Source organism: Dromiciops gliroides, chromosome 4 (genome assembly GCF_019393635.1).
Source record: "Dromiciops gliroides isolate mDroGli1 chromosome 4, mDroGli1.pri, whole genome shotgun sequence".
In the NCBI taxonomy this organism is placed as follows: domain Eukaryota; kingdom Metazoa; phylum Chordata; class Mammalia; order Microbiotheria; family Microbiotheriidae; genus Dromiciops; species Dromiciops gliroides.
The window spans coordinates 31,834,292-31,959,842 of NC_057864.1; the positions used below are offsets into that span (position 1 = coordinate 31,834,292).

The 125,551-nt window shown below is 48.2% G+C and overlaps 1 protein-coding gene across 2 annotated transcripts; it reads left to right on the forward strand.

The window, feature by feature from the left end:
- Positions 1–50,055: 50,055 nt before the first annotated feature.
- LOC122754324 (phosphatidylinositol 3-kinase regulatory subunit gamma) lies at positions 50,056–120,567 on the forward strand. Of its 2 annotated transcripts, none has more exons than XM_044002639.1 (10): positions 50,056–50,374; positions 101,103–101,214; positions 102,619–102,717; positions 108,148–108,328; positions 108,842–108,967; positions 112,054–112,196; positions 113,936–114,112; positions 114,472–114,546; positions 114,716–114,886; positions 116,147–120,567. In XM_044002639.1, exons 1-10 carry the CDS (start codon positions 50,227–50,229, stop codon positions 116,343–116,345), a joined length of 1,431 nt encoding a protein of 476 aa, XP_043858574.1. In that variant the 5' UTR covers positions 50,056–50,226; the 3' UTR covers positions 116,346–120,567. The 2 variants fall into 2 exon arrangements, with proteins under 2 accessions (XP_043858574.1, XP_043858575.1); XM_044002640.1 differs by lacking the exon at positions 50,056–50,374 and adding an exon at positions 50,905–50,953.
- Positions 120,568–125,551: the final 4,984 nt, after the last annotated feature.

Sequence of the window (125,551 nt, forward strand, 5' to 3'; positions counted from 1 at the left end):
GCCCAAAGCCACAACTACTGGACTAAGCAGTTGAGTTAGGATTCAAACTCAGAACCTCTGGCTTGAAACCCATGGCTCTTTATACTGAACCCACTAAAATCAATGAGTTCAACAAAGGCTTCACCAATTTTTTCATATTAGACCACCCATCACCATGAGCTCCCCTTCATTATCATGAAGAAACTTCTTACTTTTCCAAAGGGGTAATGTGCTGTAGCCTTTGTATTGTTTAAGAAACAGGGAAAAGAACCAGGTGGGAAGGAGGAGAGAGAGAGAGAGAGAGAGAGAGAGAGAGGAACCTCTCCTTGTCCATTCTTCCCTCAAATATGTCAAAATGATCTCCCTAAAGCACAAGTCTGACCACATCACTCTCCTACCCAATGAACTGTAGTGTCTTCATCTTACCCCCAGGGTCAAATAAAAATTCCTTTGTTTGGCTATTTACCACCTGGCCCTTTCCTGCCTTTCCAGTCTTCTTACTTTTTCCTCCCCTCCACCTGTACCTCCCCTTTTACCAGCTGTCTCCCAGGCTTTGAATGATTTCCCTTCTTGTCTCACTTCCTGCCTTTCTTTAAAATACAGCCCAGAACTGGCCTCATGCTCCTCCCCCATCCCATGCCCAGTGCCTTCCTTCTTATTTACCCTAGATCTTGTATATTTTGCATATTATCTCCCTCATTAGACTGGGACCTCCTGGAGAGTTTTTTCTTTCTATTTCTAGCACTTAGTGCAAAGCTTGGCACATAGTAGGTGTTTAATAAATATTAGATGATGGTCGTAGTGGTGACGGTGGTGGTGATAGTGATATAGAGATGATGATAATGATCATGATGGGAGGGATTGGGTTAAAGGTTTGCTGTAGAAGGTGGGAGTTGAGCTGAGTCTTAAAAGACACCAGGAAATGGCAAGCCTCTCCAGTATCTTTGTGAAGAAAACCTCAAATGGGGTCATGAAGAGTCAATCCTGACTGAAAAATGATTGAACAAAAATGCATCATAAACGTAAGGTGTCTCAAACTGAACCCCCAGACTCCTAAAATAAGAGGCAGAGGTGAGGAGAAAGAGCATTTTAGGCATGGGGGACAGCCAGAGCAAAGGCATGGAAAGGGGAAATGAAGTGCCATTTTCAAGGAACAGTAAGGGGGTTAATGTCACTAGATAGTGTGCATGGAAGAGAGTCAAGTATAAGGAATCTAGAAGGGTAGAAAAAGTCCAAGTTATGACTAATTTTAGAAGCCAGAGAAGTGAGAGGTTATGACAGCCTGAAATAGGACAGTGACTGAGTGGAAAAAAGGGGACATAGATGGGAAATATCATGGAGCCAGAAATGACAAGAGTTGGCTACAAATTACATATTCAGTGAGAAAGAGTGAGGAGTGAAGGATGACATCAAGGTGGAGAGCCTGTGTGACCATGACCAGGAGAATGGTGGTGTCTCTCCATGAGGAATGAGAGGAGTTTGGGGAGAAAGAGAAAAAGTTCCATTTTGGACACCTTGAAGTTTATGATGCATTTTGTTCCATCATTTTTCAGTGATGTCCAACTCCTCATGATCCCATTTAGGGTTTTCTTGGCAAAGATACTCAAGTGGTTTGCTATTTCCTTCTCCAGCTCATTTTACAGCTAAGGAAACTGAGGCAGGGCTAAGTGACTTGCTCATGGTCACTCAGCTAGTAAATGTCAGAGGCTGGATTTGACCTCAGGTACTCCTGACTCCAGGCCCAGTGGTCTATCCACAGCACCACTTGGCTGCCCCTTATGCTACACAGAAATGATCATTGAACCCTTGGGAGCTGATAAGATCATCAAGTGATATAGCATCGGGGGGAAAAAAAGGGAAGATGGTCCAGGGCAGAGCCTTGGAGATACCCACATGTAGTGAACTTCACCTGGATGAAGATCTATCTAAGGAGAAGAAGGAAGAGTCAGCCAGGAGGAAAACCAGGAGAGAACAGTGTCACAAACACCTAGATGGGAGAGAGCATCTAGAAGACTGCAGACAGGCTAAGATGGCTGAGAAGAGAGACAAGGCCATTCAATTTGGCCATGAAGAGACCTTTGGTTACTCTAGAGAGAGCAGTTCCAGTGGCATGATGAGGTCAGAAGCCTGATTACTGACGGCCAAGGAGACAAGGAGAGTGAAGGAGGAGATAGTGGGAGAAGAAATATGAATAATGTAAAACTAGGAGAATGGGGAAAGAGGGAATGGGAAAAAATGAGGCAAAGTCCTCTGCAAGGGGTGGGAACAGGGGGTGTTTGGGGAGGTTTGAGGAGAAACTGGAAAGTTTGGAATAGGCTCCTTGGAGAGTTGAATAGTGAACCCATGAGGGAGGAGCAAAAAGATTACTTTGCTGGGGGTGAGGGCCCATTCGAGATTAGATAACATGTTGTTGAATGTTATCACATTATTGAAGTGGACTCAGTCTGTAAGGTTTTGTGATTTCCTACAGCTCCATTCAGCAGCATTGTGAGAGGCAGAGGCAGGAGGAGGAGGAGGAGGAGAAGGAGAGGAGAAAGAGGAAGAGGAGGAGGAGGAAGAGCTCCTGAGAAAAGAACAGTGTGGGATCAATATAGGGAACAAAGAGAGGAGAGTGTAGCCAGTAAAAGAATGATGGCCTGGGAAAGAACTGAGGGGTGGAAGGAATGGAAGTCATAGTGAAGATGAAGAACAGGGTTAGGGATTGTAAGACAGAGAAAGATGGAATGAAAAAAGGTTGTGGTCATATAAAGTATTTTCTGAGGTCACGAACATGGAAGTGGAACAATGGTGAGTGATGGCAAGTCACCAGGCTATGACCATCTCTGCATGTGTTTGAGGTAGGATGGAGCAGTAGGTCATGGGGATCAAGTAGATTGAAGAACTGGGAGGTTCAGGTACTTGGTGAAGTCTGCTACTATAAGAGCAAGAGTTGGAGTGGAGGGGAAGACTGGGAGTCTTGTACTGAATTCATTGAGAAAGTTTTGGGGAGCCATGGGGTGTGATGAACAGAGCTCCAGATTTGAAACTGGAAGACCCAGTTCAAATTCCAGCTCTGCCTTTCTATGTGTCACTGGGCGTTTAATCTTCCTGCTCTGTTTCTTCATCTGTAAAATGAAGAGATTGGATTGTATTCCAAGTACTTGAAGGACTGTCACATGATTTGTCCGGCTTGACTTAAGGGAGTAGAACTAGGAGCAATGGGTAAAAGTTGCAAAGTGGAAAACATAGATTTGCTACCAAGAAAAAAATTCCTAACAATGAGAACTGTCCCCAAGTGGAATGGTCTGTCTTGGGAAGTAATGAGTTATCCCTCACCTGATGCCTTCAAAGACTGGATGACTACATATAGGTTTTGTTATGGTAGAGTTTCCTTTTGGGATGTAGGCTGGTTCTAGCCAGCCCTAAAATTCTATTATTTTGAGATTAAAAGTAATACAGAGGCAGCTAGGTGGCGCAGTGGATAGAGCACCGGCCCTGGAGTCTGGAGTACCTGAGTTCAAATCCGGCCTCAGACACTTAACACTTACTAGCTGTGTGACCCTGGGCAAGTCACTTAACCCCAATTGCCTCACCAAAAAAAAATCAAATAACTTAAAATAATTTTGTCAGAAAACAATCAACCTATTTGCCAAGTATAGATTTATGGCAGCCAAAACTACCACAAGTTTAGAATATTTGTTATAGTAACTCATTTTTCAGTCATGTTCTACTTTTTGTGACCCCATTTGGGGTTTTCTTGGAAAAGATAATGGAGTGGTTTTCCATTTCCTTCTCCAACTCATTTTATAGATAAGAAACCGAGGCAAACAAGATTAAGTGACTTGCCCAGGGGCACACAGCTAGTTAGTCTTTGAGGCCAGATTTTAAACTCAGGAAGAAGCCCAGCACTCTATCCACTGCACCACCTAGCTGCCCAGTTTAGAATACAAACTTGGGGTAAAATCTAATAGAGGATAGTAGAAGAGCATAAACATTATTACTTCATAGGATTTTCGGGGAAATGGGGAAGAACAAATTTAAAGAAAGCTTGGGGAAACACCCATCTAAGCAAAGTTACCCTGAAGGTATTTAAGGATGAGACTGAAAGAGGACAACAAACAGATGAAAGGTAAGAAAAGATCTGCAAAGATATTTATAAGAAATTCTCTTCACTATCAAGGGTGGTGGAGCCAGCATATTTGTCTTCTACTTCAAGATTTTGGGGTAAGCTTCTAGAAGAAGGGGAAATGTCACTGAAGAAAACAAAGATGTAGAAGTGAATTTAGATTCTGAATTTAGATGTAAAATTTAGGTAATTCTGAATTAGATTCTAAATTCTCTAGAATTTAGAAGCTTGTCTAGATCCAGAATACATAGAGGAGACACATGGTTATGAGGCTCACAATCTCACCTTCTACAGGAAGCCTTTTCCAGTCTCCCTGCATACCTTCATGTCTTCCCTCTGAGGTTATTTCCACTTTTTCTTACATGTATCTTGTATGCACATAGCAGTTTATATATTATCTCCCCATTAGATTGTGAGCTTCTTAAGAGCAGGGACTTTTGCTTTTCTTTATATCCCTAGCAGTTAGCACAGTGCCTGGCACAAAGTAAGGATCTTAATAAATAGTTAACTTGGCTAATCTATAGGGACTATTTTCTCTCTTTGGTTCATTACTCCCTGAAGTATTCCAGAAAAAGCTTTAAGATGAAGTTCACAATTTACTCATATACATCCAAGGTTTCCAAAGGTGGACACGGAGGTCCCCAACTCCCATATGGGCAAGTGATATATGATATTTATATTGGATATGGGATAGACTTTATTTCACCACCCTCCTCTTCCCTGCCCTATTCCCCAAGAAAATACACAAGTTGCAAATTATTCACAGGATTTCATGAACAGATATAAAAATCCATAAAACCTTCAAGCCCATTAGACTCCCCTCTAGAAGACAAACACACTTTCGGGCTGCCAAAAAAGCATTCCCTTCCACAGCTGACCTGCACTGTGCAAACAACTCATGGCAACAGTGGGAAGGTTAAATAAGGTCCGGATCACTCCCATGTCTCTTCACTCCAGCCCTCACTTCCAACCTGACATGCCAGTTCCAGACCTAGGGCCCTGGAAAATCTCCATATCTAGCCCAGATCCAAACCCACCACACTATTCTCCAACCACCTTTATCTCATGCCGCTATGTAGATATCCTTCTCACACCCAGACATGCCAGTCTTCCCCAGATTTCCACCTCTGGCCTTGGAAACAGTAAACAAATCAATAGCACTATTCCTGAGAAGGATGGATCTGTCAACCAACTAATTAAACATCAAGCATTTATTAAGTGCTTACTATGGGACAGACATTGTGCTATGTACTATTGCCCTTTGACTCCATTCACCATCCCTGTGACTTCCCAGGCCAAAACACCCTTCCCTTACAGATGGTCTCCCCTCCCATTAGAATATAAGCTCCTTCTTTTAAGAAATTCTTTTTTAAAAAAATTTCCACATTAGCCCTGTTGTAGGAGAAAAAAGAAAAAGTAAAAAAATATGCTTCAATCTTGTGGATCATTGTATTGATCAGACTATAAGCTCCTTTTCATGACAAAAATTGGAAACTTAGGGATGTTTCCTTATTGAGCATTGGCTGAACAAACTATGATCCCTGAATGTAATGGAATATTATTGTGCCATAAGAAATGACGCAATGGACAGTTTCGGAGGAAACTAAGAAGACATCTGTGAACTTCTGCAGAGCTAAGGGCCCAGAACTAGGAGAATGATTTATACAGTGAGAACAACAGCAGAGAGAAAAACAACTTGGAAAAACTTTAGAATTTTGATTCATGTAATGATCATAGCTAATAATACCTAACATTTATATAGCACCTACTATGTGCCAGGCAGACCGCTAAGTGCTTTATAATTATTATCTCATTCGATCCTCACCACTAGCCTAGAAGGTAGGTCCTATTATTATCCCCCATTTTGTGGATGAGGGCTTTGGGGCAAACAGAGGATAAACGACTTGCTCAGAGTCACACAGCTGTTAAGTATCTGAATTCAAATTTGAACTCAGGTCTTCCTGACTCCAGGCTGGGTATTCTATCTAGTGTGCCACCAAGGACTAAAGATGAAACATACCATTCATCTCCTGCCAGACAGATGAATTTATTTTTTATTTTTAGCGAGGCAATTGGGGTTAAGTGACTTGCCCAGGGTCACACAGCTAGTAAGTGTTAAGTGTCTGAGGTCGGATTTGAATTCAGGTACTCCTGACTCCAGGGCCAGTGCTCTATCCACTGCGCCACCTAGCTGCCCCCAGAGAGATGAATTTAAAATGCAGAAAGAGACATATTTTCTGGCATAGATAATGTGGGGATTTGTTTAAACAAACTAGGTGCATTTATGACAAGGGTTTGATTTTTCATTTTTGTTGTTGGTGTTTAGAGGGCAGTGGGAGGAGGAGATTATCAATGCATGGAAAAGTTTAAAAAAAAAACAACATTTTTAGGAGGTAGTTCGGTGGCACAGTGGATAAAGCACCAGCCCTGGATTCAGGAGGACATGAGTTCAAATCCAGACTCAGACACTTGACACTAGCTGTGTGACCCCGCAAAAATAAATAAATAAATAAGAATATGAGCTTCCTGAGAGCAAGGACTGCCTTGCTTTTTTATATCTGTGACCCCACTGATGAAAGTGATAACCAACACATAGTAAGGACTTATAAGAAAAATACTCTTTTCATTCTTCCAGAATCATAAAATTTGGGAGTTGGCAGGCACTTCAATGACCATGTAGCCCAACCTGAAAGGTATCCCCGCTATGACACATCTTCTGCCTAAAGACTTTGAGGCTGACTGTCAAAGTTTTCCCAAACCAAGTCTCAGTGGTCAATTGCTTTCACCTCTGCCCTCTGGGGTCTTTACCCTACACCCTTCAAACACTTGAAGACAGCTCTCATGTCACCCACCCCGAGTCGTCTCTCCTCCAGACTAAGCATGTCCTGCTCCTTCGAACAATCTTCACAGGACACAGATCCAAGGGACTTCACCATCCTGTCTGCCCTTCTGTGGACTCTGTCCCACTGATAGACGTCCTACTTAAACCCTGGTGCTCAGAATCCAACACAATATTCCACATGAAGTCTGATGCGGGCAGAGAACAATGGGCCCATCACCTCCTTTCAATACAGCTGAATATGATTGATATTAGCTTTGCTGACTCACATGCAGTCCACTGAAACCCCCTAACCCTAACCTGTGTCTGTTCCTATTTCTCTCATCTTATACTTGTCAAATTGATTTTTTGTAACCAAGTGCAAGACTTCACTCTCATCCTCGTGAATTTCTTCTTATTAGATTCAGCCCAAGGCTCTTTACAATCCCTGCCCTCTGGGAGCTTATATCCTTTTCTTTTTTTTTACCTTATATTCTAACAGAAGTAAACACCATATAGAGGGGAATGCAGGCCTCAGTGGGATAGTTTGGTTGGGGGTGTTGCAGGTATGGTGATTGGAGCCCATAAGGGAGTAGAATGATTCACTCTTCACTGTAGGAGTGACAGAATTGATTTGATTAGTTCCAGAATTGGAAGGAAGGGAGAGACGAGCAGCACAGGGGGTATATACAGTGGTAAAGTTGCTGTCAAGGAGATGGCTGGGCAGTAAAGTGAAGCATTATTAGAACCAGTCTAGTCTGATACAGCAGACCACAGGAAATACCCGCTCATGAGGACAATGGCTCTCCAGGGTGGGAGTTCTGGAGATGAAAGTGTTAAATCCTCCAGAGCCATAGTGTCAAATTCAAATAGAAATGGGGACCACTAAATGTGCACAAGGATCCCTGTGAGTCCCATATTGACTTAGAAAACTATATATTAATATTACCTATGTTCTGTTGTATTTTTTATTCATTTTGGTAAATATTTTCCAATTACACTTTCATCTGGTTGGAGTATTCTGGAATATTTCTGGAGAGCATTTGACACTTCTCTTCCAGAATTTAGTCTTTGCTCTGGCTGGCAAGGTGGCAGAATAGCTGGTGAGGACATGACCAGAGGGTATTTATTAAGTGCTTACTGTGTACCTGGCACTCTGCTAGGCCTTGGAGATACAGACAGAAAGAATGAAAGTCCTTACTCTCAGCACAGTGCCTAGTACCTAGCAAAGAAAGTGCTTATTAAATTCCTTATTAATCTTTATATCTCTATCTATGCAGCTATTTTCTGATATTATGATGGGTTATTATATTGACAAAGTTTAAAGTCTCTTAAAGTTGGTTTTCCTTCTCATTATTTTAGTCAAAATTTTATTTATTTTATTCAATAAATTATTCTCTTGGTTCTGCTCATTTCACTCTATATCAGTTCACACAAATCTTCCCAGATTCTTCTGAATTTTATTTTCCAAAATATATGTTAAAAACAAATTTTGACATCAATTTTAAAAAATTTTGTGTTCCAACTTCTCTTCCTCTCTCCCTTACCATCCCCTACCCCCAAGAACTCAAGCAATTCAATATAAGTTATACATGAGTAGTCATGGAAAACATCCCCACATTATCTAGGTTGTAAGAGAAAACAGATAAAAACCAAAACTTCAGATTAAGGAATTTTCCCAAAAAAATGTGTTTCAATCTTTTTTTCAGATACCATCAGTTCTTTCTCTGTAGATGGATCGCAATTTTCTTAAGTCCTTCAGAGTTATACTAGATCATTGTCTTGCTGAAAATAACCATGTGCTTCACAGCAGATTATCCTACACTATTGCTGTTATTTTATATACAGTACATCTCACTCTGCTTCAGTTCATGTAGGTCTTTCCAGGATTTTCTGATAGCATCCTGTTCATCATAACTGTTATATAGTACCTAAAACTTGACAAAGAATTTTCTTCACAATAGCCCAGCAAAGTAGGTACCATACATTTTGCCATTATAGTCAAGCATCATAACTATTTCCCTCCATACTATTCCCTTCCCATGATATTTACTCTATCTTCTATCTTCTTTTACCCTCTTCCTCCTCAAAAGTATTTTACTTCTGACTGCCCCCTCCCCCACTCTGCCCTCCCTTCTTTCACCCTTCCCTCCTTATCCTCTTCCCCTCCTGCTTTCCAGTATGGTTAAATAGATTACTCCTCCCACTTGGGTGTGAATGTTATTCCCGCCTAGAGCCCACTCTGATGAGATTAAGGTCTTTGAGCTAATTCTGTGTTCTAAATTTTTCTTCCTCCCTCCCTCCTCAACCCTCTCTATGAAATCAAGCAATTCAATATGTCATACTTGTGCAGTTATGCAGAACATCTTCACCTTCCTCAAAAGTGTTTTGCTTTTTACTGCTCTCTCCCCCAATCTGCCCTTCCCTCCTTCCCTTCTTCTCCCCCCACCCCTTATCTCCTTCCCCAGGGATGGATCTTCTAACAGAAATCTGCACCCCTAACTCCCAGGTCTTTAGTGGCCAGTCACCTTGTAGTTAGCCTCAGTCGCTTGGGATCAATCAGAGGGGCTCCCTGAGTTCTTTCAGTAAGGTGTCAGGGTTCCTCCATGGGACTTGCTCCTCATATGCCTTCAACAATAATCCATGCCCTAGAAATTTAATCAAGACCTCATCCCCTTGATGAACCCCACCTTATAATGAAGCTGGATGGACGCCTATAGAACTAGTCCATCAGTATGGCGATCTTGGACAAACATTGAAAATGGACAGTGATTTGGGGCTGGAATTGAACAGGATGGGGGAGAGCAGGTTTGATTGAGTCTGGGAAACCACAGAGGTGGTGGTGTTTTTTTATTTGCTCAAGTGGATCTTATTAGTTATTTATTTTATTTTTATCCTTTAATATCAAATCATATAAATGTGAAATGTGATATTAGTAAAATATAATATAGTACAGTACAGTATAGTATATTATAATATAGTATAGTATAAAATTTTTTTAATATTACCTTCATTCCCAAATACATCCATTCCTTCCTGACCCAGTGATTCAACCCTTGAAACATACTTTTTTTTGGTATCACCAGCACCTAGGATAGTGCCTGGCACATAGCAGGCCCACAATAAATGCTTCTTGATTAAACAATGATGTTGTTGTTTGTTGTTTTTTGGTTTTTGGTTGGGTTTTTTGCAGGGCAATGAGGGTTAAATGACTTACCCAGGGTCACACAACTAGTAAGTGTCAAGTATCTGAGGCTGAATTTGAACTCAGGTCCTCCTGAACCCAGGGCTGGTGCTTTATCCATTGCGCTACCTAGTTGCCCCAATGTTGTTGTTTTTTGTTTGTTTGTTTGTTTGTTTTGCGGGGCAATGGGGGTTAAGTGACTTGCCCAGGGTCACACAGCTAGTTAAGTGTCAAGTGTCTGAAGCCGGATTTGAACTCAGGTACTCCTGAATCCAGGGCCAGTGCTTTATCCACTGCGCCACCTAGCCGCCCCCCCCCCCAGTGTTGTTTTTAAGAAAAAAATCAGTTCAGTCAAACCAACCAACAGATTGACATATTTGATAGTATACCCAATATACCCATAGTCCCTCACCTCTGCTGAGAAAACAAAAGAGGTACTTTTTCTCAATTCTTCTCCAGGGCCTAGTTTAATCATGATTGTTCCTTGACATTTAATTACTTTTTAAAAAAAATATTCATTTCACTTGTTGCCATATTTGTCTATATTGTTTTCTTTGTTCTGCTCATTTCATTGTGCATCAGTTCACACAAATATTCTAATGCTTCTCTGAATTCTTCATGCTCCTCATTTCTAATGCCATCCTAATATTCTATTATATTCATCAATAGATCAATATTTATTAAGTGCCCACCATGTTCCTTGGCCAGAGATGTTTCTGTGTGTGTGGCCTCCATACGTGTGTCCTGGAGGGTGATTCTTCACATGTATTATGGGTCACATATATTCTGTTTTTTGTTTTTTGTTTTTTTTTTTAAGTGAGGCAATTGGGGTTAAGTGACTTGCCCAGGGTCACACAGCTAGTAAGTATTAGGTGTCTAAGGCCGGATTTGAACTCAGGTACTCCTGACTCCAGGGCTGGTGCTCTATCCACTGCGCCACCTAGCTGCCCCGGGTCACATATATTCTGTATCTGTGTGTCCTACCATGGCTTCTGGTCATAAGTGTTTCTTACATATAAGGCTTCTAGGTGTGTTTCCTCATGAACATGTATATTTCTTTAAGTGTGTGCCCTCCAGGGAACACCAGCCCTAGATTCAGGAAGAGCTGAGTTCAGATCTGACCTCAGACGCTTGACACTTACTAGCTGTGTGACCCTGGGCAAGTCACTTAACCTTCATTGTCCCACCAAAAATAAAAATAAAAAGTGCGTGCCTTTCCCCAACGTCTCATAGTAACCTGGAGAAGGGTATGCCTCTGGGACACGGGAATTTGGAAGAGTAGAAGGAGAAAAGGGTAAAGTATCTTGTCATTTAGTTTGCTGTTTGATTAAATGTCTTGATCTGAACTATCAATTGATGAACATTTATTAAATGTTTGGTGCGTGCCAGGCATTGTGCTGAATGCTGGCGATACAAAAAGGGGCAAAACACATTCCCCACCCTCATGGAACTTGTGCTTTAAGGGGGAAAATAACCTGCAAACAAATATATACAAAGCAAGTTACAGACAAGATAAATGAAAAATAATTAACCCAGGGAAGACACTGGAATTAAGAGGGTTTGGGAAAGGCTTCTTGTGAAAGATGGGATCTTTTGTGGGATTTTTTTGTTTGTTTTTTTTTGGTGAGGCAATTGGATTTGTGACTTGCCCAGGATCACACAAGCTAGTAAGTGTTAAGTGTCTGAGGCCGGATTTGAACTCAGGTCCTCCTGAATCCAGGGCCAGTGTTCTATCCACTGCACCACCTAGCTGCCCCAAGATGGGATCTTAGATGGCACTTAAAGAAAGCCAGGAAAGTCAGTAGGTGGATCCTCTGGACGGTTGGTAAAAATGAGCAGTGTTAGGGGCTCATGTCCCAGAGAGTGCCTTGAACCCCAGCCTGCCTTTTCTGGGAACCCACATGTGAGAGGAGGTGCCCCAGGGCTACTTTCAAATGTGGGTCAGGGTGGATGGCTTCTGAGGTCTGCACCAGTTCCAAGGATTTGGGATTCTGGGATTCCTAGTCTATGATTCGTCACTGTCTAAAACCACTTATGAGGTACTTATGCATGGCTGCCAATTATAGCCTACCTTATAATTATCTCTTTTCTTTTAAAGTCCCACCTGTAATACTGACTCAATAAGTCTGCCTTCTCTCCAGCTACCTGCGGTCTGGGGGCCCCTGCAGTGAGTGCGTCTGTGGCCGGGCCCCAGGGTAATAAAGAACCGTTGGCACCAGGCGCCATTATGTCACGGAGTGATGTGTGTGGACCACTTTCCACTTTCTGTTTCAAATCCTAGCCATTGTGGCCCTTGATGAGAAGCAGCTCACGCTCTCCATTGTTGGTGTCTGAGCTTCGAGGGTGTAGACATCCCATAGACTCACAAAACAACAGCCGTGAAAAGGAATCTCAGGGACTCTAACTTCAGATTCTAGGGATGGTGATTGGCAATGTAGGGCATGGATGGCATGCTGGACCTGGATTGAAGAAGACCAGAATCCTAATCCTGCCTCAGATACTTACTAGCTGTGTGACCCTGCCCAAGTCACTCACCCTCTGAGTCTCCATCTAAGATTTTCTTCTGAATTTCCTTCCAAAGGAGGGTCACACAGGTAATAAGTAGCAGAAGCAAGATTCCACCCGGGTATGCTGAGTACAAATTCGGTGTCCTTTCCAACATCCCACAAGGATATCCAGCATAATATTTGCATTGAAGTAGTCTCTTCTACAATATTCACCTCAACAAGTGGTGTCCAGCCTCTACTTGAAAACCTTCCTGCGATGGGAAGCTTACTACCCCACTTTGGCAGCTCATGCCACCTTGGGTCATTATCAGGAAGGCTGGGTTTTTTCTTATCTCAAGCCTAAATGCACCTCTTTCATGGAACAATACCTGAAGATAACCCTCAGGTCCTTCCCATCTCTCCCCCATCCTCTGTCTTCTTTTCTTTTTTTGTTTGGTTTTTTGGGGTTTTTGGCGGGGCAATGAGGGTTAAGTGACTTGCCCAGGGTCACACAGCTAGTAAGTGTCAAGAGTCTGAGGTTGGATTTGAACTCAGGTCCTCCTGAATCCAGGGCCAGTGCTTTATCCACTGTGCTACCTAGCTGCCCCTCCCTTCAGCTGATTCTCAAGGGTGGAGGGTGCTGTTCATCTTGATGAAGTAGTGACAGGGAAGTGAGCCCTTGTTGGGGACTGATGACATCTCCCCAAGCAAGTTGTTGTGGGTGGCTTGGGGATGGCTCGGTTTGTGGCGGTGCTTGAAGGTCAGAGATGCCCCTTGCACTAGCCTGCTAAGAAAGGAGGATCAGTAAGAGAGCTGGTCCTTTTGGTCCCTTCTCCTTTTCAGACAGATTTGGAGAGGACTGATTATGGGGAAGACACCAAGGTACCAAGGAAGGACTTTCAGGCAGCTAAGTGTCTCAGGAAATATAGCATTAGGCCTGGAGTCAGGTAGACCTGAGTTCAAATCTAACCTTGGGCCTCACTAGCTGAGTGACCTTGGGCAAGTCACTTAACTTCTGTCTTAACTGTAAAATGGGATAATATTAGAACCTACCTCCCAGGGTTGTTCTGAAGAACAAATAAGATAATATTTGCAAAGCTCTAATGATGACGATGGTGGTGGTGGAGGTGATGATGCCACAGGGTCCCGGAGTGTTAGCTATCCCACAACAGTTTCCTAGAGAAAAATGACCAATCCCCAACAGAAGTCCCATAACCTCATCTAGATAATCAGGGGACTCCCTTCTCTCCTTTTCCCTTGTGTTCTCCAAACATGAGGGTCCATTGAAGGAGAGGGCTCAGGAGGAACAGGAACACTCTCTTCCAGCATTCCAGGGTCCTTGCTCTGCTTGGCCCCAGAAGGTAGGGTCATGCACAGTGGTGGGAAGTTACTAAAAAGAAGATTTAGGCCTGTTAGCAGGAAGAGCACATTAAGTTAACTAAGACAAAACAAAAAATGGCTGTGGTCCAGTAAGGGCTATCCCGAAGGGGAATGGCTGCTCTGAGTGGCCCTGAGCAGGATGACTGCTAGCTACAATGCTTCAGAAGAGACAGTGGCACTAGCAGTTTCTGAGGTCCCTCTGGCTCTGACATGCAGCATTGTGAGAATATCCCTCTGGTTCCATCAGCAGCCCAGCCTGGCCTGGCCTCAGGCAAGCCTTCTGAAGTTAGATCCACCGGGGCTTCCATGTGCATGCACATGTGTGTATCCACATGCAAGTGCCTGCGTGTGTCTCTGTGTGCTCACGTGCCACAGAAGGACCTTGGGACAGACAGCTGATGGACAGACATCATTAAAAACAGGATGAACTGAAACAGAAAATCCTGAGCTCACGTGAAGATCCTTTTGAGAGGATCTGCCACAGCCTGGACTTGGGATGGAGTAGAAAAAGGTCGGGATTGGAGGCAAGTGCCTTGAGTTCCCTTGCTGGTCTTCTTGCCAGTTATATGCTTTTGGGTCTGTCACTTAACTTGGTCTCTGTTACCTCCTCTGTAAAAGGAGGCTAAGGGCAGCCAGGGAGAGCAGCGGATAGAGCACCAGGACTAGAGTCCAGAAGATCTGAGTGCGAATCTGACCTAAAAAACTAGCTGTGTGACCTTGGACAAGTCACTTGACCATACTTGCCTCAGTTTCCTCATCTGTAAAATGGGCTGGAGAAGGACATGGCAAACTACTCCAGGATCTTTGCCAAGGACACCCAAATGGGGTCATGACTAAAACAACTGAACAACAGCAACAAAATGGGGCTAATAGCTTCCTAGAATCATCATCTCTAGAGGAAGCAAGGGATCATCTAGTTCAGGCTCCCGATTTTCTTGAGTAATAATGATAATAATAATGAGGAGGAAGAGGAGGATGAAAAAGAACAACAATAGCTAACTTTTTTTTTTTTTTGCAGGGCAATGAGGGTTAAGTGACTTGCCCAGGGTCACACAGCTAGTCAGTGTCAAGTGTCTGAAGCCGAATTTGAACTCAGGTCCTCCTGAATCCAGGTCCAGGACTTTATCCACTATACCACCTATCTGCCCCCAATAGCTAGCATTTATATAATGCTTTAAGGTGCTCAAAGGTCTTCCAACAGGTTATCTTTTTTGATCTTCACATAAACCCTGTGAGGTAGGCGCTATGATTACCCTCATTTTACAGATGAGGAAACTGGGGGGGGCAGGGGGGAGGCTGATGATTTGCCCTGGGTCATACAGGTAGTAAGCGTCTGAGGCCTGATCTGAACTCATGCCTTCCTGATTTGGAGCCTGGCATTTTGTCCACTGTGTCACTTAGCTGTGTTTTACGGAATACAGCGACTTATCCAAGATGTCCCAAATGGTAAGCATTAGAGGCAAGAAGCAGACCCAGCTCTCCTGAATCCCCAGTGGCAGAGTACTTTCCATTACACTCCCCAGCTGCCTCTGGCCTGCGGTGAGAGAAGTCCCAGAAACCTCAAGGTGGACTGGAGACGGGCAGTCGGGCTATTCATTCCCTAGACTCACATTCCTTTGCCCAAAGAACCGACCTGCCCTGGTGACACCACAGTTCGTGAGCAGACAAGGGGGGTTGGGAAAAAGAAGAGACCCAGAGACCTCAGCAAACAATTATCATAATAATGCAGTACTGTTGGTTTTCATCTTCTGCCATCCTTATAAACATTAGCTAATGATTTAAGTGCTGGTTCTGGGGGCAGAGAGGGCTGGAGAAGGCTGGAGGCTTGTAACCAATTAGGCATCAGACACCCTTTGGGGTCCTGAGGGTTTGTTAGCAAGGGTGGGCAGGGGTTTGCACAGACCCAGAGGGACAGCCAATCTCACAGATGCTGCCCAGCTGGCAGGCCCACAGGTCAGCTGATGTGTGAGTGACTGTCTGACAAACACCCTATTCAACACAGGGAGAGAGTAGCCTCCATGAGCGGGTGTTACAGAGCTTCCCAGCACTGTGGGGATGACAAACACGTGGACATCATGCTATGCCACGGGCAGGTTTCATGCCCCAGGCAGCATCTCAATCCAAACCCTGGGGCTGGGATGAAACTGACTGTGGTCAGAAATGGGACAGAGGAATTGTGTTTAAGGGCATCTTTATATAGACGTTCCCTTGGCTGTGAGTACCCATGAGTACCCTTGGTCTAAGGGACCAGCCACAGTTTCTCCCTGCCAGGCAAACCTAAGAGGGTGTCCAGCTGGGGAAAGGTGACCCATCACTACTCTTCAGTTTATACCTGTGGAAACTCACCTCAAAGAGCAAATTAAGCTTGAAAGTTATCTCAACCCCATACAAAGAACTATGTGCTCCCAGGATCTCAGAACTGAGAGGGACTTCAAGGCTACTCGCACCTGAGCAGGGGGCCTGTGCTCTCACTGACTTTATAGTCTGTTAATGATAAATTCTAGTTCTATTTTCTATGGCCAAAGAGGACAAGACAATAGGGGAGTGATGTCATAGCCCCAGCTCGCTATTAGCTCAGGCTCAGAAGAAGTGCTTGATAAATACTTATTGATTGACTGACTGATGGTGTCAGAAAGCACACTTGGCTGTGAGTCTAAGCTCTTCAACTTGACCTCACTGAGCCTCAGTTTCCTCATCTGTAAAAAGAGAAGCTTAGCAAAAAAACTATAGAACTAATCAATAAAACTAAGAGCTGGTTTTATGAAAAAACCAATAAAATAGATAAAATACTGGTTAATTTGATTAAAAAAAAGAAAGAAGAAAACCAAATTACCAGTATCAAAAATGAAAAGGGTGATGTTACCACCAATGAAGTGGAAATTAAAGCAATAATTAGGAAATATTTTGCCCAACTGTATGCCAATAAATTTGACAATCTAAATGAAATGGATGAATATTTACAAAAATACAAACTGCCCAGGTTAACTGAAGAGGAAATAAAATCCTTAAATAAACCCATATTAGAAAAAGAAATTGAACAAGCTATTAATGAACTCCCTAAGAAAAAATCCCCAGGGCCAGATGGGTTTACGGGTGAATTTTACCAAACATTTAAAGAACAATTAATTCCAATATTATACAAATTATTTGGAAAAATAGGTGAAGAAGGAGTTCTACCAAATTCGTTTTATGACACAAATATGGTGGTGATACCAAAACCAGGCAAAGCAAAAACAGAGAAAGAAAATTATAGACCAATCTCCCTAATGAATATTGATGCTAAAATCTTAAATAAGATATTAGCAAGGAGATTACAGCAAGTGATCACCAGGATAATACACTATGACCAGGTGGGATTTATACCAGGAATGCAGGGCTGGTTCAACATTAGGAAAACTATTAACATAATCAACCACATCAATAAGAAAACCAACCAAAATCATATGATTATCTCAATAGATGCAGAGAAAGCTTTTGACAAAGTACAGCACCCATTCCTAATAAAAACACTAGAGAGTTTAGGAATAGGGGGAGCTTTCCTTAGAATAATAAACAGTATCTACCTAAAGCCATCAGCAAGTATTATATGCAATGGAGATAAATTAGAGGCCTTCCCAATAAGATCAGGGGTGAAACAGGGATGTCCATTATCACCCCTATTATTTAATATTGTCCTAGAAATGTTAGCTTTAGCAATCAGAGAAGAGAAAAGAATTAAAGGAATTAGAATAGGCAAGGAGGAAACAAAACTATCACTCTTTGCAGATGATATGATGGTATACTTAAGGAATCCTCGAGAATCAAGTCAAAAATTACTTGAAACAATTAACAACTTTAGCAAAGTAGCAGGATATAAAATAAATCCACATAAATCATCAGCATTTCTATACATGACCAACAAAGTCCAGCAGCAAGAGATAGAAAGAGAAATTCCATTTAAAGTAACGGTAGGTAATATAAAATACTTGGGAGTCTACTTGCCAAGACAAACCCAGGAACTCTATGAACACAACTACCAAACACTCTTCACACAAATCAAATCAGATCTAAATAATTGGAAAGATATCAATTGCTCATGGATAGGCAGAGCTAATATAGTAAAAATGACAATACTGCCTAAATTAATTTACTTATTCAGTGCCATACCAATCAGGCTACCTAAAAATTATTTTATACAGCTAGAAAAAATAATAACAAAATTCATCTGGAAAAACAAAAAATCAAGAATATCCAGGGAAATAATGAAAAAAAATTCACAGGAAGGTGGGTTAGCGGTACCAAACCTGGAGCTTTACTATAAAGCGGCAGTCATCAAAACTATCTGGTACTGGCTAAAAAATAGAGTGGTAGATCAATGGAATAGGCTAGGCTCAGGAAATGCAGTAGTAAATGACACTAGTAATGTAGTGTTTGATAAACCCAAAGACTCCAGCTTCTGGGATAGGAACTCAGTATTTGACAAAAACTGCTGGGAAAACTGGAAGATAGTATGGCAGAAATTAGGCTTAGACCAACATCTTACACCTTATACTAAAATAAGGTCAAAATGGATACATGATTTAGACATAAGAGGTGATACCATAGGTAAATTAGGAGAGAAAGGAATAGTGTACCTATCAGATCTTTGGAAAGGAGAACAGTTTTTGACCAAACATGAGATAGAGTATATTATAAAATGCAAAGTGGATGATTTTGATTATATTAAATTTAAAAATTTTTGTACAAACAGAAGCAATGCATCCAAAATTAGAAGGGAGGCAGAAAGCTGGGAAACAATTTTTGAGGCCAGTGCTTCTGATAAAGGCCTCATCTCTAAAATATATAGGGAATTAAATCAAATTTATAAGAATCCAAGTCATTCCCCAATTGAGAAATGGTCAAAGGATATGAACAGGCAGTTTTCTGATGAAGAAACCAAAGCTATCTATTCCCATATGAAAAAATGCTCTAAATCTCTAATGATTAGAGAGATGCAAATTAAAACAACTCTGAGGTACCACCTGACACCTATCAGATTGGCTAAAATGACAAAAAAGGAAGATAATAAATGTTGGAGAGGCTGTGGGAAAATTGGAACACTAATGCATTGTTGGTGGAGCTGTGAGCTGATCCAACCATTCTGGAGAGCAATTTGGAATTATGCCCAAAGGGCGATAAAGCTGTGCATACCCTTTGACCCAGCAATCCCACTTTTAGGTCTTTTGCCCAAAGAAATCATGGAAGGGGGAAAGGGACCCACATGTACAAAAATATTTATAGCTGCTCTTTACGTGGTAGCAAGGAATTGGAAGTTGAGGGGGTGCCCATCAATTGGGGAATGGCTAGACAAGTTGTGGTATATGAATACAATGGAATACTATTGTGCTGTAAGAAATGATGAGCAGGAAGAGTTCAGAGAAACCTGGAGGGTCTTACGTGAGCTGATGATGAGTGAGATGAGCAGAACCAGAAGAACATTGTACACAGTATCATCAACATTGAGTGTTGACCTACTGTGATGGACTATATTCTTCTCACCAATGCAATGGTACAGAAGAGTTCCAGGGAACTCATGATAGAAGAGGATCTCCAAATCCAAGAAAAAAAAGAAAGAAAGAACTGTGGAGTATAGATGCTGATTGAACCATATTATTTCTTTTGTTTTGGGTGCTGTTGTTTTTTTTTTCTATTTTGAGGTTTTGCATCACTGCTCTGATTCTTTCTCTTGTAACAGGATTAATGCAGAAATAGGATTAATGTTATTATGTGTATATATATGTGTGTGTATATATATATCTATATGTATATGTATAGATATATATAGATATAACCTATATCAGATTACCTGCTGTCTAGGGGAGGGGGGAGGGAGGGGAGGGAGGGAGGGAGAAAAATCTGAAATTGTAAAGCATGTATAAACAAAAGTTGAGAACTATCTTTACATGTAACGGAAAAAATAAAATATCTCAAAAAAAAAAAAAAAAAAAAAAAGAGAAGCTTAGACTAAATTATCTCAAAGATCTCTCCCAGCTCTAAAGCCATCATCCTGTAAGTCTAATTCTTTTTTGTGTGGCAGTGAGGGTTAAGGGACTTACCCAGGGTCACACAGCTAGTAAGCGCCAAGTATCGGAGGCCGGATTTGAACTCAGGTCCTTCTGAATCCAGAGCTGGTGCTTTATCCATTGTGCCACCTAGCTGTCCCAAGTCTAATTCTTTATCTATATGATAGCTCTTCAAATATTTGTGAATTTTGCCTAAAACTATTACCCCAAGAAACAACATGAATTTGGGATCAAAACTACCTACAATAAAGCCACAGATGGAGACAGCTTGACACTTACTAGCTGTATGACTCTGGGCAAGTCACTTAACCCTCATTGCCCCGCCCCCCCCCCCCAAAAATCTCTTTGGGATATAGACCTAGTAGTGCTACTGCTGGGTCAAAGGTCACAGTTCTATACCCCTTTGGACGTAAATCCAAAATTGATCTCCAGAATAGTTGGATCAATTCACAACTCCACCAATAATGCATTGGTGTCTCAATTTTCCCATATTCCTTCCAACATTTATCATTTTCCTTTTCTGTCATATTAGCTAATCTGATAGATGTGAAGTGATACCTCAGAGTTGTTTTAATTTGCATTAGAGTGGTTTTTCACATACCTATAGATAGCTTTGATTTCTTCATCTGAAAACTGCCTGTTCATATCCTTTGGCTATTTGTCAATTGGGGAATGACTTGTATTCTTACAAATTTGATTCAGTTCTCTCTATATTTGACAAATGAGGCCTTTATCACCTTTCCTCTGCCATCGAAGAAAACTGTTGTAAAAAATTTCTCCCAGCTTTGTCCTTTCCTCCTACTCTTGGTTGCATTGGTTTTGTTTCTGCAAAACCTTTTTAGTTTAATATAATAAAAATGATCAATTTTACATCTTATAATGCTTTCTGTCTCTTGCATGGTCATAAATTCTTTCCTTATCCATAATCTAACAGATAAACTTTTCCATGCTCCCCTCATGGCCATCACTTTCACACCAATGTCCAAAATGCCTATTCCACCCTACCCCAGGCTGCAGGCTGACTCCCCAGACTACTTCAAAGCAGTGGGCAGTAGTTTTGCTGCCATTGTTTTAGCCCTTCTTTCCCAATGCTGGAAGAGAAGAGTCCATTCATTCCTGGAAAGGAGTAGAGGATATTGCTACAATTCTTGGGGGTACAGATGGTTCTCCAAGTACGTGTCATAGAGATTTCTCCATCAGCTATTTTCTTGTGTTTTCTCTAGACACCAAGAATTTTTTTAGTAGGACTCTGTCCCCTGCCTGAATTTCTTGACACTAAACTTAAGCATCATACCCATTTCTACTTTCTTTTTTTTTTTTTTTTTTTTTTTTTTTTTTTTTTTTTTTTTAGTGAGGCAATTGGGGTTAAGTGACTTGCCTAGGGTCACACAGCTAGTAAGTGTTAAGTGTCTGAGGCCGGATTTGAACTCAGGTACTCCTGACTCCAGGGCCGGTGCTCTATCCACTGTGCCATCTAGCTGCCCCCCATTTCTACTTTCTAGCCAAGTTGTATTGAATTAAAGTCATGTCCGTGAGGTAGGATCACATGTCTCCCCATCTTCTAAGACTCCAAAGCACAAATCAGGAGGAAGATACAGCTTTTGCTCAAACATCAGCAAATATGAGGTAAAACCAATGGTATCATTCCTGGTGACATTGTATGCATGTTCTAGAAATAGAACATGTTGACTCTGTTGAGCCTTTTAGTCCAGCCTCAGGGTGCCCCGTGTGTCCTGAAGTGTGCAACAAAAATACTCAAGCTGCAAAAATAAGCTTCCTAAAGCACAGACAGGTCTGTCCATGTCCTTCCCTTGTTCAAATACTGTCAGTGGTGACTGCCCTTATTTCTGTGACCCTGCTGTAGGATGGATGAAAAGTGGGTCTCCCCAGCATCTAAGTGGCACAGTGGATAGAGCAACTGCCCTGGAGTCAGGAGGGCCTGAGTTCAAATCCAACCTCAAACACTTACTAGCTACGTGACCCTGGGTAAGTCACAACCCCTCTTTGCCTCAGTTTCCTCAACTGCAAAATGGGAATCATAATAACAAAAAAGCACCTACTTTGCAGGATTTCTGTCAGTATCAAATGACATATTTGTAAAAACCTTTAGCACAGGGGGCAGCTAGGTGGCGCAGTGGATAAAGCACAGGCTCTAGATTCAGGAGGAACTGAGTTCAAATCCGACCTTAGGCACTTGACACTTACTAACTGTGTGACCTTGGGCAAGTCACTTAACCCTCACTGCCCCTCAAAAAAAAAAGAAAAGAAAAAGAAAAAAACCATTTAGCACAGTGCCCTGGCATGCGGTAGATGCTACATAAATGCGGATTCTCTCTCCCTTCTCTTTCCATGCATGTGCTTGATCCTTTAACCTTGCTAAGTTGTGTAGTTTCAAATGGCTATCAAGGAATGAACCCTCTGTGACTGTATTCTGTATTCAAGCCTAGGGATTCGATATTACTTAAGATGATTAAAATAGGAATCTTTTTTGCCTTAGAGACTCTATTCCATAGCTAAGAAATTTCCTAATTCATTATTGACTCCATAGTTTTATTATATAGGCAATCAATTTTCTGTGGTCACGTAGTTGTCTTCTTTTTTTTTAACAGTGGGAAAGGGTCGTTGTTGTTTGTCCTTCATTCAGAAGAGGACCATAACATTGGGTGATGTCATGACTTGCACTGAATTGGATTAAGTAAGAGAGGTCTGTGCAAGGTCACAAACCTCCTCACTCTCTCCTCCAGAATCATCTGGGTCCAGTGGAAACATATATATCAGGATGACTGGAGATGGCCCTGGACGTATAAAGACAATTGGGATTAAGTGACTCGCCTAGGGTCACACAGCTAATAAGTGTCTGCGGTGGGATTTGAACTCAGGTCCTCTCAACTTCAGGGCCAGTATTCTATCCACTGCACAAAATGGGAAAAGGTACAACTAAAAGAACAAAGGGAAAGTTGAAGATGGTGAAAGAGCAAGAAGAAGTATAGCTGAACTCCACCCAACACAACTCCATAAAGACCTAGAAAATGCACTAAACTAAGTACTGATCAGGAAAACCAAGAAAAAAAAATTACAGTGAGTCACTTTTCCAGCTCAGATCATCATGAGACAGACAGAGAGGTCCATGACCACTGGGGCTGGGGGCTGGTCTAGAGGTACACTGCATAAAATGTTCCAATGCTCAGTCACTGAAATAGGAGCTAGGCTACACTCCAGGCAAGAAAAGGTACTAGATTCAGACTGGGGAACTCCAACCTTGTGCAAGGTACTGGAACGGGTGCCAAATGGCAGAATGAGAAGGGTATGGCATTCCAGGGTGAGAAGTAGTTGCAGACTCTACACTGTGTACTAAGCAAGAAAGTTCAGGAGCAAACAGAAGCTGTGTGGCTCACACCCCAGAAACAGAGCAGGACCTCAGTTCCAGGATCCAGCTTAGTCTAAAGCCTGTCATGGAATAACCAGAGCAAGAATACCAGACCAAAGAGGAGTCAGCAGTTCTGTCACTATGAATCTGCAGAGCTTTCTAGCCAGCTAATAGTTACTGTCCAGCAGCTGTCTACTGGAACTTCAAATCAGGAACAAGTCAAGAGGAGTATTGTGTAGACACAAATCCAGGTCCAGAATTTTCAGAACTTAGACCAGGAGGTCAGTGATCAAACTTTGTCCTGGATCAGACCTACTTGGGGTCTAAAAACTTGCAGGTCCCCAGCTTAGACTGTTCCTATGATCCTGAAATAACAACATTCAATTCCCCAAGGAAACAACAGAAAGACACAAAACCAAAAGTTTATCTCAGAATCTGACCCCACCCAATGCACAGAGCTTAACCCTAAAATAAAGTAAAAAGTCAGTAAGTAGGTTGTAAGAATGCAAAAACAACAAAAAGTACCTCATCATAAAGAGTTATTATGATGACAGAGATTCTCGAGACAAAAATTCAGAAGAGAATGTCTCCAAAACATATACAAGCAAAACCACAAAGAAAAACACAGTTTGGGCACAAGTTCAACTAGAATTCTTGGAAGAGATGAAATAAGACTCTTTTTTTTAAAAGCTAGAAATGATTGTTTTAAAATTAATGAGAATGCTAGAGGGGGAAAATGAGGAAGAAAATAAGATCTATAGAAGAAAGATTTGGAAAGAAAATTAACAGTATGGAACAAGAAAAACTCATTGAAAATTAGAAGTAACCAATTAGAAACCAATGATTCCAAAAAACAATAGAAATATTTAAAATAAAGTCAACAGACTGAAAAAAGTAAAAGAAAATGTAAGGTATTTCATATCAAAATCACCTGACCTTACTTGGAAAACAGATTTAGGAGAGATCATTTAGGAATTACCAAACTAAAAAATCCATGAGTAAAAAAGAAAAAGGGGGGAAAGCCTAGACATCTTATTTCAAGAAATTATAAGAGAAAATTACCCAGATCTCTTAGAACTAGAGAACAAAGTAGAAATAGAAAGAACCCACTAATTACTTCCTGAAAGAAACCTCAAGATGAAAACTACCAGGAATATTATAGCCAAAATCCAGAGCTTCTAGGTCAAAGAAAAGTACAGCAAGCACCTAAAAAAGAAAGAATTTAAGTACTGTGGGAGCCACAGTTTTGATCACAAAAGACTCAGAAGAAACCACCTTAAAGAAGCAAAGAGCCTGGAATAAGATAGAAAGCAAAGATATAAGCTCACAACCAAGAATAATTATTTAGATAGAAAAATGGAATATAATTCTGTGGGCTTTTAATGAAATAGAAGTCTAACAAGCCTTCATGATTTGAAAAGACTAGAGATGAGTAGAAATTTGAAATACAAACATAGGAGTCAAAAGAAACAGAGAAAAATAAACACAAACAAGTGATCCATAAGGGGCTAAATAGAAATTAACTGTTTACATTCTAGTATGGAGAGATGATACGTGTCTCCTCTGAACCTTATCATCATCAAGGGTCATAGAGGAAGTTTAATTAGACAAGGCTTATGTAAAATACGGCTATGTCTTGATTATATTAAAGGAAGACTATACAGAGAGGGGAAGAGGAATATGCTGGGGAGGTAGGGAATAGGAACTGAAGGATGGGGAAATTTATCTCACACAACTGGGGTGCATAAGAAGATATTTATACAAACAAGGAGGAAGAGGTTGGAGGGCAAGTAAGTTTCACTTGGATATCACTTCCTCTGAACTTATCAAAGGAAGAACATACACATATACAATGTACAGAAATATATTTTACTCAAAAGGGAAACAAGAAGGAAAGGAGAAAAAAAGAAGGAAAGGAGAGAAGGGAAAAGAAGAATATAAGGAAGGTTAGATCTAGGGAGGGATTGGTCTTCAGCAAAACAAACGAAGAAGGGTAGATTTTGAAGAGGGGCTTAAAGGAAAATAAAGAAAGGCTAAGAACCTGTTAGGCTCTGGGTGAAATAAAGAGAAAAGGAAATGGAGAACAGAAGCAGATTACACCAAACCTAGAACACTGGCACTTACCTGGCTCCTCTCTCATTACTCTCTTCTCCTTTATAAAGTAGGTGGGGAAACAAAGAGGAAGAAAAGTATAAGAAAATAGAATGGAGGGAAACAACACAACTGAATGTGAAAGGGATGAATATACCCATAAAATAGAAAAGATGAAAGTAAAAGGTACATAAAATAGAAGAGGAGAGTAGATTTGAAAGTAGACTCTAACAATATATCATTTCCAAGAAATACATTTGAAACAGAAAGATCCACACAAACAAAATAAGAGCTGGAAGAAAATCTATTATGCTGGATAAATAGACATGAGAATCATCTACACAGAAATCATAAATGAAGCGATGGAAATCAATGAAATCACCAAGTGAAATAGTATAATGGGAGAAAAGAAGAGGGTCCAGACAGAGCCTGGATGAAGATCCAGCAAAAGAGACTAAGAAGGCACAGTCAGAGGGTTGAGAAACCAGGAAAGAGCAGTACTGAAATAACCTAGAGAGGAGTGTTTATCCTGGAGGAAAGGATAATCAAAAGTGTCAAAACCTGCAGAAGGGTCGAGAAGGATGAGGACTGATAAAACACCATTAGATCTGGCAATTAAGAGATTACTGCTTTCTCAGTTCTTCTCTGGGATCAAGCTTGGTCAATATGATTACCCAGTGTTCAGTCTTGGGTTGTTGTTGTTGTTTTAAAATTCACATTATTGTAGTATTTGTGTATATGATTTTTGTGTGTGTGTGCATATGATTTTGCTGGTTCTGCTTACTTTACTCTACATTAGGCCATATACACCTTTCCATGCTTCTCTGAATCAAATAATAACTAGCCTTTACATAGCACTTTATAAATATTACCTCATTTTATCCTCGCAACAATCCTGGGAGGCTGGTATTATTGTTATCCTCATTTAAGAGATGAGGAACCTGGGGCAGCTAGGTGGCGCAGTGGATAGAGCACCGGCCCTGGAGTCAGGAGGACCTGAGTTCAAATCCGGCCTCAGACACTTAATACTAGCTGTGTGACTCTGGGCAAGTCACTTAACCCCAATTGTCTCTCTCTCTCACACACACACACACACACACACACACACACACACACACACACACACACACACACACAAACAAAGAGATGAGGAACCTAAGATAGGGAAAGGTTAAGTCTGTCAACTTCTAACCCTGGGCAAGTCACTTAATTTCTGCCTGCCTCAGTTTCCTTAACTGTAAAATAGGGATATGTTTGGAGTTTCATGTCAGTTCCATGGAACAACATACCCCCTGGTCTCTACCACCCCCATTGCTTAGTACAGTGCCTGGCACATAGTAGGCACTTAATAAATGTTTATTGGGTTGGATTGGAAAATAATAGCACCTATCTCACAAGGTTGTTGTAAGAATAAAATGAGATAATATATATAAAGCTCAGTGCCTGGCACATAATAGACCCTATGTAAATGCTTATTCCATTCTCCATCCCTTAAGTGACTTGCCTAGGATCACAGAGCTAGTAAGAATCTGAGACAGGATTTAAATTAATGTCTTCCTGACTCCAGGTCCAGCACTCTAACCCCTGAGTCATCTAGTCATCCATATTCTTCAGATTTGTCGTTTCTATTGGGATTCATTACTTTAGTGCTCAACAATATGTTTAGTCATTCCCTAAATGAAAGGCATTTAGTTTGTTTGCAATTCTTTGCTACCAGAAAAGTTGCTGCTTCAAATATTTGGGGGACTTTTTTTTCTGTCTTTGAGCTTATTTGGTATGTATGCCTATCAGTGTGATCTTTGGTTCAGAGGGTATGGACATTTTAGTCACTTTCTTTTCATAATTCCAAATTAATTTATAGAATGATGACCAGTTCACAACTCCACCAACAATGTACTGGCGTCATTCAAATACATTTCCAACAGGCCTTGTTAGGTCTACTACTGTCTTGACTTGTTCTTATGCTTTAAAGCATAATACAAACTTGTTCTCAGACACTATCTTATTTAAATAGCTGATTATTTCCCAGATCTGCCTTACCAGTAACATCACCAGGGTGATGTCTTGACTTGAGCATGAATTGGATTTAAGTGTACAAAGTTGTCAGCCTCATTCTCTCCTCCAGAGTCATCTTAGTCCAGTGGCAAGGCAAAGGTCAAGATGACTGGCCTTGAACTTTCTTAATTATAGTCTTTTCCAGGCCTTGAATTGTCCCAAGATCTGTTATTTCATTTGTTTGTTTTGGTTTGGTTTTGGGGGGCAATGAGGGTTAAGTGATTTACCCAGGGTCTCACAGCTAGTAAGTGTCAAGTGTCTGAGGCCAGATTTGAACTCAGGTCCTCCTGAATCCAGGGCGGGTGCTTTATCCACTGTGCCACCTAGCTGTCCCCTAGATCTGTTATTTCAAAGAAAACATCTTCTGCCTACAAGGTCTTCTTGCCCAAAACTTCATAATAATTGGAAATGTTTCTTTCTGGTGGTATCATTTGTGTCTAGGGGAATCCCCAGAAATGGGCTGGCTCCATCTAGTTTGTCAAGCCTGACTTTGGTGGTTCTCTGACACATCCCAAGTGCTGGACTTGACACAGGTTGTCAACATCCGGCTAGCAAAAGGCTGCCTCAGCAGGTGTTCTCACTTCCCTCTCCTTCCTCCATCCCCTCCACAGGTGGTGGCTATGGATGGGCTTCATCATTCCTTAGCAGACACACAGCTGCTTCCTCCTCACGTGGTCTGACTCTCCCTGTGTGTAGAGAAGCTCCCCTTCAGTTTCCTCATCTATATAAGGAGAGGGTGGATGATCTCCAAGTCTCTCTACACACATACACACACACACACACACACACACACACACGCACGCACGCACGCACGCACGCACGCACGCACGCACGCACGCACGCACCCTGCCTGTGATCTGGCAGCTGTAGTCTGATTCACCTTGCTCCCCCACACTCAATTATCCTTGGTGGTGGATAGATGGATGGATGGATGAATCACCCCTTCCAGGGAGATTCCTCTTCCAGCTCTGTTGACTTTCTGGTGTTCCCCACCATGCCTCAGCTGCCTCCTCACCCTAGAAGATCCCTCTGCCCCTGTGGTCTCTTCTCTCATTGGCAAGGCAAGACAATAAGCACTGTGAATTTATTATGTGCTGGCCACTGTGCTAGGCACTGGGAAGATGAATACAAGCAAAAAGAAAGACAATCTCTGCCTTCAGGGAGCCTATAGTCCTAAAGAGAGAGAACAAAATATACAAAGGTGCTGGGGGCGAGGCTGGGGGTGGGGAGGGTGAAGAAGTCTGTGGTGGCAAAGTCCAAGAGAATCAGAATCACAGCCAGGAGGCAAATGGAAGATAACCATCCTGGATCCATCCCCCCAGGGTGGAGATCCCCACAGGAGCCAGTGGGAGAAGAGGGCTGGCATGGCAGAGAGAGATTTTGAAGGGCGATAAGGCCTCAGGTGCTGAGAGAAGTTCAGGAACAAGGAGGAGGCTGAGACATGGCGGCAAAATCCCGCAGAAGGAGCGGCACAATTGGGAGGAGAGTGAAGCATGGACATCTTGAGGATGGCTCCCATTGGAACATAAGCTCTTCGAGGGCAGGGCCTGTCTTCCTTCCTTCCTTCCTTCCTTCCTTCCTTCCTTCCTTCCTTCCTTCCTTCCTTCCTTCCTTCCTTCCTTCCTTCCTTCCTTCCTTCCTTCCTTCCTTCCTTTCTTTCTTTTTCTTTCTCTCTCTCTTTCTTCCTTATCTATTCTCCTCTAGCACCTAGCACAGTGCCTGGCAACAGCAAGGGCTTAACAGAGTAACTGCTTGTTGGCTGGGCCACACCCCCACCCCTTATCCTTCATCTCCCCCCTCTTCCCCAGCGGGATGAGTTCTGGACTGGGAGCCCAGAGTCTGCAGCCAGAGTCCTTGCTGAGCCACCGTACTCCCTATGGGACCCTGGACAAGTCCCGTTCTCTCTCTGTCTCTATAAGGCAAGGGGTGAAATTCAAAAACCTATTAGGTTCCTTCCAGCTCTAAATTCTCACAACCCACGAGCCTGTGACAACTCACCTCTAAAGTAAGGATTTTCCCCCCTGGGTTAATGTATGGAATGTGCTTTGTATGCCTATAGACATTTGGGTTGTTGTACTTATTGTCCTGAAGTCCTTAGGGGTCCTGGGTCCGCTGTTTGCTCCTAGTGTGACCTTGGACAAGTCATTTTCCTCTCTAGGCCTCAGTTTCCTCATCTGTAAGATGAGTAGTTGGGTTCAGTGCTGGCTGAGCTCCCTTCCTGTTCTCTACGTCTGGTGACTTGGAGATCTGCTGGTCAGCCTGATCTTGTGAAGCCACCGTAAGCCCAGAGGCACGAGATGATGCCCCTATGGCAGAAGCAAACACAGAGAAGCCGCTTTGGGATGTCCGCATCCTGGGGCCAGCCTGGGCTGAACACTTATTGTTCATTCCAGGAAGGAGGCCTGGTTCCAGTCATAGATTGTCCCAAAGAATCGAAATCAGGTCTGCAGGAAGCCCAGCATGGGCGGGTGTGACGGTTCAGAAAGGAACTCCTTTCAGAAAGTCCAGCCCAGCCCAGCTCCTGTCCTGGAGGCAGAGTTTCCCTGGGCTTCCCACAGACCTCATGGAATTCTTTAGACAATTAATTTGTCACTGACAAAATTAAAGGCTCTGATCAGAGCCTAGTGACCAGGTAGATGAGGCTACTGTGGCACCAAGAAAGGGGGAAAGGGGTCACTTTGCAGGTAAGAAGGAAGTAAGGAGGGAGGGAAGGAGGCAAGAAGGAAGGAAAGAGGGGGGAGGGAGGGAAGGAAAGAAGGAGCTTTTACTAAGTCTTTATTGTATGCTAGGCACTATGCTTAGCACTGGGGGTGCACATATAAAAGTGAGATTGGCCCTGCTCTTAGGGAGCTTACTTTCTTTCTTTCTTTTCTTTTTCTTTCTTTCTTTCTTTTTTTGGTGGGGCAATGAGAGTTAAGTGACTTGCCCAAGGTCACACAGCTAGTAAGTGTCAAATGTCTAAGGACAGATTTGAACTCAGGTCCTCCTGAATCCAGGGCCCAGTTCTTTATCCACTGTGCCACCTAGCTTCCCCCAGGGAGTTTACTTTCTAAGAGGAAAGGACATCCACACACAGGGAGTGGAGGCCATGGAAGGGAGAGAACTTGGGACATTCTGGGGATGGGAGGTAAGTCATTAGTAGGTCAACTGATATAACCTTCCCAGAACAATGGATCTGATTACTGCACTGACCGGATTAGAGGTGGGGGTGGGATGGATAATGAGGTGAGTTAGAAGACAGCTGGATATGAAATGTGAACTGACCCATGGTGGGAAGGACTGCTGTGTGAAGCCTTGTTCTATCGCAGACCCAGGAGGCCTAGGGGGAGGTTACTGAGAGGCCTATTTGGGCTGGATGTCAGGAAGAACATCCCCACAATGAGGGTTGTCCCAGAATGAAGGGGCTGCTCCCAGAGGTGGTGAGTGCCCCAAGTCTGGAGGCCTTCAAGCAGAGCTTGAGAATATCATGGAGTGGTTCTGGTTCAGGTTCTAGGTCCCTTCCTTCCAACTTGCAAATTCTGTGATTCTTATTTCCAAATCTGGTCTGTACTCGAAACAATCACAAGCGAATATCAATAAAGACTTCAACAAGTAGCAGCAAAAACTTGTAACTACTGTTATCCTCTCTTAGGAGGTTGAAACTTAAAATACTAGAATAAGGAGAAGCTAGGTGGCATAGTAGATAAAGCACTGACCCTAGATTCAAGAGAACCTGAGTTCAAATCCAGGCTCAGACACCTGACACTAGCCATGTGACCTTGGGCAAGTCACTTAACCCTCATTGCCCCACAAAAAACAAACCAAAAAACCCACTAGAATAGGAGACATTTCGTGAGACTGCTGAATTGGCATTTCCACATCACCCTGACCCTGCACTGTTCAAACAAATCCTTCAAGGTCCATGTCTCCTGGCGGCCAGGAAAGTGCCTGTCAGTGGCCATCTTTTCCGCAAAGAAATGCTACAATGGATGTAGGGAGCACTTCCCTTAGTGTACATGGCACCATCTGAGGGACCTAAGAGCTCCCCAACCTGCTGAAGTCTCCAGGTTGCCTCCCAAGACTGAAAACATCCACCTGGTGACTGCTACCTGCGGTCAGGAAGCAGCAGTCAGGGTTTCATGATACAGTCCTAAGCTCACCTAGGCCCACATAGCTGACAGATTCCGTGCACAAAGGTTTAACCACTTCTGTCCGATGGGGAAGGACCCTGCCTACCCCCACCCTTCATGGGGAATTCAATAAGAGCCTCAGATGAGCAACCCAGAAACAGAGAGACAGATAAAGAGACAGACAAGAGACTGAGGAATTGTCTAGAGGACAGGTCCATTTCATTGAAGTTCTACTGAGTGGGCGGCTCTTTCTGGTTCAGCACTGAATCCTCTCGGAGGCTATTGTACCTCAGGCCACGCCTGTAGTCAATGGTAAAGTAGGGACTGGAATCCAGGGCTTTACCTCTTAGATCACTGACTAGCCACCCCCCACCCCCACCCCAACCACCATGTCCCTGCCCCTGGCTTTTGGCATCATGTCTGAAATACCCTGCCCAGGTAGAGAGGTCCTCTGTGCTCTGGCCTCATTCTGTCCAGCCAGCCTTCATTCATTCATGTCCGTGCCTTTGCCCCTACTGGCCCATATCTTGCCCATTCTTCAAGGCCCATCTCAAACCTCACTTCCTCCAGGAAGTCTTTCCCACCCTTTCCCACCTCCAGTGGTTTATCTTTCAGTTCTCCAGTCCTTTTAACACAGCCTGGTATCACAATAGTTTTCTGGGTTTCTTGTTTGTTTGTTTGTTTGTTTGCAGGGCAATGGGGGTTAAGTGACTTGCCCAGGGTCACACAGCTAGTAAGTGTCAAGTGTCTGAGGCTGGATTTGAACTCAGGTACTTCTGAATCCAGGGCCAGTGCTTTATCCACTGGGCCACCTAAGTGCCCCTTAGGTTTCTGTTACTAAACATAGATGGCTAAGATCCTTATATTCATTTCAATCTTACAGCTATGAATGAATGAATGAATGAATGAATGAGCATGTGTAAATATTTATTAATGCCATTTGTTAATGGCATAAGTGTTGGGGATACAAATACAAAAATGAGATAGTCCTTGACCTCAAGGAGCTTACATTCTAGAATAGGGGAAGACAACATACAGGGAGAAGAGGCTGGGGAGTCACAGAGATGGTGAGTGGAGTAATAAGGCAGCCAATTGACACAAAAGCAAGGGTAGTATTGATCTGATGACTGTGCCCAGAGCAGGAAGTGGAGGCAGAGGTAGATGACAAGATGGCCTGGGTAAACAGCTAGATGAATTTTGAAGCATTCATGCACTCATTCATTCATTCATTTATTCATCTGATCACTCCAAGCTTTGTGTCATCTGTGCAAAGCATGCAAAGGTCACCTCCACTCTTCAGTGAAGCATGTTAGTCAGTCAACAAACATTTATTCAGGGCTTACTACATGTCAGGCATTAGAATAGTACTTTAACAGATTATTGTTATTATTTAACACATTATTATTGTTATTGTTATTATTAACCATTCAAATAAGTCACTGAAAATGAACATTTTTTTTTAAACAGACATTGAGTTCTAATGGAATTAGAAATTATATTGGAAATTTAGTGATTACCACAATGGGGAGGCCAAAGGAGCCCAGAAACTATATCAGCCAGGAAGTGTTTGCTCTCCTTGCCACATAGAGAGATGTGGCAGTCAAAGGTAACATGACTCTAGAATATGAAACTCATTTATAAAACATTATGGGAAAAGATGGCAGAAGGATACCAGAAATATTACTTCCCCAAACAGCAAAGACCAGCAGAGAGGGAAATAGACCTGAAGAAAGATCAGCATTAGACTCCCTAAGTCAAATAACCTAAAGAACATTTATTGATGAGTCAGAAAGGGGGACATCAAAGAGAAGGAAAACGGAACAGATCTGCTGGTGTTACTATGGCAACCTATTCTTATAGTTCACATTTGGACTCTTAATTCCTCAATGCCCAGTGATGGAGAGTATGATTGAGAGGAAATGCTACCAAAAAGCAGATAGTAAGAGTAGCTGGATCTGAGCAAGCAGAAAGAAAGTCTTCCTGGAGCTGAAAGGTTTTTTTTGTTGCTTTTGGGGGTTTTGGGGGGTTTTTTGCAGGGCAATGGGGGTTAAGTGACTTGCCCAGGGTCACACAACTAGTAAGTGTCAAGTGTCTGAGGCCGGATTTGAACTCAGGTCCTCCTGACTCCAGGGCCGGTGCTTTATCCACTGCACCACCTAGCTGCCCCCCCCTTTTTTTTTGGTAAGGCAATTGAGGTTAAGTGACTTGCCTAGGGTCACACAGCCAGTAAGTGTTAAATGTCTGAGGCTGGATTCGAACTCAGGTATTCCTGACTCCAGGGCCGGTGCTCTATCCATTGTGCCACCTAGCTTACCCCGAGCTGAAAGTTTTGAGGACACTGACAGATTTTATTCTTTTTTTTAAAATTATTATTATTTTATTATTTTCCAGTTACAATATATATATATATATATATATATATATAAGGATAGTTTTCAACATTTGTTTTCACTGGATTTGTAGTTCCAAATTTTTATTTTCTTCCCCCCTCCCATCCATCCCTCCTCCTCAAGATGGAAAGCAGTCTGATATATGTTGTATATGTACAATCACATTAAACCTATTCCTACATTAGTCATTTTGTGAAAGAAGAATCAGAACACAAAGGAAAAACCTCAAACAAGAAGAAAAAAAAAACAGTCCAAAAGTAGAAACAGTATGATTCAATCTGCATTCATAATTTACAGTTCTTTTTTCTGGATGTTGAGAATATTTTTTATCACAAGTTCTTTGAAACTGTTTTGGATTGTTGCAGTTCTGAGAAGAGCCAAGTGTATCCCCATTGTTCATCACATAATGTTGCTGTTACTGTGTACAATGTTCTCCTGGTTCTGCTCCACTCAGTCAGCATCAGTTCATGTAAGTCCTTCCAGGTTTCTCTGAACTCCTCCTGGAAAATAAATCTAGGAGAGATAATTCAAAAATCATTGCACTACCTGAAAACCATGGCCAAAATAAGAGCTTAGACACCATCCTCCAAGAGATTGTCAGGGAAAATTGCCTTGATATTCTAGAAGAAGAAGGCAAAATAGAAATCTAAAGAATCCACCGATCACCTCCTGAAAGAGATCCCAAAAGGAAAACCTCCAGGAATATTATAGCCAAATTCCAGAGCTCCCAGGTCAAGGAGAAAATACTGCAAGCAGCTAGAAGAAAAGAATTCAAATACTGTGGAGCTCCAATAAGGCTAAAACAAGATCTAGCAGCATCTACATTAAAGGACCAGAGGGCATGGAATATGATATTCCAGAGGGCAAAGGAACTGGGACTACAGCCAAGAATCATGTACCCAGCAAAATTGCGTATAATCTTTCAGAGGAAAGGGACTTCAATGAAAAAGAGGACTTTCAGGCATTTGTGATGAAAAGACCTGAACTGAATAGAAAATTTGACTTTCAAATATAAGACCCTGGAGAAACATAAAAAGGTAAACAAGAAAAAGACTTCATGAGGGATATTAAAAGATCAAACTGTTTACATTCCTACATGGGAAGATAATACTTCAAACTCATAAGAACTTTCTCAGTAAGGAATTCACAGAAGACATAGGTCTGAACTGAATATGAAGGGATGATATCTCTAAAGCATTTACGTTTTGTTCTTTGTGAGGTAAACAGGGTGGGTTGTCTTATGTCTGGGGTCAGATTTGGGCTTAGGGCCTCCTGGGTCCAGGGATGGTGCTTTGTCTACTGTGCCACCTAACTAACCCATGATGACATCTTTAAAATAGGGTTGAGGTGTAGGAGGAATAGACTGGGGAGGAGTAAGGGGACAGATGGTCTGGGGAGAGGTAGTTTACAAGAAGGAAACAAGAAAAAAGTTTATGGAGGGGAGGGGAAGAGGGAGAAGGAATGGATGAGTGAGTGAACCTTAATATCATCAGAATTGGCTCAAAGAGGGACTAACATACATACTCAAGTAGGTATAGTAATATATTTTTGCCCTGAGGGAGGGGAGGGAGATAAGGGCGGGGTGGAGAAGAGGGGAAGGAGGGAAGGGCAGATTGGGGGAGAGAGCAGTAAAAAGCAAAACACTTTCAAGGAAGGTGAAGATGTTCTGCATTACTGCAGAAGTACAACATATTGAATTGCTTGATTTCATAGGGAGGGTTGAGGAGGGAGGGAGGAAGAAAAATTTAGAACACAGAATTAGCTCAAAGACCTTACTTAAAAAATAGTTTAAGGCAAGAGGTCATAAGGGTCTGAACTAGAGATGAGAAAGGGATAGATACTAGAGACAGCAAGGAGGAAGGGCCAACAAGATTTGACCTCTGATTGGTTGTGGAAGCAGGGGGGAGAAAGAGGAAGAAGTATTGAGCTGTGGACCACTTCTAGGTTTTATACCCAGGTTAGTGACAATAAGCACCAAGATTAAGTATGTGCTTGTGCCCAGCTTTGGGCTAAACACTGGGGATACAAAGAAAGGGAGAAGCCAATCCCTGCTCTCAGGGAGTTCAGAGGGGGGACAACATACCAACCCGGGCACAAATAAGCTATAGACAGGATAGATTAGAAATAACCACCAGAGGGAAGACACTATCATTAAGGGGAATCAGGAAAGGCTTCTTGGGTTAGGGATAGAAACAGAAGAATGATGGGTACCCTGGAATGAAGACAAAGGAATGAGGAGAATGGACTCACCAGTGGACACATCACTTTGTTATTGTTCAGACATTTTCAGCTGTGTCCAACTCTTTAGGACCCCATGTGGGGTTTTCTTGGCAAAGACACTGGAGTAATTCGCCATCTCCTCCTCTAGCTCATTTTACAGATTAGGAAACTGAGGCAAACAGGATAAAGTGACTTGTCCAAGGTCACATATGTAGTGAGCATCTGGAGTGGGTTTTGTACCTTGTAGCTGCCCCAAGTGGACATGTATACTCCAGTAAGATATGGGCTCCTGGAGTATACTCCTTGCTTTTGCATTATTGGTCAAGTCAAATGAACAAGCATTTAATCAGTGCTTACTATGTGCTAAGCTTTGGGAATATAATAAACAGAAAGAAAGGTAGTCCCTGCCCTTAAGGAGCTTAGATTCAAATAGGGGTAGATCACATATAAAAAGGAGCTGAAAAAGGAGGAGGGGAAGGCTCGCAGATGGATGAATGGAAGAGAAAGAAGTTTGGAGGGTCAGGAGCAGAGATAAGAGAGGAATGAAGGAGTGAACACAGCTGGCCTGGCAGCACCTGACACAGTGCCTGGTACACAGTAAACACTCAATAAATGCTTTCAATTGATTGAAGAGGAGCAGGAGAAAAAGAATGAATTGTAGGGGGCAGCTACATGGCTCAGTGGATAGAGCACCGACCCTGGATTCAGGAGGACCTTGTCTCATGAGGGCACACCATGCTGGGAGGTCCTGTGCCAGTGTCTCCCATGTCATGCAATCAATTCCAAAGTTCTTGACCTTATATCACTTTTTCTGACCACCATGTGAGTCCTTGCCTTCTGTGAGTTCTCCATAAAAGAATCTTTTAATGGGCACAGCTAGGTGGTATAGTGGATAAAGCACTGGCCCTGGATTCAGGAGGACCTGAGTTCAAATACAGCCTTAGACACTCGACACTTACTAGCTGTGTGACCCAGGGCAAGTCACTTAACCCCAATTGCCTCACCAAAAATAAAATAAAATAAAATAATGAATTGTATTTGGGACATCCTGAATTTGAGTTGCCAATAGGACATGCAGATGGAGATTGCAGCAGACCATTGGAAAAGATGGATTGGGCCACAGCCGAGAGACCGAGGCTAGTTACAAGGGTCTGGGAATCGTCTGCCTAGAGGTCTTAAGTGAACCCTTGAAAGCTGAGGAGATCGCTTACCAAAAGAGTGTAGAGAAAAGAAAGAAGAAGGCCAAGGATAACCTTGAGGAATACCCACAGTGGGGACATAGCATGAAGAGTCAGTTGAGGAGACAGAGGAGTGATCAGACAGGTAAGAGGAAAACCAGGAGACAGCAGTGTCATGAAAACTCATGGAGGAGAGGCTGCTCAAGAGGAACAGGTGATCAGCAGCATCAGAGGCTGCAGAGAGTCCAAGAAGAACGAGGATGGAGAAAAGGCAGTCCCCTTGGGCAGGTCATTGGTAGATTATGGCTCGGCTCTGAGACAGCAGTTTCATTTGTTTTGTTTTGGGTTCTTTTGGGTTTTTTGTTTTGTTTTGGTTTTTGGTGAGGCAATTGGGGTTAAGTGACTTGCCCAGGGTCACACAGCTAATAAGTGTTAAGTATCTGAGGCCGGATTTGAACTCAGGTACTCCTGAATCCAGGGCTGGTGTTTTTATCCACTGTGCCATCTAGCTGCTCCTGGTTTTGGGGGTTTTTTGCAGGGCAATGAGGGTTAAGTGACTTGCCCAGGGTCACACAGCTAGTTAAGTGTCAAGTATCTGAGGCTGGATTTGAACTCAGGTCCTCCTGAATCCAGGGCCTGCGCTTCATCCACTACTCCACCTAGCTGCCCCCTAGCAGTTTCATTTGAATAATGGAAGGTAGACTGCAAAGGGATTGGGAGCGATTGGAAGGTGAAGAGTAGAGATAGTGAGTGTAGATGGCTCTTTCTAGGTGAAACAGGATGATCAGAGGAATCCTAATTTGCAGGACTGGGTGTTTCCTTCCCACAGAGCTGGATATGGGCTCTGCCCCCTTTCTGAGGAACGTGTAACTCACTGGGATAAATCGACAGCTCCCAATGTGTCTTCAATGACTCAGTTTTGTCTTAAAGACAACTGGAGCCTAAACAAGGGAATAGACCCTCATGGGGGAGCCCTTGACCATGGTGGGCTCTAAGAGTTGTTGAAATGACTCTGCTCCCCCTTAGAGCCCTGACACACTGGGGATCTTTTCTATCACATTCCCTCTCTTGGGCTTCTGGCAAAGGAGGGGAAGGGGAGGAGATGCCACCGCTTTGGCAATGGTGGCACACTTGAGAAGCACATCCCAATGGAAATAAGCCTGTCCTTGCCTAGGCAGGCCCAAGATGGGGCCTCAAGTCCCTGGCTGTCCTCTTTGATTTTCTGTCCCCTTCTCCAAACAGATTCCATTAACTTGTAATCCTGAGAAATGAACATTTCCAGCTTGTACACGAACCTCATGGGTGCAGAGTTACTGAGCTCCTAGGCTGGGAGCCAGCTGCCAGAGGGAGATTTCATCAAAAGCACAATACTTCTTGGAGAAAAAGGTGACCACCGACGAGAGGCAGCCACGGCACCAGAGGAAGAAAAGCCAGGTGGTTAGGGCCTGGTCAGCTGGACAGTGCAGTACTGAGATGAATGTGGGAGAGCTGTCATCAGGTCCACACGGGGCCTTCACCTTCTGGGAAGAATGGATAAGGGTGAGGGTTGGCTGACATGTTTTACGTTTAAGTTCCTCAGCATCTTATGTATTTTCTGGGGGAGGAAGGAAACAAATAGATGTCAAATATTTCTCTTGTCCATTGAGTATTTTTCCTAGAAGGGACCTTCTAATGCATGCTGGGGGAGACCCCTAGGCATGAGCTACACCTGTGCTTTCTTTTAGCAATTTCCTCAGAAATTTACTGTGAGTTAGGGCAGAGGCAGAGCTCCCCCCAGCATCAACCTATGTCTTTGTGAACCCAGAGTCCTACTGCCCTTGTACATAGGGTGACATACTGTAAGAGTAAAAGGGGTGAAAGATAGCTTGAGAGGATGATGGTAGGGTCAAGTGAAAGGTTTTTAAAGATAGGAGAGATCTGGGCATCTTTGTGGGCAGCAAGGAAGGAGCCAGTGGATAAGGAGAGGTTGGAAGAGAGAGAGACATAAACAGAGAAAAGGAAGAGAGAAAGAAAGGAGAAAAGAGATAAAAGGAGGAGGAGAGAGACAAAGACAGAGACAGAGAGAGAAGGAGAGAGACAGAGAGAGAGGAGAGAGAGAGGAGAGAGAGAGAAAGAGAGAGGAGAGAGAGAGAAAGAGAGAGAGAGAGAGAGAGAGAGAGAGAGAGAGAGAGAGAGAGAGAGAGAGTTTGAGGCCAATCAATATTTGTTAAGCACTTACTATGTGCCAGGCACTCTGCTAAGCACGAACTACTACAAAAAGAGGCAACCTTAGGGAGCTCACGATCTAATGGGGAAGACAACATGGGAACCAATTGTTGCAAAGTAAGTGATCTGCAGATTAAATCGGAAATAATGAGCAGAGGGAGGGCCCTAGACTTCTGGGATTTTAGTTGGGATTGAGTGTAAGCCAGGGAGGTCAGTAGAAGGAGCTGAGAAGGGAGAGTGTTCCAGGCATAGGGAACAGCCAGAGAGAATGCTCGGGGCTGAGAGATGCAATGTCCTCTTCATGGAACATTCAGGAGGCCAGTGTCACTGGATGGAAAAGTACGTGTTGGGGAGTAAGACGTAAGAGGACTGGAAAGGTAGGAGGGGACCAGGTTTGAATGCCAAACAGAACAACCTGCTAGGTTGAAGAAAAGTACGTTATAAGCACATCTACTGCTCTAGTAGCCCTTGAGTTTCTGGGAAATAGGTGGCAGTGCCCAGACAGGGAAGGGAGGGGTTGGTTGTTGTCCTTCATTCTTGAAGAGGACCAAAATGACATCACTATGTTAGAGTCGAGTTACAGCGTGTCTAACCATGGCTGATCAGACCAATATGAGCTCAGAATGCTCTACTACAGGTCGGGCGCAAATAATCCATGTGAACATTTGGGTTGGATTCTCTAAATTTGTGCATCTTGCATTTCTTTTGAGCTGCTTCAATCCTGGTTTGCTCATAGAGCACAGCACCTTGTCTCATGAGGGCACACCATGCTGGGAGGTCCTGTGCCAGTGTCTCCCATGTCATGCAATCAATTCCAAAGTTCTTGACCTTATATCATTTTTTCTGACCACCATGTGAGTCCTTGCCTTCTGTGAGTTCTCCATAAAAGAATCTTTTAATGGGCACAGCTAGGTGGTATAGTGGATAAAGCACTGGCCCTGGATTTAGGAGGACCTGAGTTCAAATACAGCCTTAGACACTTGACACTTACTAGCTGTGTGACCCTGGGCAAGTCACTTAACCCTCATTGCCTCACACAAAAAAAGAATCTTTTAGGCAAGTGTACATTTGGGATTTGAACAACATGGCCGGCCCATTGGAGTTGTGCTCTCTGTAGTAGAGTTTGAATACTTGGCAGTTTAGCTAGAGAGAGGACCTCAATGTCTGTTATCTTATGCTACCAAGTGATCTTCAGAATCTTCCTAAGACAATTCAAAAGGAAGTGATTCAGTTTCTTGGAATGGTGCTGGTAGACTGTCCAAGTTTTATAGGCATACAATAATGAGGTCAGCACAACGGCTCTGTGATACCTCGGAATTGTTTTAATTTGCATTTTTCTAATCAATAGTATTCTAGAGCATTTTTTCATATGATTATAAATAGCTTTGATTTCTTTGTCTGAAAACTGCCCCTTTATATCCTTTGACCATTTATCAATTGGGGAATGACTTATATTTTTATAAATTTGACTCAGTTCTCTATATAATTGAGAAATGAGGCCTTTATCAGAGATATGTTTCCCAGTTTTCTGCTTCCCTTGTAATCTTGGTTACATTAGTTTTGTTTGTGCAAAAATATTTTAACTTTATATAATCAAAATGATCTATTTTACATTTTGTTTTACTCTCTATATCTTCTTTGGTCCTACATTCTTCTTCTGCCCATAAATCTAACAGATAAATGATTCCATACTCTCTTAATTTGCTTATGGTATCGTCCTTTATGTATAAATCACCTACCCATTTTGATCTTATTTTAGTATACTGTGTGAGATGTTGGTCTATACCTAGTTTCTGCCATACTGTTTTCCAGTTCTCCCAGCAGTTTTTGGGCAACTGAATTTTAACATATTGTCCATAAGCCCTCACTACTGACAGTATCAAAGGCCTTGGTCAGGTCTATGAATGTTCTGCTCCTGGCATTTCTTTTGGAGTTGTTGGGCAGCAAACACCATATAAACAGTTCCTTGGCCCTTTCTGAAGCCACACTGGCTTTCAGGTAGAGAACCATCTTCTGGGTGAAGGATCACCCTATTAAAGAGGACTCTAGCAGGAGTCCCTCTGTGGAAAGATACACTAATTTTGTTGTTATCAAGGAGCCAGGTGGTTCCAATAAGAGTCAGGGCCATTCCAAAGAGATCAGTCTAGCAAACCAGGCAGGAAAAGCTAAATGGACAGAGCATGTGCGTTACGCAGGTCACAGCACACTTATCCCAGCCTACAGCAAGGCAAGGCTCTGCAATGGAAAATGCTTGAGCTGGGCCCAGAACTGAACAGAAGGAGGAGGAGGAGGAGGAGGGGGAGGAGGGGGAGGAGGAGGAGGAGGAGGAGGAGGAGGGGGAGGAGGAGGAGGAAGTCAGAGTGTGTCTTGTATGGAAATCACGTCATTTTCAGTAATCCCACACTGGTGAGAAAGACATTCTCTTGACCATGTCTAGTCATTAAGGGAGGCAAGGTGACTGTGTGATAGGGACAGACAACAGAAGGACCCATTTAGTGTTTTATTGGTATCCATGCAACCCTAAAAGCCCCCTAGAAAGTCTCCCATCATAGATCATTTATGAAGGATTCATGGAAAGGTGTGGACAATAATGGCACAGGATAAGGAGTGAGCAGGCCGAGATATGTAACAATGGAGGAATACCCACACCTATGAAATCAAGAGGCCATTATTGAATTATAAAGCTTACTCCTCAGCCACTCAGGTTCAGATTATTGCTTGAGGCATCATCTCTTTAAATTGACATATCGGGGCGGCTAGGTGGCACAGTGGATAAAGTACCAGCCCTGGATTCAGGAGGACCTGAGTTCAAATACAGCCTCAGACACTTGACACTTACTAGCTGTGTGACCCTGGGCAAGTCACTTAACCCTCAATGCCCTGCAAATAAATAAATGGACATATCACAGCCCCCACCAAATGTATCCCTCTGCTAGATCCGACTAGATGACACATGAATTCAGAAATAAGATAGCAAAGTCAATAACAAGGAACTGAATCTCAGAAATAAGCATTCTCTGTACCTGCGATCTCCCATGCCTACAGAAGAATTCTAGTCAACTCCAGTGAATCCCTCTGTCTCCTCCCCAGCTTTGGAGGGAGGGAACACGGATCACTTCAAGCACTAGGGTTGAAGATTAGAGTACAAAGCTGCTTCGTTTAATCATCCCCTTGCCATTGTGTGTAGCAGTCTAGAAAGCCATTACTTCCTGAAGAATGTCAGTCTAAAGAACAGAGACTTAGAGGGTTTCAGGATGTCATTTCCAGGTCTGTGCTTCCCATGTTATATCACTCTGTGTCTCTCACTGCTTCTACCTCTTCTGCTATTGGCCTCCCTGAGATCTTTTGGGTCTTTTTTTCATATCTTTTTAAACCCACTGTACCAGACTGCTCCTCGAATCATTCTTAGTGATGTGCCCATGTTAGACTCGCACACAGCCTTTTGGGAAATATAGTCCAGAGAATTTGCCCCAGTGAGGGAGGCTTCCTTGACTCACAAGTATTTTGTGGGGAATGAAGCCCATCCACACATATATCCTCTATACAAGTCAGAAACAAAATGGTCATCTCTGACATTCTTCCTTGACATCTCTGCCCTTAAGTTTTGTATTTACTAACTTTAGGCAAGCGACTTCACCTTTCCTAGCCCTATTTTCCTAATTCCTAAAATAGGGTTAATATTCCTTGTCCTACTTCTCAAATATGATGCTTGAGGAAAGAGCTTGGCAGGTCAAGTAGGGTCTAAAAATGAGACCTAGTGTTATTAATGCCCATTTATAACATTATAACAACAAAACCACCACCACCACTACTATATTTCTATATTTCTTCTTCTTTTTTTTTTTTGGTGAGGCAATTAGGGTTAAATGACTTGCCTAGGGTCACACAGCTAGTAAGTGTCAAGTGTCTGAGGCCACATTTGAACTCAGGTCCTCCTGAATCCGGGGCCGGTTCTCTATCTATCACCACCTAGCTGTCCCCTACTACTACTACATTTTTATAGCTCTTTAAGATTTGCAAAGTCCTTTACATGTTGTCTCATCTGATCCCCTTTGAAGTAGGTGATACTATTATCCCCATTTCTCAGATGAGAAAACTAAGACTGGAAAGTAACTTGCCCAAGATCATGAAGCTAGTAAGTTTCTGAGACAGGAAGTGAATTTAGGTCTTCCTGACTCCAAGTCTGCTGTTCACTCCACTATGAGGTGAAGCCCATTGGGGCCAGATAAAACTTGTATCCTATGATAAGGGGGTTGGAGGACCCTGGGGCAGCCTCGAACTGTCATCCAGCCAAAATGGTCTTCTCCCTGTTCCTCACACAGAACACTCCATTTCCTATCTCCACACTTTTTGCAATGGTCTTTTGGGAATGTCCTCTCTCCTTACCTGAATTTCTCTCTTCCCTCAAGAGGAAGTTTAAGCATTATTATTAAGCATGAAACCTTTCCAGATCCTATCAACTCCAGTATCCTCCCTCTCAAATTAACCAGTATTTAACTAGTCCATGCATATCTCCCTTAACACCCTTTTACAATAATTAGCTTGTTTTAAGCAAAGGGGGCAACATAATGGCCCCAAGTTCCACTTAGTTCCTTCTTCAGTTTTAGGGAGTTCATTTTAGTGTATTTTTTTTTTGGTGGGGCAATGAGGGTTAAGTGAGTTGCCCAGGGTCACACAGCTAGTAAGTGTCAAGTGTCTGAGGCTGGATTTGAACTCAGGTCCTCCTGAATCCAGGGCTGGTACTTTATCCACTGCACCACCTAGCTTCCCCCGGGAGTTCATTTTAGATGAAAAGTTCTGAGTGTGATCACAATTTCTTTGAGCCCACAGTTAGGAAAATTCCTAACATCCTGGGCAAGGTTGGGCTCTCTATCTTTACATTTATATCTACCACTAGTTAGCCCTATGTGTCTGGGTAGCTGAGGCAAAACTCAGTTTGCTGGAAATATTTAGGTAATGCAACAGCAGATTCTATTATAGTAGCTGTAGCTAGAAAGAAAGGCATTGATTGGGAGGGGAACTTGGAGAATGAACAGATCTTTTCTTAGGACTTCCTTCGGCCTGGATCCCCCTCTCTGAGGTGCCTGGAGATCCAATGACCGTCCTTGGTATCCCTCTTCTCTGCCACAGCTCAGTTCACCCATTGCTTTGGTCCGTGCACTCTTTCTCCAACTTTTGGAATCTCCACACTCAGCGTCTTCCCTTCCTCCCCACTCTGAGATAGCTTCTCCCTTTTATACAGTTGCTTAGGGGGTGACCCAGTTTCCCACACAGGGGTTGTGATGGATTCAAGGAAGTGTAGAGGTCCCGGTCACATTCAGTTCTGATTGAGCCAATCCAAAACTGTTCTCACCCACTCAAAGCACCAGAGCTAAATGGAGTGGTTACCACCCCACCCTGAGTTGTACTTGTTTGTTAACTTTCTGTTTACACCTTAGATTCCGTTTTATATGCCCTTGCTGACTCCCTCATTACAGTGTCAGACTTCTGAGTCTAGAGATTGCTTGACTTTGCCTTGTATACGTAGCACACAACAAGTACTGGTGAATGCTTGCTAATGGATTGATTGGTTGACTCAGAGTCTCCTAATCCCTTCTCTGGCCCTAGAAAGGGGCCACTGTTTCTATATGCACTGTTAGTATCTTCATGCCTCTGAAATGCCTTGGATGATCTCGGAGGAGCTTCATCTGCAGGTCCTTCTCATTTGTAAGGCACTGCAGGGACTCTCCCAGATGGAGCAGGCTCATCGTGCCCCATAGACTCAGCCTTGACCCAGAGAAGTTGGGGCAGGGGCCTGGGCCATGCAGAAGAGAAAAGGGGCTGGAGTGGGGGACACAGGGTCCAGGAACCAGCTGTGAGCTTTCAGCTGGTCACCCCTTTCAAGAGCAATGGCATAGCGAAACCCCAAACCAAAGGAGAAACAGCAGAGGCGCAGTGGAAACAGCCCTGAGTCCAACTCACACACCTGAGCTTGAATCTTGCCTCTGTGGCTCAATTGCCTGGGTGAGTCTGAGATCTCTTAACAACCCCCCAGTCTTCCGTTTCTTCCTCTTTAAAATGTAGGGTTTGAATTAGGTGGCCTACAAGGTTCTTTTCAGCTCTAGGCCAAACTCAGGGGGTGTGATGTGTGTTTCTATCTGGCAAATCTTACAAATAAACTGTAAAATGGCACCTTTGTTCATCAGACTCTCCTTGCTTATTTGGGGGTGTCCAGAGAGCTTGGGGGTAATGCAGCAGAACCAAGAGGCCACATGCCAAGCATCTCTGACAGTGAGCAAGCCACGGGGGTGGGGGGGTTTAGGAAGAGGGAGGGAAATGCTACAATTGCTTAACTTTTCACAGAAAGCCCAGACAATAGGCCGGGCCAGTAAAGGGCAGTTTATCCCTATGGAATTACAGGAAGATGGGATTATTCATTCTCTGGGTTTGTCTTTTTTTTTTTTAACTTTCAAAGGACTGTATGGGCAACAGCAATATCATCCTATGGTACAAATAGGTAAAGGAAGGTAGAAGAGGAGGGGGAAGGAGAGGAAGGGAGAGAAAGAGAGAGAAGAAAAAGAGACAGGGAGAGGGGAAGAAGGAAAAGATAGAAAGAGGGGAAGAGTGGGGGGAGGAAAGGAGGGGAGGGAGAAGGGGAAGACAGGGAGGGAGAGGAAGCTTTCAAAGCACCAGCCTTGTGACCCAGGACTTGGCACTCAGGGAGCTGAATTTGCTCCCTGCCCAGGCCAAATATAATTCCCTAGCATGGAGGGGAGCCAGAACACCAGAGCTAACAGTCTCTACCTTTGCCAAAAGTGCCTGGGGCTGCTTGGAGACAAGCAGTGAGAACCTTACTTTTATCTCTCACCTCAAGGCAAAGAGGTAGACTCTTCCCCAGGCTGTGACTGGTCATCAGTCTAGGGCACTCATTCAATCCTGTCCCAGAAGGAAGCTCCTTCCCACCCCCTACCACCCCAAAAGAAAGAGAAAAACTTTGTAACAAATATACCTCCTCAAGCAAAACAAATTCCCACATTAACCCTGTCCAAAAATGTCTTATTCCGCCCCCTGAGTGCCACCTTCGAGGAGTGGGTAACCTGCTTCGTTGGTCCTGTGGAATCATGACTGGTCACTGCACTGATCAGAATCCCCAGTCGTTGTCATCAGTATAGACATTGTTCTCATCATAATATAAATTGTTCTCCTGGTTCTGCTCGCTCCACTTTGCATCAGTTCATATAAGTCTTCCCCTGTTTTTCTAAAGCCATCCCCTTCATCATTTCTTACAGAGCAAAAGTATTCCTTGTTCTCCAGAGGTCCCCTGGACTAGAACTTCGGGTCAGAAAGGAAAGAGGGGAGGAGGGAGAGGAAAGGGGAATAAATACTTCTTAAGCATCTCCTATGTGCCAAGGACTGTGTTCAAGGCTTTACAATGATTTTTCTCATTCCATGCTCACAACAATCTATGAGGTAGGTGCTATTGTTATTATCCCTACTTTACAGGTGCAGAAATAGAGGCAGATAGAGGTTAAATTACTTGCTCAAAGTCACAAAGCTAGTGTCTATGGCAGGATTTGAACTCAGGTCTTCCTGACTGCAGGGTCAGCTCTCTCTACCTAACTGAGAGAGCCTCCCTAGAAAGGGGGCAATCAGGGACTGTCACTCCTGAAGGCTTTTCTGTTAGCCCAAGAATCAGCCCAAGTGCCTTCTGCTCTCTGGGTCAAAGGAATGAGGGTCGAGAGCCCCCGGAGAGCATTTTATGAAAGTCCCACCCCTTCGCTTTAAGGAGGAGGCACTTGAGACCGGCAGGGAGGAGGGAACTTGACCAAGGTCAACAGGAGAACCCGTGGCAGAGGCTTGAACCCAAGCCTTCTGGATTCCCAGACCTTGAAAGGGCTCAGCTTTCAGGGAGAGTCTTTTGTTTAGTGGGCTGGGGCCGGGGGCGCCACGAAACAGAGTCGGGAGCCAAAGGCCAGCAGCTACCCGGAGGTTCTCCTCTTTTCCCTGCTTTTTTCTTTCTCCCTCATTTTCCCGGAATGAACAGGGGCATAGTTGGGAGAAAACAAAGCCAGCGGCTTCGTGGGTCAGCATGCTCTGCCTAGTGTGCTGCCCAAGCCCGGCTCTGGGGGCTGGCGGGGAGGCCAGCGGCCATCAGGGCAGGCTAGAACCTCTGCCAAGGACAGGGCCAAACCCAGGAGCCCCTGGCTCCAGTCTGGACTTCAGAAAGCTGAGAGGATCTCAGAGTCCTGCCACTTGGGTCCATCATTACTTAGCTCCTCCATTTACCCTTATCCCTGCCCCCCCCCAAGTAGTGGAAGCTCACTGGCTACTAAGGACAGAAGTCAAAATGGGGGAGAAGAATGAGATGGGGGGGCGGTTGCGCCCTCCCCCGCCCCCCCCAACACTGCCCAGCAGCCCAGGGTAGGAGGGGCAGGAGGCGCGGCGGCCTCCAGGCCGGCGGCTGCTGCCAACAGGAGCACAATGGGCTTTGTTACTCCTGAGGAAAGAGGAAATATAGTGGTTCTCGCCTCCTCGCACGGCATTGTCCTGGGGGGCCCCAGTCGCAGTTCCGGACACTGTACACATGCTATACGCGGGGCCTTACCCTGCTCGCCGTTCTAATTATGCCCCTACCTCTGGGCAGCCCCGATCCATTTAGACTGGGACACTTGGGCGTGCCTGGAGTATTAACTGGAGTCCCTGTGGTGGGGGCGGGGCCCGAGGTACCCCTGCCCAAGGATGCCCCAGAGGCTTGGTTCCCAAAGTCCGCGCCTCTGCTCCGCTGCGCTGCGCTGGGCCGGACCCGACAGGCTGTCAGGCTCCCCCTCCCCTTCCCTCTCCCTCTCCCTCCCCCTCCCCCTCCCCCTCTCCCTCTCCTTCTCCTCCAAGACCTTTTCTGCTTTGGGGAGCCCGCCAGGGAGGGAGCCCAAAGCTTAGGAAAAGTGGTATGGGCTCTCTGCTCAGACCACTCCCCCCGCCTTCCACAGCTAGTGGACAGCTCCAATTGGGGAAGTCTTTTGCAAAACCCGACTAGCCCAGGACTTCTCTCCAGAGCTGGGAGCCTCGAGAGCTCAGCCCGCTTCGCATTCTGGGCCTCGGGGGAGCCCCTTTCCCCTCTAGAAGGAGGGCGGGCTCTCCGCAGTTCTGAGACCTGGGTCCAGGAAGAGTGCCCCAGGGCACCAGAGGCAAGAGACCCTGTGGGCTGGGGGGTGTATTCTTTGTAAATGCTCTTGGTGCTGTCTGTACCTGCACACGTGTAGTATGTACACGTTGTGATATGTGTACTCACTGGTGTGGAGTATGTACGGGTCTGCATACATGCTTGAGTGTGCTGCATGTGCGCCCGTGTACCTGTGCAAGGAGTGTGAGTGTAGGTGTCTGTGCACAGCTAGGGGAGAGAGGTCTGGACAATACACACCGGTGGTGGCATGGTTCGTGGATATGTTCGTGCATATGTGTACCAGCGCACAACTGGGGGATATGTCTGGACAATGTACAACGTATGGACACGGTGTGTGAGTGTCCAGGAGCCCATTCACAGGCTTGTGTCATGCGTGTGCAATGCACAGCTGAAGGGTGCCTGGACAATGCACAATGTGCCATCATGGTGTCCTGCGAGCGTGCACATGCGTGTGTCATGTGTGTGCACTGCAAAGGGATGTACATGCACGTACATGACTGTGTGCGGGGGGGGGGGGGGGTGCCGTGCCTCTCCCGCTCCCGCCCCTCGGCCTCTGTCTCCAGGCAGCACTAGCACGAGCTCTGCTCTTCTGCTAGCTCCGCCTCGCCCCGCCCCGCCCGGCCCGGCTCGGGCCGGCCCCGCCCCCTCTGCTGCTCGCTGTCTCCGGGCAGCCGGAGCCCCCCGCGCGTCGGGCTGAGCCAGCCGAGCTGAGCCGCGCGCTCAGGGCCGGGCCGCCTCCCCCGCCCCCTCCCAGTGCCCGCCCCTTCTGCCTTTGTCCCGCTTGGTAACTGGGATCCCGACCAATCAGCGACACACCGGCCGGCGCCGGCCGCCTTCTGATTGGCCGGCTGCCGGGCGCGCAGCCGCCTCGCGCGGCCTCTCCTGGAGCAAGGCAGACAAAAGACGCAGGCTCCCGGCTCCGGCAACCAACCTCCACCAATCACGGCGCCCCGCTCTGCCCCCGCCCTCCCCCCGCGGCTCACAGTCTCCCGGCCCCAGCGCCCGGCGCCTGGCCAGCTCTTGGGTCGTACCACCGTACTCCGCTTCGAGGGGGGGAGCCTCGGGATGAGGTGACGTATAGGGGAGGTCTACCCAAAAAGCCCCCCATTTTTAGGCCGCCTCCGTACATATCCTTCTATTTTAATATCTATTGTGGCCTTCTAGAGGGTCTCTTGCAGTTCGAGACGGAAGGGTAGCTCGTGCTCCCCTCCCCCCCCGTGCCCCCCGGCCGGTGCAACATTAGTCTCTCCCAGGCGGGAGGCGGGGCCGGACCCGGGGGGAGGGCGGGCGGGCTGTCCACTCCCCTCCCTCCCCTCCCTCCGCGCCGTTAAAATGAAACTCTAGTGGCCAGAGCCGGAGCTGGGACTGCAGCCGGGCCGGGGCCGAGAGCGGGCGACGATCCCGGGGTGGCGTACGTGTGGGGAGCAGAACGGTGCGGCCAGCCCCCTCGGGACAGCAATGTACACGCCGCCGTGGGGCATGGAGCGCGAGGACGGCGGCGAAGGCGAAGGCGAAGGAGGCGAGGGCGGCGAAGGCGAAGACTGGAGGGACGTGACCATGCCCTACTCCACTGAGCTCATCTTCTACATCGAGATGGACCCCCCAGGTGCGGGGGAGGGGGACCGTGAAGAAGGGGGAAGGGAGCCGGGGGCTGCCTGCAGGGGAAGGGTGCAGGGGGAGAGGGGTCGACGTCCTGCCCCGCCGAGCTCCTCTAATACAGCTAGATGGACCCCCCCCCAGGTGCTGGGGAGGGAGGGGGACCAGGGGCTAGAGGGGGAGGGGGACAGCGGGAGGGGAAGAGGGGACGACGTCCTGCCCCGCCGAGCTCTTCTAAGAAATCGAGATGGAACCCCCCCTCCCCCAGGTGCAGAGGGGAGGAGGGAGGGGGACGGGGTACCGTGGGGAGTGGGGGGACGGGAGCTGCTGGGGGGAGGACAACGTCCTACTCCGCCAAGCTCATATAATATAGCGAGATGGACCCCCCCTCCCACTTCCCTCAGGTGAGGGGAGGAGGATGGGGGATGGGGACCAGCTGGAGGGGGAGGGGACAATGTCCTACTCCGCTGAGCTCATCTTCCACATCGAGATGGAACCCCCCCCTCAGGTGCGGGGGGGGGGGCGAGGACGACGATGTCTTGCTTTGCCCAGCTCATCTTCTAGGTCGAGATGGACTTCCCTCCCCCAGGTGCGGGGAGGGGGCTGCTGGAGGGAGGGACCGACTGGAAGGGGAGGGGAGGAGGGTGCAGTGCTCCGCTGAGCTCATCTTCTACATCGAGAGGGACCCCCCCAGTTGCGGGGAGTGGGGGAGACTGGGACGAGGATGAAGGCTGGAGGGGGGACAACAAGGGGGGGCGAGAGCACAATCTGCTCTTCTAGACTGAGATGAACCCCCCCAAGTTTGAGGAGGGGGCTGTTGGGGAGGGGGACTGGCTGGAGGGGGAGGGAAGAAGGATGCTCCGCTGAGCTCATCTACGCCGAGAGGGACCCCCCCCCCAGGTGCAGGGGGAGCGGGCTGCATAGGGGGAGGGGTAAGGATACCCTGCTTCCCTGAGCTCATCTTTTACGTTGAGATGGACTGGGGGGGGGGCGGGGGGGCGGTTTGTGAGAAAGCGGGTTGCATCGGGGGAGGGGGACTGGCCGTGGGGAGGCGGGGAGGATGCCCTGCTGCTCCTAAGAGTTCATTCAGTTTATCATATACGTTGAGATGGACACCCCCCCCCCCCAGGTGCAGGGACAAGGGAGGAGAGTGCCCTGCTACGATGAGCTCATCTTCTGCATCAACCTGCCCCCCCCTCCGTGCGGTGGGGAGGGGGCTCGGGGTATACGATGCCCAGTTCCTCGAGCTCTTTTTCTGCATCGGGATGGACACCCTCCTCCCCGAGGGGTTGGGAGAGGAGGAGAGGGTCCCGGGCTCTGTCGGGCTCATCTTGTACCTTTAGATGCCCCTCCTCGGCTTTGGGGCGGGGGAATTATCCATGAAGGGGGTTGGGGACCGGCCGGAGGGGGTGATGCCAGGCTCCTTGGAGCTCGCCTACTTCGCCATAGGTGTGGGAGAGGGGTACTCCGGGAGGACGATGCCCAGGTTTCCCGAGCTCATTTTCTACCTCGAGGTAGACCTTCCAGGGCCCGAGGATAGGACTAGCAACCGGGGGGTGGGGGTGGGGGGCTCGAAATGGACCCTCCAGGTGCGAGGAGGGCGCTGGGGACCAGCAGGAGGGAGGAGAGGAGGCCCGCCCTGCCCTGCCGGTCCGTGGGGTTGCCACAGCCAGATAGAGACTCCCAGGGGGCCCGGGACCGACTGTTGGGAGGGAGGAGAGGGTGCCCCAGCTCCTTGGAGCTCCCTCTTCCGCAGGGAGGTGAGCCGTTCAGGTGCACAGCCCGACCCCTCCTTCTTCCTTTCTTTCTCCCGCGTCCCCAAGGGCGGCAGTTAGAGAGCAGCCTGCCGCCCCCCTCCGGGTTCCCAAAGTTTGAAGGGAGCCCCTGGACTTCGGGTGCACCGGGGCATTCGGCAGGCTGGGCAGGGCAAGGCAGGGCTGGGGGTGTGGGGGTGGGCGCGGCCTCCCCCCCCCCCACTCCATTTGCCACCTCTCCTGATCTTAGCTACCTGTCCCGAGCCCTTGGATTTGACAAACTCACCCCAGGGGCGGGGGGAGGGGGACTGGGGCGGGGCTGGGACTGGGGCGGGGCACGTCTTCAGGCAGGGGTGTGGCAACAGCGCCCCCCCCCCGCCTTTTCCTTTCTTTAGCTTTCTTAAGTACTTGCTCGTACGTGCAGTTGGGAGCTTAGTTCTTTCTTTGATTGTGGGGTGCAGGGGGAGTAAGCTCTCGGGCGAAGCTGCAGATAGTGGAAGGGCTTTTCTTCGGGGCGGTCTCCTCCCTCTGCCACCTCCCCTTCCCCCTCCCTCCTCCCCAAGATCCGCCTGCCATGCCAGGCTCCCACTTCAGCCTGGGGCCCCACCTGACGTTCATGCCTCTTTGATTCTTCCCGAGGTCGGGGGAGGCACTCGTAGGGAGACCTTTGCAGCGGTCCGTGGCTCGCCCGGCCCAGCCCAGCCCAGCCCGTCGCTGTGGGCACTTTCTAAAGCTTTGTCCCAAGCCCTCCCTTCCAGGTTTTCTTTTTTAATGGGCGCCTCCGCTAGGAGGGGGACAGGAAAGGGAATCGGAAAAGTGGCCGTCGAGGGGGGGGCGGGGGGGGGGGAGGGTTCTTTTTCATTTTCCAGTCCATCCATGGGACAATCAGATGCTAAACCTCATCTGCCTGTAGGGAAGGCGCTTGATTCTTTCTATTTTGGACAAGTTGGGGGGGGGGACTTTCTGCCTCCCGGTTTTTGTTCCCCGTGAGTTGTGTGTGTGTATGAGAGAGAGAGAGAGAGAGAGAGAGAGAGAGAGAGAGAGAGAGAGAGAGAGAGAGAGAGAGAGAGAGAGAGAGAGAGATTTAATGTCCTAAGGCTAAGCCTGCAGGATGGGGAGCTTCATTGAAGATTGTAGCGAAGCAGGTGCCCTTGCGGGGTGTTCTCAAGAGGTCTGAAAGCTATTGGGCCTCTAAAAGTACAGGTGTCCAAGGGATGGGAGCCCCCCAAGATCCTTCTCCTGGCCTCGCTGTCCATCAGTGACACACAAGGATTGTGCTGGATTTTTTGTTTATTTCGTTGTCTCTGCCCATTGGTAAAATGGGTCATTCTGTCATTTGTATTTGAGAACGATAGGAAGAGCCCCTGGCTTTCATCTTTCTTTTTTCATTCCCGTCGGGCATTTTGCCTTTTCTCTGCCCTGAGTCCTAGACTTCTCCTTTATTCATTCTGTGATCGGGGATTGATGGCAGGGGCAGCTCAGGAATGTTGAGCCAGGTTTGTCGGAGCTACACTGGCCACGGTGGGTATTTTCCTTCTTTGTTTTCTCCCAACAGAAAAGCTTCTCGTCTCTTAAATGTGTTTGTGGTGTAGAGGAGCCGAAATGAGCGTATCATCGGTGTGTGCCCCAGCTAATAAAGCAAGGTTAGGGATTCGCGATCGTCACAGCGCCTAAGCTGCATTGTTCCTTCTCGGTCCCTTTATAGACTTAGCGAAGCAGGCGACAGGGGACGACAAGGGAGGGAAGGAGGGCGGAGGGAGGGAGGGGGCAGGCGGGCAAAAAGGACCCCCAGGAATTGTTGAAAATAGGAGCCTAGTTACATGGTTTGGAAGCCGAGTTGCCACAATCGAGGCAGTAAGACAACAATTTCAAGGCAGGCTTGGTCATTGTTAGAGATTGCAGCTTTAATTGTAATAATATCAGCTAGCATTCGTATAAAGCCTTAAGGTTTGTAAAGCACTTTACAAATGTTATTTCTCTCATTTGATCCTCACCACAACGCTGGGAGCTAGGTGCAATTGTGATCCCCACTTTACAGATGAGGAAACTGAGGTAGTCAGCGGTAAAGAGACTTGCCCAGGGTCACAGAGTTAGTGTCTGAGACAGGATTTAAATTTGGCTCTTGCAGAGCTCCATCTGCTGGACCACAGGAAAGGGGGCTGCTGCTGCATTGAAGAAGGCTGAACTTGAGTCAGACCTGGGTTCGAATCCCACCCACCTCCAATACTTATTAGCTGTGGGATCCTGGGGAAGCCACTAAGCCCCTCTTGAGGAAGCAGAGAGAGCCCAACTTCTCCAGGGCTCTTTCCAGGCCCATCTGGTCTACACTTCCCTGCTTCGGGGAAGGTAAACACTCTAAACTGATTCAGATGGCTTAGTGGGAGCCTTGAAGGGACCCTCTGCATAATCCCCTCACTTGCCACCCCAGAGGGAACTGACTTGGCTAAGGTCACTGAGTTAGCAGCAGAGCCAGAATTCTACCTCAATCTTCTGACTTCTAGTTCTGTGCTTTCATCACCCCGGGCTATTTATGGCTGTGCAGCCCAGGCTCCGGATAGGGGGATGACTGCATCCGGCTCTTTGTCGGTGATTTGGATGCATTTGCCGAAAGCCTTGCAATGCCCAGGATTCTCAAATCTCCTTGTCCAACTTTAAGCTCCCTGCTGACCTCCATCTCCCTTCTCCAAATGCCTAGTAGCAGCATCTTGCACTGGCTGTCCTGTAGACTTCTTTTTTTTGTTTTGTTTTGTTTTGTTTTGTTTTTTAGGCAATGGGGGTTAAGTGACTTGCCCAGAGTCACACAGCTAGTAAGTGTCAAGTGTCTGAGGCCGGATTTGAACTCAGGTACTCCTGAATCCAGGGCCGGTGCTTTAACCACTGCGCCACCTAGCTGCCCCCTCCTGTAGACTTCTTAACCTCAGCCTGCCCCAAACTGAACTCGGTATCTTTTCTCCCAAAGCCTCCCCACGTCCGAATTTCCCCTTATTGTTGTGGGCAGCACCATCCTTAAGGCCACAAGGCTCCTCAGCCCTTTATCTGTCGACAAGGCCTGTCGATTTCACCTTTGCAGCCTCCCTATTGCCTCGGGCCTGGATGCACTAACCACTAGTTGCTGGTGGGGGGGGGGGTCCTGCTGTCTCGAGGCTCTCCCCACTCCAGCCCACCCTCCATTCCCCCACCAAAGGGATTTTCCTCAAGCACAGATCCGGGGGGGCACCCTCCCCCCTTGTCCCCGCTAAACTCCCAGGGCTCCCAGTCACCTCAAGGATCCATTATCAAATCCTCTCTTTGGTGTTCCCAGGCTTTCAAAACCTTCTCCCCCCAACACAGCCCCACAGAAGATGGAGTTTTAGGTAGAACATGAAGGCAACTAGGGAAGTGGCAGCCAGCTGGATCTGAGAAAGGTGCCCATGGACTTTTCTTAGGGGCTCACAGGCTATGTGTGCTGTGCCCTCTTATCAGTCTGAGGCTTTCCCTCAGCTGAATATTCCCAGTCTATCCTTTCTCTATCTTATTTGTACATAGTGGTTGGCATTTAGTCTCCCCTTATTTGATTGGGAGATCTTTGGGATCTGGGACTGGTGGCCTTTGCCTCATTGTATCCCCAGTGCTTAGCACAATGCCTAATTTGTAGCAGGTGCTTAACAAATGCTTGTTGACTTACTGACTAATTCATGGACCCTCTCCCCTTTCTTAGCTCCTAACCCCTTCGACTTCTCAGCTGTGGGATCTCAAACAGATCCCTTCATATCTCTGGGCCTCTGTTTCTTTCTCTGTCAAATGAGGGGGTTGGATGAAACAACCTTAGGGGTTGGTCCCTTGCAGCTCTGAAGTCTGTGATTATGAGAGCGGGGCCTCACTCAGGCCAGCTGGGTTGGGGGCTGCAGTCAAGCGTGGATGGTGGGCAGACTTGGGAGCTTAGTGTGTCAGTAGCAGAGTATGGCCACCCAGGGAGCTGACGGGATTATTTTTTGTTGATGAGGTCTCATGTCCAGAACCTAGGCCATGAAAATCCCAGGCTGCTCCCTCCTGCTCTGAATGGAGCTGGAGCATGGCTTAGTTTTGGAGGAAGGATGGTGACAAGCTTAGGCTGGAGAGCCCTCGGCTGAGGGCGCTGGAACATGTGGGCCCCTACTCCGGAGGGAACGTCCCCAGCAGTGGTGGGGAGGGCAGTGACTAGAGGCAGGCTGGGTCAGCCCGGAGAGGGCTTCTCAAAGGATTTGGAGCTCGTGTGCCGGGCCTGTGTCTGCCTTTCTTGACAGCCTCAGCCCTGATTGCCCTGTATTTGGTGTGGTAACTAAACCTCCGAATTGTTTTGGTTTGGGTTTTTTGGGGGGGTTTTTGGTGAGGCATTTGGGTTTAAGTGACTTGCCCAGGGTCACACAGCTAATTAAGTGTCAAGTGTCTGAGGCCAGATTTGAACTCAGGTCCTCCTGACTCCAGGGCCGGTGCTCTATCCACTGTGCCACCTAGCTGCCCCATAACCTCCGAATTTTATCGGGTGCTTTTACTGTGTGACAATTATCGATTAGATGACACCAGCACAACAACAGAGGAGCAGCATTGTGTTACTCACCAGGAAAACCAGGGAGTCATGAGAACCTGCATTCAAATCTGGTGGTATGACCCTGGGCAAGTCATTTCCCCTCTGCCTGGCTCAGTTTCCTCAACAGTGAAATGAGGATGATAACACCAACCTCCTATGATCATTGTGATCAAATGAAATAATATCTTTAAGTGCTTAGTACAGCCCTTAATTATGTGGGCCCATGGCTGGTATTGTTTTGAAAGTAAGGGGAGGAGGTATGTGCACGAATGCCGTGTGTGTGTGTGTGTGTGTGTGTGTGTGTGTGTGTGTGTGTGTACACACATGTACCTATAGAGGCCATACATACACTAAGGTTCCAGAATGCTTGTATCTTTGCTTTGTGATGTCTTAGTTTACAAAGTACTTCCCTCAGAGCAGCCCTGTCAGGTAGATGCTGCAAACACTGTCATTTTTAATCAAATGAAGTAACATGTAAAGTGCTTTACAAACCTTGAAGAACTATGGAAATGCTAGCGATTGTTTTCCAGAGAAGGAAACTGAGGCCCAAAAATGATGGCTAGGAGGAGGCCTTGCCTGGCTTTAGTGGGGCTCTGTCCTGTCTGCTATGAAGCCCTGCGGAGCGACTCAGTGCCTAGTGTCTGGGCTCTGAAAGACTCTGAAAGACCTTGTTCCTCCTGAACTTCAGAAGGAATTTCCCTGACTTGAGCCGATCCTAGAGGGGCAGCACTGGTCATTAAGAAGGGCTTCCTGGGGCAGCTAGTTGGCGCGGTAGATAGAGCACCAGCCTTGGATTCAGAAGGACCTGAGTTCAAATCCGGCCTCAGACCCTTGACACTTACTAGCTGTGTGACCCTAGGCAAGTCACTTAACCCCAAATGCCTCACTGAGGGGAAAAAAAAAAGAAGGGCTTCCTTCCCAGCACCTGTAAAGCCAGACAGCACTCTCTGGGAGTATTGCCTCACCTGTCCTGGAGCCCTCCATCAGCAAGGGTCCACATGGTGCTAAAGGGGGGGGCAGGCTGCATAGAGAGCCCTGGGAGCCCAGGCCCTCCTACCTGCTGAGGCTCACACTGAGGAACCAGGGCTACCTATGACCAGGGGTCAGCGGCCACCCCGGCTGGCTGCCTCATGTCCTTATGGAGGGGCCAGTGTGGCTTCTCCCCTCTGTTCAAGACTAGGATGGTTTTCATGTGAAATAGGGGCAGCCTTCTTCGAGAAGCCACAGTCTGTGAGGGTGGGAAGTTGGCTTCTGGGACAGTGGGAGGTATCCCACCATATCTGCCATAGTTAGGCAGAGGGACTGGCCACTGTCCTCAGAAGCTGCTCTCCCCAGACCATGGCCTGCAGAGCTGAGGTGGCCCAGGCTGGTGCCCGGAGATCTTTCTGCTGAATATCACCCTAGGCCTTCTCCCTACCACTCCAGGGTTGGCAAAGGCCTAACAGAGTGGTCCTCTAAAAATGGTGGGGCAAGCCCTCTCGGAGCAAGGCAGACAGAGAATGTCTGCCAGCATTGTGGGCTCATAGGGAAGCTAGAATGACCGAACAGTTGTCCCATGTTTGCTCACCAGTGGATGGTATCCCCCTTCTCTTGGGTGGCCGTGGCCAGTATCAGTGCCTTCCCTCCAACTCATCCCATTCCTTTGTCCCTTCTATCATCAGTCGTGGTCCAGTCAGTCTTCGTTGCAACTCAGAAAGGCCCGTCGGCCTTCCCTTCATCAGCCATCCCTTCCTTTATGGTCCTCACATCCCTCATAGCCACCTCCCACCTACACGACAGCAGAAAGAAGCCTTTTGTCTGCCATCCCTGATTTCTCACCATCAAAGATCCTCAGCTCTGGCTGGGGCCTCAGAAGACCAGACCGCAGCAAGGAGCTGCCCCTCAGCTTAGGTGCCAGGCAGCTGTTCCCCCAGCCTTCTTGAGGGATGACAGCAGAGGCCGCCTCGGCCTCAGCTTCCAGGCAGCCCAACTCCTTCTGGGGTGGCTGATTTGTATGAAGTTTTCCCTTTGTCCAGCCTCAGTCTTCTTCTTTGCATCTTTCACTCATTATTCCTAGTTCTAAAGAATCCTGGGGCAAATAAGTTAATTTCTCCTGGGAAACAGCCTTCAGATGCCTGAAGGGAGGTCTCATGGTCCCCCCCCCCCCCATATTTGGCTTCAGATTAATTTTGTTCCCCCTCACTCCTGATTCCTCTGGCATGCTCTTAGCCATCTCCATGGGATCATTCTCCAACTTATCCTCAATGGGAGTACCCACAACTGGACCCCATAGCCAGAGGTGGGTTGCCAGGTCCAGGGGAGCCCTGCATCTCAACATCATACTCCCTTTCTTGGGTACTGTGTCACACTAACCCACTGGGCTCCCAGTCACCTCACACCCCCTGAACTTTTTCAGACAAATTGCTATCAAGTCATATCTTCCTGACCTTCCACTCGTGAATTCAAAATTTAACCCCCAAATAAGACCATCCCTATAAAGTTAGTAGATTTCTTCCCGGGTCACAGCCATCAGGATTTTTTTGGTCCCAACTGTCATTCATTGTATCAATTATCCCTTCTAGGTCTGTCCTTTTCAAATTTCATAAGCCTGATAGCTCGGCTTTTATCCTAGTTATTTAATTAACAGCTTAAAGTGGCCCAGAGCCAAGTGTGAGCCCTGGGCTGCCCCTTAGCCCAGGACCGACCTCCACACACACCCCCTCAAACACCCCCCCCCCCCCCCCCCCCCCCCCCCGCCACTGCCTTTCCTCACCACTCCCTTTCTTCCAGGATTCCTGTGGGCATCCTTCCTGCCCCTCTCCCCCACCTCTTCATTGCTGCTCCTGCTCTCTTCTCCCAGCTCTCTCCCTCTCTTTCTCTCTCTCTCTCTCTCTCTCTCTCTCTCTCTCACACACACACACACACACACACCTGTTTATATATTGTAACCTCCCAGCAGAATGTAAGCTCCTTGAAGGCAGGAATTGTTGGTTTTTTTATTTGTCCCCTGTCCCCCCCACCCCACTCCTGCCCCCCAGTGCCTGGGGAGCTAGCTGTCTTACACACACCTTTGATGTATGTGTATTAGACTGGAGCACTGGTATACAATGCTTTCTGAGTTGGCATTGAGGATTAGTGCTCAAGAAACCTTCCTCCCTATGGGAGCTAGCTAAAATGGAGGGGCAGCCATGGCTACCTCCTTGGGAGGGGAGGAGCTTCTGCTCACTGGAGGCCTTTCTAAAGGGAGGCTAGAATGACCACTTGTCTGAGATGCCATCAAGATGAGACTTGGCCAGGGCCAGGTTGCAGCAGACGGCTTTTGAGGCCCTTCCAATCCTGATCTGGGCCCAGGGAGAGGAATGGGGGCTCGGTGCTGTGATCAGAGAGGGTGTTCATTATGGAGAAGGGAGCATCTGGCCCCAAAGATGAGTAGAACTATCACAGGGAGGGATAGAAGAGGGGGAAGAATCAGAAAAGGGGATGAGGAGCCCTGCGGGAGCTAGCACAGAAGCCTAAGCAACTAGAACCTGGTATGTTTGAGTGATGGGAGGTCACACGGGAATCAAAGCTAAAAGCCCTTGAATGCTCAGCCTCTGGGTCCCTTAATCCAAGAAGTTAAAATTCACCTCATCAGATTCTCCTCTCCCATCTCCATGTTGTCTAGAGAATGGCCTGAGGAGGGGCAGCTAGGTGGCGCAGTGGATAGAGCACCAGCCCTGGATTCAAGAGGACCTGAGTTCAAATCTGACCTCAGATACTTGACATTTACTAGCTGTGTGACCTTGGGCAAGTCACTTAACCCTCATTCCGCCGCCCCCCCCCCCCAAAGAGAATGGCCTGAGGAACCTTCTCAGGTGCTCTACTAACAATCTAGACATCACCTAGATTCACAGGGTTCCCTTGACCCACCAGGTTAGAACTCAATTAAAAAAGGGTCGGTCTGGTGTGATCTCTTCTCCTTGAATTCAGGTAGGCTCTTGGTGGGTTCTACTTTCTTTCCTTTTTAACTAGGTTTTTTTTTTTTTTTTTAGCGAGGCAATTGGGGTTAAGTGACTTGCCCAGTGTCACACAGCTAGCAAGCGTTAAGTGTCTGAGGCTGGATTTGAACTCAGGTCCTCCTGACTCCAGGGCTGATGCTCTATCCACTACGCCACCTAGCAGCCCCCGTACTTTCTTTCCTTTTTAAAGAAGCTTTATTAATGCCTTTCAAAAGCTACCCCAGTCACCTTCTGGCTTCCCCCTCCCTCACCATGGCCCCAAGGTCTCCTGGTCTTTGCCAAGAGGAGGAGAGGCTGGTTTTCATCCAGAAGCAAGCTCAGCCCCTGAATTTAACCCAACTTCAGCAAGGGTCCTCCTGGAGAGAAATTCCTCCCATCTTAGTCCAAGTAACTGGAGGTCAGTAAATCCTGCGGCAAGGTAGAAGATACAAATCTGAATTAGCACCAATTGATGGGTTTGGCAGGTGGGTGACAACCTGCTGAACAAAGGGAGGGACACACATAGAGTGATTTTCACAGCCTTAGGGTTGACATGGTAGGCAAAAGGAGCTTGTCAGGTGAGGCTGCTCCTCTCTCTCGCTCTCTCTCTCTCTCTCTCTCTCTCTCTCTCTCTCTTTTCTTTCTTCAATCAGGGTTAAGTGACTTGCCCAGGGTCACACAGCTAGTGTCTGAGACCAGATTTGAACCCAGGTCCTCCTGACTCCAAGGCTGGTGCTCTATCCACTGCACCACCTAGCTGTTCCCCCCCCCCCATCTGCTTTCCTAACTTGGACACCCTGAGTAGTAATGACAGGGTGTCAGGTGATTTGGGGGGAGAATGTGTTACCTTCAGGCTTAATACTTGTTAACCTTGGAGTCTCAAGGTTTTCAAAAATTAAATTTGTTCCAGTAGGATAATGCATTTATCTGGCATTAGTCTTATCAGAATATCCTGGTAGATCAGGGAATCTCCAAGATTGTGGGGAGCCCCTTCTAGCTAGATTCAGTGGGACTCTTTTTTTTTTTTTGTAAGGCAATTGGGGTTAAGTGACTTGCCCAGAGCCACACAACTAGTAAGTGTTAAGTTTCTGAGGCTGGATTTGAACTCAGGTCCTCCTGAATCCAGGGCCAGTGCTCTATCCACTGCGCCACCGAGCTGCCCCAGGGACTCATCTTGTCATTGAATAAAATACTGACTGAGGGTCTATCTCTATTCACACCACCCCATAGCTCTATTTCTTTGACCTCCAAGGTTACTTTTTCTGGGGAGGTGTTCCCCTACACTCACAGGCAGCCTCCTCTATGCTTCACCCAAGTTTCCTTGAATTCTCCATCCCTTGTTGCTTATGGCCCAAGGGCATTCCCCAGTCAGTGAGCACCCCTTTGTGGCTAGTTTTTGCTCCCTCTAAAGTGCTGCTATTATCCATCCTTAAGCCAGAGCCTCTCTGTCTGACCTCCTTGGATCTGACCAGTTTTGTTACCTTCAGATCACTTCTCACCCTTCATAGCTCCCCAGGGTCAGAGTCAGGGTGGTTGTGCCTGTCTTCCCACAGCCCCTCCACCACTTGTTGTTCTTGTTGATCTTTTCCTCTTGGCTCTGAAGAGGAGCTTCAGCCTCATTCATTTGCATTTCTCCTCTCTCTGACTTGGAGCACTTTTCCATATATTTGCTGATACTTTGCATACCTTTTTTTTTTTTGGTGAGCCAACTAGGGTTAAGTGACTTGCCCAGGGTCACAGAGCTAGTAAGTGTCAAGAGTCTGAGGCGAGATTTTAATTACATCCTCCTGACTCCATGGCTGATGCTCTATCTACTACGCTGCCTAGTTGCCCCGCTGCATACCTTTTAAAAATGCTTCTTGTCAGGGGGCAGCTAGGTGGCACAGTGGATAAAGCACCGGCCCTGGATTCAGGAGTACCTGAGTTCAAATCTGGCCTCAGACACTTGACACTTACTAGCTGTGTGACCCTGGGCAAGTCACTTAACCCCCATTGCCCCACAAAAAAAAAAATGCTTCTTGTTGTCCCTTCCCAGCCCCCCCCCTTTCTTTTGAGGAATGGCTTATACTCATTTTTGTATCAATTCCCTTGGTTAACCCCCATTGCCCCACAAAAAAAAAAATGCTTCTTGTTGTCCCTTCCCAGCCCCCCCCCCCTTTCTTTTGAGGAATGGCTTATACTCATTTTTGTATCAATTCCCTTGGTACTCTCAATGTCTGGTGTTGGGTGAAAACTTCTCTCCGTACTCCACAGCCTCTTTCACTGGATTCTTTTCTAAATATTAATTTTTTATTCCTGGAATGGAAGTCCAGAATTCTGCCTTTATGGAAGGACAGATGGATATCAAGCTCAATGGCCTGGGAGTTGCCAACTCTTCCTTTCTGGAGCCTGCAGTACCTCTCCCATAACTCCCTTTGAGTTTTTTTGTTTTGTTTTGTTTTAATTAAGAATTTATTTTATTATCCCTTTCAAGTTGGAAAAAAAAGGGAAAAATCCTTGTAACAAAAATGTACAGTCAAGTGAGACCAGTGCCCACACAGGCCATGTGCAGAAGTACCTGTCTCAACTCTGCATCAGAGTCCATCCCCTCTCTGTCAGGAGGTGGGTAGCCCCCTTCCTCTTTGGTACCCTGGTGATCATTGCATGGATCAGACTTCCAAAGTCTTCCCACACTGTTTGTCTTTACATTGTTGTTGTTATTGTGTAAATTCTTTTCCTCCTCTGATCACTTTCATCAGCATCTGTTCATACAAGTCTTCCCAGATTTCTCTAAAACCATCCCCTTCATCACTCTTCTGGAGCAATAGTATTCCATTCCATTCCTGTACCCCAAATTCCTTGTCATTCCCCAATTCAAGGAGATTCTCTTAGTTCCCAGTTATTTTTCACCACAAAAGAGCTGCCATAAATATCTTTGCACATGTGAGTCATTTTCCTCCTTGTTTTCTGTTGGAGGTGGCTCAGGAGCTGGATCTCTGGGTCACAGTGTGGGCAGTTTATTGACTTTGGGGACATAGTTAGAAACCAGGTTCCAGAATAGGTAGACCAGGAGGCAGCTAGGTGGCACAGTGGATAAAGCACTAGCCTTGGATTCAGGAGGACCTGAGTTCAAATCTGGCCTCAGATACTTGACATTTACTAGCTGTATGACCCTGGGCAAGTCACTTAACCCTCATTGCCCTGCCCAAACAAACAAACAAAACCAGAATATGTAGACCAGTTCATAGCTCCATCAACCACTGATCAATGTGCCCATTCCCTCAGTCCCTCCAGCATTTTCATTTTCTTTTTTGACCTTCTTGACCTCTTTGCCCATTGAATGGGTTCCGAGGCAGAACCTTCAAGTTGCTTTAATGTGTATTTCTCTAATTATTAGTAATTTGGAACATTTTTTCATGTATCTTTTGAAAGTTTGGATCTCTTTCTTTGAAAACTGCCTTTTCATTCCCTTAGACCATTTATCAAATGGGGAATGGCTCTTGTTTTTATAAAATTTAATTAGTTATTTATATATTTTGCAAATAAGACCTTTTTATCAGAGAAACTTATTGTGAGAATTTTTTTAATCCAGTTAACTATTTCCATTTTAATTGTAACTAATTGCTTTTGTTAAAAACCTTTTTAATTTTGTGTCATCAAAAGTGACCATTCATGGCAGCTAGGTGGCATAGTGTATAGAGCACCGGCCCTGGATTCAGGAGGACCTGAGTTCAAATCTGGCCTCAGACGCTTAATAATTACTAGCTGTGTGACCCTGGGCAGGTCACTTAACCCCAATTGCCTCACCAAAAAAAAAAAAATTTTAAAGTGACCATTTGCCCTTTTGTGATCTTCATCCCTTGCTTAGTCCTGCACTCTTCCCTTATCCCTTAGATCTGACAGGTGACCTTTTATGCTAAATCATGTATCCCACATCTTTTGTTCTGTCACTATCATTTTCATTTTTTTTTACTCTTCTCTTTGTCTCAGGAACAGGAACTCTTTTTGTTTTTGTTTGTTTTTTCTTTTTAGTAAGGCAATTGGGGTTAAGTGACTTGCCCAGGGTCACACAGCTAGTAAGTGTTAAGTGTCTGAGGCCGGATTTGAACTCAGGTCCTTCTGATTCCAGGGCTGGTGCTCTATCCACTGCGCCACCTAGCTGCCCCCCACATCTCTTGTTTATCCTTACTTGAAGGACCTGTGATTTCATCTGTGCGGATGTGTCCACTGATATAGGTCGCCACCCCCCTGGTGATTTTGACCACAGCCTCTCATAAAGCCATTTCTCACCTGCTGGAGAATCCTCTGGACTTTTGAGCATGTTGGCTGGTCCTGAGGTGCCAGGTGGACCATCGATGGGCCTTCTGTGCCCTCTTTTTCCAGATTGCTAAGAGACCCAGCAGTGCAGGTCCTGATTAGTGTGAATAAGGAATCCTCGAAGCAGCCACATTATTCGAGTTCCTGTTGCATCTATCTCTCCATTGGTCTGGAACCAATGGCAGTGCTTTATATAATTATGATTTCGAGGCATACATGTGACCCCTCCAGGGGTTCACACCAGTGGGGACCTGGATGTGATGGCAGAGAGTCCTGGGATTGGCTCCAAACTCTGCTCTTGAGCCACCTGTGTGACCCTGATCTCTCCAGGCCTCAGTTTCCTCACCAAAATCAATAGATGGCCTCTAATGCAGTTCCTTTCTCCCTTTCTTCACCCCCAGGTCTGACTCCATGACTCTGCTCTCTTAGCTTTATTTTGGCTAATATTTTTTTTATTTCTTAGGCTATGTTGGTCTCATTTTATTATCAATAGCCATGATCTTTGCTGGGCTAAAGAGACAATTTCTTCTCTCAGAGCAAGAAGGTCATGGAAAATATACATTTGAATCTCAAATATGTAGATATTGGCAAAATTCCCAGGCTTGTGACAGCATGGAGTCAAGTCAGAGCTTGCAGTGTAGATAGGGCCAGACGTGACTTTCAGTACAGTGGCTACTTCGGGGAGCTTGGGTGAGACTAGCCCAGCATCATTAGACTTTGAGGGTCCTGAGTGTGCCTGGAGAAGTCACTTCTGGATGCTGCAGCATACTCCTGTAGCTCATCTGTTAAGGCTGCATTACCAGGTTCATGAAAAGCAGGGTGGGTGGAAGACTGTCAGGGGCAGAGTGAGTCTGGTCTGTTGGGCCAGTTTGTTTGGGCTTCACTCTTCCTGCCATCCAGGAGCGTAGATGCTGTTACCAGGTGCTGGCAATCTACACGGGGCCCACTAGGTCCTGCCAGCTGATTCAGCTGTGCCCTCCTCTGCCTGCCCTCAGCTGCTTGGGCTTAACATGGGAGCTGATCACCAAGGGGCGCAGCATAGAGGGAGACAGAGCCCTGAGGGATGTCTATGGTCAGAGGGTATGAGCTGGAGCAGGATCCAGCCAAGGAGACGGAGGAGTGGCCAGAGAGGTAGGAGGAGAAGGGTGGGGTGGGGGGGGGGGGAGAGAGAAAGAGAGAGAGAGAGAGAGAGAGAGAGAGAGAGAGAGAGAGAGAGAGAGAGAGAGATCCTGAAAACCTAGAGAAAAGAGAATTTCAGGAGGAAATGATCAGCTGTGTCAAAGGGCGCAGAGAGGTCAAGAAGAAAGAGGATGGAGAAAAGGCCATTGGATTTGGCACTTCACATAGAAAGAAGGATTTCTGGTTCCTTATGTTAAAATCTCCAAATTAGCCATGGTGTCCCACACTTCTCTTTCAAGTGTGCTGGAGCAGCCGCGTAGGTGTTTCTCTGTGTCTTTCTCTCTGTCCTAGCCACGGAATCTCCCAAATCTGGGTCACTGCTCAGAGAGGGCCCTGGGAATCTGTGTGGTGTGTTTTGGTTTGGAGTCAAGGTTTCTCCCAGCCCATGGGGGTCCCCTGGTGAGACTTCGTCATGATCACTGGGAGGCCCCGGCCAGGGGTAGGGGTGCCCCTCAGAGCCCTTCAGCTCCAAGGCAGGTTCCTTTTTTCTTGCAGGTGGAAGAGGGAAGGGCTGAGGATATCTCCAGGAGAATGAGGAGGCCCCTGGAGAGAGAGTGTCTGATTCCAGAGGGGAGCCTTTGGAAGAGGGGCCAGGGTGGGGAAGGGAAAGCCATTAAGGACACCCTGAAAAGGGCTGATAGACGGCTGTCTTTTTCAGCGTCTCCCTCAGGGAGACTCCCCTTTAAAGAAAGCCAACCTTTGGCAAATCACTTTTCACTAGCATTGGTGGGTTTAGAACCACACTTTTTATAGGTAAAGGTAGGAAATGGCAGGTTTGATTAGGGCTGTTGGGACAGATGAAAGGAGGAAGGCTCTCCCTGCTCATGGAGGCGGTTCAGGAAAGGCCTCTTGGGAACTGTCTCCGGACATGCCGAAGGAAGTGCTGGTCCTACTTTGGAGTTGTCTGCAGCGCGGCTGATGGCTCAGCTGCCTCAGGGAGGGAGCTACCCTGCCGGGAGACCTTTTCTTGAGGCCCAGGGTGGGGGGGCAGGGGATGCTTCCAGGAGCCTTGGTGTCTTTGTTATCTGCTCTTGGGAAATGGTTTTATCAGAGAATTTTTTTTTTCTCTTGTAAGAGCCTAATTTTCTGCTATTTCTCTGGAAGGAGTATGACGTCAAATGCAGGAAACTGTCCCTGTTCTTCACGCTTTTGATCTGGATGGTGATCACTCACCACCTCTTTTCATTGAAAAGAATACTGAGGTTGGAACAATTGCCAGAGAAGTGGGGAGCTGGGCCTGGGCCACAGGACAGCAGGGTGCTGTGCTCTGTCCTCGGTGCTGGGCATACACATAGCCCCTGCCCCAGGGAGAGGGAGGTGACATAAGGAGAAAATGTGTGGGCATGGGTGTGCACGCACATTTGTGCACATGTAGATGTGTACGTGTGTGTGTGTTGTGTCTGTGTGTGTATGCACACACGTATACATATGAGGTGAAGGGTGGGAGAGGGAAGCACTAGCAACTAGGGTTATGGGAGACATGAGAGATGGTACCTGAAGTGAGCTGTGAAGAAAGCTAGGGATCGTGAGACAGGCAGACAGACAGAGACAGAGGAAAGAGAGAGAGAGACAGAGATGGGGGGTGGGGGGTGGGAGAGAGACCAGGGGGAGAGAGAGGAGGGGAGAGAAGGAGGAAAGCAGGGGGAGGAGAGACAGAGGGGAGGGAGGGAAGGAGAGGGGGGAGAGAGAGCAGGGAGAGGAGGAGGGAGAAGGGGAGGAGAGAGAAGGGGAGGAGAGACAGAGAGGGGGGAGGTAGAGAGAATTAGGGATTCTGAGAGAGAGAGACAGAGCAACAGGGAGAGCACATTCCAGATGTGGGAGACAGCGTGCAAAGGTGTGGAGACCGGAGATGGAATGTGGCAGGTGAGGAAGAGCCAGTCGGGCCAGTCAGCAGTGCAGGCTGCAGGGTAAAGTGTGGTCAGTCTAGCAAGGTCAGTGGGAGCCAGACTAGGGGACAGGAGAGACAAGAGAAAGCCTGGAGGAATGGTGGGGACAGTCGTTTCTCCCATGGGAAATTCCATCTGCATTTCCCATTACCTGTGGATCGTCCCCTTTCTTACTGACCTGACAATAGCACGTGGTTCTCCATCAGGCTGAGGAACATTCTTTTTAAGTTCTGCTACGTGCATTTCCATAGACTAGTTCTTTGTAATCCCGTGTGTTTGATTTTCTGTGTTTCTAAGCCTGGTTCTGAGAAGGGCTGCCCAGGCTTTCCTGGGTTGGCCGCCCGAGGGCCAGGGGGCCCAGAAGACCAAAGGGCTAATAAAAGCTGGAGAGGAAGGAAGCAGGGAACCACTCCAGGTGAACAAGCAATCGAGGAAGCCTGGCATCGTAAGCAGTATTCCATCCCTGTAGCCCCCCACCTTAGCAGGTGTGAGCTCTGTATGGCCCAGCTTTAGACACCGTTCTCTCCATCGTCCCTGTTGTCGGCTGGGTGGTGTGTCCCGGCTCCTGCTGTTTCCCAGACCTTTTGCATTGGCTCATGGCAGGCTTGCCATGGTTCTCTATCATCACCATGTTTTCATTTCCATTCTATGCACAGCCTGTTTAGCCATTCCTCAGTTGATGGGCATCTCCTTTGTTTCCGGTCCTTTGCCACCATAAAAAGTATGGCTCTAAATACCTTGGTTTTTGTATGTGGGGCCTCTTTTTATTGACTTGCTTGGGGCATGCGCCCAGCCCCAGTGGCACCTCTGGGTCAACAGGGATAGATGTTTTTTTAGTCCCTTTCTGCACAGAATCCCAATTTACTTTTCAGATTGCTGGACCTACCTGCAGCTCCACCAACAATGTATTAGTGTAGTAAAGGGACTGGGCTAGGGAGTGAAATGAACCATAGCCAGCATGGGGCCTAGATATAGTATGGGGCATGGGGGGAAGGGTCAGCATGCAAAGCATTGATGGAAATGTTAAGCAGCCCAGGGCCAGGTACAGATCCCTGGGGCATCTCACAGGTGACCACAGGCATTAATGACTAATCTCCCTAACTATCTTTTTCACAAGAATGGCCCGAGCTCCTTTACCAAATGCTTTACTTGTTGGTCAGCAGACTTACCAAAATCTTGTGAAGCTTCCTCTGCTGCATTCTATTCCCTTCATCTACCAGTTAAGTGAAGGGGTAAGCCCCCCAGAAAGGGGAATAGGGAGAGTGCAGTGGGACCTGCTCTCAATGAGGCCACGCCATGCCCACTCCTTTTAAATGAAACAATAGCGTTGGACTCCTCTGTGCCGGCCCTGGGCTCCAGGGCCGAGTCTGATGAGGTCTCTGAGGAGGAAGACTCAGGGTTACACTTGCGTATCACCAAGGGATCCATTTAATGAGTTCAGGATGGAGACGTGTACTTAGATGGAAGCTTGTCTTTAAAAAAGGAAAACTGTTTGGGGGTCATGGTGTACAGTGAGCCAGTGTGAAGTACAGCCCCACTGCCCCCAGGACAGGTGACCTTGGCTGGGTTAAGAAAGGCCTACATTCTTGCCTTCTCAGTAGGTAGGAGAGGGAGTAGAGGGAGGGAACTTAGAACTGAAAACAACAAAAATATATGTGATACATTTTTATTTATTATTTTTTGGTCATACATTTTTATAATAAATTTCTGCATAATAAAAAAGATAATTTCCAGCTCTTAAAAAAAAGGAGAGGCCTACAGAGGTGAGTCTTGCTGCCCTCTGCCCTAGGCAGGACTCACTGGAGGCCTGGGGTCAGTGCTGGGCCACAGCTTAAGGAGGATATCAAATAGCCGGAGGGCAACCGACATGGAGAAGGACCCCAAGTTCATGGCACCTGAGGGAGGAGTGTTTGAAGCACTCAGAAGGGGGCTTCTCCCTGTTCTGTGTGGCCCTTGGGGCAGAGGCAGGGGGAGGTCTGGAGAAGGGGGGTGGTTTCAGGCTTTGTCTGTGTGTCCCAGTGCCCAGCATGTGGGGCCTGGCTGGCCTGAGGGCCAGGGGCTTCAGGTTAAGCTTGGATGGACACTTCGTGGGGGTGGAGGAGATGGGAGAAGGTTCTGGAGCAGAAGCCGGACAGCTGATTCTCAGATCATGTGATTTTGAGGTCTGGGCTCAGCTCCCACCCTCCTCTGCTTCTTCCTAGCTTTGTGACCTTGGGGGGAGGTACTGTGTTTGCTCCGGGTTTCCTTATCTGCTAAATGGGGATGATACTCCCCTGCCTACTGTATAAGGAAAGAGGGCTGACACAAATGTGAGAAGTGCCTGTGGTTGTCATTCCTCATTCTTCGAGCTGAAAAAGATCCCAGAAAACACGTCCATCCCTTATTTTATACATGAGGAAACCAAGGCTGAGACACCTCCAGAGACTTGGCTTGGGCCACAGTGCTGAGGAATGGCAGAAGAATGATCAGCTCCCCTCCTGGGGTGGGGGGCAGGGGGCGGCGGGCAGGGGGCAGCATCTTCCGAGCTCTCTCTCAGCCCTGGATACTGCAGTGGCCTCCTGACCACTCACTTCGCCTTTCTTCACTCCACTGCTTCAGTGGCTTTTCCCAAAGACCCTTGCCTTCCTCAGGGATTCCAGCAGCGGCCTCCAGAGCCCCACACAGCCCACCTTTCCAGCCTCGTTTGGCATTCGCCACTCCCCTCCCAGTCTGTGGTCCCGCCAAATCGGCTTCCTCCGTCTGTCACTCATTACCCTTGTTCTGGCTGTGCCCCAAGCCTAGGACCTCCCCTTCTCCCCTCTGCCCCTACAGGAGGCCCTTCCTCATGGCCCCGTGGTGTCCCCCATCTCCTCTGTACTGATGCGTCTCTTCCGTGAGAACACAAGCTGTCGGAGGCCAAGGCCCACTCTTGCTCAGCGCTGGGCCTGCTCCTCGGTTGGTTGTTTCAGAGCATGAGTGAGGTCCAGTGGGGAGGCCTCCCCCGAGTATCCTTGGGTGCCTTAGCTCTGTGGTCCAGCCTCACACAGGCGGGAAAGTGAGGTGGCACGTGGGGGTCATGAGAGGAGCACTGGGTCTGGCCTCTGGGTCTAGCCTCAGGTCCTGTCTCTGACTCCTGCCTGGCCTACCTTGGTTGGGCCAGTAACGTCCCTAGGCTGGTAAACCAAAGGGGCTGGTCTCGATGGCCACTGACGCCCCTCCAGGTCTAGGTCTGCAGCCTGATGGCCCTACAGGAAGCCCTTGGTATGAGGGAAGCTCCAGGGGCCCCAGGCTGGCTGCACCCAGTCGCTGGTCTAGGACAGTAGAACCTTTGAGGCCCCTGTGAAAGGGACAGGCTTAGGCTCCCTGTTAGTTTGGAGATGGCCCCAGTGGCCTTTCCCTGGGGTTTAGAAGAAGCTTTGATTCAGAACAACCCAGGCTTGAGCAAGAACTGGCCAGAAGAGAATTTCCCAGAATCCCTGAGTTGGCAGGACCCCTGAAGCCGGCCTGGCCTGAGCGTGGCTGCCCTTAACACCATTCCTAGCTAGCGGCCAGCCCAGCCACCTTCCCAGGAGGCTCATTTGGTCTGTTTCTGGATAGCTTTGAATGTTAGGAAGTATCTTTTTCTCTCCTCCCTCTCCTCATCCCCTATATTGCTCCAAGCTCTGCCCTCGGCCCCAACAGAACAAGGCTAATTCCAGTGGACAGTCCTTCACATAAGGAGGCTCGGGTTTCTCCTCTAAACATGTCCAGTACCTTCAGCCCGTCCTCCATGAGCTTGAGGCTCACCCCCCTCCAATGGGTCTGTTATGAGCATCCTGCTTCAGTCTGGCGATGTCTGACCTGGGCCCAGCAGGGCCATGGGCACCATACCCTCTTTCATTTCTTTTTTTTTTTTTTTTTTGAGGGCAATAAGGGTTAAGTGACTTGCCTTGGGTTACACAGCTGGTAAGCATCAAGTATCTGAGGCTGGATTTCAACTCAGGTCCTCCTGAATCCAGGGCCGGTGCTTTATCCACTGTACCACCTAGCTGCCCCCCCATACCCTCTTTCAACGCAGCCTATATGTGTATGGTCAAGTCAGGGACTCACAAGCCTCAATTCCTTGTTTCTTCTGATTAAATTTGGTTTCAGTACAGTTAGCCATTAGCCACAAAGCTGGGAAAGCTTTGGCCCATCTGTGTATCTGGTAAGCACACCTTCAGTACTGATGCCAGTCATTGATAGAGAATGTTAATAGAACAGCTTGGGGCCAAGCGCAGATCCCTGGGCCCCTCCACTATAGACCCCCACCCCCACCCCAGTCACACCAACACCAGACTGTTAAGGATTGATCACTCTTTGGGTCTGCTGTTGAACCAATTTACTTAATCATAGGCTTATTTAGCGCCCATCTCTTGGTGTTGTCCACCACAACTAGCCATCTCCTTTCCTCCAGTCTAGGTGGATACTCTATAGTATTCCTCTCCTCATCCAGTTTGTTAACAAAAATGGAAGTTAGGTGACTGGTCCAAGCTGGCCTTGATGTGGCCTTCTTCTGAGACCCATGTCCACATTTATTGGGCACCTGCCAGGGGCAAGCTCTTGTGTAATTGGCATGTATCTTAGGTATGGCACATAAGTTTGGGGCCTAGTGCCAACTGGCTGGGCAATCCTTAGGGACTCCCAGATTCTCTGAGCCTCATTTTCCCCATCTTTCCCCTTGAAGGGCTGGGCTGTTAGAATAGTCCGAAAGACTGGCAATGAAGGGTGGAGACCCTGTGAGCAGAGAGGAGGAGACAGATTCAGGAGCAGTGGCAACGTTAGACTCCATAAGATACTGCCAGGGTGTGGGAGGCATCAAGAAAGCCTCCACTGCCCCATGGATCCTCTTCTGTATTGGGGCTCACTGGTCTGGCCAGAAGGCCAAACACAGCTGCCATCAATGGAAGCTCAACCACCAGAGGAAACCCCGCCCCGCAGCTTCAGGGAGCCAGAGGGCAAGGGCCTCACTACTAGGAACTTGGAGGTTGAGAGTAAGTGTCCCTTTGAGGTGAGCTTCCTCCTCCCCACCATCTTGGAACAAAATGAACCACATGGCTCATTTTGAGTATAAGTTCTGTATTGGAATAGATGGGCTCTGAGGTTCTTTCTGGGTTTAAAATGTCGATTCTCCAGCCATGAGCCGAACCCTCCCGGCAAAACTGGACCAGGCTCCCTGGCCCAGAAAGGATCTACCCTCACCTCTGATCAAAACCCTCCTTTACCAGGGATCTTTGCTCCCTCGGACTGGGAGCCAATGTTTTTGTCAGGCTGAGGAAGGGGGGAGCTCACCCCAAAGGTGGGCCTCTCTGTTGCCCTCACTTTGCCCAGCATGCTTAGTGCAGTGATACATGCTGGTCATCCCCTGGCATCAGGAGGGTTACGTTTGTGCCAGTGAACAAGGGGCAGGCTGTGATTCAGACTGCTTCTGGGTACATGCTCACACTTCCTTTCCATCCCTAGAATGAGCAGACCAGGAGAAAGGAGGGATGTTATTGAGAGCCTTTTGTTTGGTTGGGTTTTGTTGGTTTTGGGGGGGGGGGCAATGAGGGTTAAGTGACTTACCCAGGGTCACACAGCTAGGAAGTGTCAAGTGTCTGAGACTGGATTTGAACTCGAGTCCTCCTGAATCCAGGGCCAGTGCTTTATCCACTTTGCCACCTAGCTGCCCCCTATTGAGAGCCTTTTGAGACTGAAGGGCTCAGCAAAAGGATTTCCCAGCCCCACTTGGTGCCCTTAAAGGGACCAGGCAGTTAAAGGAGTTAGGTAGCTCATAATTTCCTCAGCTCCCCCCTGGGGGGAGGGTCAGCCTCAGCTTTGAGGTTTGCACAGCATTCCAGTTCAGTTATCTTATTCTTTCTGTTTACACTTTTCATCAGCAAGCATTCGCTGAGTGCCTGCCATGTGCCAAGCACCCTGCTAGACCCCTAGGGATACAGAGAAAAAGGTATAACAATCCCTGCCCTCAAGGAACTTACATTCAATGGGGGAATATACCCTAAGGTATATCGTTGGTCATATTTATGAAATAAATTACAGAGTAGTTTTTCTTTTTTGTGAAAGCACTAGTGGGGGGGGGTTAGAAAAGGATTGGCATAGAAGGGCTCACTTGAAGAATTTGAAGCCCCAGGTGAGAACGGAATGAATTCCAAGCCTGGTGGGCAGCCTGGAAGAAGGCCCAGCAATGGGAGGTAGAAGGGAGCAGGAGGGCTGATGGAGCTGCGTGTGGGAGCCAGGGGGCAAAGGGCTTTAGAGGTCAGGTACTAGGGAGCCACTGGAGGTGAGACCTGCCCTTTAGAAAAGCATTTCATCAGACCACAGACAAGGAAGCCCATCAGGAAGCTGCTGCCATAATCGGAGGGCTGCTGTAGAGGTTGAAGCCAGTAGATCTGGCCTCTGAGAAGAGGCCACCCTCCGGCCTGCCCTTGGCCCAGCTCTGCAGCTGCTCAGCTGAGTCTTGCCCAGTTTTTTCCCTCTTTGTTGTTTCTTCCATCCCATTGGTTCACGATGATCCTCCCCATCTCGATGGGCACTCACTCTGTTTCCGGTTCTTTGCCACCCCCAAAGGTGAGCACATTGGGGCTGGTGGTCATTTCTTGCCTGCTTTGTGCACCTTCCTGCACCAGGTGGATTTCTGCCCCCATCTGGCTCCGCCAGGGCCCAGGACCTCCTGCCTCTCCCACCTCCCCTGTGCCCATTGGGCGTCTTCCCCTCTCTGCTTTTCCTCTTTGGTCCTCTTTCTGCACTTGGACCAATTCCTCTGCAGCTGTTCCAGCCAATCCCTCTGAGCTCCTCACTTCCTCTGAGCCCCGAGCCTTTCCCCTGAACGGCTGCCACCCACTCCTTGTTCTTCTTTCCCCCTGTGCAGGCTGGACATGCTTCTGTTCAAAGGATCCTTCTCGAACCCTGGTTTTAAACTCTCCTCAAAACTCTGTCCTGACCCAAATGTCGGCTAGCTCTGATTTGGCACAAGGCCCTTGTCCAGCTCACCTTTCTTCTGTTCCCCTGCTCACTCTTGGCCTGAAAAGACATCAGACTTGTTAAATGGAGAACGCGTTTTGGTGAAGGGGGAAGGCAAGGGGGGAGGAGCGGTTCCACAATGCTCCAGGATTTTCTGGCCCAGCCCAGCATGCCCTACACCATTGTTTTGCTCGCAGCTTATGTGGCTCTCTGGTATGTACCAGAGTCTAAGGTACTCCCAACCCATGTCCCTGGAATCTGGGCTGGTACCAGCAACAGGTCAGCACTTGTGCCAAGGAGGCCCACGCCAGAAGGCTGCTGGGAGGCTGAGCCAGTGCCAAGAAACCCCTCAAATAAACTAGAATTTTCAGGAGAACATGGGTCTCACTGGTCTGGCCAGAAGGCCAAACACAGCTGCCATTGATGGAGGCTCAACCACCAGAGGAACCGCCCCCCCCCCCCAGCTTCAGGGAGCCAGAGGGCAAGGACCTCACCACTAGGAACTTGGAGGTTGAGAGTAAGTGTCCTTTTGAGGTGAGCTTCCTCCCCCCCACCATCTTGGAACAAAACGAACCACATGGCTCATTTTGAGTATAAGTTCAGCCTGGTTGGGACTAAAACCTTGGGTGGTTGTTTTTTTTTAATTATGTTTTATTGGTACCTATTTGTGTTTATAAAACATAGCTGTTTGTATACAGCTAGGGCCAGATTAATGAATCCCTTGAAGTGGTCGCATAGATTCAGATTTGCACTATTTAAAGTAAAAATCATGTAAAAATGGGCTCGGGGCCTCCTGGGTCCAGGGCTGGTGCTTTGTCCACTGGGGTCACCTAGCTGACCTATGATGACATCTTTAAAATAAAGTTAAGGGGTAAGAGGAATGCACTGGAAGAAAGAGAAAGGGAGAGGTGGAAGGGGGTAAAGTAGCTCACATAAAAGAAATGAAAAAAACTAATAGAGTAAAGGGGAAGATAAGGAAGGAGCGGAGGAGTGAGTGAACCTTTCATCAGAATTGGCTCAAAGGGGGAATAACATACACACTCAAGTGGGTATAGTAATATATTTTACCCTGAGGAAAAGTGGGAAGGGAAGGGGAAAAGGGGGGGAGAGGCGAAGGAAGGGAGGGCAGATTGGGGGAGGGGGCAGGAAAAAGCAAAACACTTTCGAGGACTAATGTGAAGATGTTTTGCATAACTGCACATGTATGACATATTGAATTACCTGATTGCATAGGGAGGGTTGAGGAGGGAGGAAAAAAATTTAGAACATAAAGTTTTAAAAAATCAATGTAAGGGGCAGCTAGGTGGCGCAGAGGCTAAAGCACTCGCCCTGAATTCAGGAGGACCTGAGTTCAAATTTGGCCTCAGACACTTGACACTTATTGGCTGTGTGACCCTGGGCAAGTCACTTAACTCTCATTGCCCTGCCGAGAAAAAAAAATCAATGTGAAAAAAATTTGTTTTTTTTTTCTTTTTTTACATGTAACTTGGGGGAAATTCTAAATTAAAATTTTAAATTAAAAAAAGAAAAAATAACACCTATGTTTACATAAAATCAACACATAGAAAATAATAATAATAAATTATGTAAAAATACGGCCATTGACTCCAGCCCATTGGAAATAGGCCATGCTCTAATAACAGTAAGAGCATTTCAGGGGATTCCCTATTCGCACTGACTAGAAATCCCTGCATGTGACAGCACCCTCCCTGTGGTCCCCCACCTGCCCCCCGGGAGGGAGGCCTAGTTCATTGGCTTCTGGGGCCAGGCGTCATCCTTACAATTGCTCGCTACTTTCCTGGCCCAGATGCCCCAGCAGAGCTCCTGCCACCAGACTCCTCTCTGATTGGAGTGTGCGTCCATGGAAGCTGGCGCCTGCCCCAAGCATGTGTGCAGGGGGCGCTGTGCTTTGGGGCTTGGACATTATTCTCTGATGTCCCGAGGCCTGGGGAGGTGAGTGGGGCAGGGGTTGTCATCTCCATCTGATGGGTGAGGAAATGGGTCTCTGGAGGGAGGGGAGAGTGTTTTGCCCATCACCGTATGCAGCAGGAGAAGCCAGTTGTGATCTCGGTCAGCTCCCTTGGCATCATAGCAAGCCACCTGTCAGCCCTGAACTCTGGGCAGTCCAGGCCAGGACTATGGGCCCTTGCCTAGCCCAAGGGAGGTCAACTCCTGGCCTTCACCTCTGTGATTCAGCATTGCTGTCCTCTCGCCTTCTGTCTTCTCTCTACTGTAGCCTTGGAGCCCCCTCCTTCCCCAGCCCCTGTTTCTTTGGCAGCCTCCCTGCAGGGAGGCTCACTCCCTTTGTCCATGGCCAGCTGGCCTGGGGGGGGGGGGCGGGAAACAGCCTCTCTGGAGACTGCTAAGTCTCCGTGGGATAACTGCACGGGACACCCCCCAGCAGCCCCGCCAAGCAAGAGTCCCTTCGATGACATGCCCGAATGTGATTGTCGGCCGGCCATGGCACCCCTTCCTCTGGCACGCTGCGTCCTGCAGCGACCTGGCTCACTTCCCTGAGGCCTGCCACGCTTCCCAGGCACCACCTCCACCCTTGGAGAAAGGCACAGCTGTGGGCACTCGGCCCACTGGACGTGCCTCCCCTTGGTTGGGGCTGAGGCTAGGCCTTCTCTCCTCCCTGCAACCTGGAGGGCCTGCTGCTCTCTGCCTGTGTGATTCCACCCCATCCTCTGCCAGTGACGACTCAAAACTCCCTTCTCTGGATTCCTGCAGTCCTCCTTTCTCTTCCCTCTTGGACAGAGAGCCTTACTTCCTCCCTGCCAGAGAAGAGAGCCAGGCTTCCCTCCAAGCCCTTCCCCATCCCTAGTTGCTCCTCCCTTTCTTGTGTCTCTGCAGCTCCTCACTCCTTGGGTCCTTGATCCCCTTCCCTCTTCAGCTGATGCCCTTTTCTCCTCCCTTCCTCTCTCCCTCCCTCCCTTCCTTCTTTCCTTTCTTCCTTCCTTCCTTCTTTCCTCCCTCCCTCCCTCCCTTCCTTCCTTCCTTCCTTCCTTCCTCCCTCCCTCCCTTCCTTCCTTCCTTTTTTCCTTCTTTCCTCCTTCCTTCCTTTCATGCTCTCTCTCTTCCTTTCTTACCCCTCTGGTCTTGTCCTGCTGCCTACAAACACACTCAATGGTTCCCTCCCAGTCTTTAAACAAAGCAAAGCCCAGACCCTTCACTGGGTCCAGTTGTCCTCCGGCCCACAGCCAAGGAGGCACCGATGGTCTTCTTGCCTTCTGCCCTGGTCAGGCATCAGCTGGAAGAGCAGAGTGTGTTCCGATAACCTGGGGAAGAGCCTCAAGCCCCCACCCCTCGAGTATCAGTGAAAGGGGGACATTGAGAGCCTGCAGACGGAAAGAAAAGCCTATGGGTGGGGAGAACTCGAGGCCTGGCTTCTGGCATCTGAGAGGCCGTCATGGGGAAGAGGATGAGCCTTGTTCTCCTCAATGCTGTGAGGGGGAAGCTCACAGGGAGGCTGCCTCAGGCTGAGTGACCTATTGAGCTATCCCAGACTGGGTAGGGCCACTTGTCAGTGCCACAGACAGGCTTCTTATAGGAGGCTCTTTGGGCCCTTTAGCTAGGAGGGCCTGTAATTCTCCCCTCGCACCTGGCCCAATGACTTAAAAAGTTGTGCTGCCCTCTCCTTACCTCCTGCCCCCTTCTTACCCAGGGGTGATCTCTGAACCAATGACAGCCTGAGACTCCAAGGAAGCTGGGGAAGGGAAGAAGAGGCAGTGAGGAGGGAGCGTGCTCCTGGAGGGAGGGCCAGCTGGTTCAAACACCAGGCGTCGGGCGGGAGCAGAGCCAGGAGAGCACGTTCACTGGACAGCCAGGGTTCATGGTTCAGGGCCCTTTCTGCTCAGCCATTTCTGGGCCTCTTGGTGGCCTAGTATGTGGCCCTCAACACTGGACCAGGCCTCCAGAGGAGCTAGCCTCGTGACTCTGGTGGCCCAGCAGTGTCCCTGAGCTTCCCGTCCTTGGTGACTGAGGTGTCCCACGTCAGGCATCATGGGATTGGAAAGATTTTTTCAAGCCAATTGAGGCCTGGAGGGTTGGAGTGATTCCCCAAGATCACAGGGCTAACCCATATTATTGTTGACTCTGGGTTAATAAGAACAGGTACCCAAAGCTTACTTTCCATTACTTAAAGACCACTTATCTGCCGAGGGAAGAGGGGGTGTCGCCTTCATCGGTCTTAGGCTTATTTTTTCTCAGAACTCTGTGTTCTGTGGTACAGCCTAACCATCATCCCTGTTCTCTCCCCTCTCACATTCCCTCCTGTTTGCTTGTATAAAGGCAGTGTGGCACAGTGGAGAGGGCCAGGTCCAGAGTCAGGGCACTGCCCCATCCTGCCACAGTCCTGGGCTTCTGTTTCCTTCCCAGTAAAACAAAGGGGTCAGGCTCTCCAATCTCCAGCCCCAAATATACTATCTGAGAGCCTGTGGGCCAGCCCACCGTCTCCCCCTGCAGAATGTCAGCTCTCCAGAGAAAGGTCTGGTTGGTTCTCTTTGGTCCTAGTGGCCCTGCCATTTCCTTGGCCCCTCACGTACGTAAACAAGGAATAACTTTGAATGGAATGCCCCAGCAGCCTCTGGGCCAAAGTCTTTGTCTCATGACAGATTTGTTCAGGGAGGATGTGGGTTTGGAATCAAAAGCTCTGGATCTAAACCCAGAGGACCTGAGTGTGAATTCTGCCTCACACACCATCTGGGCCCCCCTGGGAAAAGTTCTCTTCTTAGGGCCTCAGTTTCCTCATCTGTAAGAGGAGGGGGTTGGACTTGGCCCCTCCAGCTCTAGTCTGTGTTCTATGTGGCCTTGGGCAAGTCACTTTACTTGGCCAGGGTTTCAAGTTTCTTGCCTAAGAGATGAAGGGGTGAGGAGCCCCCATCATTGCCACCAGCTGGAGACTCTGTACCTTTAGCTTCTACTTGCCATGAGGCTGCACTGTCACCTAAATTACAATTTCTCAGCCAATTAAAAAGCAGAATTAGCAGTTTCCATTTTTGAAGTCTGATCATTGTTTCCTTCAGTGATTTCAAGGCATTTGGGATTGTTGAGAAGCCTAATGCCAGACTTGTATTTTAAAGCACAGAAGCTGGTTTGCTTTGTGGTGAATCCTGCATGAAGCTCGTTAGGAGCAGGCCCCATCTTCTCTCCCTCAGAGGAGCAGCCAAGGAAAAGAGCAATGCTTATAGCTCTGAAAAAACAGCCATCGGGGCCTCCTTTCCCACGACAAACTCAGCTTGGGTTTGGCCCCGCCAGGAGGCTGTTCTGAACGTACCTGCTGAAAATAGCTGTGCGGGCCTGGCTGGGATTGGCCACTCTGGCTGTCTCCATTCAGACACCGGACCCGCCAACAACGACGACATTTCATTTGGGGCTGGCGGCTGGTGGGGCCGAGGAAAGAAGTGAGGTCACTGCCAAGCCAGCTCCAGGCATTGGGCTGGCTTTCTCAAGGGACCTGCTCATGCAGGAGCACCGCTTAGCCTGTAAATCAGTGCTACCCACCAGCCAGGCCGCAGAGCCGGGGTCCCACACGCCCCTTGGCAGATGCAAAGGGAAGGCCCACGAGCTCCATCGCGGCTTCCCCTTTTTGCTTTTTAGAAGGAGGTTAATTAAAGCTTTGAGTGGCCACCGAAGTGCCCAATAAAGTCTGAACAAGATGAAAAAGTATGACCTCCTTCCTCTCCCTTTACCCCTGCCAGGCTGATGAGTTGTAGCCTGAGAAAGCCAAGAATCCGAGTAACCATTGCTTCCCTGAGGGAGCCTGCAGTTTATCTGGGCCCTTCCCCACTTGTGTAGACTCTAGCAGGCCGATGTCATAACCAGATTTCAGGTCTGTGACTCTGTCACTGCTTCTGGAGAAAGCGTTGCTACAGCTGTTAATAACTCTTGGAAATCCCTTTGAATGTATAGGCGTCGCCCAGACAGACACAGCTGGGAGTTGCCACCATGGTCGAGCTCTTGTTCCTGTTGGCTGAGAGGCCCAGGCCCAAGGCCATCCCCCTCCAAACAGGGGAGTCCCTTTGTCCCCATGTGGCTGGAACACAAAGGCCACATTTGGTTTTCAAGCAAGCAGTGAATCCTGATGCTCAGTTGTGAAAGGAGAGAAGGGCCTTCTCGCTGAGGACTGGGGGGAGGGTGGAAAGCACACACTGACTCCCATGGATCTCAGGAGCAGCTCTGTGCAGACCACCCCATCATCTCCACATCCAGGCCTCGGTTACCATCTTCCTAGGAGAGGGATCCAACGCATCCTAAACAGGCCTCCCCCTCCTTCCCCAAAATGCTCCCTCCTCGAGGACACCACCATCCCTCTGGTTTGCACTTTAGTGGTCAGCTTCGTTTCTCTCCCCCCATCCTACCAAGTCCAAGTCTTCTATGATTACTCAACAATACCAACATGTTGATTTGTTGTCCCCTCCAGAGAGCAGGGACCGCTGCTGCTTTTTCCTCTTTGTGCCCCTGGCTCCTGGCACACAGCAAGTATCTAATAAATGTTTGTTGAGTCATTCAGTCGATTGGTGGTTCTCTTGATACCACATCTCTTGCATCTGCCTCATCTGTAGGAACCATGCTCCTAGGTAAAGTCTTTGCGTCCTCTCACCTGGACCCTCATGGTGATGGGCAGTGCCTTCAGGCTCCTCCCCTCTTCACTTAGTTGTGTGCAGCAGCTGCCAAATTGATATTCGTAGAGCACAGGTCCGGCCATGACACTCCTTTGCTTAACAACCTTCAGTGGCCGTAACCGTCTCTTAATATAACCCATAAGCCCTCTTTTTGTCATTGAAAGCCCTTCCCCATCTGGATCTTTCCAGACTTATTTCTGGCCACTCCCCTCACGCAGGAGTAGTCCAGGAGACATGATGAAGGGTCGTGGCTGTAGGAGAGGAAAGAGTGAGTCAAGTCCGGCACATCTCATTATAGACAGTTCACGTGGGAACAAAGAGGTGGAAGGATTTAGCAAAGATCTCCTGTGAGGAAGAGCTGGGGCCGGCCATGTCACCCGTGTCCTTTGCTAGAGTAAAGAGCTGCATCTATTGCCAGCTTCAGCAAGTAGCATCTATTACCCGGCAGCTTTGTGATCAGCCGGTGCTGGCATTCTAAAGATGAGACGTGAAAGCCGCCTCTGCCCGGGGCTCATCGCTGCAGGTCAGCCAGTCAGTCAGTGGGGTTGGTGCTTTTTCTCATTTTCCTTTTCAGATTGCTTTGCGGCAGTTCTTTGGACGGGTGCAAACAAAGCCAGGGGGAGAGAAGGGGTGAGAGGCCTGTGTGGAGAGGACCTTGTCTAGCGGGCAGCCAGGTGGGCCCTGCGGGTTTTGTCTGGCTCCTCCTTGGCCTCCTGGCCTCACCACTTCACTTGTGGGGATGCCTGAGTTCCTCAAACATTGAAGTACCTGCTGAGTACCAGGCTGGTGGTAAGTACTGCAGCTCAGTCTCAGCTAGCCTGGAGAAGTGGGTTCTCAGGAAAGGCACTCAGCCCCTGGATGGCTGTTGAGTAAGCAGGCTTCCCACAGGTGCAGTCCTTCTACACTCTAGATCCCTTCAGGGTTTCTTTAGGTGCCTTCCCTGGCCAAGGCCCTCTTCTCTCCTGGCTCACTTTGCAGGGGTCTAGAGATGCCACAGTGTCCTTGAGGATCTCTGGGTCTCCTCCCTACAAACAGAAATAGAGTCAGGGATTTTGGAGATGTCATGGAATGTAGCCTGAGCATTCCAGGAGGGAAGGATCACATCTGGAGTTTGCATTGACTCTTCTAGGCATTGTAAAGCAGTGTGGTGCAGTGGCTAGATGGCAAAGGAGGCCCAGATTCAAATCCTGCTTCTTATATATGTCCATGGGACCCTGGCAATGCCCCTTATTTAAAGCTCTCCTGGGAATGGAGGAAGAATGGACCATTGCTCTGGGTGGAAGGGACAGGGAGAAGGTCTAACTACTCAAATCTTATTTTGCATCTCTTTTCTCCACCATAAAGAATGACCTTTAGAGGAAAAGGTACAGAGCAAAAATGGCCAAAAGGATGTTACTGCCTTCCTTTATAGCTTACTTAGCAAGAGAGTACTTGGCTGTACTTCATGAATGCAGATCACCAGGCCCGGATGAACTGTGTTCAGGGGTGATGAAAGGGTTGGCTGTTGTGGTTGTTAAGCCTCTAGGTGTCATAGGATTGGAAAAGGGCAATTGCCCTGACTGCAAAATAGGAAGATGAAAAGAACAGAGTCATTAAGCACAGGCCAGTGAACCTCCCTCCAAATTCTAGAATGTGTTAGAAATGGAAGTGGTGGGCAGCTAGGTGGCGCAGTGGATAAAGCACCGGCCCTGGATTCAGGAGTACCTGAGTTCAAATCCGGCCTGAGACACTTGACACTTACTAGCTATGTGACCCTAGGCAAGTCACTTAACCCCCATTGCCCTGCAAAAAAAAAAAAGAAAGAAAAAGAAATGGAAGTGGTGACTGACCTCAGGCTTCTAGACTAATCTCATTCCTTATTTCTATAGAGCTGTTAGGAGCAGAACAAGGGATTCCTATCTTTGTTTGTTTGACCTTTCATTCATTCATTCATTTTCTTGGGCAGTGAGGGTTAAATGACTTGCCCAGGGTCACACATCTAGTAAGTGTCAAGTGTCTTGAGTCTTGATTTGAACTCAGGCCCTCCTGAATCCAGGGCCGGTGCTTTATCCACTGCGCCACCTAGCTGCCCCCAGAACAAAAGATTCTTACCCTCACCCTGGGAATTAGGGTGGGCAGGTGGCCTTATCCCCACTTATACATATGAGGAAACCAAGACTTGTTTAATTAGTGAGTGGCAGAAGAGGATTCAAACTTGGGCCTTCTGGCTCTTGGTATGAGGTAATGGTTAGAGAGGGGCAGCTAGGTGGCACACTGGACAGAGCACTGGCCCTGGAATCAGTAGGACCTGAGTTCAAATCTCCCCTCAGACACTGTGTGCCCGATTGCCTCAAACATCCAGGGTCATCTCCAGTCATCCTAATGTATATCTCACCCCTGAACCTAGATGGCTGTGGAGGAGAGAGTGAGGCTGGTGACCTTGCACAGCCCTCCCTCACTTCAATTCAATTCACTGCAAGGCATGAATGACATCCCCCCCACCATGTAATGGTCCTCTTGGAGGAAAAAAGGACAAACAACAGCAATTACAATGTTTAGAGAAGAGCAGGGCCCAGACCGGGTCATCCTAATTGATGGTCAGTGTGGGCTGATGTTGAATTTTAGTGGCATCAGAGAGAATAATGAGGAAGAGAAGAGGTTGGATGAGTCACCTTACATATTGAAGCTGTAATAAGCTTGGCAGAGGGAAAAGTGTTTGAATTGGAAAGAAAGGAGTTGACAGAGCAGAAGAAGTGCCGTCAAGGATTTGGAAGCTGTGCTCCCCACCATGTTGTCCTCTCAATGCAGCTCAAGATCCCGTTTACTTTTCTGGAGGCCACATCATACTGTAGCTTCAGTGGACTTGCAGGCCACTAAAACTGCCATATCTTTTTCAGATGAGCTACTGTCTAACCAGACCTCCCCCATCTTCTTAGATTTAACCCAGTGTTCTGATTGGTCAAGAACTTTTGGATCTCAACTCTGTCATTCCTTAGGTTAGCTCTTCTTATCAATTTTATCATGTACAAAGTCATTTGTCAATGACTTTACCAAAGTCATTGATAAAAATGTTAATTAAGCAGATGGAGCCAAGAATGGATGCCCAAGGTACTCTTCTGGAGATCAGCCACCACACTGACATTGAATCATGAAGGGCTGCGTAGGTTTGACCAGTTCTGAATCCATTTCCATTTAATGACCTGGTCGAGGATTCTCCCAGCAACCAAAGTCAAGCTCCCTGGCCTCTGGTTTGCAGCCTCCCTGCCCAGCCCAGCAGGCACAACTGCCAGGCCTTTCAGACTGTGGGTCACCTGAGCCAGGGGCCTTGAGTTCACCCAGGGCAAGCAGCACCATCTCTTAGCCTTCAAGGCCACAGGGCCCCCTTCCTTGTCAGAAGAGATAGAAGCAAGGTGAAGATTGGGCAGCTCTGCTTCTCTCCATTGTCCTCTCCATCCTCAGCAGATGTCCTCCTGAGCTTCCTTTGTATCAGCTCCTTTTCCAGGACTGTGCCACACCTTTCTACTCATCCTCTGTGGCCTGGCCCCACTTCCATCTTCTAGATACTTCTTGTCCAAATCTCAGTTGGTTAGAGTTTCCTGTGCATTCACATCAGTCCTCTCAGACAATTACCATTGGGATTGTTTACCTTTGGGTCTTTAGAATTTCATGCCCAAGTGCCTCCCATCCTTGATTTTCCCTATAGAACTTTAGTCCATGGGATCTTACCTATATTTTCCATGAATCTTTGAGATCTGCTTTCCCACAATCTTGGCTGTCACACTATCCCCTATCACACACTCGGGAATGGAGGGATTCACTTCCCCCACAAGCTTCCCATCATTTCTACCCCAGCAGACAAGTTTTCCTTGCTAGATCCTTCAGTTTCAGAATGGGATTTTCCCTGCTGGTACTTTTCCTTTTAAAGGATAAACTTGTCAAGTTGTGAGGTATTAGGTATTCTGCCTTCTACAGAGAAAGCTCCTGCAGGTGTTTGGATAACTGAAGTCTCCCATCACTATTCTCACCTGCCTGTGTCAAGCATTCAAGCTGCTTCTCAAACTCTTCAGCCATTTCTTCTCTCTGCCCAGGTGGTCTGTAGTGACCAGATCACAGTGACCAGTCCCCAGACATATTAGAGGATTGGTTCCTTTCAGTATACTGACATCAAAAGTTGGTCACTTTTCATCTAGAATGATACCATAGAATTTGGCAAATTACTAGCATGGAGACAGACAGGCACAGAGCACCACCAAGTCTTAGAGAGGCCCATAGCTGCATCCTCCACCATGTTGCCCCTTAGGCTAGCAGAGTTATTTTTCCATGGGTGACTGAAGACCTTTTTTGAGGCCAGCTCTTAGGTAGAGTCTGCCTAGCTAGAGAGGTGGTAATGACCCAAGCTCTGTCATGCACTTGCGTCATCTTTGCTCACATCTGGTTTGGTTTTGGAAAGTGAGCTACCATTAGTTCTTTCTGTGGAGGGGTAGAGTGGATGGTGAATACAGGAAGGACGAGTGGTAATGGCATCCTGTGAAAGCATGCGGTATGGGGGAGGGGGGACATGGGATCTACATTGGTGGACAGAGGGACTTTCAACCTAACTGAGGTGAAGCGATAGATCTGAAAATAGGGAGTCAAGAGCTGAAGCCTGGCCTATTCTTGTCTGCCCTTTTTCTATCGTATGCCTAAAGCAGTAAAGTTTTTCGGACGATCTGAGGTTTATATTCTAACATTTAAGGATGCACTTGCTATTCACGGTGGTTTTTGGAGCATGAAAATCTGGATAAAAAGCCTCCTGTGTTTCTAGAATCCCTCCCTCCCCCACCTCCCCACCCCTCCCTCAAAACCATGCCGACTGGCCTCAGTGGGGTCTGCTGAAATATAGGTCAAGTTACAGTTGTTTTCATTGCATGCGATTATCTTCTCATTTGTTATTCTCCTCATTTGATCTTGATTCTGGTCTTGGTTCTGACAAGCTGCCAGGCCGACCGTACAGAGATTCAGAAATCCCTGCAACAGTGATCACCTATCAGTAGTTTCCTATCAAGATTTCATTGAAACTCAGTTTTTGGTGGTATTTGCTATTTGCCTCTTGGTCCCTTTTCTTGCTAAAAGCAAGGTCCTCAGCTCTTGCAGCTTGGGCCCCTGAGTGGACAGAAGCTGTCCCAGGGCTCCAGTGTTAAGTGCTACTGACATGTAGAAGGAAAAGACACATCAGCCTCTTCCCCCCAAAGACCAAGTCTGCTCTGGAATAGACCTTGTGTAAACCAGCCTTCAGGGAGGAGGGTGACCTTGATGCTTGTGTGTGCACATACGTGTGTGTGTACATGCGTGTGTGTGTACATGCGTGTGTGTGTAGTGGGGGGATCAGACACTCTGATGCCTCATCTTTCAAGGAGGACACCTGGGTCCTTGTGCCCTGTGCCAGCCTGGCCTAAGCTCTGGCAGGTGCTGCCACCTTATGCCAGAAAGGCTTTGGGCATGGCCCTGCAGTCAGACAATCTGATTTCCAGAGGACCAGCCTAGCTAAACAGAGAGAGGCGGGGCCCTGGATTCAGGAGGACCTGAGTTCAAATTTGGCCTCAGACACTTGACACTTATTAGTTGTGTGACCCCAGGTAAGTCACTTAACCTTCATTGCCCTGCCAAAAACAAACAAACAAACAAAAAGATACAAGGTCAGAGAGAGGCGGGCTTCTTGGGTGGGAATTCCCTGGGAGCCTATGAGAAAAAGAGCAGTGGGAAGCGGCCCCCAGTCCTATGCACCCCCTTCTCCTGTGGTAGTGGTAGTAGCAGAAGAGGGAGCAAGGACCGAGGAATCGCAGCCTCTGGGTCATTTGTCCTGTCTGTTGACAGCCTGGGTCTAGGATCCTTGCCTGGTGGCCAGTGAGCAGACATTCTTCGGGAGGGACTGGCCTTTCTTCACCTGGACATTCTCACTCTAAATGGGGCCAGCAGAAAAGATGCTGTGGCTACTCGAGGCTGGCTACAGGCTGTTTTGGAGAGGCCAGGAAAGGAGTCAGCATCAGACTTACCGCAGGTAACAAGAAACAGCCTTTCATGGGATGCTTGGTCATCTTTACTTCCAGTGCTCGTGGTGAACATTTGCAAAACCAAAAAAACATCACAAAAGCAGCCGCTCCTTATATACCAGCATCAGCTGCAAGGGATGAAGAGACCTCAGCAAGACCCAGCCCTGAATTAAATTGACATACACTTTGAGGATCCAGAGGCTTCAGGGCAATGGTTGGCATGGGTGGGTATAGGGAGGAATAGATCAGAAGACTGGGGCAGGCATGAGAAATGAGGAGATCGCAGAGCTAGAGACTTTGAGTCTCTGTGCCATGAAGCATCCTTCCTTTGAGGGGGCGGGGAGGCGTCAGACACAGCAATCATGCGATGACATCACTAACAAGGAAATTGATTGTCCTTTACCACAGAGGAAAAGATTGGTTGTGGACATGGGAATCATCTCTGAGCCGGCTCTCTGTAAACAGTGAGACTACCCCGCTAGTGGGGCTCATAAGAAGGAATAATGAGGAAAAAGATAAAGCATGGACTCGAATCAATTCAAGCCTGCTTATTGCTAATGAAAAACGGTAACAGACAGGGAAAGAGCTGAAGTCATCTAGAATCTTTGATCAAAGTTTAACCTCTTTAAATCAATAGCCACAACAAGGAGACTGACCAGAGCCTAAAAATGCCTGTCATGGATTTCAGTCAGTCAACACACATTCACTTATGATGTGCCAGCACTATCCTAAGTGCCCCAGGGTGCAAAGACACAAGTAGGTAAACAGCTGCTGCCCTCCAGGAGCTTACGATTCAGGGCGGTCTGGTGGACATCATTGAGTAGGTGTTGAGTGTGTACTGAGTACCTACCTCTAAGGCAGCTTTGGGTCTGGGGCACAATGATCCGGGGCGGATCCGGAATCTAGAAGGAAACCAGGACTCCTGGAGTCCCTGTGAGGAGAGTGCATGCTTTCCATGGGGGACAGTTACTGCAAAAGCATGAGGGTGAGAAATGAAACATCATATATAAAGGATAGTAAGTAGCTGATTGTGGCTAGATTGAAGAGCCTATGGAGAGAAATATTGTGTAGGAAAACTGAAGAGGCAGGAAGGGGCCAGGTTAGGAAAGCCTTTAAGTGCCAGCCAGGAGTTTTTGTTTAATCCGAGAAGTGATAGGGAGCCTGTTGACTTTGGGGGCATACCTGTGCTTTAAGAAAATCACTTTGGTTGGGGCAGCTAGGTGGCACAGTGGATAAAACACTGGCTCTGGATTCAGGAGGACCTCAGTTCAAATCCAGTCTCAGACACTTGACACTTACTACCTGTGTGACCCTGGGCAAGTCACTTAACCCTTACTGCCCCGCCCCCCAAAAAATCGCTTTGGTCACAAGTGGAACATCGATCGGGGGTGGGGAAAGACCTCAGTCAGGAGACCAGTGAGGAGATAGCCTAGGCAAGAGATGATAAGGGCCTGAATGAAGGCAGTAACTCTTTGTGGAGAGGAGGGAACATACAATGGAGATGATGTGGAGACAAGATTGGCTGTGGATGGATTGGATAGGTGGGAGCAATGAGGAATCAAGGATCCTAGAGAGATGGCCAGTCTGGGAGACTCAGGGGATGTTGGTGCCCTTGGACAGAACAGAAAGTTCAAGAGTTTTGAGGGATTGGACAGGACATCAAGGAGATGTCCAGTGGGCAGTTGGTCCTTAGCACAGTGTCTGACACAGAGGATTGTTACAAAGGCTTGTCGGTGGATTGCTGCAGAACTGGAGATGAGGAGGAGAAGTAGGTATGGAAACAGAATCCGGAGTCACTGATGTGGAGATGAGAGTTGGGTCTCCGGAAGCTAATGAGACACTGAGTAAAGTAGTGTAGAGGGAAGAGAGAAGAGGGCCCAGAGCCTGCGAGGAGCTTCAGCAAAGGAGACAGGGAAGGAGCAATTATACAGGTAGGTAGAGGACCAGAGGACAGAGCCACGGCACAAGAGCCCAGAGACAAAAAGAGCCTCCGGCCAAAGAGGGTGATCAGCAGTGTCAAAGGCTGCAGAGAGGCCCAGAAAGATGAGAACTGAAACAGACCCGAAGAGGCAGCACTTGGGAGAACCCTGGTCCTGACGAGTTTGGACATGAGGTGGCAAAGGGCTGCCCAGTGAGTAAGACCAGTGAGGGTAGAAAGCTCTTTCAAGGAATTTGGCTGGGAAAGGGAGGGGAGATGGGAGACAAGAGCTAGCAGGGATGGGGGGCCCATTGAGGAAGATGGGAGGATTGGGGGGCTGGTGTGTGTGTGTGTGTGTGTGTGTGTGTGTGTGTGTGTGTGTGCATGTCCAGATTTTGTGTTTTGTTTTTAAGGAAAATGGCCTCAGTTTTCTTGGTAAAGTATGAGGTAAGGACCTCTGCTGAGAGGTCAGAGAAAAATAGTTGCCAAAGAAAACATCAGTTTGGAATATTGACTCATTTGTAGACTCTTTTGAAGAAGGGACACAAATACTAGTTCATGTCCACTAGGCAACTTTGGGGACTCATGCAGACGTCGTTTACCTAGATTTTAACGAAGCATTTAACGTGTTTGATGTCATTTGATGTCGTTTCTACAGACCAGATGGAGAAATGTAGGCTAGAAAATGCTATGGCCTCAGAAGTGGTTGGCTGTGAGGTCCCAAGTAATTACTTAGTGGTGAGGGATCTGTTTTGACACTGTGGTCTTTTAATATCTTTATCATTGCCCTACAGAAAGCTGGGATGGTTTCCTTAGCAAATTTTCAAATATAAAATTGGTGAGACTAGTGTCCCATTGGAGGATCTCGATGGACTGGAATGTTGGGCCAGATAGGAATAAGATGAAATTTAATGGGGGTGAATGCAAAGTCTTACACTTGGATTTTTAAAACATCAACAGCTTTGAAAGATCCAAGGACTGTGGATGAAGAATTGATATAAAAATGCTATGGGGGTTGGGGGGGGTGAGTTCCTGCAGAGACATCCTGGCTAAGTGACATCATCTCCTGGTGGCACCATTCCAGCTCCAGTCAGGAGTGAATCGGAGCTAGTTTGTGGAAGAAGGGCCACAGAAAAGAGAGGTGGCCCCGGGGAACACAATAGCTCTGGAGTAAAAGAAATAAGGGGGGAAATTAGGACAGGAGTTGGGGCCCTTCAAGAAGAAATTAAGGAGACAGTCAAATGAGGATGGAGGAAAAACTGAAGCTGTATTGCATTACCAGAGGAGTAACAGCTTTGGCTGCTGATGTAAAAGTGCACAAGCAGGAAAAAAAACGACACTTACCTACTATGTGCTGAACACTGGGAATACAAAGAAAGGCAGAAAGAGTCCATGCTTGGAAGGAGCTCACACAGCCTAAGGGGGGAGGCAACATGAGAACAAGTTGATGTTTTCATACAAGATGCTCGCAGGGTCAGGAGGGAGGTTATTCAACAGAGTGAAGGTGCGATGATCAAGAGGGCTTAGGAGAGGTTTCTTGCTGAAGGTGACATTTGAGAGAGGACCTGAGGGAGACAGGGAGGGTAGAAGGCAGAGATGAAGAGGGACAAGATTGCAGGATACAATCCAAAAGCAAGATAAAGAAGACAGCCTTAGAGGTCTAGATAACTGCATTGCAAGAGAGGATGTGCAATCGAAGGCCTAACAAAGAAACTTGGTGATATGAAAAGCATGACAACCGAACTTCAAGATATCAATCAAAAAAACTGCCCAGAGCAAAGGATTCAGATTTCTAAAACCCACAGAAAGAAGCCCAAAGTTTCACTTACCAGGAAACGTTGTGGTCAAAATGTAGGACTATAATGTCCATCAACAAGTAATACGGTTGCCAAAAGAAAATCCTTTGCATGCCAAGGAATAGACATCTGAATTGTAGAGAATTGCTTCATAACATAAAATTAAAGGAAGGAATGACATATGATATTCTTCTTTTTTTTTTAGTGAGGCAATTGGGGTTAAGTGACGTGCCCAGGGTCACACAGCTAGTAAGTGTTAAGTGTCTGAGGCCGGATTTGAACTCAGGTACTCCTGACTCCAGGGCCGGTGCTCTATCCACTGCGCCACCTAGCTGCCCCCGACATATGATATCATAAAAGCAAAACTAATTTATGACTTAAAACATGTCATGGAAAGCTGAGCTCAATTATTAGTAAAACTAGATGGGTTTCAGCTAAATAGGGAGGAACTAAAATCATTCCTTAATACAAAACCAAAGCTAAACTATAGAAATATAATGTTGGGGCAGCTAGGTGGTGCAGTGGATAGAGCACCAGCCCTGGAGTCAGGAGGACCTGAGTTCAAATCCGGCCTCAGACACTTGAAACTTACTAGCTGTGTGACCCTGGGCAAGTCACTTAACCCCAATTGCCTCACTAAAAAAAAAAAAAAAAGAAATATAATGTTAAGTAGTCAGTTTACAAGAAAATTCTAAGCAATGAAACCAAACCTTGTATCTAACTATAGCTAGACATGGTTAATTTTTTAAATTTGTATGTAAAAAAATTCATATGGTAGACACACACCTCTTCTCCTAGAATCAAAGCAAGGGGATAGACCCAAAAGTCTGGTGGATGCCCAAAAAGTGAGGAACGCAATGATGAGTTCAAGTTAGGCAGCAGCACAAATGGATGATGTCAATAGAGAAAGGCTATTATGATATTTTGTTTATAAGTGCCACAGAAAAATGAAACGCTGCCCTAGCAATTCTACATCCACCAGGGGGGCTCAGCTTCCAGATTTGTTTTCAAAAGCGAGGGGAATTGCAAAAAGAAAAATGCTGAGCAATAAGAGCGAACAGTCATTGAGCACTCACAGGTTTGCAAAAGCCATTATCATGTTTGGTGGACACAACAACCTTGTGAGTGAGGTGCTATTATTATCCCCAGTTTTACAGATAAGGGTCCAACATCTGAGGTAGGATTTGAACTCAGGACTTCCTAACTCTAAGGCCAGCCCTCTATCCATTATAGTATCTAGCAGCCTCTAGAACAGTTTCAGAAAACCATTAATATTCCTTTCTCAAAACTGGATCTAATAGAAAAATCAAGAAGGAAACTATATTGAGATGAACAAATTAATGGAAAATTTAATTTTTTTTCTTTTTTTTCTTTCTTTCTTTTTTTGCAGGGCAATGAGGATTAAGTGACTTGCCCAGGGTCACACAGCTAGTTAAGTGTCAGGTGTCTGAGGCTGGATTTGAACTCAGGTCCTCCTAAATCCAAGGCCCTGGAAAATTTATTTTTAAAACACTATTGGTGGGGGCAACTAGGTGGCACAGTGGATAAAGCACCGGCCCTGGATTCAGGAGGACCTCAGTTCAAATCCGGCCTCAAACACTTGATACTTACTAGCTGTGTGACCCTGGGCAAGTCACTTAACCCTCATTGCCCTGTGAAAGAAAACAAAACAAAACAAAAAAACCATTACTGGTAAAAAGTTTTTAAAAGATACTAAATAACACTATTGGTGATTTCTCAATGAGAATCAGCATTTTTCAGCATTCCGTGGAATCTTTCCCCAAAACTGAATGTGTGCTAGGGCTTGAATCATAAATAAAAGGCTTTATCATCATATCATCAGTTTTTTAAATTTGAAAAGAATGGAAATAAGCATATCACAGCTATTGGAAGAGAATTTTTTGTTTGTTTTTGCAGGACAATGAGTGTTAAGTGACTTGCCCAGGGTCACACAGCTAGTTAAGTGTCAAGTGTCTGAAGCTGGATTTGAACTCAGGTCCTCCTGAATCCAAGGCCAGTGCTTTATCCACTGCTCCACCTAGCTGCCCCAGGAAGAGAATTTTTAACCAAAGAAGAAATAGAGGTGATCATCAAAGATAAAATAGACAACTTCAATTATGCTAAATGAGTAGAAAAACTTGGATCAAGTATCTCTGAAAACCCTAGATGCAGTACAATTCAGTAAGCAAATGTTTAATGCCTTTGTATATGAATGTAGTGGAATGGTATTGTACCATCAAAAATTATAAAAGGCACAGGTTCATAGACCCCTGGGGAGATTTGTATGAAGTGATGTAGAATGAAGAGAGCAGAAGCAAAAGATTTAGCGCAAAAGCCATTCCCCAGTAGAGAGTGGTTAGATTTATAAATATAAACATATAAATATGTAAATAGTTCTCAAAAGAAGAGTGGCAAAGTATCCATAAACACATAAAAGAATGCTCCAAATCACTGATAACAAGAGGAATGCAAATCACAACAATCCTGAGGTTTCACCTCATACCCAGCAAATTGGTAAAAATGACCCAAAATGTAGGGAATAGTAGACATAGTCACACTAATGCATTTTTGGTGGAGCTGTGAATTGGTCTGGTCATCCTGAAAAGCAGCTTGTAATTATGAGAATAAAATGAATATGATGAAACACTAGAGCACAGGAATAGATGGAGCTTTCCTTAAAATAATAAGCAGTATCTACCTAAAACCATCAGCAAACAATATAAGTTAGAGGCTTTCCCATTAAGATCGGGGTGAAACAGGGATGTCCAATATCACCTCTATTATTGAATATTATACTAGATATGTTACCTTTAGCAATAAGAGAAGAAAAAGGAATTAAAGGAATTAGAATAGGCAAGGAGGAAACAAACCTATCACTCTTTGCAGATAATATGATGGTATACTTGTAGAATCCTAAAGAACCAACTAAAAATCTACTTGAAACAATTAACAACTTATCAAAGTTGCAGGATATAAAATAAACCCACTTAATCATCAGCATTTCTATACATGACCAACAAAGCTCAGCAGCAAGAGATAGAGAAATTCCATTTAAAGTAACTGTAGAAAGTATAAAATACTTGGGAGTCTACACGCCAAGACAAACCCAGGAACTCTATGAACACAATTACAAAACACTTTTCACACAAATAAAATCAGATCTAAGTAATTGAAAAAATATCAATTGCTCATGGATAGGCTGAGCTAATATAATAATAATCACGATTCTATCTAAATTAATTTACTTATTCAGTGCCATACCAATCAGACTACCTAATAATTATTTTATAGAGCTAGAAAAATAATAACAAAATTCATCTGGAAGAACAAAAGGATAAGAATATCAAGGGAACTAATGAAAAAAAATGCACAGCCATGGGCTAGCCATATCAAATTTGAAGCTATACTATAAAGCAGCAGTCATCAAAACTATTTGGTACTGGCTAAGAAACAGAGTGGTGGATCAATGGAATAGGTTAGGCACAGGAGGCACAGTGGTAAATGGCATTAGTAATATACTGTTTGATAAACCCAAAGACTCCAGCTTCTGGGATAGGAACTCAGTATTTGACAAAAACTGCTGGGAAAACTGGAAGATAGCATGGCAGAAACTAGGCATAAACCAACATCTTACACTGTATACCAAAATAGGGTCCAAAATGGGTATATGATTTAGACATAAAAGGTGATACCATAGGTAAATCAGGAGAGGAAGGAATAGTTTACCTCTCAGATCTATGGAGAGGAGAAAAATTTATGTGTGTTTTTTGGGTTTTGGTTTTTTTTAGTGAGGCAATTGGGGTTAAGTGACTTGCCCAGGGTCACACAGCTAGTAAGTGTTAAGTGTCTGAGGCTGGATTTGAACTCAGGTACTCCTGACTCCAGGGCCAGTGCTCTATCCACTGCACCACCAGCTGCCCCGAGGAGAAAAATTTATGACCAAACATGAGCTGGAGAATATTATTAAATGGAAAATGAATTATTTTAATTACATTAAATTTAAAAGGGTTTGTACAAACAGAAGCAATGCAGCCAAAATTAGAAGGGAAGCAGAAAGCTGGAAAACAATTTTTATAGCCAGTATTTCTGATAAAGGCCTCATTTCTAAAATATATAGGGAACTAAATCAAATTTATAAGAATGTAAGTCATTCCCCAATTGAGAAATGGTCAAAGGATATGAACAGGCAGTTTTCAGATGAAGAAATCAAAGCTATCTATTAGCATATGAAAAAATGCTCTAAATCACTATTGATTAGGAAAATGTAAATTAAAACAACTCTGAGGTACCACCTCATACCCATTAGATTAGGTAATGTGACAAAAAAGGAAAATAATAAATGTTGGAGAAGCTGTAGAAAAGTTGGAATACTAATGCATTGTTGGTGGAGTTGTGAACTGATCCCACCATTCTGGGGAGCAATTTGGAACTATGCCCAAAGGACTATGGGACTGTGCATACCCTTTGACCCAGTAATATCACTATAGGTCTGTATCCCAAAGAGATCATACAAAAGGGAAAAGGACCCACATGCACAAAAATATTTATAGCAGCTCTCTTTGTGGTGGCAAAGAACTGGAAATTGAGGGAATGCCCATCAATTGGAGAATGGCTAAACAAGTTGTGGTATATGAATGTAATGCAATACTATTGTCCTTTAAGAAATGATGAGCAGGGGGCAGCTAAGTGGCACAGTGGATAGAGCACCGGCCCTGGAGTCAGGAGTATCTGAGTTCAAATCCAGCCTCAGACACTTAACACCTACTAGCTGTGTGACCCTGGGCAAGTCACTTAACCCCAATTGCCTCACTAAAAAAAAAAAAAAGAAAGAAAGAAAAAAAGAAGAAATGATGAGCAGGCAGATTTCAGAAAAACCTGGAAAGATTTAAGTGGACTGGTACTGAGTTAAGTGAGCAGAACCAGGAGAACATGGTATACAGTAACAGCAACACTGTTCAATGATCAACTGTGATAGACTTAACTCTTCTCAGCAATACAATGATCCAAGACAATTCCAAAGAACTCATGATAGAAAATGTTCTCCACATCCAGAGAATAGAACTGTGGATTCTGAATGCAGATTGAACCATACTGTTTCTACTTTTGGGTTTTTTTTTTCTTTTTTGAGGTTTTTCTCTTGTGTTCTGATTCTTCTTTCACAACATGACTAATACAGAAATATATTTAATGTGATTATACACATATAACCTTTATCAGATTGCTTTCTGCCTTGGGGAGAAGGGAGGGAAGGCGGGGAGGGAGAAAAATTTGGAACTAACAAGCTTATGAAAACAAATGTTGAAAACTATCCTTACATGTAACTGGAAAATAATCAAGTACTTTTATGATTAAAAATAAATAAATAAAATGAATATGATGTCCCAGAGGCCCCACTTGCTAAACTTATGCCCCAAGGAGGTCAAGGACAGAAAGGGAGATCTCTCAGACACTATAATATTCACATCGGCACTTTCTGTGGTAGCAAAGAACTGGAAACCAAGTGAATGTCCATCATTTAGGGAGTGGTTAAACAAATGGAAGGTAAGAGAAACATTTTAGTGTGGTAAGAAACTACAGGTATGATGAGTAATAAGGAAAAGCATGGAGAGATTTCCATGACCAGATGCAGAATGAAGCCAGCAAGGCCAGGAAAGCCAACACACACAATGTCTACAACCATGAGAATGGAAGAACAGAAACCAAAAAACAACCAAAAGCGACTGTTGTGAAATTATCGATTATTACATACTTGGCCCAAAGAGGAAATAGAGGAAAATACCCTGCTCCTGCTCCTTTATAGATTTGGGGGTCCTGGGGTGTAGAGCATAGCAAAAAACATCAGATTTTTTATGTGCTCACTGGTTTTTCTGATTTCCCCCTCTTTTTAAAAAAAAACAAAACAAACAACAACCTTTGCTGTAAGGAGTGACTCTTTGGGAGGGGACAGGGGTGAAATATAAGAGAAATTTAGGCAACATAATAAAAGAAAGTATCAATCTAAGTATTTGGGGGGGCGAGGCAATGGGGGTTAAGTGACTTGCCCAGGGTCACACAGCTGGTAAGTGTCAAGTGTCTGAGGCCGGATTTGAACTCAGGTACTCCAGAATCCAGGACCAGTGCTTTATCCACTGCGCCACCTAGCTGCCCCCTAAGTATTTTTAAAAAACACAACTTCAGAGCACTGATAATAAAGGTACACTACTCATTTCCTGTCATAGAGGGGATGGACTCAGGCAGCAGAATAAGGCATACACTTTTTAACATGGCCAACATAGTAATTTATTTTTGCTAGCCTGTGCATATTTGCTACAAGGGTTCCACTCCCCACCTTTTTTTTTTCAGTGGCAAGGGCCTGGGAAGAAGAAGAGACTTACCAGTAAGGTCCCCCCCCCCCCCCGCAATAAAAACAAAAGAAAGAGGCTCGTTGAAGCATTGTAAATGCTCAGTAGAAAACAGGGATGTCAGAAGAAGCATATGCAGAACAGCTTTGAAAGGGACATGTTGAATTTATTAGTTACTTAAAAGGAAAAGTGAGCTTCACATAATAGAGATTTGTGGCTTCATGAACAATCTTTTTCTATTTTGTATGTGGTAATGCTAATTTTATCTGGTGTGAAGTTCAGAATGTAAAAAATAAAATCCAGAATACTCATAGCAACACTCTTTGTTGTAGCAAAAACCAAAGTGGGTTTCTCTTGATGGGGAATACTCAAGTGGATCTGTGGTTGTGGGCCTTCCCTTGAATAAGGCAGTGCACAATCCATTCATGCCTGCACATCGTTTGTGTATGTGTTCCCAAAACTTGTTCCCGAGGCTCTGGCCAGCACACTGGAAGCCTTCTTCCTTTTCTCCCAGCATCTTGAGGGTAGGTGTGGAGTTCTCTCTTGCTTCCACCCGGCCTCCCTCGCTCCTGCCACATGACTCCTCTATCTTCCCTTCCTCTTCTACATTTTGTCTCCTCCTTTTCTCTGGCTCTGTATTTCAGTCAGCTCCCACTCACCATGCATCTTACCTGTTGGGAGATGCTCATCTTCAGTTCTCATCTTCAGATGCTCAAGTTATGTCTTCTGGAAGCACCCTCCTCTCCTCCCCTCCACTTTACGCACTAATACCACTCGTAATCATCCAAACAAGTTGTTCTAGCCAGACATTGCCTTGGGTAGACATCTCTTTCCATTTGGCAAGAGAAGCAGATGTTAGTTGTAGAAGGCGTTTTCTGAGGTATTTTGGCTTCCTTGTTGTAAGTCTTTCAATTTACATGGGTTTAACTTTGGATGAAATTATTACATTTGGTGTCAGTGTCGTTTCTGTCGTCCATTTCCCAGTTTTTATTTTCAATCACTTGTTCAAATGACTCAGGGACAAGTATTCTTTTTTTCTCAAAAAACTTACATTTTATTGGCAGATACAACATATACATTGTATATATAAAATGAATGTAAGCGTAAATATATAAGCATATATTTGTAAGTGTAAGTATAAGTATATAAAATTAATCTTAGTTTAGGGGACAAGTATTCTTAATTGTACACCATATCTTTTCTCATGACTGTTCTTGTTTAAAATTTTTATCTTAGTTCCGATGAGTCAGCAGCCTGACTGTCCACAGATAGCTGACTTAGGGATAACTCTAATGTCCATAGTAAATATTTTCATGTATTTTACAAAGTAGTCCATGTCATTCCCTGTGGTTGTGTTTGGTGCTTACAATGTCTAGGTTCTATTAATCCTTTCTTTTTAAAGAACTCATTCATGATCTAGAGGTGATTGTGTAGATTCTAAAGAATCTGCCAGTCTTTGGCCTCTCATTCTTTCTCTTGAAACATGCTTTCCCATATGTTTCTCCCCATCCTTAGCTTTTACCATGTGTGCATGAAATCATCAAGTTCTCATAGCATTTCTGGACCATTTTGTCCTAAGTAATCAGTGCTGGTTTATAAGTTATAAGAATTTTCATGGTAGACTTCTTACAGATACTTATCATTAGAACTACAATACGTGATGACCCATAAAGTAATATTTCTTGTGACTCATCCCTCCAACTCCTTCCTTTGCCCAACTCCAAGATGCATCTGTGAGTCATCCTTCCATTGATCTCCAGTGTCCTTTTTCTACTTTCATTTACAACAAAAATGATTCTTGGATTCATGATTGATAGGGCTCAGGTCCTCCAGCAATATTCCCATTGGTCCTTGGACAAAGATCTCACACTTAGCTCATCAATAGTTAAATTGGTGAATGGTCTAAAAGCTGTGTTATTTTTAGCCCCCCTCTACCCTCTTCAGAAGAAAAAGAGAATACACAGCAGTGAGAGCCATTTTGTCTTTTTTTCCCTGGTTTTCATGACTAAAAACTATTTATCACCAGTTGACCAGCCTACTTGGTGTCAGAGAAACAAATCAGGACTGAAGTGCTAGCTAACCAGTCGACTTGCTGAGAGACAGGGAGAGTGGGGCTTACTAACAACAGGGTCAATCAGGCAGTCCCCTGTAGGAAGTATCTGTGGGCCCGAGCCCACAAGAGAGTCTATTCTATCATAGGACTACCATACAGGAAAAATCCTAATATTTTGGTTGGCCTGCAAGGGAAGATCAAGGAGAGACGAGTAGAAGCTACTGGAAGACACATTTAGGCTTGGGGAGAGGAAACTCTTCCTCACCCTGACAGGGGAATGGGCTTCCCTGGGAGGTGACAAGCAGAAGCCTGGGGACACTTGTCAGGTGTGTCGCAGAGGTGGAGACTGTCCAGGCCCAAGTGAGTCCTTGACTGGACCCTTCCAGCTCAAAGGCTAAAAGAGAATTCTTTGGTTATCACCTCAGATGAAAAAAAGCACTCCCCTTCCAGGAGCCAATGGAAAAATTCAGGTTTTAGGAAGTTGGTGCTTTTAAAATGTCTTGAAAATTGCAGCTAGCATTTTGTTTGTGGGTGACAGCTGAGTTGCCATGTGACATCTGTCATCTTGCTCATTTTAGGGACCTGTGGCTTCAGGGGGATTCTGGCCAGTTGTGTTTAAAAGACCAACATCTGCTCTGATAAAGTTAAAGTGAGATTCTTTTTAGGGAAGAGAAAAAATTAGTTAGTCCCAAATTGCTCCTAATCCCCAGCAGAATTCTGGGGTGCTTCTTTTTCCCTATTGAGCACAAAATAGCCCAAGGTCCAGAGAAGGGGAGAAGAAGCTCCTGAGAATAATACTTTGTATGAAGAAGTGGAGATTCTAAATGGCCTGGAAGTTTAGCATGAGTCAGAAGCATGACAAAGCAGTTCTCAATGCCAACGTCCTTTTGGCTGTGATGGGCCATGCCATGCCATGCCATGTGTGGTCTAAAAAAGCCAGTTCTTTGGAACATACAGTAGGTAGAAAGCCATGGCATGTGACTGGATCACAAGGAGAGGGGCCCAAGGGGTGGCTGTTTGCAGGGCTTTGGAGAAGGGCTGATGCTTGAGTGGAAGAGAGAGACTTGTTTCACTCTGCCCCAGAAGGCAGAGGTCCAGGTGGGGTGGGGCATGATATTTGAGGGGGCAGAGATACAGATTTCAATATCAGGAGGCACTGCCTAAAGGCTAAGACTGTCGAGAGTGAGACTCCTTGGGAGGGAGAGAGGTCCCCAGGAGCTGAAGCCTTCTCATGGGGCCTAGGGGGAGCCCCTGCTCGGCTGTGAGTGTCCCCAGGTTCCCAGGTCCTTTCCAAGGCCCTTGTCTGTCAGTTGAGCACTTGGTTTTTTATGCATATTGGTGAATGGGCTGGCCTGAGGTGAGGGAAATTGAGTCAGCAGCAAACTATCTGTGGCCCTTAAATCCTTCCTGTTTCTTCTCTCCTAGCTCTTCCGCCAAAGCCTCCCAAATCCTTGACTCAAGCTGGTGCCAATGGGATGAAGGACAGTTCAGGTTTTTCCCTCCCTGACGCAGAGTGGTACTGGGGAGACATCTCAAGGTGAGTAGAAGCGCCTGACACCACAGCCATGTTATCTCTTCTCCTTTTGGAAGAGGAGGCCTTGATGTCCAAGGTGTCCCAGGGTTCTTGGCTTTCCCAAGGTGGTGGCAGTGCCCAAGAGTGGGGGCTTCTGGGTGTTCACATTTGGAATTCAGGGTTCTCCCCATTGGCCAGAGCTGCCCTTCTAAGAGGTTCTTGGGTCTCAGAAGGCCTGGACACTTCTCTGCAGTGACCAGGGAATCTCCAAGACCACCTTAGCTAGAAGCAGCTCCTCCTAGAACTTGTGAAGGAATGAGCAGAGTGGAGCAGAGGGGACCCAAAGGGATGGGGTGACCACCACGGCCCAGTCATTTGTTGTGTGCTGTGGTGTCTTCCACAGCAAGGGAGGTCTCCAAGCTTCCCGGGGACAGCAGACACAAACTCCCACACTCAAATCTTTCCAAGGCTTTGCTTGTGCATCTCAGGATAAGAGCAAGGCTCACTTTGGGTTGGTTTGGTCTGAACAACGTTCACTTCTGTGGCAAGAGATGACTGAGTCAGAGCATCTCAGATGGGGCATCCAGCCCAGCCTGGACCTTGACTGGAGACCTCCCCAGGGAGGAAGGGTCCACTGTGAACCCCAGATCGGTTTCAGATGAGCACGTCTCTCCCATTTGTTCTTGGAAAGCTGTTTTTTTTTTTTTTTTAAAAACCTTAGAGTAAAACTATGCATTTCCCCCATTGGCCTTCCTCTTCTTAAAATGGGTCCAATGACCTAGCCTGATGAAGGGATTTTTCCTTGAGTCCACCAAGTACTGTCTTGCCGTCCATATAAGACAGCTAGGTCTTAGTTACAAACATGATGGCTTCCCTAACATCAGGGGATTGCTCAGCTGGGTCTGTGACACTTTCCTGGCTGACCCTGGCCCGCTTCTGGGAAAAGCGGACAAAAGCTTGTTCTTTAGCTTCCTGAGCCAAAGGGCAAAGCTGTGCTAGGACCAGGCTGCCCATCGCTCTGAACCCCAGGTCTTTCCTGGCTCCCAGGCTGCCAGCAGCCACTCCTTTGGCTTAAATAGAGCCTCCTTTCTCTGTGGCTGGCCCCTATGGGCAGCTGCACAAGTTCAGACCTGCCTGAGAAAGTCCCAAAGGCTCAGAAGAAACAATAGCCCCCCCCACCTCCCAGGCATCTGAAAGCTGAGCCAGATGAAAGGGTATAATGGAGATAACCCTGGAGGTGGGGGAGGAGGTGCCAACGAGGATGCCGGTGAGATGCTGGACCAGCGGCACAAGATGACCCCAGGAATCCAAGAGCATCTTCTTCAGCCTCCGGCTCTGAAACCTTCTGCCACCCCGCAGGCTAACCCTGCCACCTCTCACTGGGGTGACCATCCTGTTCCCTCTGTCTCTGCTGCTCTTTTTCCGCAGGGAGGAGGTCAATGACAAACTACGGGACATGCCCGATGGAACCTTCCTGGTGCGAGACGCATCTACCAAGGTGCAGGGAGACTACACTCTGACTCTGCGGTGAGTTGGGGGGACTCTGGCTTCTTTGAGCCCGTGGGTGGGCAGGGACTGCAGGATGGGACCCCCAGCTGTTGGCGATGGGCCCCTCTGCCATCAAGCCTTGCCCTCACCTTCTCTTCAGTGTCTCTGGAACATCTCCCCGGCCTCCCCCTGCCCCTTGTCTCCTGTAAAATGGGGCTGAGGTTGGTACCTGTGGGGCCTCTTCCTCAGGACCGGAGAGAAGAGGTAGGTGTGGTCTGCTCTGCCACCCCTGGAGGGCAGGGCCCTGTTAGCTGGGGTTTTATCAGACATAGGCTGGTCTCGTGAACTTGTGGTGAAGAAACTCCCTCTACCGATGCAGGTTGGCAGCTTCCCAGGCACTGGAAAGGGAGGTGACCTGACCAGGCTCACCCAGCCAGGATGGGATGGGATGGAGAGGCATTTATTAGGCACTGACCACATGCCAAACACTGGGCTAAGTGCCAGGGACCAGATAAAAAGCAGAGCCGTCCCCTGCTCTCGGGAAGCTTCTTTCGACTGTAATCTCTGGGAGACAGTGGGCAAGGCCCAGTGGTTCTTGAGGAGAGGCGACAAGGTAGATGGTCAGCCCTCTGCCAGGGACTATAGGCACAAGGGCCAGGGCAGACTGTGGGTCAAAGGTAGGCCTGGAGCCCAGGTTTTTATGATGGTGAGGCCAGCTCTCTAACCATTAGGCCACACTGCCTCCCCAAGCCACCGCTGTGATCTTGGGGCTCCAGCTCAGCACAGGAGCCAGCAGCTCCCCTCCAATCAGATTCGGCCTACAAGCCCTTTCTAATAAGAAATGGAGAGCCCCAAGGAGGGGGCCTTCCAGCCCTAAGGCTGAGATTCGCCATGTCTGTGGGAAGAGACCACAACCTCTGGCCGGCCAGGCAGCACACACAGGACTTTGTCTGCTAAGGTTAAGGGGCTGCTCTAATGGTGAAGCTGCTCATGGATCTTTGTTGGGGGCTATGGGGCTGAACAATTTTGCAAAGAAGAGCCTGCAGAAGGGAGGTCTGCCCACCGAGGCCTCTGCGGGTCACCCCAAGCCACCCTCCACATTTCCTTCCTGGTCGCAACACCTGCACGACCCCCCCACCGCGGCCAGAGCTGGCGAGTGGGCACGTGTGACGCCGGCCACCCCCCCAACCGGCGGCTTTCCCAGGGTTCCACCCCCTGCTTCCTGTGCTCTCTCCTCCTAGACATTCCTGGAAATGTCCAGACAATTGTGGGCCGGACAATGGCAGCGCTTCCTCTGGCTGCAGCATCAGGCTCTTTAAGAAGCACAAAAGGAAGCGGGTGGGGGGGAGGGGTCTCCTTTGTGAAATCTTGAACGCACCAAGGAGGGACAGACTCTTTTTCTTCCTGACAGTCAATTGGGTCACTCGCAGGCCTCTAATGAGGCTGGCCAGAAGGCACGCTAGCGGCCTTCGCCTCTGCTCCTGAGGTACCTGCCTCGACCGGGGCCTGAGTGCGCTTTGCCTCTGGCCGCCCACCTTTCTGGGGGTGGGAGCGAGAGTTCCCCTCACTGCACCTTGGGGACCCGTGTGGAGGCGTTACTGCAGACTCTTTCCTAGCTGTGACTGAAAGAACTAGTTCATTTCTGTAAGCACTTATTAAGCACCAGCTGTGTGCACATCACTATACTAGGGGCTAGGGGAGAGAGAAAGATGAAATCTCTGACACTCGCACAGTCTCAGTGATGGAAGGTCCCCAGTGGCCTCTGGTCCAGACCATCCCTGAATGCAAAGCTTGTCTGCACATCCAGCCTCCAGGCAGTGGCCCAGCAGGACCCACCCCTGGAGACAGCCCTGCTTACCTGCCTGTCTGTGACCCAGCCTCCGCTTTCCCAGCACAGCCGGCTCTCATGCCCCAAGCCAGGCCTCTCTTCTCGAGGCCCTGCAGCTCATCCCTGGACCTGGGCCGGCCTTCTCCTTCCATCCCAAAGGATGATGCCCTACGAGGTCTGACCAGGCTCGGGGAGGGGTACCATCACCTTCCTCATCCACAGTCAGAGGCTTCTCTTGATGTGGCCCAAGTTTGTTCTCAGTGCTGGCCCTCACGGAGCTTCAGCAGCCTGGATAGGGAGAGGCAGAACCCAAAGACAAACATCTGCCTGGGGATCCGCCCCCCTCCTGAAGATCCAGTGGCTCCCCACAACCTTATGATACTGTCCTTGCAGACTCTTCCACTTGGTCCCAGTTGGGCTCACCTGCAGCTGTGCCTTGTCCACAGCACTCTTATCTCCTCCCTCCACACCTTTGCCTAGCCTGTGCCCCATGCCAGGAATTCTCTTCCTCTTCCCTTTCACCTCCTAAAGCTATCCCTGCCTCCTGTCAAGGCTCAGCTCTGGGGCCTCCTCCTTCATTCAGGAAGCCTTTCCTGATTCCCCAGCCCCCCAACACTGTGTGCATCTGTCTCTGTCCTTTTGGTGAGAGGCTGGCCTTTACCATTTTGGAAATGTGAGGTCTTTAGGAGCTTAATGGCCGTTTGTTGCCTGAGGTCACAGTACTACTGGAGGCAGAGGCCCGGAGGCCTCACCTGGCCAGCCTCCTTCTTCTGCCTCCTTCTGGGTCCACTGGGATTCTGAAAATAGAATCAGAGCTGGAAAAGGCCTCGGAGCCCCTCTGAGTCACCCACCCCTCCAGGCCAGAAGCTGTCTTGCAGCATTCCTGACAGGTAGTCGGACAACTTTACTTGCACACTTTTAGTGACTGGGGGCTCACTAGCCCATTTCACTGCCATCCAGCCCTCTTTGTTAGAAAGTATTTCCTTTATGTTTAGCAGGAGTCAGCTTCCCTGAACCGGCTCCCTACAGGAGGCCAGAGGCACTTAGCATACACGGCAGGGACAAGGCACTCCTCTGCCAGGCCTGTGTTCCTCAGTCCCCTGCCCCGTTCCTGTGGCTCTGTCCTCTCCCCTGCCTTCACAGTCACCTCTACAGAGAAGATTCCCCAAATCCTCAGCCCCAGCCAGGAAAGGCTGTTGGGCTCAAATCCCAGATGTCCAATAAGGCAGTTGATGAGCAGAGTCCCATTCATTACTCCCTCAGACTTCTTAGGGAGGAAACTGTGGGTTTTGGGAACAAAAGGCCTGGATTAGAAGTCTTCTCCTTCCCCCTCTGTAAAATGGGTCTAAGAAGGCAGAGGTAGGCAGGTAAAGCCCACCTGGAGCTGTGTTCTGCCAGCCTGTCTGTTCAGCTTTCTCATCTGCATTCAGTGCATCGGCTGCAGGTTGCACAGCCAATGTTAAGTGTGCCCCAGCAGAGCCACAGAGGCGCTGGCGTGACTGAGCAGTGCACCCCCCAATGGGAAAAGCTCCCATCCCTGGAGCGCTTGGCAGCCTTGGCATGGAGGGAGGGAGCTGGGGGAAGGACAGTCTTTACACATCCATTCCATCGATGAGGAGACAGACTCAGAGAGGAAGACCCAGGTCCCACAGCTCACAAGTGACACAGCTGCTCTCTGTTCACTGGGGTGTGCTCTCAGGGAGCTATGTTGGGACGTGTCCCCCCCCCCAGCTTCTTCAAAAATAAAATGAAAAATGGGGCCCAATGGCGGAGTCTAGGCACCTCCGAGGCTGTGGTACCCCAAGCTCAGCCGGCCTCTGATTACCACATGTAGCTTGGCTCTGCACTACCCTATAAACCCGAATCTGACGCCTAAACACAGGTGATCTCACCCTAGTCAAATGTACATGAAACTGCAAAAGCTATAACCAGGGAGAAAGTTGGATGGGAGGAGAATTGCCGTGTGTGCTGGTGGTTTCAGTAGTCATTCCTGGGGACTCTTAGTCCATCGGTGACAAGATAATGTGCCAATGAGCAGAACTAAGCATCCTGGGAGCTTAATGAACAAGGAGATCCTGAGCCACATTCCTTCCCCCAGTTGTCTGGCCAGAGCATTGGGGGCCACCTTCTGAGGAGATGTGATTTCTAAGTCCTCTCTGGTAGCCTCTGCACCAGACTTTCCATGACACCGTCTTCTCCTCACCCTGCCTTAGTCAGTGAGCCACGACTGGGAAAGTGAGCTCCTCATTAACTTTTGGAGAAGGGGGCTTTGGTATTGAGCTGCTGGGTGGATATATTGTCCTTTGTCCCTGAAATTCACCCAGCACCTCTGACGCATCCCTTAAGTAACAACACACAGACATCCATATCTGAGAAGACTTTGAAAGAGGAAACAAGAGAGAAAATCTTGTTGCGAGCACAAGCCTTCGATTATCAGTAGCAGTTATGGCCCCGGATGAGAGATGAATGGATGCTCCCCCAGGAGCTTTGGCACTGACATCAAACTGTCCAGGGTAGAGACCAAAGGGGCAAGGGATTCCCAGAGGCCGGCCTGCAGCCACGCTTTTCTGTGTGCATCGAGCTTGGGGACATTGCAGAGATCGCTGGCTGAACTTTGTGATCACCCACAAAGGAAAAACCAAGTGGATGAGAAGTGCAGTAGATTGTCCAGACTGCGACTGGATGGACCATCCTTAGTGCCAGTATGTGAGCATGTCTCTCCTGGACAGACCCTGCAGAGGGGCCGTGAGCTGCCCTGGCCCCGAGGAGAAGCTTCTCTCTGAAAGACCCACCTTCTCACCCAGGAGTCAGTCAGTCCACACCCATAGCCTCTGCTCCTACCACATGCCAGGCCTGGAGATGACTGAGACAAAAGAGGGCTTCCCTTGGGCCCTGCTCCTGAGTCTGCAGGCCTGGAAGATGCCTGTGCACCCAGGGCCTCCTCCAGCTGGGGAGTGCCCAGGCCATGCACAGTCATCTCTCCCGGCTCTGTTCCTGACTCTGGACTCTCCCAGCATCCAACACCCTCCCCTGGGTCCCTTCTCTGTCTTGTCTTCCCCCATGAAAACATAAGCTCCTGAGAGCAGGCACTGCCCTTTTTGCTCACACCTGCATCCTGGCACTTAGAACAGGGCCCAAATAGTCTAAGAGCTTAATAAATGCTTGTTGAGGGCAGCTAGGTGGCACAGTGGAATGGGCACCGGTCCTGGAGTCAGGAGGACCTGAGTTCAAATCCGGCCTCAGACACTTGGCACTTACTAGCTGTGTGGCCCTGGGCAAGTCATGTAACTCTCATTGCCCTGCCCCCCCCAATGCTTGTTGATTGACTGACAGAACAGGAGAAGCCCCCAGCACAGGGGGTAGATGCCCTGTGGCAAATCCATGGGAGAACAGGATCCTACAGGCTGTCGTGATCCACACAGACAAGGTCACAGACCCCCTGGATGAGTGGTATCCCCTTGTGAGCTGATGGACTATGTTCCATATTGGACCATTCGAACCTTGGGGGGTGGAGGCACAGGATTGGCCCTGCTGCCCTCCCTGTGGTCCCCACCCCACCATCAAGTGAAAGGCCTGTGGGTGGCTGACCAAGTGACTCATGGTGCGAGGCAAGCTTGAGTGGGCATCCTTGTGTTTTACAGGAAGGGAGGCAATAATAAATTGATTAAGATTTACCATCGGGACGGCAAGTACGGCTTCTCAGACCCGCTGACATTCAGTTCGGTGGTGGAGCTGATCAATCACTACCGCCATGAGTCTCTGGCCCAGTACAACCCCAAGCTCGACGTGAAGTTGATGTACCCCATCTCCAGGTACCAGCAGGTAAGGCTGTGCGGGCGGCACCAGAGGCACAGCCTCCGCTCCTCCCCAGCAGCTCGGACAGAGGAGCCTGGCTGCTGTGGGCCCCTTCTGGGTCTGTGCCCTGCATAGCCAGACAGGACGTCACTGAGGTCTGCGTGCAATCTCTTGGCATCTTTGCCAAGTGGAAACTGAACTAAAGTGACAGGTTACACGTGGGTGTTAGAGAAAAAACTGCAGAGATGACGATGTTAGAATAAGGAGAACTAAATGGGAAGGCTTCAGAGCTTAGGTGAATTGTGTGTGAATTTAGGGGAACAAGATGGGCATGGCCAGAGGGGGTATGGGATGGGCACAGGCAGAGGGGGTGCAGGATGGGCACGGGAAGAGTATAGGATAGACATAGGCAGAGGGGGCACGGATGGGCACACGCTTTCCCGTGTGGCCTGTTGACTGATGCGTTTGGTTGACGACCCATGTGGGTCTAGGGAGAAATGGCGCATCATGCCATCAGCATCGCCCTCTCCCTGTGCGCAGGATCAGCTGGTGAAAGAAGACAACATTGACGCCGTGGGCACTAAGCTGCAGGAGTACCATTCCCAGTTCCAGGAGAAGAGCAAGGAGTATGACCGACTGTATGAGGAGTACACCAGGACCTCGCAGGTGGGCGGGCTCTCTGGGAGGCTTCGTTGAGCCAGGCCCTTGCCTTTGGCTCACAAGGACTCGCTTGCCCATGGCCGGCCTGGGGCGTCAGCTCCTTTGAGGCTCACACGCCCTCTTCAGACCCCTTTCTGGGTGCCATTGATTTAAAAGGACGTTGATGGGCTGGAGAATGTCCCCAGTGGGCACCAGACTTGGGAGGAAGGGCCTGGAGTCCAGGCCATGGGGGTCCATTGGCAGCCGGGGAAAGAGACATGGGGCGAGTCAGCCCCTGCCTACATTTGTGAAGGGTCACAGCGTGGTAGATGGGGAGACCGAGGGCGAGTTCCACAGAAGGCAAGAAGCTGCTTCACAAGCAGGGGGTGCCTCACTGAGGTTTTGGAGCAGGCTCAGGGATAGGGGAGGGTCCCCCTCAGAAGCTGGCTGAGACCCCAGAGGCAGAGAGCCCAGCCCCCTCCTCTAACAGAGAAGGACGCTGAGGCCTTTTTCTAGTTTGAGGAGGATTCCTCTCAAGTCCCCGAGAGTCTGCGAGGGATGGGTCCAGGGCCTGGCTCATGGCAGGGGCTCAGGAAGTAACAGCGGCAGCAATAACACAATCGTGTGGGGCAGAACCTCACAGAGGCACAGTATTCATGGGAGACAGTACGGCCCAGGGCTTGTCTTCCCCATTCTGCAGAGGAGCGGAGCCCTGGCCAAAACCTTCAGCTGCCCTTGCCCCTTGGCAAGGACCATCTGCCCTCTCCCACATCCTCCAAATGAACACTTGGTGATTTGGCCAAGCTGCCAATGGGGACATTGCTCTGTTACCGAGAGGGTTAATGCTTTGGCCCAACCCTTCCCCCCCTTGCTTCCTGGTTCCTTTTTAGCCTTTCCTAGTTAGGGCCAACTTGGGTTTATTTGACCCATGTGGAAGCTTGGTATGTGGAAGATGCCAGGAATGTTTATGGCATAGCTTTATAAACTTCTGGGCAAGCACTGATCCAAGAAAATGCTTTCAAACGTGTTCCCTTGGTGTGTTTTCTTATTAGCCTGGGTAATGACTGAGGTTCAGATAGAAGGCGCTGACATCCATTATACCATAGCCTGGCTCCTGAGTGGGAGCCTGCATTAGGGCCACCCTTGTCACCAAAGTCACCACCTGGGGGACCCTCCAGTGGGCACTCTTAAATTTCCAGGAAGAGGGGTCTTTTTTATAACTCTGAGCCCCCAACTCTCCCCCCACACACACACACACACACATGGCTATAGGGGCCAACCTTCAGGAAATGAGGGAGTCTTTTATTCAGCCATCCTTCCTTTGGGGGCCAAGCTTCAGGCCAGCCTTCCTGACCAGCCTTCAGGCATCCACCTGTGGAATTCATTCCCTCCTGTGGAAGTCTGGTCCAGGGATCCAGATGTCATTCAGCAACAGGGAGCTGGGGCCATTAGGACACTGAGCACCCACAAAACAGAGGTGACTCCATCTGTCCAAGATCTAACTTTTCCTGGGAGACCACATTTGGGAATGTGACCAATAGGAATCTGGCCCACCCCTCCACACAAAGACCCAGACTTGTGTCCCTTATCTGGGCTAGATGGTGTGAATGAGCAGTGAGCTGAGCCTGGGGCTGGAGGGGGTGGGGTAGTGGCTTTATCGTCAGGAGCTCCAGACTTCCCCTAAGGGCAAAGCACAGCTTTTCAGTCCTAACACTGGGGGCACTAGCCAGCCTAAAGACCTCAGGGTGAGGATGCAGACAGCACATGCAGGGTGGGTGGGAGCAGGCTCCTGCATCCAGGGAGTGGGAGCTCCCAAGTAGAAGAAGAAAGGGAGGAAGGGGCTGGTCACATGGTAGAAGTGAGGGGTGCCAGAGCCATCCATCTGCCCCCAGGAGGTCCAAGGAGAGGTGATGGGCACTCCCAGGACTTCTTGAGCAGGGGAGGGACTGTGTAATAAAGGGATTGGAGAGGGGGAGACTGGAGGTGACTATGCTAGTCAGGGCCAGAGGCCAGGCCCAAGGAGGCAGATTAAAGAAGAAATGGCCATTCACTGTGTGTGGAGGCTGAGCAAGAGGGTAGAATTTAGGACCACGTCTGGGTGACTGCAAGGGCGGTGATCCATTCTCCTCGTTGGAAGGAGAAGGGGAAGTAGGCGGTGCCTTGGGGGTGATTTCCAGAGCACAAGGGTATGCCCAGCTCTGTGTGACAGGAGTCTGGGAGCCAGGGAGGCCGTGTGTGAGGGCTGTGAGGGCAGAGGGGATGGAGAGAAGCCTGGGAGCCCAGACCAAAGTCCTCGAGAGCTGTCTGCTGAAATACTGCCCAAAGGGAGCCGAAGGAAAGCCAGAAAGGAGCACAGACAAGCCGGCCAGCTGGGAAAGCTCGAGGTGGGATTCCTCACATGCTTAAAAAGAAAAGCAAACTGCTTTTCCAATAGAGATCTGGGGGTCCATTTGCACCCCTTTTTCCTGTTCTGCTCCATATAGGGAAGTGCCCTTTTTATCGGGTGTTTAAGTTTGGAATAAAGTAGGTGTATGCACATATACATAAATGTATACATGTGTATGTATGCGTGTGCGTATAGATGTAATGGATGAACAAAAGGATGGACAAAGTAGCAGAGGCCCCCAAACCCCATCCTTAATTTAGTGTTTCAATGGCCTCTTGGGGAACATCCTAGCTCCCTCTTCCCCTTCCCCTTCCCCTTAATGACTTCTCCATCCCTCTCCTCAAAAACCACAAATAATCCCAAACTAACCAAAGCACGGGATTGGTTTGTAGACCCAGTTCAAGTGGTCCCTTAGGCATTCAGGTAGAGACAGATTCAAATGCAGCCTCAGACCCTTAATTGCTGTGAGACCCTTGACCCTTGACCCCTGAGGCTTCAGTTTTCTCATCTGTAATGGGGAGAAGATCCAAGGAGATAGTCTAAGTAAAGAGACACCAATGCCTCTTTGTTGTTGTAGTTGTGATTGTCTGAAGTGATTCCTCCGCTCTGAGCTAAAGAAACACTTTCACTGTCCCCGCTTCCCAGTTAGTGCCCCCTCCTCGGGCTCAGCCGCAGCTAGGGCGCCATCACCGCTGAACATGTTCCATGTTTTTCTTTACTCCCATAGGAAATTCAAATGAAGAGGACTGCGATAGAAGCTTTTAATGAAACAATTAAGATATTTGAGGAGCAGTGCCAGACTCAGGAGCGCCAGAGCAAGGACTACATCGAGCGCTTTCGGAGAGAGGGGAATGAGAAGGAAATTGAGCGGTGAGTCCTTGAGTGGCTGTGCAGACTAATCCCCCAGGGAGCCAGAGCCAGGACAGGCTGAGGACAGGGAGGAGGGCCCAGCTGGTGAAAGGGCCGCCAGAAGAGGCTTGTCTCGGGAGCAACACACACAGTCACGGGAAGGCCTAGGGAGACCCAGGATTAGACAGAAGGACAGTGACTGACCTCAGTGATGGACTGGAGGCAGAGCGAAGGGTGATGTCAGTGACCGAGACGGGAGAGTCGACAAGGGAGGGACAAGGTTTGGCTGGGAGGGCCCTCTGGAGTCCAGTAGGTGGATGAGACCTTGGGCCAGGGTGGGCCGCTGGCTCCTGCAGAGAGGGCCTGGTTGGGTTTTGTTTCTGTAACTGCAGCCCCCAGCATGTAGAAGTTTGACTTAAACTGGAGGCTGGGTCTGGAGAGAAACAGAGAAGGGGTCAGCCAGGAAGGGCCAGGAGGCTGGGACAGGCCCCGCAATGGCTTGGGAGAATCCTTGGAGCAGAGACCAGAGGCAGTCCTCCCTGGGTGAGGTGGGATGGGGGCATCTTTGAGCTGTAGCCAATAGACGTGGACTACGAGAAGCATGTGAGAAAAGGAAAGAGACAGAGCAGGCGGGGGCTTTCTGGAAAACAGTTAGGATTAAGGGGGAGGCCCCTCCATCGGCCAGGAATGCCAACAGCCTCCCGCTGCCATTGCCCCAGAGCCCCCCAGGACTGGGCAGATGCTCCAAAGTATTCATGGTGACTGACACTTTCTGTGGCGGCAGAAATCTAGAAAGAATAAGGATGGTGGACATTTCTTGAGCTCCGTAGAGCTGGCAAAGCCCTTTCAGGAAGCCGGGGAGGACAGACAGGACTGCAGGTGTGGTCATCTGCATTTTATGGATGAGGGAAACTGAGGCTCACAGAAGGAAGTGGCTTCCAGGAAACCCAGCTTAGCCAGTGTCAGGCCAGATGTGAACCTACAGTTCTCTTGAGACCACATCTGGTGCCCGGCCCACTACACGCAGCAGGTACTGAGCGGAAAGACTTGTCTGAACTGACCCAGAGCAGAGGAAGCTCACATGGCGATGTTGACAAAAATGTAAAAGAGCTCCCAAAGGCCAGGCTTGGGGAATCCCTCCTCCCTCTCCTTCCTGCCCCCATCCCCTTTCCCCTCTGTCTCCCTCCCCTCCCTCTTCCCTCCTCCTGCACCCTCACAAGCACCAGCAGCGACTTTGTCACCAAGGAAAGGTTCTGTAAAATGACTGATGGGCAAAAGGCAGCGATAAAGCTTGGGGAGGTGAGACAGGATGGCATCTTGAGGAGGCATCAGGGCACTTGCAGACCTTTGTTGAAAAGATGGAGGCTTGTGAACCAGCAAGCAGGTGATTAGCTGGTGCCCAGTTTGTTGGGCACTGTGCTGGGTACCAGGTGCCCAGAGATCAAGGAAGCTGAGGCAGGAGAGGTGAGAGCAGGGGGCTAGGACAGAAGCGTGGGCCAGGGACCATGTCTGTGCCTTGTTTGTATCCCCAGCACTTCCAGAACCTGGCACACAGTCGGCACTTAATAAATGCTTGTTAGAACAGACTGGATGGGACAGAATTCAATAAAACAGAAGGAGGAGTCTCTGTCCCGAGTGATCAGCAACTAGGGCTCTGGCAGGGGGGTGTCCTTGGGCCAGCCACAGCCCGCAAGCCAAGGGCACAGCCCCCACCTCTCCTACCCAGGCCTTTGTCCATAACACACCAACTGTTTTCCCAGGATAATGATTAATTATGAGAAACTGAAATCACGTCTGGGTGAAATTCATGATAGCAAAATGCGCCTGGAGCAGGATTTGAAGAAGCAAGCTTTGGACAACCGAGAAACCGACAAGAAGATGAACAGTATCAAACCCGACCTAATTCAGCTGCGCAAGATTCGAGACCAGTACCTAGTGTAAGTGGGTGGGCCCTTCCTGAGGTGGGGGCCGAGCTGAGGGCTCACATTGGATGTCAGAGCAGCAGGACTGGCGCTAAAGTGGGCACCCAGCCCCTCCTGTGACTCCCAGTAGCACAGGTGGATGTTGGGCAATGGGGGGAGTCCTGGCTTCTGAGGGCCAGCAGCCAGAAGTTTCTGTGGGAGGCCCATTGGGCACACTCTCCAGCCCATGTGGACACATCATCCTGCCCGGCCTGAACAGCTCTGTAGGGCTCTGGGTAGACAGCCATGGGCCCGGGGCCTGAACCCACATGTGGGACCGTTTAAAGCACAAGCCAGAGGCCGTGTTCACACCCTGTCTCTTCTTCCTTCCCCAGATGGCTCAGTCACAAAGGAGTGAGACAGAAACGACTCAACGACTGGCTGGGCATCAAAAATGACCACATCGATGAGTAAGTGCCTCTCACGGTCTCAGGGGAGGGGAAGACCCCCACCTGGGAGGGGAGTCTGTGCTCCCACCCACTCTGCCCTGTGGCCGAGGAGGCTGGGCAGGCGCCCCCCTCCCCCCACCTGCCCAATGGGGCGGCCTCCTCACCTCTGCTTCTCTCCTCTGCTTCCCAGGACCTATTTTATGAATGAGGAAGATGAAAATCTGCCACATTACGATGAGAAAACGTGGTTTGTTGGGGATCTCAATCGCCTGCAAGCAGAGGACCTGCTCCACGGGAAGCCCGATGGGGCCTTTTTAATTCGTGAGAGTAGCAAGAAAGGATGCTATGCCTGCTCCGTGGTGTGAGTTTCTTCCTGCGCCACCATCTAAGCCAGCCACTAGCCGGGCCTGAAGGGCCTGCACGGGCCCCGAGACTGGGTGCAGGGAGCAGGAGGGCCTCCAGTCTCTGCTCCGGCCGCTCCCCAGCACTGGCCAGGGTCAGGCAGTGCAGAGTCTTGGGTGGCACTGGGCAGGGGCCTTTGATTCTTGGGTGGTAGCCCCAAGCTTTGGCTCCACATTTCTAGATATGAGAGAGACAAAAGCAGAGACCATGGGCCCTTACAGACCACTTACTCTGTCCAAGTCTCATGTTACAAATGGGAAACTGAGGCCCAGAGGGGGAAGTTCAGACTGCTTAGTGTAGACAGAATTGTTCCTACTTCATGAGGAAAATTCCAGGGTTTGGTCCGGGTGCCTGGGGCTGGTCCGTCTTGCTTGGCTCTGTTGAGAAGCCTTTTGTCCTTCCCACAGAAGGCAGAAGCCTGGAGTCCGTGGGGCCAGCCCCGTTGACCCCACCTTGATTGGGGATTGGGAGGAGCCAGGAAGAAGCAGCCTTTGCCCCCAGCTCAGCTCTAGGGATGGAGTTTAGGCTACATTTGCTTGCCACACTTGCCCCAGGAATAGTTGGTGCCCATCTCTGAAGATGGCAGAAGGGGAAGCATACAGAGGCTCAGTGTTCACCTGGCCCAGGGTCAGCTCGCTTTGGTGGCTATCCTAGAAGGGCAGGCCAGAGGTGCCCTTTGGCCCGGGCAGCAGACACCGGGGCAGGGCTGTGAAGGGGCACAGGTGGTCCAGGCCATCCCCTGGAGCCGCTGTACTGCCACAGCTGGCAGAGGCAGGATCCAAAGGTTCCTTCCCTACCCTTAAGTCTAGCGTTATATGGCCCCAGCCCTGTGGCAACTGCTGGCTCCAGGGCCTCTCGCTTACACTGGCTTCCCAAATCCTCTCTCCTCCTGTGCTTTCTTGCCCAGTGGGCTGGTCAGTCTGGTGAGACGGGCTCTCTTTGGGCAGGGCTGTGCAGTGGGCAGAGCAGCCAGCCAGCCATCAGACAGCCCAGCTGCCAGGCCTCTGCCTCCTGCTCACAGAACTTTAGTTAAGGGCATTGACTCGGGAGCCTCAATTTCCTCATCTGTAAAACCCCAGTCGGTGTCCAGGCCTAGCTCCAGGGGAGAGGCAGAGAAGGAGCAACATCATGGGGCTTCTGCTCTGCGGTGTAGGCGGGAGCTGCCTCTGGGAGGTCCTGGGGGTCCCTTTGTCCTCACACGCCTCTCTCCTGATCGCAGGGCCGATGGGGACGTGAAGCACTGCGTGATCTACAGCACAGCCCGGGGCTATGGCTTCGCTGAGCCCTACAACTTGTACGGCTCGCTGAAGGAGCTCGTCCTGCACTACCAGCACACGTCCCTCGTCCAGCACAACGACTCTCTCAACGTCCGGCTGGCCCACCCTGTCTACGCACAGCTGCCCTCCCACTGCAGATAGACGTGGGCTGGGGAACGCGGCCGCTGCAGCCGCAGCCAGGGCCGCAGCGAGGGAGCCGGGAACGATGACAGCGATGAGGAGGGGGGTGACCAGGGCATTCTCTCTACTTAGACTGCTTGTTTTGCACAAGAAGTGATTCTGTGAATGTGAAGCAGAGGGGCCTGGGGGCCGGCCGGGGGTCAGGACACTGCCACCACCTGTGTGTGCGCTCTGAGCTCGTGGCTGGCTGGCTGTTTTTGCTGTTAACACTGATGTGCGCTTTCCCCAAGGGGAAGAAACTGAGCGCGAGAAACTGGAGGCAGACAGACACCACTGGATGGAGAATTAGGGTTCTGGGGGTGCGTGGGCATACGTGGGTGTGTGCGTGTCCTTGTCTCCTTGGTTTTTTACTTTCAGCCAGGCACCTCCATAGAGCCATGCTCGGTTTGGGGGGGTGGGCAGGGCTGAAGGATGACCAGCACAAAGCCTCCACCCAAAGAGAAGAGAGGGGTGCGTCTTCTTATACTTTGGAGCCTGGGGGTGGCAGGGTAGGTGCTACCACTGCAGGTGGGGGTACCTGAGCTGACTCCTCTGGTTATTCAGACAAACAGCTTCTGCTGCGGGCAAAAGGAACTGGGAGATGGGGCCGACCAAAGGAAAACGGGGAACCTTCTCTTCCTTTTTCAAATATCAGAAGCCCTATGACACGTCCTCCAAGCAGAGCACAGCGGCTTTCTTTTGTATGGAAGTTGAACCGTGGCCCATCGACAGCAGCAGACTTCATCTCTGGGAGCAAGGCCCCGAGGGCACCAGCCTGGCCAAGTGCTCCTTTCCACACAACCTGAAAGAAAGAAAAGGAAATGGGAGATCATATATGGGTATTGGAGACCCCTGGGGCTTGGCACTGAGCTCCTGGACCTGCCCGTAGCCTAGGAAGCTTTGGGCTTTCCTCCTGGGGCCTTGGCACTTGAAGAATTCCCCATCTGAAATCCCTGTAACTCCTCTATATGTAAAGACAGTGCAGTGTTGTGCTTCCCGGTGGCTGGAACATACCAAATATCTGCAGAGCCGCCCCCTCTGCCTCCTCCTGCCTGGCCAGCCATGTGGCCTCTCCCCAGAACCTCCCAAATGCCACCTCGGTGGAAGTGGCAACCACCAGGCCCCTCTGGGTCCCAGTGAAAACCCGGCCCTTCCAAATGGAGGTCCTCGACCTTGGAACAAACACCACTTAGATCCACACCCAGGACAAGCCTGCTCGGGGGTCAGTCTCCCTCCTTGGAGAAAGAATGGAGGATGTGTCTGCTTTGCTCATCGCCTCCTCCTTTCCCTACCTATCATCTCATGGGCCTTGCCGAGTGCTGGAGGAAGCCTCTGGTCTGTCTCTGGCTTGTGCCGAGGCCATTAGGGAATCCTGGTTTTTCCAGGCCAGCACCCATTGGTTACAGAACACTACCGGTGGGACAGATGCGCTCACCTTCCCCAAAAGCCGCCTTCCTGGGACCAGCCGAGTCCCAGGTTCCGTCTCCCCTCCTCTGCTCCCCTTGCCATCCTCTGTTTACTTTGTTGTGGGATCCTGTGCCAGTGCCGACCTCCTCTGGCACCCAGGTCTCATTCCTCCCCCTCGGTGCATCCAGGCAGGGCAGAGCCTCCCCTGGGGAGGACCTTCTCCAGGCCTTGGCAGCAGAACACACTAGATTCCCCCCACCCCGCTCAGCAGGCACTGAGGTGTCCACTTCTGAGAAGTCTGGAGGGAGGCACTCTGAAGGAAACATCTGGTGAGTTGAAAGGCATTTTGTAGTACGATTTTTTTTATTTTTTTGGTGAGGCAATTAGGGTTATGTGAATTGCCCAGGATCACACAGCTAGTAAGTGTTAAGTGTCTGAGGCCGGATTTGAACTCAGGTCCTCCTGAATCCAGGGCCGGTGCTCTATCCACTGCGCCACCTAGCTGCCCCCGAGTATGATTTTTAATCTCATTTCTAATTGCTGTGGTCGGGACCACATGCTCAAAAACAAACAAAAACCAGCTTGGATTCTCACAGCCCTCTCTTTCACAAGATCTCGGCCCAGAGGCTGGAGTGGGTGGGTCACTCCATCATCGGTCTGGCCACAGAGGGAAACAAGGGCAGTCACCCGTGGGAGCAGTCCAGAAGCCACAGATAGTAGCCGTTTGCCTCCCTGGCCAAACGAGGGACCTTGAGTCAAACCTAGTTCCTGGCTCCCAGGGGTAGATGCTACAGGAAGCCCCGAGAATGCTGTTCTAGGGGAGCAGGAAGGAGTCTGCTGTGCATTCTGTCTGCGCTTTTCTCATGACTGTATCTAACTCAGTCAAGAGCAGTGGCCCATGTTACGGACAAGGAAGCCTTTGAAAAGGTATCTGCCAGGAGTGTGGGGAGCACAGCTTGGAGATGTTCTCGTCTGTGTTCTTAGAACCCTCTCTGGGGGAGCTCGAAGGAGATAGATCCTCCTCCTGGCTGCCTGCTGAGCTGCCGGCCCAGGCTCCATGGGTGTCCTCGGTCAGCAAGAGGGCGAAGGGTCCACCAGAAGGCTTCCTGGCGCAGGGCCCTCACCAGCCTGCCTGCCTGGCATCCTGCATCTGTGCCTTCAGGGAGCAAGTGGGAGATGAGGAAATTGGCTCTCTCATATACCAAACCTGCACCCTCTTAGAAAGCCCCTCAGGAAGATGAGCCTTGGGCCCGGGCTGGGGTCTGAATTCCTCCCTCGGCTAATGGGATCGGTGATTCTCAGCATCACCTTGTGTGCTGGGTCCTGGGGAACGCCTGGAAGGGTTCCCTGGCAGCAGGGGAGGAGGAAGATTGGAGGCACAGCTTTCCCAGCGAGAGCAGGCTGACGCCCGTTGTCTCATGCCATGGAGGGAGGCAGGCGAGGATGGGGGAGTCGCACAAACAGCAGCAAGGACAAAGGCGGCGGGTAAGTCTGGCCTGGGGACAGCCTTGGGATGAGCAGGGCCAGCATCTCCTATCAGTGGGCCAGCCCAGCTTTGCTCAGCTTAGACAATGCATCGACCCCTCTGAGATGACGGGGAGGGTCAGCAGGATTGGCCAGAGAGGAAGCCTCCTCGACCTTGCTGCTGTTCTCGTCTGGAAAGGGGGGGTTTGGGACACTGGCTCCTTGCTGCTAACCCTGTGGGGCCAAGGCGTGTCGGGCTGGGTGCTTGGGGCTGCTGGAGAGGGGGAGGAGAGAGCTCCTGGGGACTTCACGTGGCACAGCCTTGTAACCCCAGCTGGGAAGGCCACAGGTTGTAGTAGGCTTCTTTCAGAAAGACGAACGACCCGGTGGGTGCCTGGCTCGAGCTCTCCAAGCTGCCAAGAATGGACTGGATGAGGCTGAGGGGATCTACAGCTCCTCCTGGTGGCCACAGCAGGGCCAGCCACCAGCTACAAGCTGCTGCGGCTGTTCCTGGGGACCGAGCTCCAGATGACCCAAAAGGAGCTGGGGGTGGGGGCTGAGGGCATGCAGAGATGCCTAGGTCAGGGCCTGCCGAGCAGGGGCATCATTGACTGGGCCCCAAATACCCTGGGGATGTGCCCGGTCAGGGTCAGGTCAACTGTGTATCCCATTCCCCTCTCTTGCCCTTGCCCAGCTAGCTCTTTGAAGATGAGGGACCATGGACCCCCTTTGGCCTATGGTGGTGAGCCCAGAACCAGCCCATTGCTAAGCTTGATCTCTGTACCACAGCACTGGCTCCTCTCCCCACTGAAAACCCCACCCCAGCCTGTCTCCATGGGTAGGCTGTGCACGGATGGAACTGGGCTGCCCTGCGCCGGCCCTCCTGGCCCCCAGGAGGGAAGGGAGGAGGGAGGAGGGGCTTCCCTCCCTCTTTCCAGCTCTCCTTCCCCCCCCTCGCTCCCCCTCCCCCCTTCCTCCCTCGCTCCCCACTACAACTGTCGTTTGCCTGGGTGAATTCCAGCATGTGACTCCAGCGCCCTGTCTCCCTGTTGTTACTTGTGTAAAACCTCTTCTGTCTTCTTTGATGTAGTCAAGAGAAATTCATGTAGTTAATGTGAAAAGGAAAAAGCCCAACTGCTTCACAAGGAAACCAGTCAGTCCTATGTTAGTGTGCGTGGACAACTCATGCCGTGCGTACGTAGCTGCTAGACCGGTCGTTACAGTTGTACTTGTCCCCACGTGTGCGTGTTGCGACGGCCAGGGGAGGTGCCCTTTGGCCTTTGGGCCAATTTGCTCCAGGTTAAAATGCAATAAACAGTTGCAATAAAGCACATTCCCCGTGTGGTATGCTGTGGTATGGTGTGGTGTGGTGGGCCCATGGGTGTTGACATGTTCCCCTCCAAGAGCCCCAGGTAAAAGGACCAGGTGGCATGCTCCATTTCTGCCCTTCCCCTGCCCCATTTACAGGGCGGTCTCTAAGGAAAGTGAAGGGCTCTTGCCAGGCCCAGGCTCAGATGAGGGCCTCTCTCCCCTCTTTTTTTTTTTTTTTTTTTTAGTGAGGCAATTGGGGTTAAGTGACTTGCCCAGGGTCACACAGCTAGTAAGTGTCAGGTGTCTGAGGCTGGATTTGAGATCAGGTACTCCTGACTCCAGGGCCGGTGCTCTATCCACTGTGCCACCTAGCTGCCCCAAAGACACTTTTTTTTTTTTTAACGGGGCAATGGGGTTAAGTGACTTGCCCAGGGTCACACAGCTAGTAAGTGTTAGGTGTCTGAGGCCGGATTTGAGATCAGGTACTCCTGACTCCAGGGCCGGTGCTTTATCCACTGCACCACCTAGCTGCCCCAAAGACACTTTTTTTTTTTTTTTTTTTACAGGGCAATGGGGTTAAGTGACTTGCCCAGGGTCACACAGCTAGTAAGTGTCAAGTGTCTGAGGCCAGATTTGAACTCAGGAACTCCTGAATTCAGGGCCAGTGCTTTATCCACTGTACCACCTAGCCGCCCCTCTCTCTCCCCTCTTGAAGCTTTCCCACGGGCTGGACCAGGGCTCAATCTTCCACCTCTCCTAACAACCAGAAGAAAAAGCTCTTCCACCCAAGACAAAGGTTCACACACATGGTCCCCATTCCTGTGTCCTGCCAGATGCTGGGGTGGGTGAGGGGCCTCTCAGGCTGAATGGTGGGTGCCCCAGAATGGAATCCAGGGATCTGCCCCTCCTCAAGCAGCTCAAGGGGCTGGGGCAGGAGGAGACAGAGCTCACCTGTGGAAAATGATGGGGGAGGCCCATAGTGAAAGGAGATGAGAATGAGGGCCTGGGGGGTGGGGGTGGGCACAAGGCTTCACTGGTTCACAGCCCAGGACAGGTACCAGCCACAGTGGAAAGCAGAGGTTTGGCCATGGCTGGGGAGAACAGCTTGTCACAAATCCTAAAATAAGACATGTGGGGGAGGGGTTTGGGAACGGGAAAAACTGCCTGTACAACCCCCAGCCCCTTCCCTCAGAGACCTTCAGCTGCCTTTTTATTGATCCTCAAGGTGAGGGGGAAGTGAAGGGCAGGACAAGGGGAAGGGAGATCAAAGGCAATGGGGGAAACTGTCAGAGAGATGGAGGCTGGATCTCAGGAAACTTTCTAAAAATTAGGGCCATCCCCAATTCCTTAGGAAGTAGTGAGTTCTTCCTGCCTAAAGGTGCCTATACTGAGGCTGGCTCCAGCTTCAGTCCAGGGAAGAGATAAAGGAGATTTCTGATAATGGGTTTGACTGAATGATCTCTGATTCCAGAACATTTGAGCTGGAAGGAACCTTCAGTATATGGCAGGTTCTCCCCTAAAATTCTAATATTGTGTGACTAATAACTGTCCTAGATGGGGAAGCTGAGACCCACAGAGGGGAAGGGTTTGCCCAGGGCCAGACAGACATCATCCTTTTCTCCCCAATAGTGAATGAATGAATGATAGGAGAGGCTTGAGGGACCAGTCCTCAGGTAGGGGTATGAGAGAACAAAACAGGTCAATCCCAGAAGCTGAGCTTTAGGCCTCAATTAGCTTCCAGCAGGCCCAAACAGATAGGTGGCTCAGTGGATAAGGAACTGCAACTGGAGTCAGGAAAATCCAAGTTCAAATTTGGCCTCAGACATTTATTAGCTGTGCAATCCTGGGCAAGTCATTTAACCCTGTTTGCCTCACTTTCCTCATCTGTAAAAATCGGCTGGTGAGAGACCCTCTGTTGTCTTTGCCAAGAAAACCCCAAAAGGGGTCAGAAGAGTCAGACACAACCGAAATGACTGAACAACAAAAGGCTCAAACAGAGACCTCCTCAAGATTAGGCACCAACAGTTGTACCTATTCAAGCCCTACATCCTCTTCTCACTCCCATTTGTACACAGCCATATCACACCCCCTCCAAGAAGTCCTTTCTCTGACTATCCATGCTCCCCTCCTTCAGACTAGGGGTTCTCTGGGGGTAGAGGCCATGGCTTGGCACCCTCCCTGTGGCATCTACCCTGGGGTCTGTTGAAACAGCTTAGGACCAAGAGAGTACATGTTCCCAACTCTAGAGAAGACCCTGTCTCCCCAGCCTCCATCCCATCCTCCCCCTGGGACATTGCTGATCTGGGAGCTCCAATGGGCCTGCACACCCATGGGGAGTCACACATCTACATGCATGCTCAAGGCACATGCAGCTCACATGTGTTTGCCCACACAAATCTCTCATCTGGTCCCAGTTTCAAGCACTGGGCTCTATCTCAAAAGAGATGACACTCAATTGGAATCGATGGAAGCACAAGATGGAGAGGGTGCACTTGCCATGACAACAGTTCACCTGAAAAATATATGTTTAAGTTAAATCAAGTCAAAAAACATTGATTAAGTGCCTACAATGTTCCAGGCACTGCGCTAAGTGCTGAGAATACAAAAGATAGTAAGATATTCTCTGCCCTCAGGGAACTCACAGTCTAATGAGGGAGATGACATGCAAACCACTAGATACAAATAAGCTAAAAACAAGATAAACTGGAGATAACCAACAGAGGGAAAGCATTGGAATTAAGGGGAATTGGGAAAGGCTTCCTGTGGAAGATGAGATGTTAGCTGGGACTTGAAGGAAGCCAAGAGACAGAGATGAGAAAGCAGAGCAGTCCAGGCATAAGGTACAGCCAAAAAAAATATCTAGTCAGGAGATGAGTATCTTGTTCAAGGAACAGCAAGGAAGCCAGTGTCACTGGTGGTAATAAAGTGTGAGAAGACTGGAAAGGTAGGAGAGGGTTAGGTTGTTACAGGACTTTGAATGCCAAACAGAAGATTTTATATTTGATCCTGGGAGTAATAGGAAGCCACTGGAGTTTACTGCGGAGGTGGGTAACAAGGTCAGATCTATAGTTGAGGAAGATAACTTTGGCAGCTAAGCAGCAGATGGATTAGAATTCAGAGAGACTTGAGGGGCAGCTAGGTGGTGCAGTGAATAGAGCACTTGCCCTGAAGTCAGGAGGACCTGAGTTCAAATCCGGCCTCAGACACTTAACACTTACTAGCTGTGTGACCCTGGGCAAGTCACTTAACTCCAATTGCCTCACCAGAGAGAGACAGACAGACAGACAGACAGACAGACTTGAGGCAGAGAGACCAATTAGAGGATTGTTGCAATAGTCAAGGTACTATGTACTAGGTGGGGTGGCAGAGTCAGAGGAGAGAAAGGGGCAGGGTATTGGAAAGATGCTGCAGAGGTGAAATCAAGGAGAGATGCTGGTGAAATCAACAAGAGATGCTACAAAGGTGAAATTGACAAGATGCTGCAGAAGTGGAGTTGACAAGAGATGGGGCAGAGCTGAAATCAAAAGGCCTTAAGCGGGGCAGCTAGGTGGCGCAGTGGATAAGAGCACCAGCCCTGGAGTCAGGAGTACCTGAGTTCAAATCCGACCTCAGACACTTAACACTTACTAGCTGTGTGACCCTGGGCAAGTCACTTAACCCCAATTGCCTCACTAAAAATAAATAAATAAATAAAAATTAAAAAAAAAAAAGGCCTTAAGCAACATCCTGGAAATGGGGGTGTGGGGAGAGAGGGAGAAGGACAGGATGACTCCAGAGTTGGGAGCCCAAGGGACTGAAAGGATGGTGGTGCCCTTAACAATAAGAAAAATTAGGAAGAGGGGAGGGTTTAGGCAGTAAGATGCTCCCTATGCACTAACCATGTGGTAACAGCAGCTTCGAAGACAAATGCAATCTTGGGACAGTTAGGTGGCACAATGGATAGAGCGCAGGCCCTGGAGTCAGGAGGACCTGAGTTCAAATCTGACCTCAGACACTTGACACTAGCTGTGTGACCTTGGACAAGTCACTTAACCCCAATTGTCTCACCAGAAAAAGAAAAGAAAAGAAAACTAATGCAATCTTGGGCTGCTTAGGACTCAACCAATCCATCCACTTATATACTTATTAAGTGCCCCCAGACTCTGGCCTAGGTGCTGGGCATATGCAAAGACAGAAGTAAGATCTTACTTGTCTCCAGGGAGCTTACATTCCATCAGGGAAACCACTTTGGACACAACATAACTAAAAGGAAGAAAATAGAGGGGGATGAAGGTCAGAAGGAGGCATTTAGTGGCTGGGAAATATCAGGGAGAGCCTTGTCATGTAAGAACGGCATTTGAGCTGAGCTTCGGAGGAAATTAGGGATTCTACAAGGCAGAGGTGAGGAAGGAGTACACTCCAGGTATGGAAGATAGCCTGCGTACAGACAGGAGATGGGACCCATCCGGTCTGGGACCCAGGGACCCACAAAGATCCAAACATAAGTTTAAGTTTTGGAGATTGAAAACCCAAGCCTAGTGAAGCTAGAAGGTGTGGTAGATAGGGCCCAGGGCAGGGAGTCAGGATGACCTGAGTTCAAATCCAGCCTTAGACACTTACAAGCTGTGCAGCTCTCTAACTTTCAGCCTCTCCCTATCTACTGGCTGGCTTCATTCCTTGAGTCCTCTCCCGACTTCTACTTCCTCTCCTCTCACATTGATCTAAACCCATTATAATCCAGCTTCCAAACCAAGTCATTCTCTCCAAAGTTACCAATGATCTTTTAGCTGCCAAATCCAAAGGCCTTTTCTCGACCCTCATCCTTGACCTCACTGCAGCCTCTGACGTTCCCAGACATTCTCTTCTCTCCAGGCTGTTGGGACACCCTTTCCTTTCTCCTGATTCTCCTCCTACCTCTCTGACCGTTCCCCCTCAGTCTCCTTTGCCGCCGTTCATCCAGGTCATGCCCACTCACCATAGGTGTCCCACAGGGCTCAGTCCTGGGGTCTCTCCTCTTATTCCTCTCT

What these genes read in the sequence shown, in the direction of transcription:
- LOC122754324 (XM_044002639.1), top strand. Translation starts at nt 50,227, where the DNA reads ATGTACACGCCGCCGTGGGGCATGGAGCGCGAGGACGGCGGCGAAGGC. An exon ending in AGTACACCAGGACCTCGCAG is followed by an intron (nt 108,968 to 112,053) that starts GTGGGCGGGCTC and finishes TTACTCCCATAG; the next exon opens with GAAATTCAAATGAAGAGGAC. An exon ending in AAAAATGACCACATCGATGA is followed by an intron (nt 114,547 to 114,715) that starts GTAAGTGCCTCT and finishes TCTGCTTCCCAG; the next exon opens with GACCTATTTTATGAATGAGG.